The sequence below is a fragment of the Saccopteryx bilineata genome, chromosome 11, assembly GCF_036850765.1.
Source record: "Saccopteryx bilineata isolate mSacBil1 chromosome 11, mSacBil1_pri_phased_curated, whole genome shotgun sequence".
NCBI lineage: Eukaryota > Metazoa > Chordata > Mammalia > Chiroptera > Emballonuridae > Saccopteryx > Saccopteryx bilineata.
In genome coordinates this window covers 71,524,419-71,652,949 of record NC_089500.1, presented here as the reverse complement: position 1 = coordinate 71,652,949, position 128,531 = coordinate 71,524,419, and the positions used below count along the sequence as shown (strand labels likewise).

The 128,531-nt window shown below is 47.6% G+C and overlaps 4 protein-coding genes, 1 long non-coding RNA gene and 1 other non-coding gene across 8 annotated transcripts; 3 read left to right on the top strand and 3 right to left on the bottom strand.

Annotated features, from left to right (window-relative positions):
* Positions 1–8,467: 8,467 nt before the first annotated feature.
* Positions 8,468–19,097, bottom strand: TAF13 (TATA-box binding protein associated factor 13). Of its 2 annotated transcripts, none has more exons than XM_066247180.1 (4): positions 19,007–19,097; positions 17,977–18,055; positions 10,455–10,552; positions 8,468–10,101 (listed from the first exon to the last, which is right to left on the bottom strand). In XM_066247180.1, the coding sequence occupies exons 1-4, from the start codon at positions 19,031–19,033 to the stop codon at positions 9,931–9,933; spliced, it is 375 nt and encodes a 124-aa protein (XP_066103277.1). In that variant the 5' UTR covers positions 19,034–19,097; the 3' UTR covers positions 8,468–9,930. The 2 variants fall into 2 exon arrangements, with proteins under 2 accessions (XP_066103277.1, XP_066103276.1); XM_066247179.1 differs by having other exon boundaries at positions 18,959–19,096.
* Positions 19,098–22,136: 3,039 nt separating this feature from the next.
* LOC136315351 (uncharacterized) lies at positions 22,137–34,229 on the bottom strand. 2 transcript variants are annotated; one of them, XR_010727479.1, is made up of 3 exons: positions 34,034–34,229; positions 31,895–31,942; positions 22,137–22,605 (listed from the first exon to the last, which is right to left on the bottom strand). It is a non-coding gene; the product is annotated as an uncharacterized lncRNA (long non-coding RNA). The 2 variants fall into 2 exon arrangements; XR_010727478.1 differs by lacking the exon at positions 22,137–22,605 and adding an exon at positions 30,550–31,655.
* Positions 34,230–34,237: 8 nt separating this feature from the next.
* TMEM167B (transmembrane protein 167B) lies at positions 34,238–39,958 on the top strand. Its single transcript, XM_066246871.1, has 3 exons — positions 34,238–34,384; positions 36,306–36,437; positions 37,561–39,958. Exons 1-3 carry the CDS (start codon positions 34,375–34,377, stop codon positions 37,641–37,643), a joined length of 225 nt encoding a protein of 74 aa, XP_066102968.1. The 5' UTR covers positions 34,238–34,374; the 3' UTR covers positions 37,644–39,958.
* A 1,519-nt stretch (positions 39,959–41,477) lies between these two features.
* Positions 41,478–41,877, top strand: LOC136315840 (small Cajal body-specific RNA 2). The gene has a single exon (XR_010727619.1). It is a non-coding gene; the product is annotated as a small Cajal body-specific RNA 2 (non-coding RNA).
* Positions 41,878–43,546: 1,669 nt separating this feature from the next.
* On the bottom strand, positions 43,547–49,976 carry CFAP276 (cilia and flagella associated protein 276). The gene is made up of 5 exons (XM_066246531.1): positions 49,830–49,976; positions 45,278–45,394; positions 44,645–44,760; positions 44,178–44,305; positions 43,547–43,847 (listed from the first exon to the last, which is right to left on the bottom strand). Exons 1-5 carry the CDS (start codon positions 49,908–49,910, stop codon positions 43,777–43,779), a joined length of 513 nt encoding a protein of 170 aa, XP_066102628.1. The 5' UTR covers positions 49,911–49,976; the 3' UTR covers positions 43,547–43,776.
* Positions 49,977–50,911: 935 nt separating this feature from the next.
* ELAPOR1 (endosome-lysosome associated apoptosis and autophagy regulator 1) lies at positions 50,912–127,812 on the top strand. Its single transcript, XM_066246522.1, has 22 exons — positions 50,912–51,241; positions 92,053–92,173; positions 94,366–94,558; positions 99,605–99,752; positions 100,219–100,299; positions 100,892–100,997; positions 101,138–101,287; positions 107,723–107,811; positions 110,445–110,622; positions 111,312–111,440; positions 112,188–112,278; positions 115,224–115,329; positions 115,597–115,734; positions 116,995–117,258; positions 118,522–118,695; positions 122,556–122,736; positions 123,030–123,126; positions 123,609–123,710; positions 125,192–125,318; positions 125,395–125,573; positions 126,254–126,419; positions 127,515–127,812. Exons 1-22 carry the CDS (start codon positions 51,089–51,091, stop codon positions 127,581–127,583), a joined length of 3,042 nt encoding a protein of 1,013 aa, XP_066102619.1. The 5' UTR covers positions 50,912–51,088; the 3' UTR covers positions 127,584–127,812.
* Positions 127,813–128,531: the final 719 nt, after the last annotated feature.

Below are 128,531 nucleotides of genomic sequence, written 5' to 3'. Positions count from 1 at the left end.
TTTCGGTTTTCCCCAAACAGAATCTGAGTACAAGCCTAAGTGAGGAAATCTTACCTCAAGCTGTTCAGGGGAAATTCAGTGGGGAGAAAGGAACTTAGTACTAAAAGCTCTGCTCTCATTGTTAGAACGCACACTCCTAATACACACACCAAAGAGCTGTCTGCTTCCCAGCCAGCAGTGTCCCGGTTCTGGGATAACAAAGTACCGCCACTGCCGCTTCTCCTGCAAACAGGTTCTAGGGCTACGGAGGTAGAATACCAGCTCTGCCAGAGCTCCTGTCTAGACCATGTCCCTAAACAAAAGCCTACATTGTATATGGATGGGTAAACCTAATTAAAAAAAATACATTGTTTCAACATCAAGAGCCGTGCTTTTTATTTATAGTAAGTAAATATCTAATGTTAGATTAAAAATAAAATTTTAAAATATTGTTTTAAGCCCTGGCCGGTTGGCTCAGTGGTAGTGTCGGCCTGGCGTGCAGGAGTCCCAGGTTCGATTCCCGGCCAGGGCACACAGGAGAAGCGCCTATCTGCTTCTCCACCCCTCCCTCTCTCCTTCCTCTCTGTCTCTCTCTTCCCTTCCCGCAGCCAAGGCTCCATTGGAGCAAAGTTGGCCCGGGCACTGAGGATGGCTCCATGGCCTCTGCCTCAGGCGCTAGAATGGCTCTGGTCGCAACAGAGTATCGCCCCCTGGTGGGCATGCCGGGTGGATCCCGGTCGGGCGCATACAGGAGTCTGACTGCCTCCCCGTTTCCAGCTTCAGAAAAATACTGTTGTTTTTAGAAAGAAGAAATTTGTTTTTAGAAAGAAGAAATTTCACTGAAATACATCAAAATAAAAAAAGGGGGTAACTTATGTTAGGAAATATAAATACATAAAGCACACTAAACATCATAATTTTGGAAAGGTGTTTTTTTTCAGACAAGGTTAGTAAATTCTAATAAACTTGAGTCCATTTAGTGGAACTTGCTGTAAAGATAGAAGAAAATCATAGAGATTCACCAAAATGAGTCTAAGTAGGTATCTTATTATAAGTTCATGTACCTTTCCAAAATAACTTATAGAATTGCTATCTCAGAAAAAGTAAGTATAATATTAACATTTCTTTTAGAATCTGGGCCTGACCTGTGGTGGTGCAGTGGGTCAAGCATTGACCTGGAATGCTGAGGTCGCTGGTTCGGAACCCTGGTCTTGCCTGGTCAGGGCACATATGGGAGTTGATGCTTCCTGCTCCCCCCCCCCATTCTCTCTTTCTCTCTCTTTCCCTCTCTCTCTCTCTCTCTCTCTCTCTCTCTCTCTCTGTCTCTCTTCTCTAAAATGAATAAATTTTAAAAAAAATTAAAAAAAAAGAATTTGGTCACTAAGTAAGTAGGCTCTTTCCTAATACATTTTCAGTTATTTATCTAAAATGTCCACACAAAGGCAGATGACAAAATGGCTTATGTCTGAGTAACTGCTCTTCCTATCCTAAACGAAGACACCCAAGGATTTCAAGGCAGTTTCCCAGGCTATCTGTGTAAGTATAATAAATGAGTGTGTGCTTCAAGTCAGCACTACAAATATGAATTGGGATTTTGTACAAAGTTCAAATTGAAATGCTTATTAATTTACTGGTGTATGGCCAGTAGCCACGGCCACCATCACAGCCGCCTGGCCCATGCAGGTTCGCATTTGATTCGGACAGATGGTAATGAAAGAACGGAGTCAAGAAACTGGTGGGCCATTAGCTTTAATCCTAGCTTGCACCCGACGGGCAAGAAATACACACAGTGGGAAAACACTTCCCGTTCCATTCAGGGCTCCCAAAGCCACTGACTTATCTGAGTTTCCTAGAATCAAAGGTTTCTACCTCACCAGCCTTATTCCCGTTCTCCATCTCCTTCTCTCTGCACAAACTCTGCACAAACTGGCTTCTCCTTCAGCACTCCGCCATCTTGGCTGCTTCTCCTCTCCTCCACGTGGCCTTTCTCTGCTCTCCTCCTGCATGGGCTCCCCTGCCCCATTTTATAGTGTAGAAATCAAAACCTTTAATCCAATATACAAACAAGAAAGTCTCTGATACAAAGTCATTTATCTGAGGCATAATGGGATTTCTCATGAGAGTGCACCACCCCACATCATGCAACAGTCAAGGGTATGGGAAGATCTTAGTATTAAAAGGGTGGGGCCTGACCAGGCGGTGGCGCAGTGGATAGAGCGTCAGACTGGGATACGGAGGACCCAGGTTCGAGACCCCGAGGTCACCAGCTTGAGCGCGGGCTCATCTGGTTTGAGCAAAGCTCACCAGCTTGGACCCAAGGTCGCTGGCTTGAGCAACAGGTTACTTGGTCTGCTGTAGCCCCACAGTCAAGGCACATATGAGAGAGCAATCAATGAACAACTAAGGTGTTGCAACGAAAAACTAATGATTGATGCTTCTCATGTCTGTCTGTCCCTATCTATCCCTCTCTGACTCTCTCTCTGTCTCTGAAAGAAAAAAAAAAGGGTCGGAAAGGCTTAGTCTTAAAACCAAGCCCCAGGCTATAAAGTCCATGCCTGCTTATAGCCTGTCCCCCACATACAATGCAAACTCTAAGCAAGCAAACATATACATCATATTTACAAACTTATTTGACCAACAACTGGTAACATATAAGAAATCTGCTCCTGGCCCTGGCTGGGTAGCTCAGTTAGTTTTAGCATTGTCCCCATATGCCAAGGTTGCAGGTTCGATCCCTGGCTGGAACACATACAGGACTCGCCATGAGACCATGGATGGGTGGAGCAACAAATCAATCTCTCTCCCTTTCTCTCGCTAAAGGATCAATACATTTTTAAAAAAGAAATATAAGAAGCCCTGGCCGGTTGGCTCAGCGGTAGAGCGTCGGCCTAGCGTGCGGAGGACCCGGGTTCGATTCCCGGCCAGGGCACACAGGAGAAGCGCCCATTTGCTTCTCCACCCCTCCGCCACGCTTTCCTCTCTGTCTCTCTCGTCCCCTCCCGCAGCCAAGGCTCCATTGGAGCAAAGATGGCCCAGGCGCTGGGGATGGCTCTGTGGCCTCTGCCCCAGGCGCTAGAGTGGCTCTGGTCGCAACATGGCGACGCCCAGGATGGGCAGAGCATCGCCCCCTGGTGGGCAGAGCGTCGCCCCTGGTGGGCGTGCCGGGTGGATCCCGGTCGGGCGCATGCGGGAGTCTGTCTGACTGTCTCTCCCTGTTTCCAGCTTCAGAAAAATGGAAAAAAAAAAAAAAAATTAAAAAAAAAAAAAAAAAAAAAGAAATATAAGAAATTTGCTACTTACTTTATAAGTTTAGAATTCCATTTATCCAGACACCACAGGGCAAAGTGGTATCTATATACACTATGCTTCAAATACATTTGTGCAGTCATTGGTTGACTCTTGTATGTGCCCTGCCTGATCAAACCTGCAACCTTAGTGTACTGAGATGACGCTCTAACCACCTGAACTACCTGGCCAGAGCATCACTGTCTTCTTTGAATTACCTCTGAGATGGACATTTAAATGAATTAGAAAAGAAATATGCAGTCCCCCCAAAACACACACACACACACACACCACACACACACACACACACAAATATGCAGTCATCATATTAAAGCCTACAATCACGACACTTGGGTGGGTATTGTCAGTGGAAGTGAAAACTCAAGCCAAGATTCCAGCGTTGGTAACAAGGCAATCCTGAAGGTAGGTGCCCGGGCAACACACCCCTCTGTATTGCTTAATGCCTTGGGAGCCATTTTTTCTGCTTCTGTTTTACCTTTATCCTTATCTTACCTGATGCTATAGGGAATGAATTCATTTAACTCCCCTCTTCCTGATTCACCCTCATAATTCTGTGTGTTTCCCATGTGGGTCTGCCTGGAGAAGGGAAGAATTTGCTGGCCATTTTCATACATTGGTTTCGGTGATCCGCCCAGCGAGATGGACGTGCTATTTGCTGATGAACTTGGTTTTTGAGCCTGTAATCCTGCGACTCTCACTCCGGAATACACAGCATCTTCTCCCAAGTAATGCAAGCTCCCGAGGGCCCTTGGGAAGCATCCAGCAGACTCTCCAGCCCACACCTCTCTCTACTGACGAGAGGCCCAAGGAACTAGTTCCCTTTTAAAAACGTCTACACTTAAAATTAATATTACAGTTTTTAGTTAAGAAGACCAGTCTAAATACAGTAAAACCAATTTCAAGGGAATCATAGACATGTATTAGACACTCTGCTAGAGCATCTTCCAAACATGCTGGCTGGGGAAAAAAAGTATTTTTTTAAGGAGAGAGCTTCATTTAAAACAAATTGGAGCCTGACCAGGTGGTGGCGCAGTGGATAGAGCGTCGGACTGGGATGCAGAAGGACCCAGGTTCGAGACCCCGAGGTCGCCAGCTTGAGCGCGGGCTCATCTGGCTTGAGCAAAGAGCTTACCAGCTTAGACCCAAGGTCGCTGGCTCCAGCAGGGGGTTACTCGGTCTGCTGAAGGCCCACGGTCAAGGCACATGTGAGAAAGCAATCGATGAACAACTAAGAAGTCGCAACGCGAAACTGATGATTGATGCTTCTCATCTCTCTCCATTCCTGTCTGTCTGTCCCTGTCTATCTCTGCCTCTGTAAAAAGAAAAAAAACAAAAACAAAAACAAAAAACAAAGTGGAGAACAGCTATTATGGATTTTTTAAAATTTAGACATACTGGCCAATGCAGTGACACCTTCCTTAGAGCCTTTTGCAAACAGGCAGAATAACAGTTGCCCCCAAAGATATTTATATCCTAATCCCTAGGACCTGCATACAGTATTACCTTATTAGTTCAGAGACTTTGCTAATGGGATTAAGTTAAAGGGCTTTGAAATGGGCAGATTACCCTGTGTGATCCAGGTGGGTCCATTGTAATCACATGGGTCCTTAAAACCAGACAACCTTTCCCAGCTGGGGTCAAAGGGAAGTAAGACTACAGAATCGTTTGAAGAGGTGCAACAGATTAGCTTTGAAGATGAGAGTGGACCATGAACTAAGGAATGCTGCCTCTCTAGAAAGTGGAAGAAGCAACTAAGCAAATTCTTCCCTAGAACATCAGAAAGGTACGTGGCCCTGTTGGTAGCTTGATTATAGCCCAGTGAGGCCTGTGTCAGACTTCTGACCTAGAGAACCGGTAAGAGAATGATTTTAAGTCACTAAATTTGCAGTAACTTGTTACAGCAGCAATAGATACTAATACACAAACTCAAAAAGATACTTTGAGACAAATCAAGAGATTTAGGCAGGGGTTAGCTATTAGATGAAATATTAAGGAACTAGTGTTCATTTTTGTTAGGGTTTAATAGTATTTAGGAATACCTTTTTAAACTTTTTATTTGTTAAGAGATACATACTGAAGTATTTATAGATAAAATGATACAATATCTGAAATTTGCTTTCAAATACTGCTCCTCCCCCCCCCCAATAGTGGGAGAATTGGTAAGATGCTAAATTAGCCAATGGTTGGTTAATTGCTGAAGGTGGGGCTCATGATACTATACTTATTGTGTATACTTGAGGTTTTCTATAGTAAGTTAAAAAAGTGAATTAACTTGAGAGAGACCACCTGAACACTACACATCAGTACCGTCCAAAAGAATGTGGTGATAATGGAAATGTTATGTATCAGCACTGTTCACTGCAGCAGCCGCTAGTCATGGGGCTACCTAGTGCAATGGAAAATTTTAAATTTCATTTCATTTTAATTAGCTAAATAGCCTGAGGTAGCTACACTACACAGAGCAGTTCTAGATACTGGAAGAGAGCCATGCTACCTTAACATCAGGATTCAGTTAATAAGTAAACTCACAAATCAAATCAGTACACATCTGTTATTTATTTATTTATTTATTTATTTATTTATTTATTTATTTATTTATTAGTGAGAGGAGGGGAGGCCAGACAGACTCTGGCAGGTGCCCCTACCAGGATCCACCTGGCAAGCCCAGTAGGGGGCAATGTTTTGCCCATCTGGGGCCCTTACTCCATTTCAAGGGGAGCCATTTTTTAGCTCATGAGGTGGAGGCCATGGGGCCATCCTCAGTGCCTGAAGCCAATCAAGCCATGGCTGCAGGAGGGGAGAAGAGAGAGAGAGAAGTTAGGGGGGCAGGATGGAGAAGCAGGTGGGCTCTTCTCCTGTGCCCCAGCCAGGAATCGAACCCAGGACATTCACATGCCAGGCCAATGCTCTACCGCTGCACATCTGGTATTTTTGTCTGCCCAGTCTCTTTCCTTTTGCTGCTAATCAGCAGTGCCCAACTCCTCCCACCCCCACGCCAAGCCCTTCTTCACCAGAGGTAGGGCTTGACATCCAGGGTACAGTACTTCTTCCTGGCCACAATGATGGGTACGAGAATGACTGGAGCCCGGGCAATTATGCTCCTTGCTTGGAATTCTCTGTATTAGGAAGTGAAGCAGCCTGACCTGTGGTGGCACAAATGGATAAAGCATTGGTCTGGAATGCTGAGGTCGCTGGTTCGAAACCCTGGGCTTGCCTGGTCAAGGCACATATGGGAGTTGATGCTTCCTGCTCCTCCCTCTTTCTCTCTAAAATGGATAAATAAAATCTTAAAAAAAAAAAAAAGGAAGTGAAGCAGCTTCAATTAGAAGTTATCTGGACGAAACCCTAGAACTGCTTTGGCGTCACATTCCCTTGACATGCTGAGGTTCCTAAGTAAAGCCAAAATGTGGATCAAGATGGACAGTCTTGGCCCTGGCCGGTTGGCTCAGCGGTAGAGCGTCGGCCTGGCGTGCAGGAGACCCGGGTTCGATTCCCGGCCAGGGCACACAGGAGAAGCGCCTATCTGCTTCTCCACCCCTCCCTCTCTCCTTCTTCTCTGTCTCTCTCTTCCCCTCCCGCAGCCAAGGCTCCATTGGAGCAAAGATGGCCCGGGCGCTGGGGATGGCTCCTTGGCCTCTGCCCCAGGCGCTAGAGTGGCTCTGGTCTCGGCAGAGTGAAGCCCCGGAGGGGCAGAGCATCGCCCCTGGTGGGCGTGCCGGGTGGATCCCGGTCGGGCGCATGCAGGAGTCTGTCTGACTGTCTCTCCCCATTTCCAGCTTCAGAAAAATAAAAAAAAAAAAAAAAAAGATGGTCTTTTTTTTTTTTTTTTTTTTTACAGAGAAAGAGAGAGAGTCAGAGATAGGGGCAGACAGACAAGAACAGAGAGAGATGAGAAGCATCAATCATCAGTTTTTCGTTGCGACTCCTTAGTTGTTCATTGATTGCTTTCTCATATGTGCCTTGACCACGGGCCTTCAGCAGACTGAGCAACCGCCTGCTCATGCCAGTGACCTTGAGTCCAAGCTGGTAAGCTTTTTGCTCAAGCCAGATGAGCCCACGCTCAAGTTGGCGACCTCGGGGTCTCGAACCTGGGTCCTCTGCATCCCAGTTCGACGCTCTATCCACTGCGCCACCGCCTGGTCAGGCAAGATGGACAGTCTTGACCCTCAAATTCTCCTTTCCCCTAGTTTCAGTTAGATAAGCCAATAAATTGCAATATATTTTGTTTATGCTATATTTAAGTTCTATCACTTGCAACCTAAAAATGTCTTAATACAAAGTCCCATAACAAAGTTCTTACATGCTAGGGTCATTAGCAAAATAGTAAGACTAACGGCATTGTTATATAGACTGAATTGTGTTCCCCTAGAACTTATGTCTGGAAGTCCTAACACACACACACCCCCCATCTAAATGACTTGAAGATAGAGCCTTTCAGGTGATTAAGGTTAAATGAGGTCATAGGATGGAATCCTGATTCCCTTTTAAGAAGAGGAGACAACAGCGCTCTCAGCCACCGAGGACACAGTGAGAAGGCGGCTATCTGCAGTCCAGGAAGAGGCCTCACCAGCACCTGACCCTGCTGGCACCACGATCTCGGACTTCCAGCCTCCAGCCTGGGAGAGAAGCAATCTGTTGTCTGAGCTGCCCAGACTATGACATTTGCTGCGGCAGCACCAGCAGACTGAGACGGGCACCCAGTCAACAGCTCAGGAGCCAGTTACTACCAGTTCCCTCTTTAGGGGAAAGTAGACCCTGATTAGCAAAAATAGTGCTATATTAATGTTTTATTATTCTGCTCTCATTCTTGATTTCAGCTGAGACTGGAATAGCTTTTCAACTGGTTTTTCCTTTTTTAAATAACAAAAAGAGCCCTGGCTAGATAGCTTGGCTGAAGCATCACCCTGATACACAAAGGTTGTAGGGCCAGTCCTGGGTCAAGGCACATCCAGGAACAGATTGGTTTCTGTCTCTCTCTCTCCGCCACTCCCTCTCTCTCTCAAATCAATCAATAAATTAAAAAACAATAACAAGAAGCTCAGCCCAGCTGTCTTGATCTCACTATCAATTCATGTGCATTGTAATAATAATATAGAAAAAATGTTTTTGGTGAAATTAACCAGCTAGAATTGTATTACCAGTAACGAGGGGAAAAGCTGATAAATCACATGTAGTCAAAGTATTAATCTTTTTCAACTTTTCATACTTTAATACTGTATCAATAGGTTAAGAAAGTGAAAGTTTCCTAAGTACAGATTTATAGTTTAGAAGTGACACACAAGACATTCTATTTCACAAAGACTAATATTCAGTGATCCCTCTAAATGCAGTTTTAATCCTCATTTTAAGCTAAGTACAATAATAATTTGATACAATAAGCTATATACACACAAAAACTGTATATCCTGATCTACAGAGTGGGTGCCATAGCCACATATGGTTTTAGTGAAATACGCATTGCCACAATGAACAAGTACTAACAAGTGTTAATAAAACCCTACCCAAACGCTCATCCTGCCGTCAGCTCTTCACACAATGCCATTCCTGCTACTGAAGCATCTATTTTTATTGAGAAGGAAAATCTGACCTGGGAAAATGAGTTCAAAGGTTTTTAATCAAAAAAAGCCTTCAACACAAAAGCATTCACTTGAAACTTTTAGTTTCTCCCTCTCCAAATTCACTCTTTATTCAAAGGCTATTAAAACAAATAATTACCTTAAGACAAATACTTCTACAAAAGACTGTGTTTTCTTCTATCATCTCCTCCTTAAAAAAACACCACAAACCACTTCACAATTTTTTTAATAACCTCTCGGACTACTGGAGTCTAAAAGCTGTAGAGTTCTAGGCCCTGGCCGGTTGGCTCAGTGGTAGAGCGTTGGCCTAGCGTGCAGGTGTCCCGGGTTCAATTCCCGGCCAGGGCACACAGGAGAAGCGCCCATCTGCTTCTCCACCCCTCCCTCTCTCCTTCCTCTCTGTCTCTCTCTTCCCCTCCCGCAGCCAAGGCTTCATTGGAGCAAAGATGGCCCGGGCGCTGAGGATGGCTCTGTGGCCTCTGCCTCAGGTGCTAGAATGGCTCTGATTGCGGCAGAGCCACGCCCTGGAGGGGCAGAGCATTGCCCCCTGGTGGGCATGCCGGGTGGATCCCGGTTGGGCGCATGCGGGAGTCTGTCTGACTGCCTCTCCGTTTCCAACTTCAGAAAAATACAAAAAAAAACAAACAAACCAAACTGTAGAGTTCTAGCTACCATGTGATCGTGTCTTAGCTACCACATGGTCACAGGTGCCATGTGTGTTTCACATAGTCACCAGCGTGGCCTGCAATGGCAAATACACTTGGATACATACATACTACTTCATTGTTTAGAGGGTCAAAAGTCAAAAAGTATGACATGGTTTGCAAGGTCCTTCAACTTACATGTGGTCATTAAAACCCAATACATAATTCAGGCATGGTAGTATAATGGCAGGCAGTTAAAGGCTCAAATATCACTCTAAAATTGAAGATATGAATATAAGGTGGGACACTTTGCTTCTCTGTCTTTCATTTACACGGTTACTATCAAGACCTTACAATGGAAAACATTCGGTTATTAAATACAGTCTCCCCAGAAGACAACGAAGCTTCAGAAAGTGCAAAAGTTGTCAAGATCCATAGTTTGCTTCATCAAATGCTTTTCTAGCTCGTTTCAATTCTTCGTTCATTGTAAGCAAGTCTTTAACCCTAGCAAACTTCCTCGGGTCCTTGCGGATCAAGAAGACGATATCTTCAACTTGCACCCGCCCTTGTCTTCCAATTGACATTGCCTTGTGAGTCTATTACAGAGAAATATATTAAATTCAATTAATTTTTTTAAAATCTAACATTTTACTCTTAATTTGCACGTATTTACTATTCTTTTTTAATGTGCATGTATTTAATACTGGGGAGTTTGAAGAGTTTCCTCTTCCATTGTAGCTATTCATTTGTGAACTGTCTTTCTAGTCATGTCCTCTGTTTCACTGCTACTGTGACTGGCAATGTTTCCAGTAACTTCCACAAAAACAGGCACTCAAATGGATAGCTTATTTCTAAAGGATGCCATGGTTCTAGTCTTATCTAAAAGTGAGGATTTCAAATCTATCCTCAATTAATTAAGACCAATTACAAAAATATAAGTAAATCTTACCATCTCCGTGATGAACTCTATAACAAGGTCTTCGAGAATGTCCACCGACTCAGTATAAGGGTTCTGGTCATCCCCGAACCCATACATCATACATCGTACTGCAAAAGAATAATCATTCGTTTACTGAAGCAAATTTAACCATTTGACCAATATTTTTTTCTCTTTTTTTTACAGAGGCAGAGAGAGAGTCTATCTCAGAGAGAGGATAGATAGGGACAGACAGGAATGGAGAGAGACGAGGAGCATCAATCATTAGTTTTTCATAGCGACACCTTAGTTGTTCATTGACTGCCCTCTCATATACATGTCTTGACCGTGGGGCTACAGCAGACCAAGTAACCTGCTTGAGCCAGCGACCTTGGGTCCAAGCTGGTGAGCCTGGCTCAAACCAGATGAGCCCACGCTCAAGCTGGCGACCTCCGGGGTCTCGAACCTGGGTCCTCCGCATCCCAGTCTGACACTCTAGCCACTGTGCCACCACCTGGTCAGGTCAATACTTTTTTCAAATTAGAACTGAACCAAGTTATAGACTAATATATTTACAATGTATTTTTTGTCTCCATGTAGTATATATTCTGGTGTAAAAGGCTTTAACCATAATCTCATAACAAAGTGTTTCTACCTAGTAGGTAGGAACTCGTCCCCTCTCTTCCAACTATTGAGCCCGGACATCAATCTTCTTTCCCTGATCTCTATCATCTACTCACCAACCTTCCTAGAATACCTTTAAAGAAGCAGGGACGCCTGACCAGGCAGTGGCGCAGTGGATATAGCGTCGGACTGGGATGCTGAGGACCCAGGTTCGAGACCCCGAGGTCACGAGCTTGAGCGCGGGCTCATCTGGTTTGAGCAAAAAGCTCACCGGCTTGGACCCAAGGTCTCTGGCTCAAGCGAGGGGTTACTTGGTCTGCTGAAGGCCCGTGGTCAAGGCACATATGAGAAAGTAATTAACGAACAACTAAGATGTCGCAATGTGCAACGAAAAACTAATGATTGATGCTTCTCATCTCTCCGTTCCTGTCTGTCCCTGTCTATCCCTCACTCTGACTCTCCCTCTGTCTCTGTAAAAAAAAAAAAAAAAAAAAAAAAAAAACCAGCCCTGGCCAGTTGGCTCAGCGGTAGAGCGTCGGCCTGGCGTGCAGGAGTCCCGGGTTCGATTCCTGGCCAGGGCACACAGGAGAAGCGCCCATTTGCTTCTCCACCCCTCCCCCTCTCCTTCCTCTCTGTCTCTCTCTTCCCTTCCCGCAGCCGAGGCTCCATTGGAGCATAGATGGCCCAGGCGCTGGGGATGGCTCTGTGGCCTCTGCCTCAGGTGCTAGAGTGGCTCTGGATGCAACAGAGCGACTGCCCCAGAGGGGCAGAGCATCGCCCTCTGGTGGGCATGCCGGGTGGATCCCAGTCAGGCGCATGCGGGAATCTGTCTCACTGCCTCCCCATTTCCAGCTTCGGAAAAATGAAAAAAAACACAAAAACACACAGCAATGACAGCCTTTACTGGGGCAGGGGTGAACAGGGTATTGGAAAACAGAAAACAAGAACTTACTATATGCCAGGCACTGTTTTAAGCCTTTCCCACATATAACTCATTTAATCTCACAACAATCCTTTTAAGTAGACACCATTATTACCCCATTCTATATATAAATGAGAAAAATGAGGCACCAAGTTAAGTGACTTACCCAAAGTCACAAAGATAGTTAGAGATGGCACCTGAACTTGAACCCAACTGATCTGGCTTCAAGTCTATCTTCCCACCCACAACAGCAGTACTCTAACACACTTTTCGGTAGTTTAGGGCAGATGGGATCCATATAGGTTGTTACCCTATGGCCTATGAACTCCCAGTCGGTCCATAGACAAGCTTCGAGAGGTCCTTGAACCTTCCTAAAATTACATGCAAAAAAAATGATACATTATTTGTGTGTGTGCATTATTCTGAGAAGATCAACTCTTAATCAGATCTTCAGAGGGGCTTATAAATATGAAAAAACAGCCATATATTGGAAATGGCTTTTATGTTAATTTGAGTGGTGGCTACAATATATGTATATATGTAAAATTCATGTGTTCACTTAAGACTAGAACTTATTATATGTAAATTTTACATAAAAAATGCAACTCTAGAATACTTCTCAAGGCATGAATGATACATTAAGAATAATTCCTGCCTGACCTGTGGTGGCGCAGTGGATAATGCATCGACCTGGAAATGCTGAGGTCGCCGGTTCAAAACCCTGGGCTTGCCTGGTCAAGGCACATATGGGAGTTGATGCTTCCAGCTCCTCCCGCCTTCTCTCTCTCTCTCTCTCCCTCTCTCTCTCCTCTTTAAAAATGAATAAAGAAAAAAAGAAAAAAAAAAGATTTAAAGATATATTTAAAAAAAAAAAAAAAAAAAAGAATAATTCCTGTTGCCTGACCAGGTGGTGGCGCAGTGAATAGAGCGTCGGACTGGGATGCGGAAGGACCCAGGTTCGAGACCCCGAGGTTGCCAGCTTGAACGCGGGCTCATCTGGCTTGAGCCAAAAAAAGCTCACCAGCTTGGATCCAAGGTCGCTGGCTCGAGCAAGGGGTTACTCAGTCTGCTGAAGGCCTGCGGTCAAGGCACATATGAGAAAGCAATCAATGAACAACTAAGGAGTCCCAATGAAAAACTAATGATTGATGCTTCTCATCTCTCTCCGTTCCTGTCTGTCTGTCCCTATCTATCCCTCTCTCTGACTCTCTCTCTGTCCCTGTAAAAAAAATAATAAATAAAAATTTTAAAAATAAAAGAATAATTCCTGTTGCCTGACCAGGCGGTGGTGCAGTGGATAGAGCGTCGGACTGGGATGCAGCGGATCCAGGTTCGAGACCTGAGGTCACCAGCTTGAGCACGGGCTCATCTCAAGCAAGGGGTTACTCGGTCTACTGAAGGCCCACGGTCAAGGCACATATGAGAGAGCAATCAATGAACAACTAAGCAATCAACGAAAAACTGATGACTGATGCTTCTCATCTCTCTCTGTTCCTGTCTGTCTGTCTCTCTCTGTCACTGTGTAAAAAAATAAAATAAAATAATAATAATTCCTGTTGCCTGACCAGGCGGTGGTGCAGTGGATAGAGCGTCAGACTGGGACGCGGAGGACCCGGGTTCAAGACCCTGAGGTCACCAGCTTGAGCGCGGGCTCATCGGGTTTGAGCAGGGCTCACCAGCTTGAGCCCAAGGTCACTGGCTTGAGCAAGGGGTCACTCAGTCTGCTGTAGCCCCTTGGTCAAGGCACATATGAGAAATCAATCAAAGGACAACTAAGGACCCACAACAACGAATTGATGTTTCTCATCTCTCTCCCTTCCTGTCTGTCTGTCCCTATCTGTCCCTCTCTCTGACTCTGTCTCTGCACACACACACAAAAAAGAGTAATTCCTGTTTAAAAGAAGCAAAAGCCTGACCAGGTGGTAGCACAGTGGATAAAGCATTGGACTGGGATGCAGAGGACCTAGGTTTGAAACCCCAAGGTCGCTGGTTTGAGCGCAGGCTCACCAGCTTGAGTGAGGGGTCACTGGCTTGAGTGTGGGATGATAGATATGGCCCCAAGGTCGCTGGCTTGAAGCCCAAAGGTTGCTGACTTGAAGCCCAAAGTTGCTGGCTTGAGCCCAAGGTCGCAGGCTTGAGCAAGGGGTCACTCACTCTGCTGTAGCCCCCTGGTCAAGGCACATATGAGAAAGTAATCAATGAACAACCAAGGAGCTGCAACAAAGAACTGATGCTTCTCATCTCTCTCCCTTCCTGTCTGCCTGTCCCTATCTGTCCCTCTCTCAGTCAAAAAAAAAAAAAAAAAGCAGCAGCAGTAGCAGCAGCAGCAAAAGCTGGCAGAAATTAAAAGAGAAGAAAGTAGACCAGGCCTAGGGAAGAAACCGAAGCGGTGACTTGGAAGCCAGCCTAGGATAGAGGTGTCCCTAGGGTTCACATTGGCAAAAGCTGTTAGGTCTAGATACAAGAGACAGAAAACAAACACAGAAGCCCCCTGCCATTTTATATTTTTTTAAAAAAACTTTTAAGATTTTATTTATTTTTACTTTAGAGAGAGAGCAAGAGAAGGAGGGGGCAGGAAGCATCAACTCCCATATGTGCCTTGACCAGGCCAGGGTTTCAAACTAGCGATCTCAGTATTCTTTTTTTTTTTTTTTTTTGTATTTTTCTGAAGCTGGAAACGGGGAGGCAGACAGACTCCCGCATGCGCCCGTCCGGGATCCACCCGGCATGCACACCAGGGGGCGATGCTCTGCCCATCGGGGAATCGCTCTGTTGCGACCAGAGCCACTCTAGCGCCTGGGGCAGAGGCCACAGAGCCATCCCCAACGCCCGGGCCATCTTTGCTCCAATGGAGCCTTGGCTGTGGGAGGGGAAGAGAGAGAAAGCGAAGGAGAGGGGGAGGGGTGGAGAAGTAGATGGGCGCCTCTCCTGTGTGCCCTGGCTGGGAATAGAACACAGGACTTCCGCACACCAGGCCGACGCTCTACCACTGAGCCAACCGCCAGAGCGATCTCAGTATTCTAAGTCGACACTTTAAGCACTGCGGTCAGAAAGGAGACCCTTTTCTCTCTCTCTCTTCTTTGGATTCTGAAACTTTTTGTTTTTTGATATAATTTCAGAGTTACAGAGAGTCGCAAAAATAGTCGAGTTCCCATACACCCTACTATCCAGCCTCCTCTTATGTTAACATCTTCCATAACCACAGCCATTTATCAAAACTAAGAAGTTAACACTGGTACAAGTACAGAACTTGTTCAGATTGTACCATTTTTCCACCATTGTCCTTTGTTCCAGGATCACACACTATTTAGCTGTCATGCCTCCTTAGTTTCCTCTGGTTTGTGACAGTTCCCAGATGTTCCTTGCCTTTCGTGACCCTGACTTCTGAAGAATACTGGTCAGTCACCTTGTAGCATGTCCCTCAGTTTGGGCTTGTCTGATGTTTTCTCATGATGAGCTAGATTATGGCTGTGCATTACTAAAAAGGGTACCAGGCCTGACCAGGCGGTGGCACAGTGGATAGAACATTGGACTGGGATGTGGAAGGACCCAGGTTCGAGACCCTGAGGTCGCCAGCTTGAGTGCAGGCTCATCAAGTTTGAGCAAAAAACTCACCAGCTTGGACCCAAGGTCGCTGGCTCGAGCAAGGGATTACTCGGTCTGTGGAAGGCCCATGGTCAAGGCACATATGAGAGAGCAATCAATGAACAACTAAGGTGCCCCAACAGAAAACTGATGATTGATGCTTCTCATCTCTCTTCGTTCCTGTCTGTCTGTCCCTGTCTATCCCTCTCTCTGACTCTGTCTCTGTAAAAAAAAAAAAAAAAAAAAGGCAAAAATAAATAAATAAAATAAAATAAAAAGGGTACCAGGATGTCAATATGTCACTGATAATCTTAAGTTTGATGACACGGCTGAAGTAATGTGTGCCAGGACTCTCCAAAAATAATAATACACTTATTACTTTTCCTGAAAAGGTAGAATTCCCCAGTAGAAAAATATATTTCACTGGAAAACATTAGATAGGAAGTATGTAAACTGTATTTGGTTAAAGGGTCTGTGAAGGCAAACAAATACCAGCAAATGCTTGGAAACTGTTATATTAGCAAAAAAAAATTTTTTTAGGTTTAGGAAAACAGATCATGGTCAGAAAGATATGTCAAAATTTCAATAAGATAAAGAGAAAACTGTAAAGATTCCAAATTCTTTTTTATTTTTATTTTTTGTGACAGAGACAGAAAGAGGAAGAGATAGGGAGAGACAGACAGGAAGGGAGAGAAATATCAATTCTTTGTTGCAGCACCTTAGTTGTTCACTGATTGCTTTCTTATATGTGCCTTGTCAGGGGTCTACAGCAGAGCAAGTGACCCCTTGCTCAAGCCAGCGACCTTGGGCTCAAGTCAGCGACCTTTGGGCTCAAGCCAGCAACCCCGCAGTCAAGCCAGATGAGCCCATGCTGAAGCCGGCGACCTTGGGATTTTGAACCTGGGTCTTCCCTGCCCCTGTCTGATACTCTATCCACTGCACCACCGCCTGGTCAGACAAGATTCCAAATTCTTGCCATCATAAAAATAAAGCAATTCAAGTAGAGTAAGTTCTGCTAAGATCTGACCATGCAAGCATCATTCCAGGTGGTCTGGTGTTAAGAACCCCCTTTGTATGCTTACACAAATAGCAAAACCGCAGCCCCGCCTGGATGGCTGGGTTACTGAGAGCATCATCCTGACATGCAAAGGTTGCACATTTGATTCGTGTCGAAGGCCCATGCAGGAACAGATCGATGTTTCTGTCTCTCTCCCTCTCTCCCTTCCTCTCTCTAAAATCAATAAATTTTTTTTTTTTAGAAAGTACAACCACATACAGATGGAGTAAATGGCATCACAGATGGAATAGTGTGCAGTTAGCTTTAGGTAAGAAACTAAGATATGGAGAATTTGAGTGGTTAAAAAAAAAAAAAAGACATGCTGATCCCGCAGTTTCAAGTGCCTTTGGGAACTGTTTACAGCTGACTCAGCAAAAATGAACCTGATGGATACACGAATTTACCAAAACTTCCAAACTGCCCTTCTGCTGTTCTGCTTGGCTATCGGACCTCACCCTTACTGGACTATCGCCCCTGAAACAGAAAAGTTCTAGGAAGCTGGTCAGCCACCCCGAGGAGAAGCGTTCCAAGAAGCCGATGTCATAAAACTACAGAAGGGAGCATAACAGAACTGCTGACGCAACACACACTTGCTCAAAGCTCTCACTTAGCCCTATAAAAAATTTGCCTCAGAATCTGCTTGGGTGCACTTCTCCTGGAGGAGTGCCCCAGCAGGTCTTTCTCCTCTAATAAAGCCTGCACACTTGGTGTTTGAGTACCGTCTCGTTCTTACAGCACCAGGTATTTATTCATTCGCAGATCGCCTCACCTGTTAATATTCAGCCATAACTGGACTGAATATTATATTATATTCCCTGGACTGGGAGATGACAAACACATTCTCATGGTGCCTTTTTAGGGTTTGGCCTGGACCAGTCCCTCGTGCTGACAAAAAAGGGTCAAACCTGCCTACGGAGGTAGTAGAATACAGGACTGACACCTGACAATCTCTATGCCACTATCAGGCCCCACCCTGGTCACCACCTTCCTGCCTCAGTCCAAAGCTCCAACTTCATTTTTACCTGGGCACCTGTTCCAGGATTCATCCTAACCTTCGGCGTACAGTCAAAGAAGACCCCGCTTCTACTGCTGCCAAAGTATGGAACCGGAAAAGAAACGGAGGTATGTTCTCAGGCCCTGAATTGACACACGGATCACATTTCCTCACTTTAAAAAAGTATGTGTGTGTACTTATAAACGGGGTTAGGATCCTTACTAGCTATGATCCACAAGTTAAACAATTTTATAGGCAAGTTTGAGAACAGTGTCCCTACAGGGCAACACATTCAGAACAATAAATCTACTTTGAATACACTTGTCCAAAACATTTTATCATCTATAATACAATCACTGTAAATATTACTTACGTTCTTTAGAAAAAAGTCTTTTTCTTTTACCCTGTCCACCTTCTGCACCTCCTCCAATTTCTTCACTTTCTTCCTCAAACTAGAAGTTCAAATGTACATAGAGAAACGTCAAGCAATTGCATTGCATTTGATTTTTAATAATTGACATTTTTTTGCTTAGCCTGTGGTGGGGCAGTGGATGGCGCATCGACCTGGAATGCGCCCTGGGCTTGCCGGTTAAGGCACATATGACAAGTAGGCAATGAACAACTAAAGTGAAGCAACTACGAGTTGATACTTCTTGTTTCCCCGCCCCTCTTTGTCCTCTCTCTGTAAAATCAATAAAACTTTAAAAAATAATAATAATTAACAAAACCCTCATTTTTAATACTGATATTATGCCAGAAAGTCTAAAGCAAGCAGCGAAAACTCATGAAACCAAAGTATTTTCGTCCAACCTCCGGCTCATTATGTAGCAATGGCTTCTATAATGTACGTAACAAATAATCACTAACAAAGAGTCCTAGTGATCATACATGTTTTTAACCAAGTTGGCCTACTGCTAGACAGTTTTACTATTACAAGAACTGGTACTGAGTCAAAGCAAGCAAAACTAATACTAAGTGCTGCATACACAGTGCTAGACACTTTCCTGAAATGTCAACCCGATTTTATGAGATGAAAACCGAGGACCAAAGTTCAGAAACTTGCTCATAGAGAACTGAAATTTTGAGACCCAGGTTCCGACTTTCGGTGCATACTTTTCAGTAAGTACGTAGCTTCGTTAGCAGTTGAACTGTTGGTTCATCGTGAGCGCCAACAGATCTTGGCGTTAGGAAGTGTGTCTGGCAAAAGCAGGGGCCCTCTCCCTTCTCGTCCTGCCTCACGTACTAAAGGGATGAATCCAAGGGAAAAGGTGGCACGGCGTCAAGTCCCCAGCTCCCCCGGCTGACTTCTCTAAGGGAAACAGACCCGATTCCGAACTCGGTCTCCGCTACTGTACCCGAGGGAGTGAAGAAAAGAGCGAGTTGGAAGAGAGGTGGTCACTCACAGTGGGGTCCTCTTCCTCATCCGCCATCCCACCAGCTAGAGACTACAGAACCCCGCGCGCCTTGCTCGGAGCGAGTTTTACTACTTCCGCTGCCTCACTTCCGGTGACGCGAGGCGGGGCGGGGCCTAATCGGCACGGCTGCGGGAGTGGAGCGCGTGCGTCCCACCTAGGGGCGGGATCAGGGCAAATTTAAGGGACGCAGGGATGGGCTCTTGCTCTGTAATCCCGAAGAAGGAATTAAACATTAGCAAAGAGAAGGAAGCCTAGGCAGCGTGCATCTTCTCGTCACCCTAAATTTGCTTCTGCATATCGAGTCACCACTATCTGATTCCAGACTGCCGAACTATGGATGGATCTTTGTGGAGCTAGTCGGTCTTGGGCTGCCCCAAGAATGTACTTAAACGATTTCAATAATTCAAGAGTTCCACTATTATTTATGCCAAGCTTTGTGCTGGTTATTGGGGATATTGCTCTTCAGAACTAGTTTTCTTTTTTTAAAAAAGTATTGATTGATTGATTGATTTTACAGAGAGAGAGAGGAGGGAGGGGCAGCAAGAAGATAAACTCATAGTTGCTTCACATTAGTTGTTCATTGGTTGCTTGTTGTATGCGCCTTGACCAGGCAAGCCCCGGGTGTTGATGGGGGGGTGGGGAGGGTCCTCAGCATTCCAGGTCGAAGTTCCATCTGCTGCGCACCACGGGTCAGGTTCAGTACTACTTTTCAAGAGGACAGTTCCATCCTTTAGACTGAGGGTTTAAATTTTTGTGGGGAGTTTTGGTCAGAAGGACGATTGGTAAAATCACAGGCATTAGAAGGCTAAAGCAAAGGATATGAAATGTTCTTTAATGCAAGATGTGCCACACAGGAAAAATTCTTCCACAATACACTATTTCTGAATGTCCTACTAAACATTCAAGTGAGTGAAAAATCTGTTTATAATCAAATGAGCTCAGAAACTGACTTTGTTTCCATGTATACATGTGTACACACACATATCCCTGCCCCTGGTTCCTGACAAAGAGCTCCTAAAACCCTTGTAAATTCCTAATAAGAGCACTAAGAACATCTTTTGTTCCAATGAGGGGACTAGGGGATGTTTCCTGGATGGGGCTTGTCACCAGAAAGACCAAGCCATGCTTAGAAGCTTGAAATTTTCAACCCCACCTGCCCCTTCTGCAGAGAGGGGTGACAGGCTAGAAATGGAGTTAACTGATCGTGCCTACAGGAGGCATAAAAGTCCCAGTAGTTGGAGATTTAGAGAGTCTCCAGGTTGGGAAGAATAGCCATGATCTGGGAGGATGCTGTACCCCAACTACACAGGGACAGGAGCTCTGTGCTCGGAACCCTCTGCAACTTTACCTAGTGTATCTCCACATCTGGCTGTTCATCTGTATCCTTGATTATAGACTTTAATAAACTGGTAAAAGTAAGTGTTTTCCCAAGTTCTGTGAGCCGTTCTAGCAGAACTGTTTGGTGTAGGAGTCAAAATACCCACACATTTGGTGACTAGAAGTGTCACAAGAGAAGCATTTCTGTATGAAAGTAAAGGAGAAAGACATACAGGAAGAAAAGAACTGGGGTGCCTGACCTGTGGTGGCACAGTGGATAAAGCATCCACCTGGAGTGCTGAGGTCCCCAGTTCGGAACCCCAGGCTTGCCAGGTCAAGGTGCATATGGGAATTGATGCTTCCTGCTCCTCCCCCTTCTCTCTCTCTCTCTCTTTCTGTTTTTTTTTTTTTTTTAATATTCTACTATTTTTTTAAATTTTTTATTTTTATTTTATTTATTCATTTTAGAGAGGAGAGAGGGAGAGAGAGAGACAGAGAGAGAGAGAGAGAGAGAGAGAGAGAGGAGAGAGAAACAGTGGGGAGGAGCTGGAAGCATCAACTCCCATATGTGCCTTGACCAGGCAAGCCTAGGGTTTTGAACCGGCGACCTCAGCATTTCCAGGTCGACGCTTTATCCACTGCGCCACCACAGGTCAGGCTTCTCTCTCTCTTTCTGTTGCTCTCTCCTTCTCACCTCTCTAAAATGAATAAATAAATAAAAATAAAGAACTGGGAATTTCCCCCAAAATAGCAACTACCCTGAAATCGGATGCATTTTATACTTTGTTCTGTTTGGAACTTATCAAGAGCTGTGAACAATTTCAGGAAATAATGTCACCAAAGGTCATATCACTTGTACTAATTGGACTAGCCAACACTCACTGGAATCAGTCTGCATTTGAAGCTCCTGGATTCGTGGTGATTCTATATATAAGTGCAAGCATCTGAAATTATACCCACTGGTACAATTGGTAAATTGCCTGAGCATTTACATATTGAAACATGTATTGTAATTTACTCTTTATTTTACCTTTCTTAAAAACTTTTTTATTTATTTATTTTAGAGAGGGAAGGAAAAGGGGGGGGGGAGAGAGAGAGAGAGAGAGAGAGAGAGAAGGGGGGAGGAGCAGAAAGCTTTAACTTCCATATGTGCCTTGACCAGGCAAGCCCTGGGTTTTGAACTGGCAACCTCAGCATTCCAGGTCGATGCTTTATCCACTGCACCACCACAGGCCAGGCCAATTTTACCTTTATATTACACTTAGGGTATATTATTTTAAAATTACATGGGTAGTTAAGTGTATCTGCTATTTATTGCTGTGTTAACAAGTTATCCCAAAACTTAGTAGCAAAAGCAATAAATATTTATCATACAGTGTCTGCGGGTGAAAGGCCTCGTCTGTTCTTCTCAAACTGCCAGAGTTCCTGGGTGGTCTTCGAGCAGAAGAGTCACATGCCCCCCTATCTTTTTTAAAAAGATCACTTTAACAGGCATACTACCTAGGATGAGAGGTGATTGGAACCTGAATTAAGAGGAAGAAGGAACTTTTTTTTTTATAAATAAATTTTTATTTTAATGGGGTGACATCAATAAATCAGGGTACATATATTCAAAGAAAACATGTCCAGGTTATCTTGTCATTCCATTCTGTTGCATACCCATCACCCAAAGTCAGATTGTCCTCCATCACCTTCTATCTAGTTTTCTTTGGGCCCCTCCCCCCCCCCCTCGCCCTCCTTCCCTCCCCCCCCCCCCCCGTAACCACCATACACACTCTTGTCCATGTCTCTTAGTCTCGTTTTTATGTCCCACCAATGTATGGAATCCTGCCATTCTTGTTTTTTTCTAATTTACTTATTTCACTCCATATATTGTTATCAAGATCCCACCATTTTGTTGTAAATGATCCAATGCCATCATTTCTTATGGCTGAATAGTATACCATGGTGTATATGTGCCACATCTTCTTTATCCAGTCTTCTTTTTTTTTTTTACAGTGATTAAAGTCTTTAAGCAAACTCTTGGCCAATACAGCAAGAATCCATAAAAGAGTAGTGTCCTTAACATGTTCACCAAGTCCAAGTTGGCCCCAACACCATGCCAAATCCCTGAAAAATGCAACCCAACCCCAGTTCAGTCTGTTATGAGCTGTCACGGGAGCAGGAGTCCAGGAAAAGTCCACATCCAGGAAAAGTCCGCATGGCACTGGAATTGTCACAATTCTATACTTTGCAGCTCACGTCCAAGTCCCAATGACCACTGCTTCTATCTGGTAATGATTCAGGTAGACTGGGAGGAAGAAGGAACTTTAGGAGGAGAATTTACAAGACTTTGGGTCTGAATGACTCTGAGCACTATGGAGAGAGATGTTCACACCCAGACTGATAGAATGCTACTAATATTAATTAGAATGTAAAAGAAGAAGGCAGTTGGGGAAAGAAGTGTTGTAAAGTAGTGTACTTTAATCTGCGGATTACATAGAGACACCAAGGCAGGTTACAGAAGAAATTTTAGGAGGAGCTTTTATTAATATTATGCCTGCGACATACACAGGGTATAGCTAACCCAAATCATGCAGCCCAGAATCTAGCTCTGAGGCTGGTTATATATATTTTTTTAATTTATTTTTTTATTAATTTTTAGAGAGGAGAGAGAGTGAGAGAGAGAAAGAGAGAGAAGGGGGAGGGAGGAGCAGGAAACATCAACTCCCATATGTGCCTTGACCAGGCAAGCCCAGGGTTTTGAACCGGCGACCTCAGCATTTCCAGGTTGACTCTTTATCCACTGTGCCACCACAGGTCAGGCTTTCTTTCATTTATTTATTTATTTATTTATTTATTTATTTATTAATTTTTGAGGCTGGTTATATAGACATGATCACATACTGGTTGGGGGGAAAAGAAGGGGGAGCACAGTACAAAAATAATTTACTAATAAGCTTACAACATTTATTTATAGGGTCTATTAAAAGGAAAATACATTCCTATACATCAAGACCACAAGATAACACAGTAGTGATAAATATTTTACATATCAACACAGTAGCAGTAACTGTTGTTTTACATATTAAAGACATTGCCAAATCTTCTAGGGTTTACAACCTACTCTTGTCACCACAGTAGTGGGAAATGTTTAGTCTAGGATAAGGAGAGAAGCTAACACTTTTGTTAAGAGTGTTGAGGAGGCCTGACCTGTGGTGGCGCAGTGGGATAAGGCGTCGACCTGGAACACTGAGGTTGCCTGTTCGAAACCCTGGGCTTACCTGGTCAAGGCACATATGGGAGTTGATGCTTCCTGCTCCTCTCCTTTCTCTCTCTCTCTCTCTCTTTCTCTATCCCCTCTCTCTAAAAATCAATAAATAAAATATTAAAAAAAAATGTTAAAAAAAAATAATAATAATAAAAATAAATAAATAAGAGTGTTGAGGCTGCCCTGGTGGGTTGGCTCAGTGGTAGAGCGTCGGCCTGGCGTGCAGAAGTCCCGGGTTCAATTCCTGGCCAGGGCACACAGGAGAAGCGCCCATCTGCTTCTCCACCCCTCCCCCTCTCCTTCCTCTCTGTCTCTCTCTTCCCCTCCTGCAGCAGAGGCTCCATTGGAGCAAAGATGGCCCAGGCACTGGGGATGGCTCCTTGGCCTCTGCCCCAGGTGCTGGAGTGGCTCTGGTCTCAGCAGAGTGACACCCCGGAGGGGCAGAGCATCGCCCCCTGGTGGGCAGAGCGTCGCCCCCCTGGTGGGCGTGCCGGGTGGATCCCGGTAGGGCGCATGCGGGAGTCTGTCTGTCTCTCCCCATTTCTAGCTTCAGAAAAATACAAAAAAAAAAAAAAAGAGTGTTGAGGCTAGCTTATTAGGAAACAATAAAATAGTCCCTATTTGCTTAGTTTACAAGGTTAAACATATAAAAAAATTTCAGGATGATTATTAGAAAGCATATAAAATGTTACAGAATACAGATTTTTCAAGCAAGGGGAGTGGGCTCGTGATACCTTTCTCTAGAACCTTGGTCGGCAAACTGCGGCTTATGAGCCACATGCAGCTCTTTGGCCCCTTGAGTGAGGCTCTTCCACAAAATACCACGTGCAGGTGCTACCTTGATAAAAAATGTACCGAAGAACTGAGGCCACTACTTGCTAGACAACAAAGTAGACAAAGGTTATCTGAAAACTTCCTCTTCCCCTTCAATAAGATCCTCAGGAGACAATGTTTACATATCCTACACTGATTATAACTCTTCCTCCCCTCCTGGAGTCCTGAGAGTGACTAGACTTCTAGACAAAGGGATCACGTGCCCACGCCCCCTTGCTTGAAAAACCTGCATTCTGTGAATTCTTTCCTTATCCTAAGCTAAAATTTTTCACTGTGTGGCAACAACCCTAGAAGATTTGGAAATGTCTTTGATATGTAAAATGACATTTATCGCTACTGTGTTAATATGTAAAACGACATTTATCACTGTTGTGTTACCTTGCAAATTTTAATATGTAGGAATGTTTTTTCTTTTAATAGATCCTATAGATAAATATTGTAAGCTTGTTAGTAATTGACTATTGTGTCATGCTCCCCCTCCTTTTCCCCCAACCTGTATGTGATCAAGTTTATATAACTAACCTCAGAGCTGCATTCAAGGCTGCACCATTTGGGTTAGCTATACCCCGTATAAGTCATAGGTAGCCGGCTTATTAATAAATCTCCTCTTAAAATTTCTTCTGTATCCTGCCTTGGTGTCTCTACGTAACCTGCAGAATTAAGGTAATATATATACTTTATAACAGCTAATGCTAAGTTTTTGCAATTCCTTGGCACCTTATCACAGAAGAAAATGAGTTCGGTCTCAGTTTGAGAGTTTAGAGATGTCCTAAAGATAGATGGATGTGCAGGCTTTGCAATCCATAGAGGAATGAGGACCAGAAAAAAAGGCACGGAAGACTGTACGGCCAGTAGTCACTGCTGTTGTGGCCATGCACTTGCAGGTTCCCATTGGACTCAGGCAGACGGTAAAGAAACACTGGAGCCAAAAAATGATGGACCATTCCTCTATTCAAGTCTCGCACCAGCCGACGAGCAACACACAGAGAAAACACTTCCCTTTCACTCAGGGCTCTCAAAGCCGCTGACACATTCTCCGGTTCCACAACCAGGAGAATCTTCTCCGGTTTCTCTTAGAATCAAAGGCCCCACCAGTCTCAGCGGAGCTCACAAAAGCCCCTCACCTCTGGTTCCCATTCTGCACACCTGCTCTTTCTCTGCACATGGCTTCTTCTTCAGCACCCTGCATTCTCTCTTCTCTCACTCTGTAAACATGGCTTCTTTCTCTGCTTCTCTCCCCCTTCTCCTTCTGCTCTCTTCTTTTCAAAACTTTCTGGTGCGAAAACCTTTCCTCCAGCAAACATTAGCAGGACAAATAGCCTTTCCCAAGCAGGAAGGTAATTTGCAATTTCACTGACTCACATATACCTGGCGCTGCCCGGCCCCCAATGCAAACTATAAGCGAGCAAACATAAAAATCATATTTTACAAACTTATTTGACCAACAAAGACCTAAACACAGACTGCCAGGAACAAAGGGAAGAGAGAGGGGAGGCAAAGGGCGTGTCCCTAGAAAAGGTACCTCAAGAGAAAGAAAAGACCGAAGGAATGGCTTAGGAGACAAAATTTTTTATTTATTTATTTATTTATTTTTATTTTTACTAATTTTTAGAGAGGAGGAAAGAGCAGGAAGCATCAACTCCCATATGTGCCTTGACCAGGCAAGCCCAGAGTTTTGAACCAGCGACCTCAGCGTTCCAGGTCGATGCTTTATCCACTGCGCCACCACAGGTCAGGCGAGACAAAATATTTTTTAAAAAGACACACCAAAAAGGACAAAAGCAGAGAAGAAGAGGAAGAAATTCAAAAAGCAGCAAGTGATACAGTGTGCTCAGCTCTAAAGAGATTAGGCACCTGAAGAAAAGGCCTGGCCCGGGCCTGGTGGCTTGATTGGTGAGCATCACCCCGATATGCAAAGGTTACCAGCTGGATCCCCGGTCAGGGCACTACAGAAACCAACGGATGTTTCTGTCCCTCTCCCTTCCTCTCTCTAAAATCAACAAAATACATTTTTAAAAGAAAAGGCCTGGATATGACAATAGGAGGTTGTAACGTGATCTGGACACAATCCTTTGAGGGCAGTGTTGGAGACAGAAGCCAGATTAGAAGAAGTTAAGGACAGTGAAGAGTAGAAAAGCAGAGAGGAAGGGAGCCTTAGAGGGCAGCCAGATCAAGGACAATGAACTCTGAATAAATGACTGGAAGAAGGAGGCAGCGGCCTTGTGTCACGCACTTGGCTAACCGCTAGGAAAGGCCAGGTTTCCATTGCTGCATAAAAGGGGAACGAGCTTTTAACGAGAATTCTTTGCAGAAGTGTTAAGCCTAATCCAGAGGGACCCGAAACATCGAAGACACGAACAAAATCCGTCGATTCCACACCAAAGCTTTATTGTCTAGCTTGGCCAAGCGGCGGCAACTCTGACAGAAATCTGAGGGAGAGCGCGCTGGCCCTTTGTTTTACCTAGTTTTTATAGTTTTGCAAGTGGGAAGTACAGAAGCAAAAATTGCAATTAGGAGCCCTTTACCACTATTGGTTATAGTCATATGTCCTTTAACATGATAAGACCATGTTCAATTTGCAAGCCATGCATCATTTTGGAGAAAACAAAATTTACAAGTCAACACAATGGTAGAAAGATGTCTCTTTACATATTAAAAGGCATTCCTATATTCTTTAATGTTTATCCGCCATCTCTCTGACCAGAGTCACACACATTAACCACACGCATTCACATAGGAGAGATAGTTTCAGTGGGGACAAATACCCACAAATGGCTCATTACTATAAGAAAAGGTTTATTTTGGCTTTTCCCTTCCTGCACCTGGCTAGCCATTCACCCCTTTCCCCACAGGTGTGGTGGAATGTCAGGGAATCCATGTTTTCCTCCCCTTTGCATTTACAATACAATGCCAAGGGCCATCCTGGTTTTAGGCCAATCACACAGTACAGAGGTTATTCTCAAAATTTCTCTGCACACCTTAACCCAAATTAATAAAATGTTTTTCAAGCCTCTTAAAATATTAATATTAATTCTACAGCTTTTGGTACTTTACAACACCTGCAGGTGAGGCGGCGCAGTGGCTCCTCAAGAAGAATGGAGTGGGCAGAGGCAGGCAAGGGTGGCAAGACAGAGGGGAGGAGGGAAGCTGAGCTGTGTGAGGATAATTTTCCAGGCACAGCAGGGGTGGGACTATCAGAAAAGAGGAACATAGAGGCCCTGGCCGGTTGGCTCAGTGGTAGAGCATCGGCCTGGCGTGCAGGAGTCGCGGGTTCGATTCCCGGCCAGGACACACAGGAGAGGTGCCCATCTGCTTCTCCACCCCTCCCCCTCTCCTTCCTCTCTATCTCTCTCTTCCCCTCCTGCAGCCAAGGCTCCATTGGAGCAAAGATGGCCTGGGAGCTGAGGATGGCTCTGTGGCCTCTGCCTCAGGCACTAGAATGGCTCTGGTCGCAACAGAGCGACGCCCCAGATGAGCAGAGCATCGCCCCTGGTGGGCATGCCGGGTGGATCCCGGTCAGGTGCATGCGGGAGTCTGTCTGACTGCCTCCCCATTTCCAACTTCAGAAAAATACAAAAAAAAAGAAAAAAAGAAAAGAGGAACATGGGAGGCTGGCGGTGGGCCTGAGGCATGATGGGAGAGGGCAGGCAGGAAGTAACAGCCAGACCCCAAGTTTAGGCAGAAACTGCAGCCCACCCTCACCCTGCCCCTTGCACCCCCCAGTCCCTCCCCTCCAGCCTAGGGTACAGACTCTGCGTTGCTATTGCTGGGGCTTAGTGAGGTGGTGTCTTACATGAATTTGTTGTTCCACTTATTTCTGCATTCAGTGGTTGATAATGTGCCCTGACCAGGGAGTAAACCTGCCGCCTTGGTGTATCGGATGATGCTCTAACCAACTGAGCTACCTGGCCAGGCCTCCATAATAATCTTTTTCTTTTTTTTCTTTTCTTTCTTTTTCTATTGATTTTAGAGCGAGGAGAGAGAGATTGAAGGCAGGGAAGGAGCAGGAAGCATTAACTCACAGCAGTTGCTTCTCCTATGAGCCTTGACCAAGCAAGCCTGGGGTTTCAAACCAGCAATCTCAGCATTCCAGGTTGATGCTTTATGCATTGTGCCACCACAGGTCAGGCTCCATAATAATCTTTTTTTTTTTTTATTTTTTTATTTTTTTATTTTTTATTTATTCATTTTAGAGAGGAGAGGGAGAGAGAGAGAGAGAGAGAGGGAGGGAGAGAGAGAGAAGGGGGGAGGAGCTGGAAGCATCAACTCCCATATGTGCCTTGACCAGGCAAGCCCAGGGTTTTGAACCGGCGACCTCAGCATTTCCAGGTCGACGCTTTATCCACTGCGCCACCACAGGTCAGGCCTCCATAATAATCTTATGTAGTCTTAATCATCTGCTTGTTACCAAACAATGTCCGTACTCTTTGGTTAAACATGCAGGCTCTGAGGTCAAATGAGTACAGGGGTTTGAATTCAGCTCTGCTACTTTGAGACAAATTACCTGATCTCTCTCCATAGATCCATTTCCTCATCTGTGAGAAGGGGATGAGGATAGTTACTAACCTTATAAACTTATTATGGGGCTAAGATGTGTTCATATCTATAAGGTGCTCTGGGTAGTAACTGGCATGTAGTAAACATTCCATGTAGTGTCAGCAGCTTTTATGCAAGAACCTACTTTTAGCCTGACCAGTGGTGGTGCATTGATTGGATAGAGCGTTGATCTGGGACACTGAGGTTTCAGATTTGAAACCCTGAGGTTGCCGGCTTGAGAGCGGGCTCATCTGACTAGAGTGCAGGCTCGCCCACTTGAGCATGGGGTCACCGGGTTGAGCATGAGCCCATGGTTGCTGGCTTGAGCCCAATGACTACTGGCTTGAGCAAGGGGTCACTGGCTTAGCTGGAACCCCTTGGTCAAGGCACATATGAGAAAGCAATCAATAAACAACTAAAGTGCCGCAACTATGAGTTGATTCTTCTCATCTCTCTCCCTTCCTGTCTGTCTCTCTTGGGGGCGGGGGCGGGGGAAGAACCTGCCTTTTAGCATGACCTGTTGTTTTCCTTCATAAACTCTACATCCAGTTCCACAAGGCTACATTCAATCATTCATGAAACAAATATTTGTCAAACACCTGTACAATGTTCAGCACTTGCTATGGGACTAGGGATAAAACGGCAAACTCTTCAGCCCTATCTGGGTAGTTCAGAGCACCCTTCCCGTACAGCAAGGATGCGGGGTCCATCCTGGTCAGAGCACACATAAGAGGCAACCAATGAATGCAAAAGTAAATGGAAGAACAAAAAGTTCTCTCTCTCTCTCTCTCTCTCTCTCTTTTCTCTCTCTCTCCCTCTTCCCCTCTCTTTCTCCCTCTTCCTCTCTCACTAAAATCAATCAATTATATTAAAAAAAACTTAAGTGACAGACTATGCAAATACACAGTCCTGGGCTTAGGAGTCTTACAATGTAGCAAGAGAACATTAATTAAATAGAGAATGTATGCTCTAGAAGTTTATGATGGGGCAAGGGGCCCCAAGAAGGGCAGAGAGGCCTGACCTGTGGTGGCACAGTGGATAAAGTGTTGATCTGGAATGCTGAGGTTGCTGGTTCCAAACCCCAGGGTTGTCCAGTCAAGGCACATATTAATACAAGAAGCAACTAGGAATTGGTGCTTCCTGCTCCTCCCCACTCCCCCTCCCCTAAGAAATCAATAAATAAAATCTATTAAAAAAAATAAGAAAGTCAGAGAAGCCTCCCTTGAGCAAGTGAGGATTTTAAAAAAATGTATTGATTTTATTTTATTTTTCAAGAGAGATTTGCTATTCCACTTAGCTGTGCTTTCATTGGCTCCTTCCTGTATGTGTCCTGATGGGGGACAAACGCACAACTTGGCTTATCTGGACGACGATGCTCTATCCCACGGGTCCCCAAACTACAGCCCACAGGCCGCATGTGGCCCCCTGAGGCCATTTATCCACACACACACCCCACGGCACTTCCGGAAGGGGCACCTCTTTCATTGGTGGTCAGTGAGAGGAGCACAGTTCCCATTGAAATACTGGTCAGTTTGTTGATTTAAATTTACTTGTTCTTTATTTTAAATATTGTATTTGTTCCCGTTTTGTTTTTTTTACTTTAAAATAAGATATGTGCAGTGTGCATAGAGATTTGTTCATAGTTTTTTTTATAGTCCGGCCCCCCAACGGTCTGAGGGACAGTGAACTGGCCCCCTGTGTAAAAAGTTTGGGGACCCCTGCTCTAACGAGCTGAGACCTGAGCAGCGAATGGAGTTAGCCAGCGAAGGAGGGAGGTAAGAGTGCGCTGTGCCCCAAACTTATCTCGAACTTTCCCACCTCCATGCCCTGGAGCGCCTGGCTCCTTTCCTTTCTACTGAAATGTTACCTACCTTTCAGGCCGAGCCTAACCGTCTGCTCCTCCATAAGGTCTCCCCTGAGCTCTCCAGCCCCAAGCACTTTCGCCTTTACACTCCCACAGCTGTTTTCATTTCTCTGCAACACTTCTCACTTTCTACTGCATTTTCTGGTTATTTACACACGCAGCTTATTTTGTCTACTAAATATTCAAACTTATTAGAAACAGTGTTTCTCTTTCATCTCTGAGCTCCCAAAGATTAGCACATTCTTGACACTTCGCAGTCTTGGAACAAATGTTTCCAGCATAAATTGATGCCTGTTTGACAATTCTTTTCAAATATGTTGTAATTCAAATGAAGCGATTGTTGCAAGTTGTGCCTTTGAGACTGAATTTACTCTTTGGTTAAACCAGACTGCTGTGGTCAGGGTCCCCAGGACTGATTCCTGTTTGCCACAGTGACTGCAACAACCCTAACAAACAAACCACTGTTCTTGACTGACAGGCGTTTGGCAACAGCTGCCTGTCCTCCAGTGGGGGCTGAGATGAACTGAGGAAGGACTGTCTGGATTGAGTCCCCAGCCAGTGGGGCTTTGTTTATCCCTCACAGTTGGGCTGTAAGCACTAGTGACCCAAGCTTTGGCCTGATGTGAGGCTCTGAGGCTTTCCAGGCGACAGAAACACTAACGATTGAAACAAAATCTTCAAAGATCGGTATCAGAGACAGCATCCTCATCTGAGGCAGTGTGATAATAAGAGGAGGGAGCTTTGAAGTAAGACAGACCTAGGTCGGGATCCTACTAGCTATGTTATCTCACCATTGTGCCTTCTTTGAGCCTCAGATTTCCTCTTGAAAATATAATCTGAAAAACAGCTGTGAAGATCAAAGGTAATATCTTTACATCCATATGCCTGTGTTCTGCTAAAATGTGTTTATTCATATATCTTCCCCAATAAAGGTGTTCCCCAAGGGCAGGGACTCATTTTTGCCGTTATTTCTGCAAATCTAGCAAAGTGCCCAACATGTAGTAGACACTGGTAAATATTTTTTCCACAAATAAACAACAACAAGAATAATAGCTAATATTTATGGGGCACTTACTTTATGCCAGGTGTTGTAAATAGTAATTCATTTAATCCTTCAACAACCCTAGAAAGGAACAACCATTATAATCCAATTTTACAGAGAGAAACAGAATACTATAATTTTTTTAAATGCAAAATTTTGGTGTAACTGATTTTGAAATAAAAACTTGGTAGGACGCCCCCTGGTGGGCATGCCGGGTGGATCCCGGTCGGGCGCATGCGGGAGTCTGACTGCCTCTCCGTTTCCAACTTCAGAAAAATACACACATACAAAAAAAACCTGGTAAGATGTTTCTTTTTCTTTTCTTTTCTTTTTAGCAAGAGGGACAGGAAAGAAGAGAGATGAAAAGCATCAACTTATAGTTGTGGCACTTTCGTTGTTCACTGATTGCTTCTCAATAGTCCCTTTAAGGGGGATTGCGGTGGCCCAAGTCGAACCAGTGACCCCTTGCTTAAGCCAGTGATCTTGGGCTTCAAGCCAGAGACCTCTGGGCTCAAGCCAGCGGCCATGGCTGTTGATGATCCCACACTACTCAAGCCAACAACTTTGGGGTTTCTAACCTGGGACCTCAGGGTTCCAGGTCAATGCTCTATCCACTGTGCCAACACTGGTCAGGCTGTTGAGATTTGCTTTATATATAAAAAAGGCAAACAGCTGTATAAAAACTGGAAAAGAAAAATATGATGGAGGAAGAAATAAGAAAGAAAACAAAAAAGAATGAATAGGAAGAAGAGTAGGAAGGAGAAGACAGATAGACATGAAAAAAGGAGAAAGAGAAAAGGGTAAATTCTGAGCAGAGTGAACCTACCCACTTAATCAAAAGAAGATATGGTCTTTTGTTGTCCTTTGAAATAGTAATAAGACAATTAATCACCCTGGTGTGTACATGTGGGCATATATCTGGCCATCTCTTAGGTTTCATCATATATATATATATATATATATATATCTTTCATTCGTTTTTGTTTTTAAAAATTTTTTTTTCTTTTGTATTTCTCTGAAGTTGGAAACGGAGAGGCAGTCAGACAGACTCCCGCATGCGCCCGACCGGGATCATTCGGTTTTTTGATTCTACATTTATGCATATTACCTCAAAGAGTCTGTCCTGCATCACACTTTTTTGTTCTGCCCTTAGGATAGTGCTTTTCAACCAGTGTGCCGCAAGAATTTTAAAAATATGCAATACCTGACTATTTAGTCAGGGGCACTGACCTCTTTTCCCTTAGATTGTCAAATAAAAAAATGACAACAGCCAAAACAAAAGCCCTCCGGGTGTCAATGAGTCAAAATTAAACCTATTTTTTTCAAATCTGCAAAAAATATAGTTTTTGGTGTTCCGCAGAATTTTAGCAATTAGGTTATGTGTGCCATGAGATGAAAAAGGTTGAAAAAGGTTGAAAATCACTGCTCTAGGAGGCTTTGTTTTTCTTCTGTGTGATGAAGCAAGCCACAGCCAGTAGATGGCACTGTGGCAAGGGCGGCAGCGTCCCTCCGAGAGCTTGACAACCAACCACTGCTGATCTTGAACCTTACAATTTCATGTTCGGAGGACTCAGAGCGGCTCTTCCGCCTGGAAGTCTAATAAAGCAGGTCGGTTTGTGGGCAATCAAGAATTTCAATTTACAAAATGGAACCTGTGACTTTGTCTCCACAGCCCGCACCCCAGCCCCTGCCCCCACTAAAAACTGACGATACCTCATTAGCTTGTGAAAAGTGTTGTGGGAAGCACTGTCCAGATATCAACTGATTCCTGTTGAAGGAGCCGAGGCGAACCCAGCATTAACCAAATACAGGTGATAGTCGAGACTCTCCTGAAAGTTTAAGAGAAAATTGATCAAACAGGCAGTTCTCTGAATGTTCCCCGACAACGTGGAGCTTCAGGATCTGAAATGTGAGACTTGCTTTTGTTACAATTTCTTTATTTCATTTCGAAAGTTCAGACGAATCCTGGCTATACAGATTTTCATATGGGGTAAGAAAGGGCCGCGCTTCAAGGGCAGCCCTGGAGACCGCGGGGCCCCTCTTGACCTTGGTGTCAGGGTTCTTAGTGGAAACCCAGACCGAGACCTCTCTGCTGCAGGTGGGCTACGGGCATGCAAACGCACAGAGCAGCTGCCATAGCACGAAATGAAGTGTAAAGCTGCAAGTGCTTACCTTTTCACTCACAACGACGTGAACAGGTCAGGTTACACCCCAACACCAAATCCGCACACGCACTCAAAAGAGACCTGGTTACCATGGCCACGCAGGACGCCTCCCGGGTAGCGCGCGTCTTACCCGAGCGTAGGCACGCAAACCCCACCCTAGCTCGGCAATCTGCTGGCCGTGCCTGATTGCATTTGGCGTTCGCCTCCCTGCCCTTGCGCCTGCGTACTACCGCCCCTACCCGTAGCTGCGGCCGGGATCGGGAAGTGTCAAGCGGGAGCTGGGTTCCCCGGCCTTCGCCCCCGCCCCGCTGATCCCGGACCCCCTAGCCAGGCCTGGGCCTAGCCGCCATGACGAACGGTGAGAGCCCATGCCCAGAGCGGAGGATGGGAGGGAAGGACGAGGGGAACGTGGCAGGCGGGGCCGGGACTGACGTGGCCGTTTTCCCCGCCTCTCCCCGCTCAGCCCCCCTTGGCCTCTCTGGGTGTCCCCGACTCCTGTCCCCTAGCCCCCTTCCTGGCTCCCCAGTCCCAGACCCATCTAGATGGGGGTGTGCCTTTCATGCCCACACCCCGCGTCCTCGGTGCCTACCCTACCCTGTATCTTTTCTTGTCCCCTTCCTAGAACTTCGTTCTGGCCCTTACCAGCCTCTTGGAATGGCCAGTCGGGTTGAACTGTGGTTTTAGCACCAAGGAAACGAGAGGATCTTCCCCCCAGCCTCATATATCCGTTCTCTCACTTTCCGACAGTAGGCTTGTGGTGAGGACCAAGAAATCACAGAGGATCTCAAGCCCCACACATTTGAGGGGTGAATATGGGACCTAAAAAAAAAGGTCTTCTTTTGAAAAAAATGCCGGAAAAGCTTTCTCTTGTTTGATTCTAAAGTTCTGTTTGGGTGATTCCATCTGGAGACTCAGGCCAGTGTTGGGTTTGGACACTGCCTCTGCTAAATGCTGTGGCAGCTGCCACCCTATTTATCTGATGGAATTTCCCAGGCTTCTTCACTTTATAGATATAATTTCCAAGTTCAGGGGAAGGGCGCGGAGCAGGGCTTTTATCTTTAGAGTCAGCCTTACGAGAAACCCTCTTATTAAGCAGTATGATTTGAGGGGCATCGGAAAGCTTTTTCAAAAGTACCTTCTCCAAAGCCTAACACTGAAGACTCAAATTTCACCTCCTTATGAATTTTGGCATTGTCTGCAAAAATTTATGGGAGGAAAAGACTAGCACATAAAGGTATCATTCGTCATAAAAACTTTGTGTATGTATTAGTTTACTGAACTCTTTTGTGACACATCACTGTGAGAGGATTCCTGGAACGAGAGAGGGAGATAGAATGGTCTAGAACTGGCAGGTGTTGGTTATGTCCATTATCCCTTTGGAGTTTCCCGGGCAATCAGAGATCCGAGGTTACTAGGCGCACTAGCTGGGACATCGTCCAGAGCAAGAAATCACCTGACCCAGGAAATAAAAGAGCAGTCTGACACATAATGATTACTGAATAAACTTTAGTCACCGCCCCCTTTGTGGTTTGATATCTTTTTTTTTTTAGTAGTGAGGTGATTTATTGTTCTTACATGTACAAGAAACAACTCAAGTTTACATATGTAGGAAATGGAATTGTTACAAAGTTTTTTCCCACAATTGTCCCACTGTGTTGAAATGTTGAAGCCTTGGAAAGATACATATTTTTCACAGGAATCTGTTGCTATGCTGGCAGAAATTTGGTGTATAAGTCGAGTATCATGCACAAAGTGTGAGATAAGCATAGGAAAATTGTAGTCCTTTGCATTCTAACTCTTGCAATTTCCATTAAGCTTCACATTTTGCCTTAACGTTTTCTTCAACAGACTCAAATCTGAGACTTGGCTAAATATCTAGCTGTCCTTTATCACATGAATGATTTATAGTAAAATGTTTAATTCTCTCAACTCAGGCTCCAAAGATTCCTAGGACTCTCTCAACCTCTTGCCAACACTAGCTGTTCCTGGGAGGCTGAGTCCATATAAACTGATGAACTTTTCTCAGGATTTGTAGTTCTTAAAAAAGAGGAGGAGAGGGCAGGGCACAGTGGAACTTTTGTAAGGGGGATGCCTATGAGCAATTTTTGGGAACAGTAAGCTAATACCAGGACCTGGGCTCCCTCATGTCAAGGGTTGGCACTGCAGTTGAGGTTATCATCTTGATGGTATATCACACTCTGTGTTCCTTGAAGTTCTCTGATGGGATCACCTGTCCCAAAGTGATTAGCTCCAAAGGTTGTCTTTTCTTCCTGTAACAGTGTACTCCTTGGATGGGATTCTGGTGTTTGGTTTGCTCTTTGTCTGCACCTGTGCATACTTCAAGAAAGTTCCTCGTCTCAAAACCTGGCTGCTATCAGAAAAGAAGGGAGTTTGGGGTGTTTTTTACAAAGGTAAGAGCATATCTGTACAGGAAGAAGAGATTGTCATCTTAGGACAGGGAGATGCTAAAAAGTGGGGGTGAGATAGGCTAGGAATGTATTTTGTTCCATTTTAACATAATTGTTTATTTTGGCATCAAGGTAATTTTAATATTCTCTATAAAAGTATATAAACTAAGCAATTTAGACTGGACTGGAATTGTTGGGAGGAATCTTTTCCCAATGAAAAGTTTTTCTGACCTGACCAGGTTGTGGTGCAGTGGTTAGAGCATCAGCCCGGGATGCCAAGGACCCAGGTTCGAAACCCTGAGGTCGCCGGCTTGAGCATGGGCTCACCAGCTTGAGCATGGGATCACAGACATGACCCCATGGTCGCTGGCTTGAGCAAGGGGTGACTGGCTCAGCTGGAGCCCCCAGTCATAGCACATGAGAAAGTAATCAAGAACAATTAAGGTGCCGCAACTATGAATTGATGCTTCTCATCTCTCTCTCTTCCTGTCTGTCCCTCTCTCTCTCACACTAAAAAAAAAGTTTTTCTGAATTTCTGGAAAGACTATATTGGAGTCTTTTTAAAAAGTACTGATTTTAGCAAGGGAGGAAGGTTTAGAGAACACAGAAACATTAATCTGCTCCTGTATGTGCCCTGACTGGGGATCAAACCTGAAACCTTTGAGTATTCAGACAATACTCCAACCAACCGAGCCATCTGCCCAGGGCAATATAATGGAGTCTTTTAAGTTTTTATCTCATTAACTCAAATGCTTTTTTACTTTGGGCACCTTCATTTGGAATCCTAACTACCTAAATCTATTTGCAAAATATAAACGTATATTCACCTAGAATCTAGGGTAGTATTTATTTATTTAAAGATTTCTTGATTTTAGCGGGGAGAGGAGTGGGAAGCATCAACTCGCCCGTATGTGCCTTGACTGGGCACGCCTGGGGCCTTGGACCAGCGGCGACCTCAGCTTTCTCCACTGTACCACCATGCGTCAGGCTAGGCATTATTTAAATACATTCCCAAGTGGGTTCTTGGGACCCTTGGTAGGCCTCTTTATCTGTGCCTAGAGATTTCAAAAGTGAGGACTTATCTGAAGGGCAAGCGGTGACTTCTCTTTCTACTTTTGCCTGCTAGCTGCTGTGATTGGAACCCGGCTGCATGCTGCTGTGGCAGTCACCTGTGTCGTCATGGCCTTTTACGTCCTATTTATAAAATGAATTCCAGAGAATCCATCTCATCAGCTGCCAACCAAGGGTGAAGAACTTGTCGGGGGCCTGGGCCCAGCATAAGAGAGTTCAGCTAAAATCATCAAAGTCCCCAGGATGACACCACAGCATCTGTCCCTCCCATATGTGGGGAAAGCACATTGTTCCAAACATTGCTTATGCTTCAGGGGACTCCAGAAAGCCAACTTCCTTGAATCAGTCTTTGGCAGACAGCATATAATGTCCAGATAAATTACACCCCTCGGTGATAACTTTATATGCTGTGTAAGAACCTGTTACCTACTTTGTTCCTCAGCCCTCACCAGGATTTTTTTTTTTTTACATAGGCTCATTAGGGAAGGACACAAGCTGTATTCAGATCTCTTGCGAGCAGATAATTTTCAAGACTTGACTTTTATTTTCCCACTGTTTTGATTTAGATTTGGCAAATGGGAGGAAGGTGGGAGAACTGGGTGGGTAACAGGAACTGTACAATGCCAAGAAGTTTTTGGCTTTGGAAATTTATCTTTCATGTACCCATCTGGCAACATAAGAGAGAGGCAGGGTCCTCGTCATGCAAAAAGAGAACAGATGGATTCGCTGGGAGCTGGAGAGTCTGCCAACATAATCTGGGATTCTGTGAGATTTGGGAGTTACTGTCTGGGATAAGACCAGAAAGCCGTAACTCAGACAAGAAAAAATGTTCTGTTCACCAGTATCCCCACAAGGAGACTTCACCCCAACAAATGGTATATGAAAATGAATCCCCCGTCTCTATTTTCCTAAAGCCTTTTTATATTTCCTAAATTACTGAGTGCTAATACTGTTACTCAGTTTTGAATGCCACCACTATGGGAAAGAGAAATGATTGAAGAAATAATTGTTTAATATATGTGCAGCTAGGGTAGAAGAAATCTAGTATATTCATGTACTAGTAAAATGATCTAGTATAAATTAATTGTGATGTTAGAAGTTTTATCATGTTATCCAAGATACAGACTTATTCTATGTTTAAATCTGAGTTATGGCCATTTTCAGTTGCTTGTTTTTCTTGGCCAGGTCTTAGTTTTCTTCATTTTACAATCCTCTTTAGCTGTCCCTTGTAAGTTCTGTATTGTAAGAACATGAGAAATTTGAACAAGTGAGAGAAGTTGCTGGTATTCATAGGCATATTTGAACAGTTCCTAGAATCCAGGGATAAAATGAGGGTGTTTTTTTAAAGTAACAGAAAACAAAGAGTTGCAGCTTGATTGATGACTTTTCCATGGAGTCTGGTAACTCCTGAGGAAAGCATTTTAGATGACCGTACATTTGAAGGGAAGACTTCTCTATTCTCTCCTCCTTAGATCAGCAAAAGGATCAGTTACAAAGCCTAGAACTTCTGTATTTAAAAAAATGTTGGTCTAAAATTATTATAAAAAGCAAGCATGGACATAAGTCTACCAGTTGAATTATCTAGTAGAGTAAAACTTGACTGGTTGACCCCTGTGTGGCAGTAAATTTTCTTTTGTCTTATTCCAAAAGGACAAAAGTTGCTAGGAAGTTTAGTTTCTGAAATAGTTCAGTCTGTGAGGGTTTCTGGAAGTATAGAAAGACATCACATAAACACTACATGTCTAATCATCTCAGAGTTGTGGCTGTTATCTTCAGGAATTGGTCCACAGGCCAAATTTCAATGATTCATATGTTTTCCATGGTCATTTCTGAGGATCTTTCCCAGGAGTGAGAGGAAACGGGAAAGAGCTACACCGCATGGGTGTGAGTTTGGGACCTGTTGGCCGACTGGACTGTCCCTCCTTGGAAATACAGGATCAACATGTTTGCACTTCTTATTGTGTAGCTTTACTGACTTTTGTTTTCTAATGGGGCTGATGACTCGAAGCTTGGTGCTTGCAGCTGTTTCATATTTTACACTAGTTCCATTTCACAGTTGTAGTTACTCAGACCGATTTTTACAGCTTCCTGGCTGGGTCATCTTTTGAGATGTTTTCATTCCAGAATGTACCAGAAAGTGCACAGCGAAGGCAATTTACAGGAAAAAAACACATGGCTTATTTCATTTTACTTTATATAAGCAGATAAGCAAAAACCTGTTTAACTCACTACTTTGCCTGATGTGTCGTATTTTTTGACTGAAAACTGTAGAAGTTGTTCCTCTGAGTCGTAGGGGTAGAAGAATGGAATAGCACTAGCGCCCAGATTCAGACCGGCATCACCTAAACCTCGTATGCCAGGGTGGAAAGAAGTCAGCTTTTTATAGTTGAAATACAATTTTTTTATTCACCATTGTCTGCACAAGTCCTTGAAAATAAATTTTCTTTCCCTACTGTTTTGTCATTTTATTTGTCACATGCTGAATTTATTGAACTTTGTTCAATATTCCCTTGGGTTCTGCCCATAGTCTTAACTTTTTAGTTTAAATTAACACCATCATTCCTGTTAAGCCCTGTGGTGCTCACTGAATGTATGATATACTTCAGAATCTATAAGAGTGTATCTTTCTCCTTTGGGATATATCAGCCTATACTGTATATATCAGTATAGATATTAATATTCTTTGAGTTGTATTAAGTAAGGTAGATGCTACTCTCCAGTACATTTTACCTACTATTGCTATTAAATACAAGTATGATCTGCCCTTACCAGCCATAAACTTAATTCAAATGATGTTATCAGGTTAACCAGTCATACACCTATAATAGCCTTTAGCCAATGGGATTCTGACGCATACTTGGATATTTTCTCCTAAGTGTTTATTCCAAGTGCATGGTGAGACTGGCAAAAGTACACACTATAACTTGACAATCATTTTTTAATTTCTAAAAGTCTGATTTGTCTCCCCCCACACAAACCTATTTACTGAAAAGGAGATGAAACAGACATTAAAATTGCACTCTCTGCTTGTAAAAGAAGCGAATTCTATTTATATAATCACTTCTGTTTTTCACTCTACTTGTTCTGGAGTTTGAAAGTCTAATATGTCTTAATGGATATGAAGGTAAATGGAGGTGCAGCAGAACGACTGTCATAGCTCAAGTTCTGGGGAGCAAGAGGGCTATGTGAGGACAGGGATATGCTCTCCTTCCTTGTTTCACAGGTGTCCTGACTGCCTAATCGAGTCTCACCTTTCCCTTTCGTAAGATGATGTTTGCCTTCTCCTTTGGGAGAAGAAACTCCTGGGGAAGCTAAGAGTGGGAAAGACCGGGATGTGCCTTCGCCATGGGAAAGGAGTCCTTCACCTGTTATTGAGATTGGATCATCTTATATCGATAATTTGGATTGAAGATCAAATAAAACGTATAGAAAAGCCCTGGTGGGGTAGCTCAGTTCACTGAAGCATCGTCCCAATGTGCCAATCCCTGGTGGGGGCATGTGCAGGAGTCAACCAGTGAAGGCATGAATAATAGAGTGGAGCATCAGGTTGACGTGCTCGCTCTCTCTCCCCCTCCCTTGTTTCTCCCTTTCTCTCTCTCTCAAATCAATTTTTATAAAAATTCTTGTCCTGGCAGCTCAGTTCGTCCCCATATGCCAAGGTTGCAGGTGTGATCAGAGCACATAGAAGGGTCAACCAATGTTTTTCTCTCTCCTTTCCTCTCTCTAAAATAAAATAGTAAAATTTAAAAAACAGATATGGATATAAATACATATGTAACTGCACAAAGATCAAAAGACTTAAGAGTCAGTATCCTGGGCCCTTTGTCCCGCCTGTCCCTAGACACGGCTTCCCCTCCGAGCCCCGGGAGGGCAGCAAAGCGCGCACTCCACTAGGGCCTGCTCTGGTTTCTCCCAGAATCCTTCGAGAAGAGGGCGGGACGGAGGGTTTAAAAGAGGGTGAGGACTTCCGGTCCCTTACCGGGGAAGAGCAGCCTGGGGTGAGGGTGATGTGTGCTGTGCCGGCGTCGCGTGGATGGCGTGTGTGGGCCGAGTGTGTGAATGGACGCGTAAATGTGATCGTGCGTGGGGAGTGCAAGGTGAGTGCGTGCCCCCCCTGCGCCCCTTCCCCGTCTACACATTGATCTTATTTGATCGGGTTGTGACCCCAGCCGCACCGGGCGGACCCGAGATGAAAAGCTCCCCTCCTGCGAAGCCTCCTCGGGGCGCTGTGCAGCGAGGCCCGTTGGTGGCGGCAGCGCCTTGGTCCCGGAGCCGCCCTTCCGGGGCCCGGCGCTCAGAAGTGATGAATTGATCAGATAGACGAGGCCAGGCTTGTCCCGCGCCGCTGATTATCGAGGCGATTCTGATCTGAGCCCGGCTCCGCGGCGCGCGGTGAGGGCGGAGGGTGACCGAACTGCCGCCCCGAGGCGCGCGGGACCGGGAGCTGGCAGGGACCGGGCTTTGTTCTTCCTTAGCTTCCTCCTCCTTTTCTTTAGGCCCGCCTTGTCCTGATGACTGAATGGTACCGACCTGGTGCGCCTGCTCTAACGGCACCGCACAGCGCCGGCCGCTGAGTGAAACACGTGTGTATTGTCTATGTGCATGTCCCCATATGGGTATAGCTCTCCAGAAGAACTTGGAGAACTCATAAATACAAATTGTAGAGATCCGTCCCAGATTTACTGAATTAGAATTATCAGGAACATCTAGGAATCTATGTTTTTTAATATTTATTGATTTTAAATGGAGGAAAGAGAGAAGGGGGGTGCGGAGGAGCAGGAAGCATCAACTCATAGTTGTTGCTTCTAATATGTGCCATGACCCAGCAAGCCCAGGGTCTTAAACCAACGACTTCAGCAGAATCTCTATTTTTTAAGTCTTTATGTATGGATCACAGTAATTAAGTTTTTGACGTTAGGTATTAACCTACACGAGGTGACTAATCAGAGACACCTCTCCGCCATTTTCAACCATCCTAAATAACGAGAACTGAAGACCTGACCTGTGGTGGCGCAGTGGATAAAGCCTCCACCTGGAATGCCGAGGTTGCTGGTTCAAATCCTTGGGCTTGCGGGGCTAAGACACATACATGCAGGAAGCAACTATTAGGAACAGGTGCTTCCCGCCCCCCCCCCCCCCACTCTCCATCTTTCTCTTCCTTCCCTCTCCAAAAATCAATGAAAATCTAAATAATGAGAACTGAAACTTTCTGTTGCCACTTGTCAGCAGATAGATCATCTGAATAGTGGGAGAGGGGCTGTGATTGGTGGTGTTTAAGGACCCTGCACCTGAGTACCAGAAAAGAAGCCTTTTCCTATCTGACTTACTCAACAGTGCGTTTGCTGTCCAAACTTAGAGATGGGAATTTGCCTCACGACAGTCTAGGTCTGCCATTTCTTACCCGGTCTAACAGCAGGTTCCTGTGACTTTAGAAACCATAGTAATGCATCATTTTTAGGTAGTTTCAAACCCAGGTACCAGATTATTAAGCCTTGTTTATAAGACTGCAGCAATCAGCACAAACTGGCACAAAGTAAAGGAACTGACTCCCAGCAAGAAGATGGCAGCAGTTAAAACAATGGCAAGGAGGCAGGACCAGAGAGATGAAGTCCCCCCTCCACCAATGGAAAAGTAGAGCCTAGCAGATGACTGAGTCCAGGAGGCTGGAAATCTTGTGACATCAGCATAAATATTAATGCTAACTAGTGAGCTACTAAAATTACAGTGATTGTAAGCTTATGAAGACAATGGTTTATGGCCTGACCAGTGGTGGCGCAGTGGTTAGAGGGTCAGCCTGGAATGCTGAGGTTGCCGGTTCAAAACCCCAGGCCTGCCCCAGTGAAAGCACATATGAGAAGAAGCTACTAGGAGTTGATGCTTCCTACGCCTTGCCCTCTACCCTTTCTCTAAAATCAATAAAATCTTAAAAACAAACAGTGGACTATGTCTAGTCTTGTTTCCACAACACTTAGCTCTGACACAAAGGTTTACAAGAAATGTTGAACGAATGTTATCTGTGTGGTTGGAGTAAACTGGTTTACAAAATACGAATACGTGCCTGCTGCTACAAACTGGGCTGTTCTGTCCTAAGTCCTTGTGAATATGCCCAACAGGACTAGTTTCTAGAAGTAGGAAACTCCCCATCTTTTAAGAGTAGTCTTGTAGTCTATGGGTAACAGACACATAAGGATTCATCTTGCACAAATCTATTTAATGGAGGCGGGCAGCAGGATGTTTCACTATGATTAATTAGTCCAGGGGTCTGTCAACATTAGGTGGAGAAGAAGCCACCATCTTTCTTTCGGGAGTAGCCTCCATTGGTGGCTGCAGGGTGAGGGGACACTGGAGAAAAGAGGGAGTGGGCTGTGAGTTTCAGATCCTTTGTCTCCGTTGGGAACCTGTAATCACCCATACTTTTATGGGGACTACAGAGGATTCTTGTAACAGCTGGGGAACTGGCAGAGGACAGGAGGTAGCCACAGCTCTTCCACTCCCGAGTTTCTGCCTTTGCTGGGAATTTGTCCCCTAGACCTAAGGCTGAGTTAGACTGAAAAGTTCAACTTATTCCAGGGCATCCCGCCCACCATGTTCCCTCATAGCCAATTACCTCAACTCCCTGATTTCTGGGTCCACTTGGAAAAATGTGCACCACCCATCTTCCCTAACACTTACCTATGGACCCCTGGGTGCTGTGGATGGAGTCCTTCGTAGGGCTGATCCAGTGTCTGATGTTAATTGTGGAAGTGATGGGAGGGGGTGGGGGTGGGGGTAAAATTTCTCCAGGATACTGGGTCTGGATCCTAGATGATGGTGTGGGGAAGAACAGGGGAATGAAACCAAGCAGGAGGAAGGTGAGGGAAAGAGTTGCATGCAACCTCAAAAATCAAGTAGCCAAAGGCCCTTTTTTACCCTATGTAGAATTAACCTAAGATTTTGTTAATATGATACAAACACACTCTTGGAGGTTCTCTGTTCATTTTAGATTTAAAAAATACAGGAGTTATTTACAGGTACAGATGTAAGCAACATAGAAATCTGGATACAAATGCGTACCCACTGATGGCTATTTCCCAGGTGGCACTTTCCCTTATATGATTGGTGTTGTCCTTACGGTGGGAGGCTCTGCCTCCCCCACTTACCCGTGGGTGTCCAGGGTGGTCTCCCGGTGTAGCAGGATCTCACTTTTGTTCTTGAATGTCCCCGTGTGGTGGTTGTACAAGGCTGCCAAGCGGAAATCCAGATCATCCTTTGGAATCTACAGAGGAAGTCAAGCCCTCCAGGGTTAACTCGCCACCTCTGTCCCCGCTCTAGTCAAGTTCTGTTGGGTTCTACCTTCACCAAAAGTAGAGCAAACCCCTTTTAGGCCTGGACCCACTAAATTGTACACGATAACTCTTGTCAATATGGAGTTGCCTCTCATGGTTAGGTCTAAGGAGTAGTGAGCTGTCCTGTAGATAAGGGAATCACTATAGTGTCCCCAACCTGGGCTCAATGGGCCTTACCTCATGCAGGGTTATAGTCAGCCTTTGTTTTGAAGACTGGAGGCTAGTGAGAAAATGATCTGCTCCAGATAAATGACTGGAGCAGAACCCAGGCCTGACTTCCCAGAGACCAGGTAAATTGGTACAGTATTTGGCTTTAGATTAGGTAGGATCCTGGATTGGGGACAAAAGGAAGGATACTAAAGCAGTCAGAGACAGACTACCTTTCAAAGAGGATATTAATGAGTCCTAACTGGATGTAAAGAGAAATCGCATTTCAATACTAGGTACCTCAGATTCAAAAAAATCAGCATTCCGCTTCATGGAGGTGAGCGTGGGAGTGGAGTTGAGTCGATTCCAGGGTTCCTGTTGGTGAGCAAGGTGAGTCGGGTTCTTATACGGCAGTTTCTGCAAAAGAAAGTCCACACCAGGTCCTTGCTGAAGTGGTAGCTTCCGTGGCATCCGCTCCTTAATCCACCGTATTTTAGCAGAGTTTCAGAGCCACCTCTGCACAGAGAAGAACAATATGGGACAAGACTCCCCAGGCTTTTTGTCCTTCTATGTCTTCAGTCTTAGAACTGACAGAAACGGGCCAGGAATATCTGGAAAGGGGTGGAGTGGGACAGGTGGGGGACAAAGACTGGGGAGCGAATAGGAAAGATGGTGAGTTCAGGTTTAGACATCCTGAATTTGAGGGAAAGATTAGACATCCTAATACAACTAACAGGGAGAACATTGGGGGGGAGCAATTAGTTGGAGAGCTCAGGACAAGTAATTGAGATCTGGGAGCTGTCCACATGAAATCATGGTTGAAGCCTGCAAATGAATGTGGCCAAAAGGGAAGAGGTGGTCTGTGAGCGCACAATATTATAATGGGGAAGGAAAGAGCACTTAAGAGGCAATCAGATACAGGAGAATCAGGAGACGGCAGTGTCTAAGCAGGTGAGAAATAGATTTCAGTAAACAGAGGAGGACCATTGTGACTGAAGGAATGTCAAAGAAAAGGTCCACTGGGCATTCAGTCCTCTCAATAAACCCCCACAAGCATGCCTGAAATGCATATAACTGATTTCTCCATTACATGTAAAGTGCCATATTGTTCATCACTGTGTCCCCTTACCCAGCACAGCCACTTAACACATGGTGTTCAAAAGTGAAATATTGGTTGAATCAATGACTGAACTCCAGTGAGTACAACTACGGCCTAGTAGAAATCTCATTCAACCTATGTGATATGGGAACCTTTTCCCCTATACGTGGCAAAGTGCTGTGTCACTCAGCTCAACTAGGCAGTAATCGAACAGTATGTACCAGGCACCATGCTATCACCAAGACATGAAAAATGGAACAAGCAAACTACAAATATACATATATATTGTAAGCACAGGCAACTCTCCTCTGTTCCTTAAAGGCTTCATAAGCCTCATCATCTCTATCAGAGGGATGAGATTGTCTTTCAATGAGAAAGTCAAGCATAAGTGCCATCTTCACACCCACTTGTCTTCCATCTCAGAGAAAGAAGAGTCCCTTTTACTCAAGAATAACCCGTCGTCCCTGAACCCAGCTCCACTCTGTGCCTTGGAGACCTATGCCATTCTGGCCTCTCCGTACCCAGCTTCTCATTCCTCTATAACTGTCTAACTACTTAACTACCCCTTTCCTACAGAACCAGACTCTTCTTCAAGAATCATCATTTACGCCTGACCAGGTGGTGGCGCAGTGGATAGAGCGTCAGACTAGGATGCGGAAGGACCCAGGTTCAAGACCCTGAGGTCTCCTCTAGCTCTCCAGCTTGAGCGCGGGCTCACCTGGTTTGAACAAGGCTCACCAGCTTGAGCTCAAGGTCACTGGCTCAAGCAAGGGGTCACTCGGTCTGCTGTAGCCCCATGGTCAAGGCACAAATGAGAAAGTAATCAATGAACAACTAAGGTGCCACAATGAAGAATTGATGCTTCTCATCTCTCTCCCTTCCTGTTTCTTTCCCTTCCTGTCTGTCTGTCCCTTTCTCTGTCTCTCTCTCTCTCTCTCTCTCACACACACACACACACACACACACACACACACACACAAATCATCATTTACTATCTTCATTTCCTCCCCCTTCCCATCCCGCCTGCAGTCCGGCCTCTGCCCCAAGCACCCACTGAAACCACTCTTGCTGGAGACCAGTGATCACTATGGCTAGGTCAGGTGGATCCTCTCCAGACTTGACCTATCTGACCTCTGCAGTTTCTACCACCATGATTCTGATTCTCTCAAATGATCTCTCCATCTTCGGTGGGTCTAGCTCCTCCGGCTTTCTTCCTGCTTTTAATTGTTACTTCTCAGCTCTCCTACCCCCTCTGTCCCTCAGACAGTGGCATTCCCAGGGGTTTAGTTTCTGCTTGCCTTACTCTCCCATTTGCTGGATGAGCTCATTCCCTCCCATGATTTCAACCACCATCTGGACACTGTGGCTTCCAGGTGTACATCTTCAACCCAGAACTTTCAACCATGCTGCCTGCTATTCAGTCCCACGTATATACCCCACAGGCAACAAAAAACAACATCTACATAATTGATCTGAACATCTTCCTCCCTCACCTGCTTCCCCTTGTGCCTCATTCAGGAGATGGTATCAATGAAGCCCTCAGAAACCTAGGAGTTACCCTAGACTCATCTGCTCTCTTGGGCTCACATCCAGTCAGACACAAAATCCCATCAGTCCTTCCCTTTGCTCTGTCTCGGATCTACACCTTATCGTCACCCCCGCCACACTGCTTTAGGTCCATTGTTCTTCTGCCTCCGATCTGACCACTCTCGTCTCACTCCCTCCTATCCAACCTGCTGCCACGGTGCTTTCTTCCTTTTTTCAATGTTTATTTCATTGATTTGAGAGAGAGAGGGACGGGAACATCGATCTGTTCCTGTCTGTGCCCTCACCAGGATCGAACCAGCAGCCTCTGAGCTTTGGGGATGATGCTCTAACTGAGCCATCCGACCAGAGCCACTTGTGGTTTCTAAAACCTCCATCTATTGTGTCGCTCTAGTATTTAAAATCCCGGTGTGATTCCCAGCACCCCCAGGATGAAATTCTAGTTCCCTAGCACAGTGTACACAGCACACCCAGCCCAGTAAGGTCACTTCCCAGCTCCTGCTCTCTCCACTCCTCCACCTCACACTGACACTCCAGCCATTCTGGACTCACCGGGCCCCAAACAGGTCGCCCTTTCTCTCCTTTCCAGGTGCACCTGGGGCTCCCTTTGTCTTGCTGGTGATCAGTGTCCAGTTCTTGTTTCCTTCTTCCTAACTCATATTTCACATCCTCCCTCAACTGGCCCAGCTCATTAACTATTTTTTTTTATTATTTTAAAATGTTTATTTTATTGATTTTAGAGAGAAGAAGTGGGAGAGAGAAAGAGACAGAGACATCAATCTGTCATTGTATGTGCCCTGACCACCTGACCAGTGATCATACCAGCAACCTCTGCGTTTCGGGACGATGCTCTAACTAACCAAGCTACCCAGCCAGGGCCAGCTCACTCACATTTCAGTATCAAAACTCACCTGCTCTGGAAAGCTTTCCTTTTAGTTCCCAGTTCTCCTGACACATTACATATAACTGTCATAACACATGTGCTATTGTGCAAACATTTCTGCTGTTGCAGTTTCACTTTTCTACCAGAGTTCCTATAGAACAGGCACTATACCTAATTTATCTAGACATCCTCAGGGTTCAGCAGTAACTGGCATACAGTAAATAATACATGCTGAATAAACAAAAGAAGCTCTTTGATTTTATTAAGCCACAATGACTATTTAATTCTTATTTTGCACCACTTCAAACATCCCAACCACTTCTATTAGAAAAAGGATCATCTAATTTCCCAAATCACTGATACACGTACATACACAAACACATTCCAGCATTAACCAAAAAACAGATCATGTGAAGACAGATGTATAAAGCATGACTTTCAGTGGATTTTCTCCCACTCCATATCTTATACGTTTTTTAAATTTTATTTATTTATTTATTTTTTACAGAGACAGAGTGAGTCAGAGAGAGGGATAGACAGGGACAGACAGGAACAGAGAGAGATGAGAAGCATCAATTATTAGTTTTTTGTTGCACATTGCGACACCTTAGCTGTTCATTGATTGCTTTCTCATATGTGCCTTGACCTCGGGCCTTCAGCAGACTGAGTAACCCCTCGCTAGAGCCAGCGACCTTGGGTTCAAGCTGGTGGGCTTTTTGCTCAAGCCAGATGAGCTCGCACTCAAGCTGGCGACCTCAGGGTCTCGAACCTGTGTCCTCCGCATCCCAGTCTGACGCTCTATCCACTGCGCCACCGCCTGCTCAGGCACGTTTTTATTTTTATTTTTTATTTTTATTCACTTTTTAGAGAGGGGAAGGGAGAGAATGAGATAGAGATAGGAACATCGATCTGCTCCTGTATGTGCCCTGACCAGGGATTAAACCAGCAACCTCTGTGTTCCAGGATGATGCTCTAACCAACTGAGCTACCCAGCCAGGGCATATCGCATACCTATTTAGATGGCAGTCTCCAAATAGAGCCAAGGGTAGCTTCGTGGAACCTGGGCCTATTTAAGCTGAATTACGTACATCAGTCACTGGTTTGGGTGGCAAGAGCCCCTACTTCCTTTGTTCTAGAGCCCTACTTCCCTTTGCTCTAAAGCACCTCTGAAAGGTTAGCAGACCTGGATATGGGGACATAGAGGCAGGTGGAAAACAGATCTCTCCGGTACCTGACTCAGTGTCCTCTCCAGAGTTCTTTAAGTTACGCGGACAGATAGAAGAGTGCTGTCCACTCTTCTAGGACTGCGCAAGAAATCACAGTACCTTGGAAGCCCGCAGTTTTCCCAAGTAGGAATCGTCGTTATCTAACATAGACTGCTGGAAAGGGTCTCGGGTGGGAGGCATGGTGAAATGTCCAGCGAGAGAGGCTCTTATGAGGGATGGGAGGGCCGCGCAGCCGCACACAACCTTGCACGCGTAGGATGCCTGGTCCCAATTGTTTGGAACGCCCACTTTCGGTTGCTAGGCAACTGCCCCACCATCTATGACTGAAAGTCCCCTCAAGAAGAGCGCCGCCTGGCGGCCTAATGAGGGAGGCCTATCGGGAGGAAGCCATGGAACGCAGGGACAGCGCCGCTGAGCGTACCCAGGAGTCCTGGCTTTGCACTCGCAAGTCTTAGGTAAAAAAACAGAGGCCTGCCGCCGCGCAGGACTAACGCAAAACCTTCAGTTGGCGAGTCCTATAAGATGACCCAGAAAGTCCCTTCTCCCCCGCATCTAACGAAAGGATTTTTTCAAAGCAATAAGAGAATGAGGATGTCCAGAGACGGTAGAGCCCATGTGTCGTGCTCGGAAAATTGCCGACTGAGCAAATTCTCCTTGCTTAAAACCAGTTTAACTATACGAGTCTGAAGGCTTCGCATCAAGCTGGTTGTAAAGGCACGGTGGATGTGGAAGGATGAAGTAGATCTCCAGAAGCGGCTGCCTTTGCAGTAGGTACACCTTCTAGGCCACTCCTCTAGGCTATAACTTCTAGAAGAGCGACGACGTCTCCATCTTCCTAGTGCTTTACACACAGGACGTGCTTAGTATTTGTCGAACGCCACATCTGCAGAATTAAAGATGCTCATAAGTGGTCCATGGCCCGAAAGGGCAGTGGAAAACATGACTGTGGTGACAGTGGCTTGGAGGATGCTTCCACCGCGTTCTTTACACGAGCCTGTGCCCGCCTGTTGGGCCGGTTGCAGACTCCCCGCGCGCGCCCTTGCACTCGGCGCGCGCCAGCGGCGGCAGCTGCCATGGCGACCAGCAGGTGAGCGGCAGAGCATCGCGTGGTCCCTGCCCCACCCGCGCGGAGGGAAGGAGGAGGCGGTTGCCAAGGCGACGTGGGTTGGAGGAGAAGAGGAAGGAGGGAGAAGGAAGGATGGGCGGCTTTGGCGTAGCCGCCCGGAGGTGACTGGCACGAGCCCAGCCCCTTGCATCCTCCCCTTGCGAGCCTCCCTCCCCCTCTTTTCCGCCTTCTGCCGGCGGCAGCAGCAGCCGCAGCACCTGAGCCGCTGCTGCCGCTCGCTCAGGACGACGCTATGGCTGAGCCGGGGCGCAGCCTGCCAGCCTCTGCCAGAGGCTGGGGCAGAACCGAGCGGCGCACACTCCGGCTTCTGCGACTGCTGCTCTGGGCTGGGACCGCCTTCCAGGTGACCCAGGGAGCGGGACCGGAGCTTCACGCCTGCAAAGAGGTACTGTCCTCCCCGACCCGATCCCACTTGAGTCAGAAAAATCTTGGATCCGGCGGAGACCTTGGGGACCTAGGCAGAGACAGTTTCAGAGGCCACGGAGTTCAGTTTCTTTGGGAGTGGGGGGAGGAGAAGAGCAGACTGGCGTCATGGAGAGTCCGGCCCACGGGAGGACTCAGTGTGGGCTCACAGCTCAGGGAGAACGGTCCCACCTTTCTGAGACCTGGTTCCTGGACTCCAGAGTAAAGGAAGAAGACAGGGGTTGCTTTCCAGCTGGGATGAAATTACCTTAAAAGTGGTTGAGAACGTAAGATTATGTATGTCCAGAGGGGCAGAATGGAAAGTGGGAAAGGGGAAGGGGAAGGGGAAGGGGAGGCGTGGGTAAGAAAGGAGTTCGGAGGGCTGGAGGAGAGGAGTGGAGTGGATGGGAATCCTTGTGTTTTTATCATGGCTTCAGAAGGAGTGGGGACGCTGGGCGATGTGCGAGGGGCGCAGGGTCCCATCCCTGCTCTCTCCTCGCCCTACCAAGCGTCCAGTTACCTTGCTGGCTGCTAATGTACAGCCTCTTTATAGCGTTACCCCACACTTTGCTCAGTGTACCTGACAGCACGTGGCCCACCTTGGCCCACACTGTGAGCTCTGTAATATCCCTTTCCACCCATCTCTACTTTCATTCTCTGACCTCTGCTGACAGGTCTTAAGTCTTTTTCAAGGTGTTTCTAAAATGTTGCTAACATACATAATTCAGACGATAGGTAGTGAATGCCTTCCAGCCATAAGTGCCTCTGACCATTCTTTTTGGAGAGATACAAAAAGGTATTAAGGAGTAACAAAATAGCCGTTTCTACAGTATTGAAATAATGTTTGGTTGTGGTTGAGTAACGTTCTTTAACCATATGGCAGAGGCAGCAACAAATGTTTACAAGGACTTCATTGGGGAAGGCAAAACACAAGTTGCTGTTATTTCTGAGAACTGTGAAAGACTTCATGATACATTAAGGGTCTAGCCCTGTAAAAGTAATCCCGAATGTCCTACTTGGCTAAGGTTTTGAGAAGTTGAAATATTTTTTTTCTAAGTTATCAGTGTTAACTGGTTAGCAACCACAACCCCACCCCATATGGAAATATATTATTATAGTGTTCTAACTGTAGACTGTCTATAGCATAACAGATCATGAAGAAGTGGGAAGGGGAAGAGGAGAGAATTTTTTGTGTGGGTATGGATGTTTGACCTCATCCATGAATACGACACAACTAAGTGACCCCAGTCAGTGGAACTTTTGAAAACTGTTATCAATCCTTATGACTACCTGCCCTGGGCTGTGAGCATTTTCACCAGCCACTTTCTGACCTTTTAAAAGATGTCTGGGAACAAGATGATTTTGTCAGTGACTGTGGCTTGCTGGCCTTGGTGGCTTATGGTCTCTAACCAACTGAGATAAACAGTTCCAACAAGCGCACTTGCCCAAGAATCCAACATGGGAGTCTCCTGAGTGGAAGGTTAGAATCTCACTGTTCATCTGCCACTTCTTGTTGAGATCTCTGTCAGCAGTGTAAAATGTGAGACATTTAACAAATTTAACACTTTGTCTCATCTTGGTTGGGAGGGAAGGAAAGAATTTTGATACTTGAGAACTCTAACTTGGTTACAAATTTTGCCTTTAGTCCTTTTTAAAGGACTGACATTTGTGCAAGCAACAGATACCACAGAGAGTGAGCTCAGGGCGGTGGAAAGCTGAAGAACTCATATCAGCATTTCAGCCCCCGCCTGTAACTTACCACCCAGTTTTTGGATCTGTAGAATGGGTATTTCAATAACACCCACCTCAAAAAGGGTCGCTTTGAGAATGGAAAGGAAAATACAAAATAAAGCACAAATAGGGTTTCCTGGCCCCCTTGCTCAGTCAGCTGCTTTCCTATTAGCTCCACACCCCAGGCCAGAGGGAAGGTGGCTCAGGACTCACGCCCATCAGTCACGGGAGTCAGCGAGTCCTGTTTGCACTGTCCCTGAGCAAACAGTGGCGGCTGAACACCCTCAACTCCAAAACAATAAGGAAGAGAACAAACCCATTACGATAATATTCTTTGGTTGGCAATATGAAACTGACCCAACAAGTTTCCGGGCTTCCAACCCTAAAGGGTGTAAAACCAATTCAGGGTAGACTAGCCCTTCTCTATCTGTCGACTTCTCAATTTCTCGTGAGACTACACTGGGCGTCGAAGGCTGGAGCCCTTATCAGGCCAGGACTGACTAACGATACAGTGCTTGCTGCTCCAGCCTTGATCCGGGAAGCTGAGGCATCCCTCTGCGTCTCCTCAGGGGACAGAGAGGTTCAGTGTGTGGCTTAAATGTTTTTTTACTGAAAACGGGGGAGTTCTAGATTGCTAACCCGGAGCTGGAGCTTGGCATTCCTTTTCCAGTTTTCCAATCATCAGGGTCCCCGGTGGAACTAAACACCCTGTACGGAGTTTGTCTTCAGGAATCACTTCTTTAGCCCTGCGCTAGCCCAGGCAAAGTTCTGACTGAGCCAAAGGACCGACCATTTCCTATAGCACAATGAATCCAAATCAAACGAGAGGGAAGCAGAAAACCGCCTTTAACAGATCTGCCTGGTCCTGAGGCTCCAGAGCTAATTGCCCCCAAAGGGACTTCCCAGTCCACACGGAAGCTCATGGGGCTGAGGAATCCGGCAGACGCGGACTGGAATAAAATTGGTTGAATGAGCGATGACTCTCCCGCTTAGTAAGGATGCCACTTCGAGCAAGTTAATTAACTTCTGACAGCCTCAGATTCCTGATCTGTAAAGTGGGGAAGGTAATACCTATCTCACAAGACTGTTGTGAGGATTAAATTAAATTAGATAACACATGTGAAGCCTTGACATGTCACAGGTGCATAAGAAATACTGGTAGGCAGGAAAGGTAAATATACAAATAATGACATACCCATGAGGAGATAAGGTTAACCTGTGGTCAACAATGCAGGAGTGGCAAGATAGAGGTTGCTAGGAAAAGAAGGGAACTCATTTAAACATTGGGACTCGACCTGGAATCATCAGTGGAATTCCAGTGGGCAGAGATGGAGGAAGGGTGCTTTCTGGCTAGAGGGAGGAGCCCGAGGAAGGGTCCACAGGTAAAAAACATAAAGCCCCTGAGACTTACAAGAAGACCAGGTGGCTGAAATGGGGGTGGTTGTGGGGTACACTGCCAACCAAAGTCAGAAAGTCGGGAACTAAGTGGAAAATCCTGAGGGGTTTCCGGCAGCGACAGCGGCCGCCCAGAGTGGATTAGCACGAGCTCGAAGTAAACGTGGCCGAGGCAGAGAGATGCGGCCAAGGCGACCGCTTCAGAGGGTGTTGCTGAGGTCAAGGAGAAGGTGAACAAAGCGACTGCTGACAAAGGGATGGTGGCAGCTGGGGAAGTGGAAAGGCGTAGATATGAAAAACATGCTGAAGGTAGAGGCCGGAGGATTCAGCAACTGAAAGCGTAGGGCGATAGAGGGGCGAGCTGAGGGTTTTTGTCAGGTTCTTAGAGTGGGAGAGCGAGCTGGGAAAAGATGGAGCTACTAGCCACGATGCAGAAAGAACAGCTTTGGGAGGAGAGTGACTGCCTTTCAGAGTCCGGACGTCCCTGGGGATCAGCCCGTCCTGGGTGGGGAAAGTCCTGAGACTGTGGCACGCCACCTCACTGCGTGATCATAGCCTCTAGACTTTTAGAGTTCCTCCTGTATTTGTTCTAACACATTACTCTCGGTTTGAACTCCACGGGGAAGTGGGTAGATCTAGAAAGCATTCAGGACCCCTGAGCTTTCATTTGCAGGATAAAAAAAAGGGAAAATATAGATAAATAAAAAGACGATAGTAAAAATCACCTATAATCCTATCACCGAAACTATCATTTTCATGGTTATATTTGTGAGAGAGAAACAGAACAGGGGTGCCGAGTATGGGGTCTGGATAAAACTGGATAGGCTCGCTTTCATTCCCAGCTCTTGCACTCAGTTACTATGACCTTGGGAAAATTATTTAATCTCCTCCTGCCTCAGTTTCTTCATCATTAAAATGGGTATATTAACAGAGTCCACTTAATTACTAATTTGACAGTGAAGTGAGTTAACACATGTACATTGCTTAGGACAGTTGCTGGTGCATAGTAAGTATTCAAAAAAAAATGTTGGCTGTTCTGATTAGATTTTTAGTGGAAGTATAATTAACATGGTCTTACAAGTGGTAAAAAAAAATTAAAAATTTAATAGTGGTAAAAGTTGGTTGAATTGAGAAGGAAAAAATAGTAGACAGTGAAGATATTCAGTGGAAAAGGTTGCTAGAATTTGGTAAAGAGAGGCAGCAGAGCACAGCAGTTAGGAAGCTGGAGTCACGCTGTTCAGATATGGCCGCCACCAGCCACGTGTGGCTTCTGAGCCCCTGAAATGTGCTAGTGCAGCTGAGGACATGAACTTGTAATTTTTTTAAAATTTTAATTCGTTTCAAGATACTCAGTTCTATTACTGAAAGACTAGTACCTGTATTTGGAACAGCTTGGGTGTGTGGAATCTACTTTCTTAATAAGTTTTATGAAATCTAAATAGAGATCGAGTATCCCTGATGGGAAGCGAGCCCGTGAAGGGTGAGATCCTTGCCAGATTGGGAAGAGTTAGTACAGGAAGTCCTCACAGAGCGTCTCTGACAGGTTCTTGGAAACTGGGACTTTAAGTGAAACGCTATATAAGGAAACCAGTTTTACCCTAGGATAATGGATTCACAGAAACAAAAGTTAAGTTCCTATGGCATATTTCACAAGAGTTTAGTTCCTATGGCATATTTCTGGTCACAGAAACAATAAACTTCTAAATAAAGACTCAAAACACTTCTCATATTAATCATGGAAATAGACCTGAGCTGTACATAGATTTTAAAAAGATGAATAAAAACAAGTAAGATAATGATTTTCCAACCCACTCATTCTAGTCCTGGGTCAGAGGTGGCTGGGGTTTATCCCGGCAGCTCAGGGCTCAGTGCAGGTCCCCACCCTGGACAGGCGCCCCCTCCCATCGCAGGGCCTCGCACGCCCACCCCACACTCACTCGGACTGGGACAGCACAGACACGCCAGCTCACCGAGTGTGACCCTTTGGGACGTGGGAGGAAACCGGAGACCCGGGGAAACGCCACGCAGACCTGGGGAGAAGGAGCCAGCTCCACGCAGACAGCGGGCTTAGCCGGGAACTAATTTTTTTCCCTTATCGACATTATAATAAAATGACATTGAGCAAGATAACCTTACGTGAGGACCTGCTGCACAAAAAAGGAATGTAAAATATCTTACTATGCCACTGTGGAAAACAGTATGGAGATTCCTCAAAAAATTAAAAATCGAACTGCCTTTTGACCCAGCTATACCACTTTTAGGAATATACCCCAAGAACACCATAGCACTGTTCCAAAAGAAGAAATGCACCCCCATGTTTATGGCAACATTGTTCACAATAGTGAAGATCTAGAAACAGCCCAAGTGTCCGTCAGTGAATGAGTGGATTAAAAAGCTTTGGGCCTGACCAGGCGGTGGCGCAGTGGATAGAGCGTTGGACTGGGATGCGGAAGACCCAGGTTCAAGACCCCGAGATTGCCAGCTTGAGCGTGGGCTAATCTGGTTTGAACAAAAGCTCACCAGCTTGAACCCAAGGTTGCTGGCTCGAGCAAGGGGTTACTCGGTCTGCTGAAGGCCCGTGGCCAAGGCACATATGAGAAAGCAATCAATGAACACTAAGGTGTTGCAACCCTCAACGAAAAACTAATGATTGATGCTTCTCATCTCTGCGTTCCTGTCTGTCTGTCCCGGTCTATCCCTCTCTCTGTAAAAACAAAACAAACAAACAAACAAAAAAAGCTTTAGTACATATTTATATATGCTATGGAATACTACTCAGCCATAAGAAATGATGACATTGGATCATTCAACATGGATGGACCTTGATAACATTATACTGAGCAAAATAAGTAAATCAGAAAAAACTAAGAACTATATGATTCCATATATAAGTGGGACATAAAAATGAGACTCAGAGACATAGACAAGAGTGTTGGGGTTACAAGGTTGGGGGGAGGAGAGGGAGGGGGTTGGGGGAGGGGAGGGGCACAAAGAAAACCAGTTAGAAGGTGATGGAAGACAATTGGACTTTGGGTGATGGGAATGCAGCATAATCAAATGTCAAAATAACCTAGAGATGCCCTGGCCGGTTGGCTCAGCGGTAGAGCGTCGGCCTAGCGTGCGGAGGACCCGGGTTCGATTCCCGGCCAGGGCACACAGGAGAAGCGCCCATTTGCTTCTCCACCCCTCCGCCGCGCTTTCCTCTCTGTCTCTCTCTTCCCCTCCCGCAGCCAAGGCTCCATTGGAGCAAAGATGGCCCGGGCGCTGGGGATGGCTCTGTGGCCTCTGCCCCAGGCGCTAGAGTGGCTCTGGTCGCAACATGGCGACGCCCAGGATGGGCAGAGCATCGCCCCCTGGTGGGCAGAGCGTCGCCCCTGGTGGGCGTGCTGGGTGGATCCCGGTCGGGCGCATGCGGGAGTCTGTCTGACTGTCTCTCCCTGTTTCCAGCTTCAGAAAAATGAAAAAAATAAAAAATATAAAAAAAAATAATCTAGAGATGTTTACTCTGAACATATGTACCCTGATTTATCAATGCCACCCCATTAAAAATATATATATTATATATATTAATATATATATTACTATTTTATACTGATTACCTGTTGAAATGTTAATGTTTTAGATATCATCTAGATAAAATGTATTACTAAAATTAACTTTCCCCATGTCTTTTAACTTTTTAAAATATGCCTATTGAATCGCTTTTTGGCCTTTTGGCTAAGATCAAGTGTAAATGTGCCTACTGGAAATTCTAAAACGCTGTGCTGTGTGGATCGCTTTCTGTTTCCATGGAACAGCGTTAGCCTGGGGGACACGGCCAGCAGAGTCTGCCTGTGGTCGAATCCTAGCTACCATTCCAGCTGCATTATCTGAAGCAAGATACCTCTCTTTGCCTCCGTTTTGCATCTGGGAAATGGGAATAATTTAGTTCTTGTCTTTTACAGATTGGTGGGAGTATTGAGGAAGATAATGCTTAAAGTGCTTTGCAATATGCATAGTACTTAAAGCATTAAATTAAGCATAGTGCTTAATAAGTGTTGTGCTTGTTACTGTTTTATGACCTGTTTTCAAAAAAACTTAACAGGAAACCACTAAATGGTCATTAAATGGTCATGTATGACATCATTTGAATGGGGAACGGATGAGCTGCTCTGGCTAATCTCTCAGGTTGACCCTTTCACTTGGACCACCTGCTTCAGACCTTCCTTCCCTTCTTGCCTGACCAGGCGGTGGCGCAGTGGCTAGAGTGTCGGACTGGGATGCAATGGACCCAGGTTCGAGACCCCAAGGTCGCAGGCTTGAGCGCGGGCTCATCTGGTTTGAGCAAAACTCACCAGCTTGAGCCGAAGGTCGCTAGCTTGAGCAAGGAGTCACTCGGTTTGCTGTAAGCCCCACGGTCAAGGCAGGTATGGGAAATCAATCAGTGAACAACTAAGTAAGACTTGATGCCTCTCATCTGTCTTTCTGTTCCTATCTGTCCTTCTCTCTGTCTCTCTGTCTCTGTCACACAAAAAGACCTTCCCTGCTCATCTGCTTATGTAGGTCAGCAAGCCTTCCCTCTTTCTCGTCATCCATTATTTCCCTTTACTGAATCATTCCTATCAATCTTCACACATGCTGTTACTTCTCCTATCTTAAAAAACAGAAAAAGAAACCCCAACAACTCTTCTCTTTTTAATTTTTTTTTTAAATGAGAGGAGGGGAGATAGTGAGACAGACTCCCGCATGTGCCCCAACCGGGATCCACCGGCAAGCCCCATCTTGGGCCGATGTTCGAACCAATCAAGACACTGATTGCGAGAAGGGAAGAGAGAGAGAAGGGGAAAGGGAAGAGAGAGAGAAGGGGGAAGGGAAGAGAGAGAGAGAAGTAGATGGTCCCAGGATGTCTGCATGCCAGACTGACACTCTATCCACTGAGCCAGCCGACCATGGCCTTGACCACTTCTTTTTTTTTTTTTCTGAAGCTGGAAACAGGAAGAGTTACAGTCAGACAGACTCCCGCATGCACCCGACCGGGATCCACCCGGCATGCCCACCAGGGGGCGACGTTCTGCCCCTGCGGGGCGTCGCTGTGCCGAGACCAGAGCCACTCTAGTGCCTGGGGCAGAGACCAAGGAGCCATCCCCAGCGCCCCAATGGAGCCTTGGCTGCGGGAGGGGAAGAGAGAGACAGAGAGGAAGGAGTGGGGGGAGGGGTGGAGAAGCAAATGGGCGCTTCTCCTATGTGCCCTGGGCGGGAATCGAACCTGGGTCCCCCGCACGCCAGGCCAACGCTCTACCGCTGAGCCAACCAGCCAGGGCCGGCCTTGACCACTTCTCACACCTCCACTGCCACCCACCCTTTTCCACAGCGCCATCTCCTCTCACCTGAAGATCGCAAAAGCCTCCTAGCTGTTTTCTTTATTTCTACTCTGCCCGCTTATTGTCTAGTGTTCAACCAGGGTAAACCTACTGAAAAGAAGACAGATTTGGCCCCAGAGTAGAAACCAACTCCCTCTGATGGCCTACAGGCCCTGTATACGATGTGCTTCTCCTCTCCAGCCACACCAGCCTTCTTGTTATTCCTCAGCCCTGCAGGCCACCTGCTGCCGCAGGGCCTTGGCACTGGCTATTCTCTGCTTGGAAATCTCCTCCCCAGGATGCCTGTCTTATTTTCTAGTCCCCTTCAGGTTTTTTGTTAAAATGTCATCCCATTTCTGGTCCCATTTTCTGTTTTCTCCAGAGCAGCTGCCACTCCCTAACATGCCCTATATATTTTTTATATAATTATTTTTTTTTTAGATTTTATTCATTTTTAGAGAGAGGGGACAGAGAGAGACAGAGAGAGAGAGAGAGAAGGGGAGGAGCAGAAAGCATCAACCCCTAAATGTGCCTTGACCAGGCGAGCCCGGGGTTTCGAACTGGCGACCTCAGTGTTCTAGGTCGATGTTTTACCCACTGCGCCACCGCAGGTCAGGCAACATGCCCTATATTTTCTTTATATTCCTTATTTCTGGCCTTCCCCAGTAATGCTCCAGTCAGGCAGGGCTTTGTGTTGTGTATAAAGCTGTGTCTCCTACAATCAACGTAGTATTTGGCACACGTGGACCCTCAATAAATGAATATAATAGATGAATCACTACATAAATTCCACTGATGGAATCAATTTAGCTAATCCCCTGTTAAACATATACATTGTTTCTAACTTTTGGCTATTATGAGATTGCTAAGATGAGCCTCTTAAAAATTTTTTTGTGTGTGTGTGTGGCAGAGATAGAAAGAGACAGAGAGAAGGACAGATAGGGACAGACAGACAGGAAGGGAGAGAGATGAGAAGCATCAAATCTTCATTGCGGGACCTTAGTTTTTCTTTTTTGTTTTGTTGTTGTTTTGTGACAGGGACAGAGAGAGAGAGAGAGAGAGGAACAACAGATAGGGACAGAGATGAGAAGCATTAGTTCTTCATTGCGGCACTTTAGTTGTTCATTGACTGCTTTCTCATTATGGGGCGCCAGCAGAGATAGTGACCCCTTGCTCGAGCCAGCGACCTTGGGCTCAAGCTGATGAGCCTTGCCGAAACCCAATGAGCCCATGCTCAAGCTGGCGACCCCAGGGTTTTGAACTTGGGTCCTCCTTGTCCCAGTCCGATGCTCTATCCACTGCACCACCGCCTGGTTAGGCTAAAACTTTTTTTTCAGTTAGAGTTTACATTCAGTATTCAGTATTATTTTGTAATAGTTTCTGGTGCAGTGTAGTGGTTAGGAGATGAGCCTCTGTTTTCATACCCCTTTCAGCACAGCAGTCATTACGTCCCTGGAATAAATTCCCAGAAATAGAATTGCTAGATGAGAGATCATTTTTAGGCTTCTCTCTCTCTCTTTCTCTCTCTTTTTGCTGGGAATGTAATGCTTTATTGAAAACTTCAGTTGCAAAACGAGGGGCTGCTAATCGGAATAACGATAATGGTGGGTGAAATTCCTCGCTCATGCTGTGTCAGAGTCTTTGCTCAGTGAGGTTCACTCAGTCCTTCCAAGAGTCCTGTGAGGTGTGTGTTTTTATTCCAGTTTCACAGATGACAACACTGAGGCTGGAAGAGATTAAAAAATTTGTGTAAGGCCAGTATTCCAATCCATTTAGGAAATTTATGGAATGAACTTCAAATATATATATATATATATATATTTAGTATTTTTTATTTTATTTATTCATTTTTAGAGAGGAGAGAGAGAGACAGAGAAAGAGAGAGAGGAGAGAGAGACAGAGAGAGAGAAAGGGGGAGGAGCAGGAAGCATCAACTCCCATATGTGCCTTGACCAGGCAAGCCCAGAATTTTGAACCGGCGACCTCAGCATTTCCAGGTCGACGCTTTATCCACTGTGCCACCACAGGTCAGGCTGAACTTCAAGTATTTGACAAAGCATGAAGGCCCTTTTATGATGTGAGCTCTGCTGTCCTGTTCTGCACAATGAAGGTGTGCCAAGGCCCTGTGGCAGGAGCTGACCGGTGAGCCTGGAGGCAGTGTGGTGCCTCTGAGCTATGGAGAGAACTGGGAGACAGGTCACAGAGGAGCAGAGAAGACAAGAGAGGGAGAGCAGGAGGCCAGACAGGGAGCAGAGAAGACCAGACAGGGAGAGGAGGAGGCCAGACAGGGAGCAGAGAAGACCAGACAGGGAGAGGAGGAGGCCAGACAGGGAGCGGAGGAGGCCAGACAGGGAGAGGAGGAGGCCAGACAGGGAGAGGAGGAGGCCAGACAGGGAGCGGAGAAGACCAGACAGGGATAGGAGGAGGCCAGACAGGGAGAGGAGGAGGCCAGACAGGGAGCAGCGCAGACCAGACAGGGAGCGGAGAAGACCAGACAGGCTCATATGTATTTCCAAATTGCTTTCCAAAAGCTTTTTTAAAAATCAGTTCTTGCCTGACCTGTGGTGGCGCAGTGGATAAAGCGTCAACCTGGAAACACTGAGGTTGCCTGGTCAAGGCACATATGGGAGTTGATGCTTTCTGCTCCTCCCCCTCTTCTCTCTCTCTCTCTCTCTCTCTCTCTCTCTCTCCCCCCTTTCTATAATGAATAAAAATAAATAAAAATCTTAAAAAAAAAAAAATCAGTTCTTCTCTTACCAGTAATGTAAGAGTTTTTTCCCCTACCATCATCACAACACAGTTTTTTTCATCTTTACCAACTTTATAGCATAAAAAACTTTGTTTTTGTTGTAGTATTATTTTATTTCATTACTTTTCAGCATATTCATTCTATCTACTTATTCCCATTCACTGTTTACATTTATTTAATTATATAATAATTGACATTTCAAAATATACATGTATGTGTGTGTAAATGATTGACCCACCACCCAATTTAGGAACTAGAACATAACCCAGGCTCACAGAGCTTCTTGGGGCTTATCCCCAGTCCTCGTCTCAGAGGGAACTGCTATCCTGAATTTGTTTTTTTTTTGTTTTTTTAATACATATTTATTTTATTTATTTTTGTGGCAGAGATAGAGAGAGTCAGAAAGAGGGATAGATAGGGACAGACAGACAGGAAGGGAGAGAGATGAGAAACATCAATTCTTCGTTGCGGCTCCTTAGTTGTTCATTGATTGATTTCTCATATGTGCCTTGACTGGGGGGTGCTAGAGTAGACTGAGTGACACCTTGCTGGAGCCAGCGACCTTGGGCTTAAGCTGGTGAGCCTTGCTCAAACTAGATGAACCCACGCTCAAGCTGGTGACCTTGGGGTCTCGAACCTGGGTCCTCCACATCCCAGTCCAATGCTCTATCCACTGCGCCACCGCCTGGCCAGGCCTGAATTTTGGTTTTATGTTCCCTTATCTTTTTTATTTTTTCCATCTATAAATATATATATATATATATATATATATATATATTTCCATCTATATATTTTTCAATAGATATGTCTCCCTAAACAAAATTTTCTTTAGTTGTATTTTTTTAAAAGATTTTCTTTATTCATTTTAGATAAGGGAGAGAGAGGGAGAGAAGGGGGGAGGAGCAGGAAGCATCAACTCCCATATGTGCTTTGACTGGGCAAGCCCAGGGTTTTGAACTGGCAACCTCAGCGTTATAGGTCGACACTTTATGCACTATGCTACCACAGGTCAGGCTTTTTATTTATTTATTTATTTATTTATATTTTTAGTTTTTATTTTTATTTTATTTTATTTTATTATTTGGTATTTTTCTGAAGTTAGAAATGCGGAGGCCCTGGCCGGTTGGCTCAGCGGTAGAGCGTCGGCCTAGCGTGCGGAGGACCCGGGTTCGATTCCCGGCCAGGGCACACAGGAGAAGCGCCCATTTGCTTCTCCACCCCTCCGCCGCGCCTTCCTCTCTGTCTCTCTCTTCCCCTCCCGCAGCCAAGGCTCCATTGGAGCAAAAGATGGCCCGGGCGCTGGGGATGGCTCTGTGGCCTCTGCCCCAGGCGCTAGAGTGGCTCTGGTCGCAATATGGCGACACCCGGGAGGGTCGCAACATGGCGACGCCCAGGATGGGCAGAGCATCGCCCCCTGGTGGGCAGAGCGTCGCCCCCTGGTGGGCGTGCCGGGTGGATCCCGGTCGGGCGCATGCGGGAGTCTGTGTGACTGTCTTTCCCTGTTTCCAGCTTCAGAAAAATGAAGAAGAAAAAAAAAAAAAAAAAAAAAAAGAAATGGGGAGGCAGTCAGACAGACTCCTGCATGCGCCCGACCAGGATCCACCCGGCACGCCCACCAGGGGGCGATGCTCTACCCATCAGGGGCGTTGCTCTGTTGCAACCAGAGCCATTCTGGCGCCTGAGGCAGAGGCCACAGAGCCATCCTCAGCACCCGGGCCAATTTTGCTCCAATGGAGCCTTGGCTGCGGGAGGGGAAGAGAGAGACAGAGAGGAAGGAGAGGGGGAGGGGTGGAGAAGCAGATGGATGCTTCTCCTGTGTGCCCTGGCCGGGAATCGAACCCGGAACTCCTGCATGCCAGGCCGATGCTCTACCACTGAGCCAACCAACCAGGGCCTTAGTTTTTATTTTTATAAAAATATATTATACTGAATGTAGTTTTATATGTATGCAGACTTGCTTTTTAAAAAAATTTTTCTATTGATTTTAGAGAGAGAGAGGAAGGGAAAGAGAGAGAAGGGAAAGAGAGAGAAGGGAGAGAGAAAAGCATCAACTCATTGTTCCATTTAGATGTGTACTCATTGATTGCTTCTCCTACATGCCCTGACAGGGGGTCAAACCCACAAACTCTGGTATGCTGGGTCAATGCTTTATCTACTGAGCCACCTGGCTAGGGCTTGGACTTGCTTTTTTAAGTGAATGTTACGCTTCTAAACGAATTTGTGTTGTATATTACTGTATTTCATTTTCAGTGTTGTAAAATATTCCTTTGTGTGAATATTTCACAATTAAAAATTCATTCTCCTGTTAATAAACATTTGGGTTTCCCATGTTTTGCCATTTCAAACAATGCTACCTTGAACATTGTGGAACCTGTCACCTGGTGCACAGGTACAAACTTCTTGAAGGTGTAAGCCTAGAAGTGGGGTGCTGGGTTGTGGGATGTGCGCACATTCACCTTTACAAAAGAATGCCAGAGGCCCTAGCCGGCTGGCTCAGCAGTAGAGCATCAGCCTGGTGTGTAGAAGTCCTGGGTTCAATTCCCGGCCAGAGTATACAGGAGAAGCGCCCAACTGCTTCTCCACCCCTCCCCTTCTCCTTTCTCTCTATCTCTCTCTTCCCCTCCCACACCCAAGGCTTCATTGGAGCAAACTTGGCCCGGGCGCTGAGGACAGCTCCATGGCCTCTGCCTCAGGTGCTAGAATGGCTCTGATTGCAACAGAGCAACACTCCAGATGGGCAGAGCATCGCCCCCTGGTGGGCATGCTGGGTGGATCTCGGTCGGCCGCATGTGGGAGTCTGTCTGTCTGCCTCCCCGCTTCTCATTTTGGAAAAATACAAAAAACAAACAAACAAAAGAATGCCAGATTGTTTTCCCAAGTGAGGGAACTAATTGTAACTTGTTCATCAACAACTCCGGAGACTGGGATTCGGTGAAGGCCCTCAATCACTTGTGCCTCACACATACTACGAGCTTAAATGTGGGGTCATTCTCCCTTTGTAAATGATGTTATTTTTTCAGGGCTCTTGGGAAGGAGCGTCATGTTTTCCTAGAATTGTACATTTTTTCTGTTTTTAGTGGTTTTTGATCTGATGCATCCTGGGTTGGAGAGGTTTTCTTCTGTTCTGGAAGCTGGACAGACATAGGCACATTAAGATCGCTCACTAAATCACTAAATGGAGTTTAGGTGAAAGCTACATCCAGTGGTGGGCTTCTAGAAATTGCTAGCATTTTAAGGTCTTATCTTATTATTGCTAGCATTTTGAGGCATTATCATCTTAGGGTAAAACAGAAGTGTCTCTGGGTAGGAGGTGGCCATGCTCTCCACTCTACCAGAGAGGGGTCTGAGGTACAGTAACAGCTCTCAGGGAAATGCCCTGTGGGCCACCGAACCCCACATCCAGACTTGGTGGATTCAGTTACCTTTTAGAGTTTCCTTTACATTCAGGATGAATCCTAAAATGAAGCATTTAGTGCTGCCTTAGACACTGGAGGGAAAAACTTCTGAGAAAATGACAATACTAGGAATTGTCTTGCCCTGTGGAATTCAGATAATTTCTACAAATGTAGATCTGATCGTCCAATAATAGAGGTCTTCTTTGCCTGTGTACTCCTTATTAAAGAAGACTGTTAACTAGAGAACCTTACATTCTTGATTTAGAAGTGGCTCCTCTGCCCCAGATAACTTTATAATAAAAAGAGGATCTGCATCAGTTAGCTTTTGCTGAGTAACAAACAACCCCAAGACTGTGTGGCTCAAAACAACTATTTTCAGCCCACAATCTGTAGGTTGATGGGGTGGTTTTTCAGATTTGGGGCAGCTTGGCTGTTCTCTGCTGGGTTGCCTTGTGTGACCATGCTCAGCCAGTGGGTTGACTACAAGGTAGATAATCTAGGCTGGCCTTGCTCAGACGTCTTGACAGTTGTTTGGGGTCTCTAGGTTCTCTTCCAGGTGGGCTCTCATTCTCCAGCAGGCTAGCTTAGACTCATTTATGTGATGGTCTCAGTAAGACAGCAAGCTCCAGAAGGCAAGCTCTTTTCAAGATTCTGTATCTGCCTTGGCCGGTTGGCTGAGTGGTGGAACGTTGGCCTGGTGTGCAGGAGTCCCGGGTTCAATTCCCAGCCAGGGCACACAGGAGAGGCGCCCATCTGCTTCTCCACCCCTCTCCCTCTCCTTCCTCTCTGTCTCTCTCTTCCCCTCCCGCAGCCAAGCCTTCATTGGAGCAAAGTTGGCCTGGGCGCTGAGGATAGCTCCATGGCCTCTGCCTCGGGCGCTGGAGTGGCTCTGGTTGCAACGGAGCAACGCCCCAGATGGGCAGAGCGTCGCCCCCTGGTGGGCATGCTGGGTGGATCCTGGTTGGGCGCATGTGGGAGTTTGTCTGACTGCCTCCCCGTTTCCAGCTTCAGAAAAATACAAAAAAAAAAAAAAAAAAAGACTCTGTATCACGTTATGCTAGTATTCTGTTGGCCAAAGCAAGTCACATGGTCATACCATGAAATAGACTCTACATCTTGATGGAAGGCCCTTCAAAGTCACATTCAAAGGGGCATACATCCTGGCCGGTTGGCTCAGCGGTAGAGCGTCGGCCTAGCGTGCGGAGAACCCGGGTTCGATTCCCGGCCAGGGCACACAGGAGAAGCGCCCATTTGCTTCTCCACCCCTCCGCCGCGCTTTCCTCTCTGTCTCTCTCTTCCCCTCCTGCAGCCGAGGCTCCATTGGAGCAAAGATGGCCCGGGCGCTGGGGATGGCTCTGTGGCCTCTGCCTCAGGCGCTAGAGTGGCTCTGGTCGCAACATGGCGACGCCCAGGATGGGCAGAGCACCGCCCCCTGGTGGGCAGAGCATCACCCCCTGGTGGGCGTGCCGGGTGGATCCCGGTCAGGCGCATGCGGGAGTCTGTCTGACTGTCTCTCCCTGTTTCCAGCTTCAGAAAAAAAAAAAAAAAAAAAGGGGCATACATGTAGGTATGGAAAAATTCATTGCTATTTTTACAGTATGCCACTGTAAAAAACACAGTGGACACTCACAAATAACCACTCCAACTGACTTACAGTTATAAATTTGGTTGAGTGCTGTGCAGAAAAGTGAAAGACACACTGAGAGATTATTACCAGGAGAATGAATTTACAGCACATCACAGGATCTTTTATACAGTTTCAGCATGCTGCTGGAAGGATGACACCTGAGAATTTTATCACTGTATCTGCTGCTGTAGATCATTGCTCTGGGAATACAGCAAGACAATGCGGCACAGTGGGGAAATACTATCTTCAAGGCAAAGCATACAAAGTATTGATTTTGGGATGGGACTGACCTCCAGATTGCCTCATTCCCTTTTGACCTAGTAAATACTATTTTTATTTTTGTTTGAAAAAAATTTTATTGTATTGAATTTCTTTTAGAGAAAGAGAAAGGGAGAGGGAGAGAGAGAGAGAGAAAGAGAGAGAGATTGATTTGCTGTTCTACTTATATATACATTCATTGGTTAATTTTTTCATTGGTTGATTTCTTTTTCTTTTTTTTTTTTTTTTGTATTTTTCTGAAGTGAGAAATGGGGAAGCAGAGAGATGGACTCCTCCATGCGCCCATCTGGGATCCACCCAGCAAGCCCACTAGGGGGGTGATGTTCTGCCCATCTGGGGTGTTGCTCCATTGTGGCTGGAGCCATTCTAGCGCTGGAAGCAGAGGCCATGGAGCCATCCTCAGCGCCCGGGCCAACTTTGCTCCAGTGGAGCCTTGGCTGAGGGAGGGGAAGAGAGAGACAGAGAGGAAGGAGAAGGGGAGGGGTGGAGAAGCAGACGGGCGCTCCTCTTGTGTGCCCTGACCAGGAATTGAACCCAGGACTTCCACACGCCAGGCCGATTCTCTACCGCTGAGCCAACCAGCCAGAGCTCATTAGTTGATTTTTGTATGTGCCCTGACTGAGGAATGAACCCACAACCTTGGCATATCTGGATGACACTTTAACCAACTGAACGACCAAGCCAATGTTTTAAATCTTTAAAACATTGAATACTAATGTTTTAAAGATTTATTGATTTTTTAGAGAGAGGAGAGAGAGAGAGAGAGAGATAAAGAGGAAAGAGAGGAGCAGGAAACATCAACTTGTAGTAGTTGCTTCTTGTATGTGCCTTAGCTGGGCAAGCCCCGGGTTTCAAACCGGCAACTTCAGCATTCCAGGTCAATGCTTTATCCATTGCGCCACCACAGGTCAGGCCTGAATACTATTTTTAAATAGTTTTTTATTTTTGTAACAATGATAGATTCTCATTTTACAAAGAACTATAAATGCAAAAAAGAACACAAAACTCACCAAAATTTCATAATAGGTTAAAATCATTGTAAATATGTTGTTAAATCTTTCTAGGCTTCTTTCTATTCTTAAACATTCTATAACTATAATGTATACTTATATCTATAATATATACTTATATCTATAATGTATACTTATATGGAGATATAACTGTATAATTCTCCATAAACTGGATCATATTACACATTTGTTTCATAGTCTGCTTTTTTCTTTTTTTTTTTTCATTTTTCTGAAGCTGGAAACAGGGAGAGACAGTCAGACAGACTCCCGCATGCGCCCGACCGGGATCCACCCGGCACGCCCACCATGGGGCGAGGCTCTGCCCAGCAGGGGGCGATGCTCTGCCCATCCTGGGCGTCGCCATGTTGTGACCAGAGCCACTCTAGCGCCTGAGGCAGAGGCCACAGAGCCATCCCCAGCGCCCGGGCCATCTTTGCTCCAATGGAGCCTTGGCTGCGGGAGGGGAAGAGAGAGACAGAGAGGAAAGCGTGGCAGAGGGGTGGAGAAGCAAATGGGCGCTTCTCCTGTGTGCCCTGGCCGGGAATCGAACCCGGGTCCTCCGCACGCTAGGCCGACGCTCTACCGCTGAGCCAACCGGCCAGGGCCATAGTCTGCTTTTTTCATTCAGTAATATGCAGGGGTCATCTCTACCTGTTAATAAATATAGGTATACTTCATCATTTTCAAGGCTGCAGAGAGTTTCGTAGCATGTGTATAATTTATCTAACAAACCAATTCAGATAGCTTCTAATCTCTATTAGTATACACATCCTGAAATGAATGCCTTTGCACATATATGTATATTTGTAAACGCTCGCTCAATTGTCATTCTGTTAACTTCTTAAGTTTTGTTCCTGGAAATGGAGATTTCTTGATCAAACATAAAATATTATGTTATCTATATTATCCAAGTTCACCTTTGGAGAAATTGCACCGATTTCCCTTCCCATTAACTTTGTATACCTTCAGCTTTTCTCATGCTCTCAGTCCTTTCAAACCTTGACAGATCGGCTGAAGGACCCCACCTGTTTCAAGAAGGAGCCCAACTAAAGCTGCCAAGTGACCTCAGAGTGTTTCTGGAAGTCACTCCTGCAGCAAACAGTTCTTTAAATCCCTCCACTGTATGTCATTCTTGTTCAACATCCCTTCTCAGCTGCGCCCCTCCACCTCGCCGGGGATGGAAACCTCCACTCTCTCTGCACGCTGTGCCCACCCCCTCTCCTCTTTCACTTTCCCTACCTCCACGGTCCCTGGGGAAGAGTTTGGCTTGAAAAGCAGAGTTGATATTCCCACATAGCCACTCCACTCAACTTCTAAATTTGGCTAAGTGTTGTGAAAGATATGCTGCCAGATCATGACAAGGAGACCCGGTGTAGGTGGGGAAGGTTAGAGCAGGCCTCTCTGAGGAGGGAGCTGAAGTGGAAAGCTGAGGACTGGAGGAGTAGAGCGGGTGAAGGTTAGGGGACTGGCTGGCAGGCAGGAGAGAGTCTGGTGTGACGGAGAGAAGGCTGTGCGGCTGGACAACATCATTTTACACTTACAAAATGAAAAAAGAACATCTCCATTTTAAAGTTGCAAAAACTAATAAAGGAAGAAGATGTGAGGTTGTTTTTTGTTTGTTTGTTTTGTATTTTTCTGAAGTTGGAAACGGGGAGGCAGTCAGACACACTCCCGCATGTGCCCGACCAGGATCCACCCGGCATGCCCACCAGGGGGCGATGCTCTGCCCATCTGGGCGTCGCTCTGTTGCAGCCAGAGCCATTCTAGTGCCTGAGGCAGAGGCTATGGAGCCATCCTCAGCACCCGGGCCAACTTTGCTCCAATGGAGCCTTGGTTGCGGGAGGGGAAGAGAGAGACAGAGAAGAAGGAGAGGGGGAGGGGTGGAGAAGCAGATGGGCGCTTCTCCTGTGTGCCCTGGCCGGGAATTGAACCTGGGACTCCTGCACGCCAGGCCGACACTCTACCACTGAGCCAACCGGCCAGGGCCTGTTTTGTTTTGTTTTGTTAGTGAGAGAGGTAGAGATAGACAGGAAAGGAAAGAGAGGAGAAGCATCAACTCTTAGTTGCAGCCCTTTAGTTGTTCATTGATTGCTTCTCATACATGCCTTGACCCAGGGGCTACAGCTGAGCCAGTGACCCCTTGCCCAAGCCAGTGACCTTTGGACTCAAGCCAGCAACCATGAGGATTTGGAACCCGGGACCTCAGCATCCCAGTTTGATGTTCTATACACTGAGCCACCGCCTGGTCAGGCAGAAGTTGTGAGCTTTTAATCAAAGATCCCTGTTATCATATTATCATTTACATTTTATAGTAACATATGCTAATAATCATAATTCACACATATTGAGTGTTCTAAGTGACCTATGTGTATTAATTTATTTAGCCCCTACAATAACTGTGTGAGGTAGGTACTATTTTTTTTTTCATTTTTTCATTTTTCCGAAGCTGGAAACGGGGAGGCAGTCAGACAGACTCCCGCATGTGCCCGACCGGGATCCACCTGGCATGCGCACCAGGGGGCGATGTTCTGCCCCTCTGGGGTGTTGCTCTGTTGCAACCAGAGCCATTCTAGCGCCTGAGGCAGAGGCCACAGAGCCATCCCCAGCGCCCGGGCCATCTTTGCTCCAATGGAGCCTTGGCTGCAGGAGGGGAAGAGAGACAGAGAGGAAGGAGAGGGGGAGGGGTGGAGAAGCAGATGGGCGCTTCTCCTGTGTGCCCTGGCCGGGAATTGAACCTGGGACTCCTGCACGCCAGGCCGATGCTCTACCGCTGAGCGAACCGGCCAGGGCCGAGGTAGGTACTATTAATGTCTCAGTGCTACTCCAATCCACACCACCCCCTCTCCTTTCATGCTTTATTTTTCTCCAAAGCAGCACTCTTTACTATCTGACAATATTTTACATATATACATGAGTGTATATATGTATATATTTAATTGTCCATCTTTTAACCAGAATGGAAACCCTTTGAGGGCTGGCATTCTTGTATGTTTCATTCATTTCTATATTTCCAGTGCCTGCCACACGGTAGAGTCTGAGTGTCCTGAATGAGTCCCCATTCGTAGATGACGAAGCTAAGTAAGCATCGAGACTAGCCTGTCCAAGTTCACTTGGCTGGTAGAAGAGCAGGACCTCAGGCAGCTGGGCTTGTGACCACCATGCTATTTCCTGCCTGTCCAGGCTAACAGTCCAAACTGTGCAAAGGGTATAAACTGAAGAGTAAAAGTCCTCCTCCCCTCTGCAAACCCCCAGAGGCTAAGCGCTGTCAACACTGGATGAAATGTAGTCTTGAAATGTTTTATGTCTGAACAAGCACATCCGTCTAGTTCTTTTTCACTTTCTGTCCTTGGCTGTATTTTACTGTTTTTCATTACTATAGCTCTACACCTCTACTCTTACAACCTAACTGTGACTCATTATATGCATGTACCATCATTTATTGGAACAGAAACTCAACAGAAGATCGATTTCAGTCATTTATATAGCAACCGTGCTGCAGAGCACATCTTCTGTGCATCGATGCATCCTTGTTGAGTCTGTCTGCAGGATAAATTCTTAAAAGGGGAAATTGTGGGTCAAAGAGTCTGGTTAACATTCCGATAGACGTGTCGAGGTGGCACACGGCATTTTAAAGACAGCCTTCGTCTTGTCCATTTGCAGTCAGGAGGAGGTGTGCGGCGGCTCTGGCTGTGAGGCCTGCCACCCACATTCTCACCGGGGATCTCCGCCACACAGAGGGCCCGGCTGGGAGCCTGCCAGCTCTATGGGGCTGCCAGCTGGTCCCAGTCAGGGAAGACGGGCCTGATGGCTCATTTTGCCAAATTTTCTGAACCTAATCTGGTCAAACTCCTAGCTCCTCAGTCGGTATTGTCACTCTGGTAAGTGATAAAAATTGTGCCATCTGTCACATTTCTTCCTAAGCTTTCCTATGTCACACCAAATAAAGCACAGAACAGATAGTTATAGGTAGTACTTTTAGTTCTTGACAGCTGCTGAAAGAAAAATATATTTTTCCTACCTCCTAAGCTCTCCATTTTTCAAATTCCCTTAAGTCTGAGAAGCTTAATATGAGGTTGTCGCTTATTGTTCTTCGATTTGTCATGCATTATTAAAGGTGGTTTTAAAAGGCACACAGAACAATACAGTGTAAAACATGAATAGAGTGTCATGGACTTCGAATGTGATTTTCTTTTTTTTTTTTTTTTTTTTTTTTTTAAAGTCACTTTTTATTTTTTATTTATTTATTCATTTTTTTTATTCTTTATTTATTTATTCATTTTAGAGAGGAGAGAGAGAGAGACAGAGAGAGACAGAGAGGAGAGAGAGATAGGGGGGAGGAGCTGGAAGCATCAACTCCCATATGTGCCTTGACCAGGCAAGCCCAGGGTTTCGAACCGGCGACCTCAGCATTTCCAGGTCGACGCTTTATCCACTGCGCCACCACAGGTCAGGCCGAATGTGATTTTCTAAATGTGACTCTTACTGGCGCTCCCAAAGGTCTAATAATAGTAATAACTGGACTTTACGTAATAAGGCTGCACGCTAGTCAGAGTACCTGTCTCTTGACTCCATGCAAAACAAGAAAGGAAGCTGTTTCTGAATTAGACAGGAAACTGCAATTGGCTAATTTTCTGCTTGAAATTGATGACTTCGCTCTCCAGCCCCAATCATACGGCAATAAAAGTGTGGCTAGTACCCCACCCAGAGAAAAGATAAAGGGAGCATCAGTTCTATCTGTTCATCTAGCTTTGTGCAGATTCTCCTCAGGGCGGTTCTGGCTCAGGATGGCGCTTGGGAAGAGTCGGGCACATCGAGCCCTGTGCCATCCACAGACTAGAAGGGGCTGTGCTTAAATGTAAAGTAAGTAACAGGTTAGCGGGTAGTCAGAAGAAAACAAAGGGCGGTGGGGGGAGGGGAAGGCAGATTTTTAAAAGAACATATAGTTTTTAGTCCTGGGTTATCTCCCATGTGGAGAAGGATCATATAAAATTTCAGAAAAATGTGTGAATGGTCAAGGAACTTGACTGTCTTCGATGCAGGCAATGGCTTACACACCCTCATCTGTGAGCAGGGGATGGACAGGAATGAGTGTGAGCACAGGACGGCGGCCTCACTGCACACGCAAACAGAGGCCCAGGGGCTTCTCTGCAAGAACAGACGTCCTTTAATTTGTAGACAACACAAAATCTAAGGCTTTGGGTTTTTTTTTTTAAGTCATTGATCTCATCCTATCTTTATTAAAATCTTAATTTTATGCTCAACAAAAACTGAAGACCAAGGAGATCAACATGTTGGTTCACTTTGAGGGGTGTTGTTTAGACAGAAAATTGTGACCTCATAAAATACTGATGTTGGGTGGATCTTAGTGGTGATCCTAAGGCATCCTCCCCGGCTCCCTAAAATCGCTGAGTGGGTGCTTATCCTCAGCTAAGTTATGTTGCTCAAAAATTATAAATATTTTTAAAAGGTTACTTTTTTACCCCAAATAATGAGAAGCTCATTATTTCTACAGTAAACCCCTACCATTAGGGCAAAAAATTACTGTTTTTAAAAAATATTTGTAATTGTTGACCCCGGCCGGTTGGCTCAGCGGTAGAGCGTCGGCCTGGCGTGCGGGGGACCCGGATTCGATTCCTGGCCAGGGCACATAGGAGAAGTGCCCATTTGCTTCTCCACCCCCACCCCCTCCTTCCTCTCTGTCTCTCCCTTCCCCTCCCACAGCCAAGGCTCCATTGGAGCAAAGATGGCCTGGGCGCTGGGGATGGCTCCTTGGCCTCTGCCCCAGGCACTAGAGTGGCTCTGGTTGCGGCAGAGGGACGCCCCGGAGGGGCAGAGCTTCGCCCCTGGTGGGCGTGCCGGGTGGATCCCGGTCGGGCGCATGCGGGAGTCTGTCTGTCTCTCCCGTTTCCAGCTTCAGAAAAATACAAAAACAAACAAACAAACAAACAAACAAAAATATATATATATATTTGTAATTGTTAAGTAAAATAACTGGTCACCTGTGGCCCTAATATTTCTGACATTCATTTCCTCCACCCTATCCCCTTTCTGTTTGTTATCCTTCTTAGGATATTGACAGATACTGTCCATACTGGTACCTGGTCCTCGAGAGCAGGTATCATCAGAATACTACCAGTTTGAAACATCAGTGACAAATTTCCTCCGGAGATCATCAGCCAGTGTCAGGTTTTCTCCACTAAATACTTAATTTTTCTCTTATATTTTTAATTTTTAATCCTGTCCAATGTAAAATAATTAATTCCCCAAGTACTTATTGAACACAGCGGAATGAGAGAGACATAGAAGAACTACTGTATGATCTGAAACCAACTCTGATGGAGCATTACAGCCTATAAAGGGATGAATGGATTCAGAGATCAAGTGCATGATGGATTGAGGCCAGACAGGAAGGATCAGTGGGCAGAAGAGCACCGCCTCTGGAAACTGGGTTCATCTCCCAGGTGGAGCTTCACTGGCTGCGAGACTCATTTATCAAAGGAGTGATCAGATTTAATTTGAAGGATTATTGTGAAAATCAGAAATGAAAAATAAGATACGAACACTGACTAGTTCATATGAACTTGTTAGAGCTGTGGTGACAACGCACCACAAGCTGAGTGTATTAAAACAACAGAAATGTAGGCCCTAGATGGTTGGCTCAGTGGATAAAGTGCTAGCCCAGTGTGCGGTAGTCCCAGGTTCGATTTCCAGTTAGGGCACACAGAAGAGGTGACCATCTGCTTCTCCACCCCCCGCCCCTCTTCCCTTCCCACAGCCATGGCTCTAATGTTTCAAGCAAAGTTGGCCTTGGCACTGAGGATGGCTCCATGGCCCTGCCTCAGGCACTAAAATAGCTTGGTTGCCGAACAACAGAACAGTGGCCCCAGGTGGGCAGAGCATCCCTAGTAGGGGGCTTTCCGAGTGGATCCTGGTTGGGGCACATGTGGGAATCTTTCTTCACCTCCCCACCTCACACTTTAAAAAAGAGAAAAAAAGCCCTGGCCGGTTGGCTCAGCGGTAGAGCGTCGGCCTAGCGTGCAGAGGACCCGGGTTCGATTCCCGGCCAGGGCACATAGGAGAAGCGCCCATTTGCTTCTCCACCCCTCCGCCGCGCCTTCCTCTCTGTCTCTCTCTTCCCCTCCCGCAGCCAAGGCTCCATTGGAGCAAAGATGGCCCGGGCGCTGGGGGTGGCTCTGTGGTCTCTGCCCCAGGCGCTAGAGTGGCTCTGGTCGCAACATGGCGACACCCAGGAGGGTCGCAACATGGCGACGCCCAGGATGGGCAGAGCATCGCCCCCTGGTGGGCAGAGCGTCGCCCCTGGAGGGCGTGCCGGGTGGATCCCGGTCGGGCGCATGCGGGAGTCTGTCTGACTGTCTCTCCCTGTTTCCAGCTTCAGAAAAATGCAAAAAATAAAAAATAAAAATAAATAAAAAAAAATAAAAAAGAGAAAAAAAAAACCCCAGAAATTTATTCTCACACAGTTCTGGACGCCAGAAGTTCAAAATCAAAGTGTGGGCCATGCCATGCTCTCACTGACGGCTCTGGGGAGAGGCTTTCCTTGTGTCCTCCTAGCTTCTCTGGTGGCTGCCGGCAGACCTTGGTGTTCCTTGACGTTGCAGCTGCCTCACTCCAATCTCTGTCTCCATCATCACGTGGCCTTCTCCTCTGCGAGTCTGTCTGTCTTCACATGGCCAGAGTAATTTCATTTGGTCTCAGATTGAAATAGCAGGGTTCTGATGTTCAGTGACTATCTGTTAACTGTTACAGAAATTGGCACTGCTCAGAGGGGGAGAAAAAGCAAACTGGCTTGTTCATCAGTAGATACAGAAATACAGAGGTGGAAGATTTGTCCTGCTTCCTCCCAGGCTGCTGAAAAGCAGGGAGATCATCTGAGGCCTCCCTGAAAATCCGGTGAGGTTCTCCCACCCAGCCACACCCTTGGCCCCAGGCCGTTTCTGCTTTGGCAAAGCCAGAAGTGCTGATGGGGACCCAGTTCCCAGCAACGGTGCTCCAGGCTGGCCCGGGGGAGCCTTCTGACATCCCCACGTGGGGGCTGCCAGAGCCTCCAGCACCGTCAGCTGCTGGCTGTGGGAGGGTGGCAGGGAGCAGAGCATCGCTGATACGGCTTTGGTACCTCATCAAGGAGCCTTCTGTTTCCCGCCATGCAGCGGAACCGTCTGGGTAAGTGAACTCAGGCAGCTGGCTAGAAGCTGAGCCTCTGGCTGTTCTTCCAGTCCTCTTCCCCCAGCTCCAGCTCCAGCTCCCCTGTCACCAGGGACAGCATCACAGTGTCCCCAAAGACAACTTTACAGGCCAGTCAGTAGCACTGTCCCCTCCTCTGGCTTTGGGGGCTTTTCAGGTGTTCTGTGGCAAAGCCTCACAACCTCTCTAGAGGAAGCGCAGTCAGGAACCTGCTTTGGGCCTTGCTCAGGCCTTCGGGGCCTCATAGGGCTTGGAGGCTCTCCCCGGTGGCTGGTGGCTAGCTGCCACCCTCTTCTAACAGACAGATCCTCAGGGAGAAAAGTGGCTTCCTTTAAGAATCAGGTCCTTCCTGCAAAGGATTCTCGAGTCCTGGCCCTCTGTCCCGTGAGCCACTGGCTTGTCTGACTGTCTCCTGCTGTTTACCGGCAAGGATCGGTCATCTGTTCAGGTCGCTGCTGCACCTGTGCTTCTAGTCTTTTCTTTCATGACTGTGTAGATGGAATTCTGCGGCGCTGACTCAGCGCCACTTTCTTCCTTACTTCACACCACTCTGAAGACCCCTGATGGCTTTCACGGCACCCCGACAGCCCTGTCCTGGAGGGGACTGTCAGCTGCAGCTGCACGGCCGAGTTCTCGGTGGTGTGTTCATCCGAGCTTCTTCCGGGATGTCTCATTTCCAGCAGAGGAAAGAAACTTGAAGTAAAAGTTCAGGTTGAAATTATTACCACTTCCTTTCTTTCAAAAAAAAAAAAAGTAGGCAATGTCATTTTTCAGCATAAAAAAAGTAGCAACAATGGCTGGAGTAGAAGGAGAGGTTTATAGAAATCCTACAACTATGTAAGTTGACTCAAAAAAAAAAAAAAAAAAAAAAGGCCAAGCCAGTCTGTAACTCCACACCCATTCTTGACCCTGCCCTGCCAGCTTCCTGGTTGAGAGCACAGCTCCCACACTGCAGCGGGCATCATGTCACCTGGAAGGCTTGCTGAAGCCCAGGGGGCTGCCCACTCACCCCCGAGGTGCTGACTCAGTGGGTCAGTGCAAGGGGCTGCCAGGCCTGAGACCATGCTTTGAGAGCCACTGGTTTCAGTTTAATTCAAAAGACAAGAGCGTGGACGACAGGCGGGCATGCGCTTGGGCCCCAGTCCTGCAGCACACCTTCCAGCTGGGTGGCTTTGGGACATGTACCCAAGCTTCTCTGAACAGGTTTCTTCATCCTTCAAACGGCAGAATTCACACTACCCCACAGAGTTCACTGCCGCAGTGCCAGGTCCGACTAGGCAGGGGGGACATGGCAGTGGCTAAGACAGTCTCGGATGTCAAGGAATTTTCAGTGGTTGCGAAGCTTAAAGAGATACAATTTGCAAAGTTTGAGGACCATGAAAGATGCTTAATAAAAATTCATTTCAGCCTGACCAGGACATGGCACAGCGGATAGAGCATCGGACTGGGACGCAGAAGACCCAGGTTTAAAACCCCGAGGTCGCAGGCTTGAGCGCGGGCTCATCTGGTTTGAGCAAGGCTCACCAGCTTGAGCCTAAGGTCACTGGCTGGAGCAAGGGGTCACTCTGTCTGATGTAGTCCCCCGGTCAAGGCACATACAAGAAAGCAATCAATGAACAACTAAGGTGCCGCAACGAAGAACTGATGCTTTTCATCTCTCTCCCTTCCTGTCTGTCTGTCCCTATTGATCTCTCTCTCTCTCTGTCTCTGTCAAAAAAAATTTTTTTTTCATTTCATTTCCCTGACAGAAGGTAATATGATTCTGCTTTGCTTTCTTTTTTTGTCTAGAAAGTCATTCTCAAGTTTTACAGCATGAGGTCGGTGCAGGGCACAGCCTCTCCAGCTCACAGCACGGTCTCCGTCTATATCAGGACCGCCTTGGTCAATTCTGTGTCCCCTCACCACATAGTCAGGGAATACTTTTAGCTGAATTACTCTGATGTGAAGTAGGCACCATCTCAAAGTGTTTGGTGGGGCATAGAGCCGGCTGGAGAGAGACATGGCTGGGGGACCAGCAGGGGCCCGGGAGGGAAGGGCCCTGAAAGCCTGCAGGGAGTCTGGTGCTTGCTCTGAGGGCGGCTGTGGGGCGGTGACACATTCTGTTGTGCGGTTCAGGTGGCTCACTCCGGCCGCAACCCGGAGAGCGGCTTGCAGGAGAGGAGATCGCCAACCTATCGGACGGGGCGTCCGACCTCCAGGTTCAAGTTCTCGTCACAAGCAGCTGGCACATCACAACACTAAGCCGTTTCTGGAAAGTTTTCCACAGGCCAGGGCCTCACTGACCTGTTTCTTTCATGTATGATTAAAAACTCAGGTGGAAAAATTTAATGGAACATTTTGACCTCATTAAAAAAACAAGAAAAGCACATCTTTGAAATATAATCTCATAAAGCCCTGCCTTGTAGACAGATGTGTGTACCAAACTCTCACCTACCTGAAAGGGATGGGAATTTATAAAAGGACATTTCGTTTCCTAGTGACAAAGCCATCTTGATCCTAGGGATGTTTACAAGCAATACTGCAAAGCCTTCTGCCCCTGACGGACAGGCCGCAGTTACTGAGTGTCATAAATGTCAGCGACCAGCCTTGCTTTTAGAGAGATTAGCTTCAGGGGAGTTGCTAGGGCAGAAAAAGTGGGAAAGGGACAGATGTCGTTTTATATGTATGAGAAGACGCAGCAAGAAGAGAGTGAGGCAGGCAGGCAGTAAACAGTGGGGGGGGGGGGCAGAGGGTCGCATTGCTGCTGTCATCACCGCTCTCAGGCCAGAAATGCTCCCTTCTCCCAGCCCTACTGCCAGAAAGAAGGGAGGAGGGCCTGGGTGTCCCTGTGTGAGCCCTCTCCGGCATGGTCATAGCAGTAGCTGGCGGCTTTTCTTTTTAACTTCTTTTTTTAAAACCAGTTTACAATGAGCTTTCCTCAGCATAATCTCCTATTGCCCTGAGAGTTTGATGTTACTCGGTTTTTTTTTTGGGGGGGGGGGGTAATCTATTTAACCGTCTCAGCAGAGTCCCCGTTTGATGGGCGCGGGGACCCAGGCACTGGGAGACCTCCTATCTGGCCGGCGATGGTGCAGTTTTGGCATGGCTCTAATCCAGAGCGCCATGCACAGCTCCCGGGCTGCTCCGGAGCCTGACCTTGTCCCACCGCTCAGTCGCTCAGCAAACACTCACGGATAGCTGCTAGGTGTCAGGCAGTGTTCGGGGCACTTGGGCCATGTCAGCGAACAAAAACAAAGATCCCTGTTCTCACGGAGCTTATGTCTATCTGATCTGGAGTGGCGTCTATCTGATCTGGAGTGGCGCAGGGGCAGAAAGCGACAACACACATAATGAGTAACTAAGCTATGAAGTGTGTTTGTAGGTGATAAGTACTATGGAAAGAAGTCATTCAGGAAGTGCGGGTCACTGGGGCGAGGGGAGCAGATTACAACTGTAAACAGGGCGGTCCCCGCAATAGGGATCATACAGGGAGGGCTGTGGGGGCTGAACGGGAAGACGTACCTTAAGTGCCCAGAGCCCGGGTGCACTTATGTGCATGGTTGCTCATATGTGCTCACACGTGCTCACAAATGGTGGCTGTCATCACCACACCCAGCTCATGGCCTCTTTAGCCTGCCAGTGTCTTCCAGGAGCCCCCAGGCCAAGGCTGTGCCCAGATGGACAGGCAACTCAAGTTACGGATAGGCTGGCCCAAAGCAGCATGTCACAAACTGCCCCGTTTAGGTGCTGAGACCCGGAAACTGCTCTGTGTAATGTGTCCACGGCCAAACCAAGAGGCCAGGCTCCATCAGAGTGACCGATCACTGTCTCTGCTGGTTTTGATCAAAATGGAAGCTGGAAACCCAGAGTAGAACAGAAAATGCTGAAAGACGGGGTGATGTAAGGCCAGGCTCCCCCATATTCCTTCAGACTGGGAGCCCTGAGGCTCCTAGCGCTGTGTTGCTAGGCAACAGCCTACAGATTGAAGACTGTCAGTGGGGACCCACCTGCTTGGGGTCTGTTTGCTTCCGCTGCTGCTGGGTCTGGTGCCTGCTCTTGGGGAGTGTGTGTGTGTGTGTGTGTGTGTGGGTGCTTGTAGATAAAGGAAATTACTCCAGGGGGTCAAGGCCAAAAAGCATCCTTGACCCTGAGTCTGCCTCCATGCCTACAATTCCACTTTAAAAGCGATTTGCTCTTAAGACTCTGATGTTAAACTTTTTCTCTGTGTGAAACTTTTTATTTAAACAAAATCTTAACTGCGAAGAATAAACATGTACAAGAGATTGAAAAAGCAACATTGCACATGACCAGGCAGTGGCGCAGTGAATAGAGCGTCGGACTGGGATGTGGAGGACCCAGGTTTGAGACCCCGAGGTCGCCAGCTTGAGCATGGGCTCATCTGGTTTGAGCAAAGCTCACCAGCTTGGATCCAAGGTTGCTGGCTTGAGCAAGGGGTTACTTGGTCTGCTGAAGGCCCAAAGTCAAGGCACATATGAGAAAGCAATCAATGAATAACTAAGGTGTTGCAACAAAAAACTGATGATTGATGCTTCTCATCTCTCTCCATTCCTGTCTGTCTGTCCCTATCTATCCCTCTCTCTGACTCTCTCTCTGTCTCTGTAAAAAAATAAAAAGGCCCTGGCCAGTTGGCTCGGTGGTAGAGCGTCGGCCTGGCGCGCAGAGGTCCCGAGTTCAATTCCCGGCCAGGGCACACAGGAGAAGCGCCCATCTGCTTCTCCACCTCTCCCCCTCTCCTTCCTCTCTGTCTCTCTCTTCCCCACCCGCAGCCAAGGCTCCATTGGAGCAAAGATGGCCCGGGCGCTGGGGATGGCTCCTTGGCCTCTGCCCCAGGCGCTAGAGTGGCTCTGGTCGCGACAGAGCGACGCCCCAGATGGGCAGAGCATTGCCCCCTGGTGGGCGTGCTGGGTGGATCCCGGTCGGGTGCATGCAGGAGTCTGTCTGACTGCCTCCCCGTTTCCAGCTTCAGAAAAATACAAAAAAAATAAAAATAAAAATAATAAAAATAAAAAAATAAAACAAACATTTATTAAAAAAAACAACAACATTGCTCCATTAAAGGGAGGAGGGGATCCCTGAATCCCTCCACCACTACCACCACCCATCAAGGGGACTGGCTTTTTAAACCTCTAGACTCAGGAGCATAATTTGAAAATCCTTGGGTTAAAGTATTCCAGCCCCCTGTTAAAAAATGAACAGCCTTTGGCTGGTAATATATGAAGTTATTTTTAAATTACTAATGCTTATGACAGAGTTTAATGTTTCTGTATGTAGGAAGGTGGAGAATAGACTCCTTCGAGGATCTGATGAAAACTGCAGACCCTTTGCCCAGAAAAATGCACATATCGAAAATTCTCCCCTTCCATACATACCTAAGGTTCTGTCTCGGGTTGTATGGAGGAAATGGTCCAAGGACCCCTGTCTTGTGGGAGACTGGGTTATGTGATTTGCTTCCAGATAGGATAAATACTTAAGTCCTTAGTCACAGAAGAGTGAGTTTTGAAAGAGGGAGAAAACAGAAGAGCCAGAGGAGAGCCAGAATCTTGGGGGCAGAGCCCAGGATTCTATTTTTAACATGATCTCCAGGCAGTTGTGATGGTCTGACAGGTGCAGGTTTGGGCCCCAGAGCTCTGGAGCTGCGCTGTCTAGGTCCTAGGGCTCAGGGGCCCCTGCCACTGAGTCAGCAGTTGTGATGGTCTGACAGGTGCAGGTTTGGGCACCAAGCTCTGGAGCTGCGCTGTCTAGGTCCTAGGGCTCAGGGGCCCCTGCCACTGAGTCAGCAGTTGTGATGGTCTCACAGGTGCAGGGTTAGGCACCAAGCTCTGGAGCTGCGCTGTCTAGGCCCTAGGGCTCAGGGACCCTGCCACTGAGTCAGCAGTTGTGATGGTCTGACAGGTGCAGGGTTAGGCACCAAGCTCTGGAGCTGCGCTGTCTAGGCCCTAGGGCTCAGGGGCCCCTGCCACTGAGTCAGCAGTTGTGATGGTCTCACAGGTGCAGGTTTGGGCACCAAGCTCTGGAGCTGCGCTGTCTAGGTCCTAGGGCTCAGGGGCCCCCTCTACTGAGTCAGCAGTTGTGATGGTCTGACAGGTGCAGGTTTGGGCACCAAGCTCTGGAGCTGTGCTGTCTAGGTCCTAGGGCTCAGGGGCCCCTGCCACTGAGTCAGCAGTTGTGATGGTCTGACAGGTGCAGGTTTGGGCACCAAGCTCTGGAGCTGCGCTGTCTAGGTCCTAGGGCTCAGGGGCCCCTGCCACTGAGTCAGCAGTTGTGATGGTCTCACAGGTGCAGGTTTGGGCACCAAGCTCTGGAGCTGCGCTGTCTAGGTCCTAGGGCTCAGGGGCCCCTGCCACTGAGTCAGCAGTTGTGATGGTCTGACAGGTGCAGGTTTGGGCACCAAGCTCTGGAGCTGTGCTGTCTAGGTCCTAGGGCTCAGGGGCCCCTGCCACTGAGTCAGCAGTTGTGATGGTCTGACAGGTGCAGGGTTAGGCACCAAGCTCTGGAGCTGCGCTGTCTAGGTCCTAGGGCTCAGGGGCCCTGCCACTGAGTCAGCAGTTGTGATGGTCTGACAGGTGCAGGTTTGGGCACCAAGCTCTGGAGCTGCGCTGTCTAGGCCCTAGGGCTCAGGGGCCCCTGCCACTGAGTCAGCAGTTGTGATGGTCTGACAGGTGCAGGGTTAGGCACCAAGCTCTGGAGCTGCGCTGTCTAGGTCCTAGGGCTCAGGGGCCCCTGCCACTGAGTCAGCAGTTGTGATGGTCTGACAGGTGCAGGTTTGGGCACCAAGCTCTGGAGCTGCGCTGTCTAGGTCCTAGGGCTCAGGGGCCCCTGCCACTGAGTCAGCAGTTGTGATGGTCTGACAGGTGCAGGTTTGGGCACCAAGCTCTGGAGCTGCGCTGTCTAGGTCCTAGGGCTCAGGGGCCCCTGCCACTGAGTCAGCAGTTGTGATGGTCTGACAGGTGCAGGGTTAGGCACCAAGCTCTGGAGCTGCGCTGTCTAGGTCCTAGGGCTCAGGGGCCCCTGCCACTGAGTCAGCAGTTGTGATGGTCTGACAGGTGCAGGGTTAGGCACCAAGCTCTGGAGCTGCGCTGTCTAGGCCCTAGGGCTCAGGGGCCCCTGCCACTGAGTCAGCAGTTGTGATGGTCTGACAGGTGCAGGGTTAGGCACCAAGCTCTGGAGCTGCGCTGTCTAGGTCCTAGGGCTCAGGGGCCCCCTCTACTAAGTCAGCAGTTGTGATGGTCTCACAGGTGCAGGGTTAGGCACCAAGCTCTGGAGCTGCGCTGTCTAGGTCCTAGGGCTCAGGGGCCCCTGCCACTGAGTCAGCAGTTGTGATGGTCTGACAGGTGCAGGTTTGGGCACCAAGCTCTGGAGCTGTGCTGTCTAGGCCCTAGGGCTCAGGGGCCCCTGCCACTGAGTCAGCAGTTGTGATGGTCTGACAGGTGCAGGATTAGGCACCAAGCTCTGGAGCTGCGCTGTCTAGGTCCTAGGGCTCAGGGCCCCTGCCACTGAGTCAGCAGTTGTGATGGTCTCACAGGTGCAGGGTTAGGCACCAAGCTCTGGAGTTGCGCTGTCTAGGTCCTAGGGCTCAGGGGCCCCTGCCACTGAGTCAGCAGTTGTGATGGTCTCACAGGTGCAGGGTTAGGCACCAAGCTCTGGAGCTGCGATTGTGTAGGCCCTAGGGCTCAGCCCCTGCTATGATCCAGCAGTTCTAAAGAGGCTGAGAAGGAGGGAGGAGGAGAGGGAGAAGGCCTGCTGCTCTCCCCCATCCGACCACTGGCTGGAGAGCTATAGGAAGGGTCCTGTGCCTTCTACACTACTCTTCATAATGTGACAAAGCAAGGTCACTCTGCCCTGAGCCTCAGCCAAAACCAAAACCTGACTGAGGGCACTCCAGAAACAAAGAAACAAAGAACAGGGACCTGGGAAGCCATCCAGCTTGGGCTGCCTAAGAGAAAGTCTTACGTTCTGATTCTGACATTTCTCCGCGGTTTCCCATGTTCTGTGATAAGTCGCCTGGCCCAGTCCTCCCCCCAGCAGAGGGCTAGCTTCTCTTGGACAGTCGAGACTGTTGACTGGGACCTGCTCCTGTCTGAGCCAGGTGCTTTTCAAGAAAACAGGTGGTTGCAGTTGAGTCAACAAACACCTACTGACCCCGCTGTACACCAAGCTTGGGGCGTTTGCCTGGCCTACCCTGCCCCCAGCTTGATATTCTCTCCAAAGGATCTGCTTTTCAGGGACGGCGAGCAGATAGGAACGAGCCTGCAGCTGGGGTACCCGCCTGAAGTTGGGGGACATAACCTCCTCCAGACTGCACGGCCTCTGGTCAGATTCCGGGTTTACTCAAGAACCTGTTTCCTGATGCGGCCCCGTCCCAGCCAAGACAAACGGAGTCGTGTTGATTCCCGGCTTCCTGGGGTGGTGCTGACGTTCTGCAGCAGTGGCTCTGTGACCCTAGGATTCGGATGTGAGACACCCGCTTGTCTCCGTCTGTTCTGGCCATGGGGCGGAGCCAGCAGGGTGTTGTCCCCTTCCCCAGCGGCCTCTGGGCAGTGATTCTCAGTCCCTTAGGTGTTTTACTCAAGTGTACCTTCTGATCCAAACTGTACAGTTAAGATCTGTGGATTTCAGCATACACAATTTTTATCTTAAAAAACAAAACATATAAAAATAACAACTTCAGCCTGACCAGGCAGGCGGTGGCACAGTGGATAGAGCATCAGACTGGGATGCGGAGGACCCAGGTTCAAGACCCCGAGGTCACCAGCTTGAGCGCGGGCTCATCTGGTTTGAGCAAAAGCTCACCAGCTTGGACCCAAGGTCGCTGGCTCGAGCAAGGGGTTACTCGGTCTGCTGAAGGCCCACGGTCAAGGTACATATGAGAGAGCAATCAAGGAACAACTAAGGTGTCACAATGCACAACGAAAAACTAATGATTGATGCTTCTCATCTCTCTGTTCCTGTCTGTCTGTCCCTGTCTATCCCTCTCTCTGACTCTGTCTCTAGGGAAAAAAAACAAAACAATTTCAAATAGGGAGGACTGGGGGAGGTAACTGAGCAGGAATGGCAGAGCTGGTAAGTACTGATGCTGGGTAATGGGGACATGCAAGGGGGTCACTGTGTTCTGTTTCCGAAAAATAAACATTTGAAATTTGCCATGACAGAAAAAAGAAATTAAAAAGACTTAGAAATGTTTGTTTTCTCTAGAAATCTCTCTTCTTGATCAAGAATCTTAAAGAAACTCATATCCTTTATTGTAGTAATTCCACTTCCAGAAATCTACCCAAAGGAAATAACCAGTGATACACAGAAAGGCTCACTGTAGTGCTATTTAAAATAAGGAAAAACTGGACAGAAGCCCATGTCTGGCAACAGGAGAATGGTTAAAGACACTGTGGTGCCACAATTAAAGACATAGGAAAATGTGACCTAAAATGTAAAAGAAACCTAAAAGTCACAATACATAACTACATACCATATGATCTTCATTTTGTTTTTATACATGTATACACACATATAAAAAAAGAATCAGTTAAGAAGTACACTAACACCTGACCAGGCGGTGGCGCAGTGGATAGAGCGTTGGACTGGGATGCGGAAGACCCAGGTTCGAGACCCTGAGGTCGCCAGCTTGAGCGCGGGCTCATCTGGTTTGAGCAAAAATTCACCAGCTTGGACCCAAGGTCGCTGGCTCAAGCAAGGGGTTGCTCGGTCTGCTGAAGGCCCGCGGTCGAGGCACATATGAGAGAGCAATCAATGAACAACTAAGGTGTCGCAGTGCGCAACGAAAAACTAATGATTGATGCTTCTCATCTCTCCATTCCTGTCTGTCTGTCCCTGTCTATCCCTCTCTCTGTCTCTGTAAAAAAAAAAAAAGTACGCTAAAATATTATAGATACTGATCTCTGCTCAATGGGCTTATAGCAGATTTTCTTTTTTTATTCTAGCCTATATTTTCATCTTTTCTAGAATTAACATGTATTACTTTGAAAATCATTTTTGAAACTGAGAGGTATAATTTTGAAGGGAGAAGGGAAAGGTGGAAGGAAGAAAACATGTCCGTGCAAGTATGAGCTATAGAACGTGACAGTGGGACCGGAAGAAATCTTAGAAATTAGAAATTGTCATAGTACCCACTTTCTCATTTTATAGATGAGAAGACTGAGGCTCAGAGGAGTCAACTGACCAATCAAGTGACCCCCTTGAAGGTCACTTCCCTAAGGACCCTTTCCTGCCCCCTCCTTTCCTCACTTCCCACCCGCCTCAGGTCCCTACTCATGGCTGTGTCCTCACCCCCCATCCACCTCCCACCTACCCAGGGAGGGCATCTCCTTGGCCTCGTGTGGGCATGTGTCCGTATCTTGGCGGAGGAGCATGGCCCACCTCAGTGGACAATTCCACCAGGACCGAATATAAGAAGGAGGGGATCCATCCTCCCACAGGGGCTCTGTTGCCAGAGGGGGCAGAGCATGCTGGGCAGGCAAAATCCACCAACATCCAGGACAGGGGAGGTCCTCCAATGGGTGTACGGTGCCTCTCAGCCTTCCCATCCACACGCTCTGAGCTCGACTCCTTCTGCCTTTGCGCCCTGTTTGCAAAGCTTATTTTTGTACCTTTGGCTTTCCTTGCAAAGTATCCTGCAGCTTGAGAGCCAGTGCTGGCCCCAGACACACTCTGAGGGTGACTGTCCCCTCACAAGCAGCCCTCCACCCCAGCAGCCTGGACACAGGCTCCAGACTCAGGGTCTGCCTCGGTTCGGTCTGAGCTTGGCCATCTCCTGCGGAGCCGCGTGAGCAAGTGCCTCCACCTCTCGATGCCTCAGTTTTTGCGCCTATAAAGTGGTACAATAATAGTACCCACTTCATTAGGCTGTTTTGAAGATCAAGAAACCTGCTGTGCTTAACTTGTATCATCTTGTTTATGCCCACAACTAACCTACTGCCCGTGGAAAAGGGCACCGCCTCTGGGAACAGATCAGCCCCAGGACAGGGCACACCACCTAGCACGCATCCCTCTGCCACCGGCTCATCAGCTTATACTTTAGACGTCTTTCACAGCGAACAACAACCAAATGCCTCTTGAACATTCAGTCATAGATTATCACCAGTCTCTAATCTATTACTGTGAGAATCATTTAAAATACTAAGACATGTTATTTTGAAAGAATGGGAGGGGGTGTGGAAGGACACACTTCCATTCAGAGGCACCGTCCTGACTTGGCCATTATTTTATCATTTCTGCAGTCCACTCAATTCCTCGACAGCCAGGACTAAAAATATGCGGGTCTGAGTAAATCCTTCCGGGGCCAAAAGGTTAGCGTTGCTATAGATCGCTCACTATTTGTCAAGGCAGATCCAAGCCTTGAGGTTTTCTCCCTTCTTTCTCATGCTCCCTGGCAGCACTGCACGTGGCTGGGTGATTCAGGGGAGGGCCGCCCTCATTTCCAAACCGTTCTTTTTCCCGAGGAACAGGCAGCAGCCATTGCCGACTGTGTCCCATTTAAAACTGTGATTTGGATATGTGTCATACCATTGTGCAGGGGGAGCGAGGACTTGTGCGCTGGGCATGCGCACTGAATCTATTTGTGTCTCTCCTTTGTGAATCTGTGCCTTATGCAGACTATACACATACAAAGACAGCTCTCTGGGTAAGCTGAGGCACTGTCAGGGAATTGACTTGTTCACAGAGTATACTGAGGACGCCATCAGTCACCTCTCTGGTCTAACTATCTGCCTAAGCTTGTGCCTTGAATGCTGAGATCACAAAGTGCTGTTCAGACCTGAAACAGCTGCAGCAGAGCCAGCCACCTGGATGGTGTAAATATCCCCAAGTGACATGAAATAAATGAGCACATGATGAAATTTTCCAAAGCTTGGAACCACCATTTTCCCAGCAAACCTCCCCCGCCTCGAGTGGGTCCCATGAAGGACCACGAAAAGAAATGGATTTAGCCCCCGTGTCTCCAAAAGACCAAATGCAGTCAGAGTGAACTGAAATTATCTGCTCGGACAGATTAGATGTTTTAGCACCAATTCTAAGCCTCAGAAGTGAGTCTGGCTGCTGACAGACAACCAACACTTTCTTATTTAATTTTGAGATGTGGCTGTTAAATTTGGCCCAGTGTGAGTCTGTTTGATTCGAGGGATGAGGGCGGAGGATTCCCAGTGAAAAGGCCTGGCATCTTCTCTCTCAGTGACGTACCAGCTGTGTGACTTTGGACAAGACTCTTCACCCCATTGAGAGTGTTTCCTCATCTCTACAGTGAAGGGAACAGCCCTGCTCTGCTTGTCTTAAGGGGAGACTGAAGAGCAAATGAGCCAGTGTTTGGAACTGCGAATGGATATGCAAATGACTGGCATAATCATGTTCACAGACAGAATAGCAGACCTTCTCTGCCTGCAGCACTCAGTTCTCCATTTCATTTACATACTGTGGATTTCACCCCTCAATCTTTTTTTTGTTTGTTTGTGGCAGAGACAGAAAGGGACAGATAGGGACAGACAGGCAGGAAGGGAGAGAGATGTGAAACATCAATTCTTCCTTGCAGCTCCTTAATTGTTCGTTGATTGATTTCTCATATGTGCCTTGACTGGGAGTGGGGGGGCTACAGTAGACCGAGTGACCCCTTGCTCTAGCCAGTGACCTTGGGCTCAAGCTGGTGAGCCTTGCTCAAACCAGATGAGCCTGTGCTCAAGCTAGCGACCTCGGGGTCTCAAGCCTGGGTTCTCTACATCCCAGTCCGATGCTCTATCTACTGCTCCACCGCCTGGTCAGGCTTCACCCCTTATTCTTGCAGCAAAGCCTTTTGGAGAGCATCATTTTTAGACCTGGATTTAATATATGTGGAACAGCCCTATTTAGGAAAAGAATGAAATTATGGGGGGAAATAGACTCCAAGAGATGTTAGCCGAGGCACCAAGAATTCCCATCCTGGTATTCTTTTCTAGATGACGCGGACAACTAAATGAAAGCCGGAGATTCTCATCAGAAGTTAGGCTCACAGTTCCCCAAACTGTCCCCTTGTCCTCCGCATCCTTTCTCTTTGGAAGAAAACGCTGTGTTTATGTGTGGCTGTCCTGAGCCACACGGGGCACAACATCTGGTACCTATAAGTGGTGGGCATACAATATATATTTGGCAAATATTTATAATAAGAGGAAATTAAAAACGGAGCTCTACAATTGTTCTCTTATCATCCTAAGTGTCTAAAACTGCAGCTCGAGAAACATGTTTATCGTATTTCCACAAGTCTGAGATGCCCCTGCTTCTAAGACACATCGTTTTTTTATGTACCACAAAGTAGGAAAAGGCTCTACCAGGTAGAACATGACACAATGCTTCCTCGCTGTGTCAGTTATAAGCCAAACATCTTGATTTCACAGATGTTAAAGTGTGAAATCGGCGTCTGAGAATAGATGAAAGGCAGCACATTCACCTCTTCCAAAGGTGAAGCCGTCTCCTCTGGGTCTGACGCGTTTTGACGTTAACTGGCTCAGTCTCAGGCTCAGCTCCTTGCATTTATACGTGTTATGTGATTGTGCTTTCATATGGGTCCCAAGGGTCAGTAACCCTTTGAATAGTGAGGTTTTTTTCATGCTCGCTGACCCCGGGAGTGAGTTGTTTTTGTTTTTTTTCCAAAAATAAAATTAGTTCCAGTTCCAGTTTTACTAACTTAAAATCATGTTTGTTTGATAACTAATTTATGGAAACAAGAAGAACATACATTTGCCTTTTTTTAATGTTGCCTTACACATTTTTAAAATAAAAATTTTTGTATAGTCGTACTCTGGACGGTCAGGAGGCATGAGGACGCACATGAACGTTTGTACTGCTCCAAGGGTTAAATCTATTTTTTATTTTTATTTTTTTTTAATTTTTCTGAAGCTGGAAACGGGGAGAGACAGTCAGACAGACTCCCGCATGCGCCCGACCGGGATCCACCCAGCACGCCCACCAGGGGCGATGCTCTGCCCCTCCGGGGCATCGCTCTGCCACAACCAGAGCCACTCTAGCGCCTGGGGCAGAGGCCAAGGAGCCATCCCCAGCGCCCGGGCCATCTTTGCTCCAATGGAGCCTTGGCTGCAGGAGGGGAAGAGAGAGACAAAGAGGAAGGAGAGGGGGAGGGGTGGAGAAGCAAATGGGCGCTTCTCCTGTGTGCCCTGGCCGGAAATCGAACCCGGGTACCCCACATGCCAGGCCGACACTCTACCGCTGAGCCAACTGGCCAGGGCTAGGGTTAAATCTATTTTTCTTATAAACACAATTATACAAAGTAGTTCTGTGCTGAATATTGTTTTAGTGCAGATTGCAAAGTACTTGCTGAAACCAAAATCCGATGAAGTCTGTGCTCTATTGTTTATCACACGATGTAAGAGGATAAGTAAGTGTGCAAGGGCAGCTGGCACCTCCATTCTGTTTTCTTTCTCCCGAGGAGTGCTTTTTGTTTTTGTTGTTCTACTTAGTAGTTGATTTGGCTGTGTTGTTGTTATTTATTCTCAGTTTGGGTAAAGCAACTGAACTGTGAATTTCCCATTCCACAGAGAAATCGGGCATGAACAGCCCCATAGGAGGAGAGTACATCCCCTGCATGCCTAAATAGGATGTTTTCATGAAACGGGAGGTGGGAATCCATCGTCTCTCTGGGCAGAAGGGAGCATGAAGAATACAGGGAAGAAGAAATCAGCTTCTAAGACAATCCTTTGGAGAGTGTTTATGGACCAGTCCTTGCTCATAAATTCTATAGTTTGGGATAAGAAAAACTCTACCTGTTTCTAGTCTGTTTTCTTAGTTACCTTCCTATAATTCTCTGGTATATCAGGACATTAGTTACACACAACAGCAAAAGAGAATCATGCCAAAAAAAAATAAATAAATAATAGAACTAGACCATGGCTGGGTGGAGAGAGAGAGTTATAATGCCATGATGTCTTGTTTCCCTCCAGGGTCCCTGGCCCGTCACTGTGCTGATGAGGGTCAGTAGCCACGGTGCAGGCAGGAAGTGGGTGAGGGGGTGAGAGCTGTCGCCGTGTGATCACCGCTCCTGTGCAGTTTTAATGTGTGTCCACTGTTCTCTCCCCTGCAGTCCGAGTACCACTACGAGTACACCGCGTGTGACAGCACGGGCTCCAGGTGGCGAGTGGCCGTGCCGCACACCCCGGGCCTGTGCACCAGCCTCCCCGACCCCATCAAGGGCACCGAGTGCTGTAAGCAGCCATCCCTCTCCGCTCCGGGGGGCCCCCCTGTCGCTCGGCTCTGGCCTCTGCCCCAAGCCCCCTGCCACGCGAGCCAGGCCCTTCCTGGTAGCGCAGCTGTCTTCAGCAACCAGATCTTTCCCCAGTTCATCCCGGTCCCCAACCATTTTGAGATTTGGTGCAGAAAGGTTATTTTACAAATGCAAAGTGGCTATCTGATTTGCTTTTTTTTTTTTTTTTTTACTTATTTAAATCCCATTAGAGTATAAAGTATATGTAATTCCAGCTGTGCACCACTCAGATATTTTTTCAGGGTGTATACATTTTCTTTTTTGCCTCTGCATCTCTTCAGTGCACGCTCACCAGCCACAGTCGGTCATTAGGAAAGATAGTCGTTCTTGAAAAGGAAGCCAGAGAAGATTGATTTCTGCAGAGACAGACCTTTGAAACGCACTGGGCATCACTTCAGGGAACAAGAGCCTCCCCCTACTGTGGCGCGGACTGTGCAGCCAGCAAGGCGGTGACTCGCCTGCAGCCCCTGTCCCCACTCTGTGACTCCCGAGTCAGAACTTCGCTACAGTCGGCCTCTCATTCCCCTGCACTGTTCTTTATAGAGACACAGAGGGAGTAACAATAAAAATCAGGGACGAGATTCAAGGAACACTTGAAGACTTGGGAAAGGAGACTGAGGGCATTTAAATTCTAAAACAAGCCCGACCTGTAGAGGCGCAGTGGACAGAGCAGGGACCCGGAACGCTGAGGTTGTTGATTCAAAACCCTGGGCTTGCCCGGTCAAGGCACGTACATACACAAAGTAATCAATCAGTAAACAACTAAAGTGAATCAGCTAGGAGTTGATACTTCTCGCTCCCTGCCCCTCTCTCTCCTCTCTCTGTAAAATCAATAAGTAAAATCTTTTAAAAAATCATTCTCAAATAAAAGCAGCACAGTGCCTGGTTCAGTAAGTGAACAAATAAATACTTGGTGATTTGAACTGAGGTGTGACTAATGGAAAGAAATGAGCCATCTTCAGTTAACCAGACCAACTTTACTGAGCCCCCTCCTATGTGCACATGTCCATTCAATTTTCAGCAAAAACCTTTATGGAGCTCCTGCCACGTCTGTGTCGCTCACTGAGCCACCGTCGCTGGGAGAGCTCAGAGCCTGGTGGGAGTCTCCCATCAATACGATGCGTTAATACGAGGCGAAAAAGAGGGGGAGCTGTGAACGCTTATTAGAGATCAGAACCACTTAAGCCAAGTTGGGAGACAGAAGACCATGTGACCTGGGATAAGGCAACACGGACCAGGGGGTGGGCGGGGCTGGGGTGCAGAACGGTCTGTGGTGCAGACAGGCTGGAAAACTAGGTTGAGGGAAGAGTGTGCAAGACCGAATGCCAGGCTCAGAGCTCAACCCTCTAACCGAAGGACGGTACCTCATTATTTTTTAAATAACGGGAGTAACGGTACATACCAATGTTTTAGAATGATACTTCTGACTACAAAGTGAGCAGCAACAAGAAACAGGGAACTGTATAGTTAGGAGGACACTGCAGAAGTTGGGCTAATCTGTCAAGAGACTCCCGGCGAGCATGGTGGCAGCGGAACCAGAAAGGAGACAGAGGCCAGGCACGCAAGGGGGAAGTGCCAGGCTCTGAAGGGGCGGGCGCCATTCGGAGGGGTCGCAGGGGAGACACGGGGTCTTCCTCACTGGAAAGGTCTCAGAACGGCCACAGCTACTCCCTTAGGAAGCAAGTCGCTCAGCAAGGCAGAGCTTCTACAGTCCTAAATCTTTTTCTTTTTTAAATAACAGCTTTATTGAGATATAATTTACATGTCATCCTTTAAGGTGTAAAATTTATGAATTTTTAGAATAGTCACAGAATTGCATAACCATCACCGCTATCTAATCTCAGTAATTATCATCACCCCAAAAAGAAACATCCAGGCCCTCGCAGTCTCGCCCCATGCCTCCCCCCACAAGTGCCTGGCCCCACAGGGTTACTGTCTGTGTCTGCGGATTGGCCTGCCTGGACACTCCATGGTCATGGGATCATACAGACATGCCCTGGCTCTAAATCTCAGTGGCCCAAATGCCTCGCTCTCCGTCCTCTGCTCCTTCCTTTAGGGTGCCCGCAACCCACCCACTTCTCTGGGAGCGGCAGCAGCCTCACCACCCCACCCTTTCCTTGCTCTGTGTTCCAGCCTTTTCTTGTAAAACTGGGGAGTTTCTGGACATGAAGGACCAGTCGTGTAAGCCCTGCGCTGAGGGCCGCTACTCCCTCGGCACGGGCATCCGGTTTGACGAGTGGGATGAGCTGCCCCACGGCTTTGCCAGCTTCTCAGCCAACATGGAGATCGAGGACAGCATCAACTCATCCACCGATAACTGCACTTTGTGAGTCACTCCCTTCCCCACCCCATGCGCCCTCCTCCCGTGCTGGGGAAGGGGCTGCTGGGAGCGCTCCTCTCCCGCTCTGCAGGCTGGGCAGGGAGGGGGGAGAAGACGGAGCCGAGCTGGGGGGGAGGGCAGGTGCCCAGCACAGTTGGATGGGACCTCCGTCTACCTCAGCCCGTTCACTGGCCTAAGCTTATTAGTGATGGACAGGCATTTGTGACAGGTGAAAACAGGTAAGCAGGGAGACGTAGATAACATGGCCAAGGGTCAAATGATCCAGCCTATTTAAAACAAAATCCACTTGTATTTCCACCATGGAATTCTGGATCGGTCAATAAACATCCTCGACCTGATGGTAACACAATGCGTAAAGCATTAGGTTTCTCCCTAGCTTTGGTGCTAACTTCTAAACCTGGTCTGCCAAACCCGAGTTTAGAGGTTTGGGGGGAAAAGAACAGGCCCAGAGCTTGGTCAGTGGTGGCTGAAATCTTTCAAATCCTTTGAGACCTGGTGACCAGAAAGTTTTCCCGCTCAGAAGGGGATCTTTTCAGTAATTGAAAAGCTCAGCCCAGGGTGCTTGGAGATCTTGTAAGCTCTGCTTGTCGAGCTCTTCGGATGCCTAATCCCAGGGGCAGGAGTTAGATGGTGTGCCTCCTATAGTTCAGGCACTATTCTGGGTGCTTTCCCTATCTTGTTTTCTTCTTTCCTTTCTTTTTATTGATTTCAGAAAGAGAAACATTGATCTGTTGTTCCACTTATTCATGCGTTTATTAGTTGATTCTTGGTGTGTGAGGATGATGCTCTAATGAACTAAACTATCTGGCCTGAGCTATATCATTTTCAATAATCTTCACGAGAACCCTGTTAAATAGGTCTGACTGTTCCCATTACACAGACAAGGAACTGGAGGCTCAGCAAGTGAGGTTAAGTGACTTGTCCTTTGTTATCCAGGTTATAACTGGTAACTCTGAATTCACACCCAGTCCCAAGCTTTCTACTGCCCCAAGCTGCCACCTTCAAATGATTCAGTGTTTGCAAAGCGATGTTGGGTCCTAGGGAGAAAAAGTGGGGGGAAAGTATAGATGTAAAAACAATCGGGCCTGACCGGGCGGTGGCACAGTGGATAGAGCATCAGACTGGGACGCAGAGGACCCAGGTTCGGGGCCCCTATGTTGCCAGCTTAAGTGCGGGCTCATCCAGCTTGAATGCAGGCTCACCAGCTTGAGCATGGGGTCGCTGGCTTGAGCGTGGGGTCACAGATATGACCCCATGGTCGCTGGCTTGAGCCCAAAGGTCACTGAGTTGAAGCCCAAGATTGCTGGCTTGAGCACAGGGTCGCTGGCTTGAGCAAGGGGTCACTCGTTCTGCTGTAACCACCCTGGTCAAGGCACATATGAGAAAGCAATCAGTGAACAACTAAGGAGCTGCAGCGAAGAGTTGATGCTTCTCATCTCTCTCCGTTCCTGTCTGTCTGTATCTGTCCCTCTCTGTCTCCGTCACAAAAAAAAGGACAATCAGCCACTGCTCTTAGTTAAACATTGACAAAGCATATGAGAGAAAAGTACAGACATGAAAATGTCTCTTAGACCCAAGCAATCAAAAGGATAAAAAAGAAGCAAATAATTGTATTACAGCTAGAATTCTAAAACTAAGAACAAAGTCTCCCATTCTTATATTCAAATCTCCTAGAAGTACCACTGTCAGAGCCAGGCAACAGGCATTTTACAGTCCAATCAATGCTATTTTAGGGTACAAATTATGTGCCCAAATCATTAGACGACAGCATTGGCATCAGAGGTAAAGCTAGAGAGGATTAAAGCTGGAAGGAGAGGGAAGGTGTGGGCTAAGATAGCCAGCCTCCCTCGGCGTCGTCATAGAGAGCGTGACTGACCCGCCCGAGGGGCAGGTCTGGCTCACTCCGTCAGCTCCTACTGGAGCGAAGAAAGGGTTTCTCTCTCTGCGGGGCCTGCATGGAAAGTCCAGAAATCATTACCTCTCAGCAAGGCAGGATGTGGGCTGTTAATGAAACAACTGTGTTTCCGCGACACAGATCGTAATGGGCCTGGATCTCAGTGTCCGTGACATTCCTGGGAGGGGGGGAAGGACGTTTCTTCTCTGTAGAAATGGAGAGATGACCATCTAGAGAAGTTCTGTGATTTACTCACTGCCCCACAGAAAGGCAGTAATTGAGCTGCTATCAAAATACAAGTGTCTGGTCTTGACCTGAATCCTTGTCCGCCGCCTCCCACCAAACCCCAGTCAGGGTCACGTCGTGCCTGTCCTGCCTCTCACGCCCCCAGTCAGGGTCACGTCGTGCCTGTCCTGCCTCTCACGCCCCCAGTCAGGGTCACGTCGTGCCTGTCCTGCCTTTCACGCCCCCAGTCAGGGTCACGTCCTGCCTGTCCTGCCTCTCACGCCTCCCAGCGTCCCTCCTTCCGCTCCTGGCCTCCTCGAGGACACTGTCCACTCAGCAGCCAGATTAATCTTCATTTAAAATTTTTTTTAAATTTATTTATTGACTTTAGAGAGAAAGAATGGGAGGGAGAGAGGAAAGGAGGGAGAGAGGGAGGGAGTGAGAGAATGAAATATTTATATGTTGTGCCACTTATTTATGCATTCACTGGTTGATTCTTGTATGTGCCCTGACTAGGGATCAAACCTGCAACCTTAGCGTAGTGGGACGATGTTCTAACCAACTGAGCTACCCAGACAGGGCTAGAGTGATCTTAAAACACAAATCCAACTGCTGTATTTTCTTGCTGCAAATTCTGGATTCTATGAATAAAATCCAGTTCCTTGCTGGGGCCTGCAGCACCCTGCCTGGGCTGGCCTGTGCCCTCTGCCCATTTCTCCAGTCTCTCTCAGTACCTTGCCTCTTGCTTACTATGCTCCAGCCATGCTGGCCACCATGCTCTGGCCCTCCTCAGGCCTTTGAACACTCTTTCCAGCTCTTTCCCCAGCTCACTCCTGCTTCACCCTCAGGCCTCTTCCTAAACATTACTTCCTCAAAGATGCCATCCCTGGCCCTGGCCAGTTTTCCAAGTGGGTAGAGCATTGGCCTGGCATGCAGATGTCCTGGTTTCGATCCCTGGTCAGGGCACACATGAGAAGTGACCATCTGCTTCTCTTCCCCCACCCCCACTTCCCCTCTCACAGCCAATGACTTGGTTGGTTGGAGTGTCAGCTTGGCACTGAGGATAGCTTGGTTGATTCGAGCATCGGCCCCAGAAGGGTGTTGCTGGGTGATTCTGGTTGAGGCACATGGCAGAGTCTGTCTCTCTTATTTCCCCTCCTCTTACTTAAAAAAAAAAAAGTCAGCCTGACCAGGTGGTGGCGCAGTGGATAGAGCGTCGGACTGGGATGCGGAAGGACCCAGGTTCGAGACCCCGAGGTCGCCAGCTTGAGCGCGGGCTCATCTGGCTTGAGCAAAGAGCTCACCAGCTTGGACCCAAGGTCGCTGGCTCCTGCAGGGGGTTGCTCGGTCTGCTGAAGGCCCGCGGTCAAGGCACATGTGAGAAAGCAATCAATGAACAACTAAGAAGTCGCAACGCGCAACGAGAAACTGATAATTGATGCTTCTCATCTCTCTCCGTTCCTGTCTGTCCCTGTCTATCCCTGTCTATCTCTGCCTATGTAAAAAAAAAAAAAAAAAAAAAAAAGTCACCCTGACCCCACAGACTCCTATGACTCCTATTACACACTCTTGCATCATCTTATATCTCTCTTTATGGCATTTGTCACCATTATTACTACATGATTCACTGTGTTATTAATTCTGTTTCCTCAACTATAAATAGAATGCAAGCTCCAGGAGGGAAGAGACAGGGTCTGTTCTGTTTTTTGTTGTATGTCCAGCATCTAACATCTGGCACAAAGTCAACATGAAATAAATAATTGGGAACAAAACAGGCCAATCCACCAAGTTTCCATGGAAGGATCCTGAGCCTTCAGGGCTCCTCCTTGGTTCCGGATAAATGTCCCAGGACTGGAGAAGGAGTAAGATAGGAAGGATGTGGCATGTTAGTGGAGAGGAAAGGACAGAGGCCCAAGGAAGAATAGAGGTGAAGCCAGACGAGAGAAAGACAGATGTCAACATTAAAAGGGGTTTCAACATCGGGAGCCTCCAAGTTTCCCTGTGCAGTTTCTCCTTCCTTTCTTGAACTTATAAAACAGTGCCACACAACGTGAGCGAGGTGGGGGGGTCTGGGTGGATGCCACGTGAGGATTCCTCTTACAATACTTGCCTCTCTCTCCCCCGGGCCACAGTAACACAAAGCAGTTTTAAGCAGGTCACAGCCAAATGACTGTGAGCAAATTTCCCAGTCACTCCCGTGCCTGTTTCCTCATCCTGAGAACTAGTACTCTCCTTATGGGTTGTGGTAAGGATCAAATAAGATGATATGTGCAAAGAATTTGGAGCAATGCCTGGCACCAGAAATTGATGAAGACGTGTTGTTCTGATTGAGTGTCCAATGAGCTTCACCAGGGCCATCTCTGACAAACACCAGGATCCTGATGCATTTCGCAAATGTAACCCATTTATGGCATCCTTTTAATTATTCATCCAACGTCAGGAGTCATTTATAGCTGATGCCGGGGAGCTTATCAGCACTAAGTGTTGTCTCTTTAGTAGGAGAAATCAATACCGTGAGGTTAGCTGGGGTGTCTTGGATGCACTCAGCGTACGACGTATCTCAGATGTGTTTCCATTCGAGAATAACACCAACTGAAGAGCTGGAAGTACCATGTTATTCTGAAAAACTCGGGGGGAAACCAGTGGACCAGTCTGAGGTCCCCCTTGGTGGGACATTATTAACAATGGCAGACCTGAGCTTGTTTCAAGCAAACAGCAAAACAGCAGAGGCACAATGTGGGGGCACCTCTTGCTGGTTCCTTGGTCTGGAGGTCATTGTTTACTGCGCATTTTCAGGTCTGAGCTTCCACTTGGGAACCACAAATCTAGAATTCCCCCAGAGACTGAGAAGGGACACGAAGCCTGGCGGGCCGTGTCCCAGATGGTGAACTTGGCCCCCGTTCCAACCACAGGTCCAAGTGGGTCCCCCTGGGCGATTACATTGCCTCCAACACGGATGAGTGCACAGCCACACTGATGTACGCCGTCAACCTGAAGCAGTCGGGCACCGTCAGCTTCGAATACTACTACCCAGACTCCAGCATCATCTTTGAGTTTTTTGTAAGCCCCCGGCCAAGGGGGAGGGTGGGAGGCGAAGACCCTCCACGGCTCAGACTCGCCTGCAGGAGGCACAAGCGCAGTCCTGCTCAGGAAATGTCCCCAGTGTTTTCCCTCTGGAGAGAACTGTGGGCACACTGAGCTGAGGCTTCAAGAGGCTGGGAGTCTGAGGGGGAGGTAGAGGCTGGAAGACCCTAGGGGTTTTGCCCTGCTCAGACACGAGCGCAGCATATAATGGCTTTTCGGAGTTACGAGTTACTTCTTTGGTGTCAGTAGCGCACTGACATTTTGAGTGTGTGACTGGCTCCTGCCCTCCTGCAAGGCTCCTATGTTCTGAGCTCTGTTCCTAAAGGAAACGGGCAACTCTGCTCCCCTAAGAGGGGGTCTCTGAAAGGCTGCTGCGGCGTGGGGGAAGGAACCTATCTCCTCGGAAGGCTGAGGCTCTGCCCCCAAACCCCTGCTGCCTCAGGTTCAGAATGACCGGTGCCAGCCCAACGCAGATGACTCCCGGTGGATGAAAACCACGGAGAGAGGATGGGAACTCCACACCGTGAGTGTCACCCCAGCCTTCCCGCAGCCTTTCTGAGAAATCCCAGAAAAGTGACCAGGAGCCTTTCCTCTGAGGAGTGCTTCTTCCCACTCTGGGCCTCCACCCCGCTCTCCCTGGAGGACAGGGGTCTGGCGTGAGGAGGATGCTACAGTTTCCCTCCTCTTGAGCTGACGGAATACGGGTGTGGGTCGACTGGTTGCTCCAACAACTTGAAGCAGCTTTCCAGCTTTAAGGGGCGGGTCATCCAGGGATAGGAGATGGATCAACAGAAGCAGAGAAGAATGAGAAACTCCCAGTCTCCCTACTGTCAGTACCCTCGGGGCCCTTCACTGGTCTTGCCATAGAGACCATGGGGTATGGGATAGAGGGAGAAGCAGGAAAGGGTGGAGAGGGTTGGGTTGTAGAGGAAGCTGAGAGGGACAGAGGAGCCAAGCCAAGATGGAAGGGCAAAGCTGAGGAAGTCAGGGTGAGCAGCAGAATAGGCACCGCCATACAGACTGTCAGAGGAGGGGTCCCAACAAGAGACTAATCCAGTGCATTAGAAATATCTGTCTCTGAGACTGAACCAGCGCTTCCTGCCTGTGGCTTTTAGGTAGAGCTCAATCGAGGCAATAATCTCCTCTACTGGAGAAGCACAGTCTTTTCAGTGTGGTCCAAAGTCCCCAAACCTGTGCTGGTGAGAAACATCGCCATAACAGGTATGGAGAGTGTGGCTGGGGGCGGGGTCTGTTGCTGGATTTCTGGCCTTGTGACTCTGCGGGGGTGGGGGGTGGGGTCAGACCCCAGAGGGCTCAATCGCTAAGCTCAGCTTTTGCTTTTCTGTGTTCTTCCATCCCAGGGGTGGCCTACACTTCCGAATGCTTTCCCTGCAAACCCGGCACGTATGCAGACAAGCAGGGCTCCTCTTCCTGCAAGCTTTGTCCAGACAACACTTATTCAAACAAAGGAGAAACTTCCTGCCACCAGTGTGACCCTGACAAGTACTCAGGTGATGTTTCGGAGGGAAGAGAGGCTTTGGTGGGGGACAACAACAAACACGGAGAAACAGACAGTACAGCCATCCTTCTGGTCAAGTTCTGGACTGATCATTCTTAAACCCTTGCTGTCTGGACCCTGGAGGGGCCTTGCCAACCCACATTCCACCAATCGCACTAGAAATAAAAATGAAAGCATTCTATGGCTATTTATCGAGCCTCTGCCATCTGCTAGGCCCTATTCTAGGTGCTTGGAATAGATCAGTGAACAAAACAGACAAACCACCCCGTCTTCATGGAACTCACATTCTGGAGGGGATTAGACAATAGCTATAATAAATAAAAATTATATCATATGGTAAACCGTAAAAAAGTGCATGGCAAAAAGGAAAAGCAAATCAGGGCTAGAGGACTTAGGAGAGCCGGGAAAGAGGTTGCCTTTTTATTGTAAGCAGTAAAAAGTTTTTAAATGAAACCTTATCTATTTTTTTTTCATTTTTTTTATAATAATTTTATTTTTTTAATGGGGTGACATCAATAAATCAGGATATATATATTCAAAGATAACAAGTCCAGGTTATCTTGTCGTTCAATTATGTTGCATACCCATCACCCAAAGTCAGATTGTCCTCTGTCACCTTCTATCTTGTTTTCTTTGTGCCCCTACCCCTCCCCCTTTCCCTCTCCCATTCCCCCCTCCCCCTCATAACCACCACACTCTTATCAATGTCTCTTAGTTTCACTTTTATGTCCCGCCTACGGAAACCTTATCTATTATAAGATTATAATTATAAACAACAGCTATAGGAGGTGAGAGGTATATGTATATTTTCATTTATAACAGTTGTTATCGAAGTTAATTTAGAACAGGGGCCGGGAACCTATGGCTCGCAAGCCAGATGTGGCTCTTTTGATGGCTGCACCTGGCTCGCAGACAAATCTTTAATTAAAAAAAATAATAACGTTAAAAATATAGAACATTCTCGTGTATTACAATCCATTCATTTCCTACCGCTCATGTTCATGGTTGCAGGTGGCTCGAGCCCATCACAGCTGTCCTCCGGGACAACACCAAATTTTTATTGGATAATGCGTAACGCACATGGGTCGTTGTATGGCTCTCATGGAATTACATTTTAAAATATGTGGCATTCAGGCCCTGGCTGGTTGGCTCAGCGGTAGAGCGTCGGCCTAGCGTGCGGAGGACCCGGGTTCGATTCCCAGCCAAGGCACACAGGAGAAGCGCCCATTTGCTTCTCCACCCCTCCGCCACGCCTTCCTCTCTGTCTCTCTCTTCCCCTCCCGCAGCCAAGGCTCCATTGGAGCAAAGATGGCCCGGGCGCTGGGGATGGTTCCTTGGCCTCTGCCTCAGGCGCTAGAGTGGCTCTGGTCGCAACATGGCGACGCCCAGGATGGGCAGAGCATCGCCCCTGGTGGGCGTGCCGGGTGGATCCTGGTCGGGCGCATGCGGGAGTCTGTCTGACTATCTCTCCCTGTTTCCAGCTTCAGAAAAATGCAAAAAATAAAATAAAAAATAAAAAAATAAAATAAAATAAAATATGTGGCATTCATGGCTCTATCAGCCAAAAAAGGTTCCCGACCCCTGATTTAGAAGAACCACGAGGCTGTATTGATGAGCAAAACATTTTGATAGCAAGAGCTAAAGATGAAAGTTTCCATTTGTTATCAGCCTGAACATCCCTTGAATTCAAAGCAGGACTTTTTAGGATGTCCAGGGTTCCTTGGAACACAGTTTGAAAACCACTCTTCTAAGGGCAAAGAAGACAGCTGGCAGCAGCCTATTTTATAGCTTCTGGATAGCTTCCTCAAGCATCCCAGCTGAAGAACGAGGACCTGGCCACTCAAGGGGGTCCCGGGGGCATCCAGGCTCCAGTGTAAGACGGCAGCACTCCCCGAGGGCCCTGTGCTCAGGCAGCCCAGTGGTTGGCAAGGGGGCCAGTCTCCAAGACAGGTGGGAAAGAGAACAAGTCCCTTCTCTCCCCTGCAAACACTCATAACGATTTCATTTCTTCTTTCTCGCACAGAGCCATAAATAAACTGAGCTCAGGACCCTCTCACAAAAAGACCCCCATAGCCCCACACAGACAGGTCCACCCTGAACACAGGTGTTACAGCCTATGTTTGCTCAGCCAAGACCCGCCACTGATCTTGTGAACGGCTTATTTTTACACTCTTCCTAAAACAAAAAAATCCTGTCTATTTACACAGATCTTGCCAAAGAAGTATAGATTTCAGCAGGAACAGGAGTGTTTAGATCTTGGGGGGTGTTTTTATCTATAAGTCTAAATTCCTGTTCTTCCACTTGAATTTCTCATTCCTCTTCCTGCTCCATCAATGGCAGCCTTTGTTAGTCTAAGTCTCTAGCTCCCTTTCCAGCCTAGCCGTTGTACAAGGGTTTGAATGGCAAGGTGGTTCTAGAAAACTGCCTAGGAGTATTTTGATCGCCTCCACGTAAACTGCTTTGTATCCAGAGAGCTGTCGTGAAAGTGTCAGGTTGGGAGTCTGCATTCTTGGAGTCTATTCTTCCACCACTGATTTCTGACTCCACCCCTTTCCCTGGGGAGTGAGTTTTTACTGTGAAGAAGAACACGGTCAGCCGGTCGACCACCTCATCAGCGAGGGGTACAAAGAGAGTTACATTTCTCTGGGACTTGACTCATCCAGAATACAGGATCGGTGGGAATCTTGGAAGATGCAGAGAGAGTCTGATGAGAGCCTATGGTGGAACGTGCATAAAGGAAATGACAAAAGACCCTGTGAACATGATTCACCCATTTACAAATAAGTTTTGAGTGCCTGCCTCGTGGTTCCCAGGGCTGGGGCTCTGTGCACGGGTTAGAGCGGGCGCTGCCTCCCAGCTTATGTGGAAAGGGGGAACATTTTATACAAACATTAAGTGTAGTAACTTCGTGGGTAGGAGCTGCTGAGGTAGGAGTGCTGTGTGCAGCGTGCAGCGGAGGTGAAGAAGGGAAGTGGTCATGTCTCTCTGGGGAGGGAGGAGGCCTCACTAGTTGAGGTCTTGAGAGATGAGCTGAGTCTTGAAAGACAGGTTGGTGATTTGATGGGGGCAGGATGCTCTGGAAGAAGTGTGAGCCAAAGCCAGAAGCTCAGGGAACTTCGAGTCGCTAGCATGGCTGGATCTTTCTTGGAGAGAAGTCACATCCAAGGCTGAGAGGTGGCCAGGGAACAGCTTATTAATCAGTCCTTCTGTGCCATTCCTCAAAAGCTGAGACTTGATCCTTTCAGCAGTGGAGGCCATTAAAGAATGTTAAGCTGGGGAGTGACATGATCTTGTTTGTGCTTTTGAAAGACCACTCTGGCCGCCATTTGGAAAGTGGATGAGGAAAGGTGTGCCTGGCTGGAGGCAGATGTCCCAGGTGGGAGACTTTGCAACAGGCACCATCGCTGGTACCCAGGACCTCGACCAAGATGGAGCCACTGGGCGTGGAGATGTTAAGGACAAAGGCTTGACTGAAAGCATCTTTCTCACTGATACCTAAAATTTGATCATTAGGATTAATGCTTCTGTGTTACATTTAATATTAGGGCTTCCTTTCCTAATAGAAGAGCACGGGATTTAAGAGCCTGGACCCCAGAACTAAATTACTACGGTTCAAATCCCTGCTCCACCACTTACTACCTGTGCCACCTTGGACAAGTTATCTGGGCCTCAGTTTCATCATCTAGAAAATGGAATGACAGTAATCATAGTGATTGTATAGATTAAATAATACAGGTAAAGGATTTAGAACAGTGCTTGGCATTGTAGTGAGAGCTATTACTTCATTTACATTAAGGCCTGTCCTAGCAGTACTCTGCTAATATAAAAATACTATTGACATAAATGTCACTTGTATAGTACTTTACAATTTATAAAATATTAATTCACTTGTCACTCATAGCACAGTACAAGAGGGACCTCCCCATTGACAAATGACTAAAGAACAGCTCAGAGAGGTCCAGGGATTTGCCCCGAGTCTGAGGCGGTATCTGAGCTGGGCCATGTGTTCGTCAGGTACTTAAACCCTCAGGGGAAATGTCTGCCTTTGATAAAAGGGATCAGAATGAGGACACTACTCGTGAAGGTGGGGAAGACACTGGGAGGTGGAGAGAGGAGCTGGAGGAGGAGCTGCAGCCCCCAAGATGCACTATATATTCGCGCAGTTCTGCCAGGGCCGCTCCTCCAGCGATCACTTTTCATTTTCTCAAACATCTAGGCCTCTCTTTCAAACCTGACTAGCACCCAGCGTAAACACCGTGATGAAACCCGCACCAGGAAAGTGAGGTCTGTTTCAGCATGTGGGTTAATCATTTATTAATACCACCTTAGCAGTTATCAGTGTGCAAACAGCTGGACCATTTTTGCTGAAACCTGGAGCTAGCATGTCAGGTTGAGCAAATATTTGACAAGCAGAGAAAAGCCCCCGCGTGGAATGCACTTCCCACCAGGCAATTTGCCATCTGCTCGACCCACCAGGCAAGGACCTGGGAGGGAGCTGGTGTGTGTTCAGCATCTCCTCCCAAATTTCTCCGGGCCAAGTTGGTCAAAAGCAGGAGTCCCGGATCCCTCTCTGCAGAGTCAGGCCTTCTGCTTGTTAACCAGGTCAATGAGCGGAGAAGACCCCCGCTGTCTGTCAGCCAGGCATGCCCTCTTGCCCACGCTAACAAGAGGGAGACAGGAGGAGTGCGGAGCTGTGTGGTGGTGGGAACTCCCCAGCCTGGCCCACAAGGCGGTCGCTGGGAAACTTACTGAGCTAGGAACTCATCTGGTGCCATGGGAAGAAAAAGAGATCAGTTGAGAAATAAGCCCTTAACTGGAAGAGAGAGAAAGAGACTTTTAACCCTTATTAAAAATCCATGACGTTAGCAAATAAAAGTCATTCCTACAGACCCAGATAACAAGAGTTACCAGCATTCAGTGAGCCCCTGCTTACAATGCACCAGGTGTGCGCTGGCTCCAGCCAAGCAGATACGGTTGTTCCTGCTCTACATCCAGGAGCACCCAGGCTCAGAGAGGTTAAGTAACTTGCGTAAAGTAACACAGCTACTTAATGATTAAGCAGGATCTGGACCCAGATCTGTCTGACTTTACATCTCATTCTACTCTACCACACGGCCTGTCAGGTGACAGAGTGAGGCAGTGTCACATTATCAAATGCTTACCTGCGGGGGACACTGTGGTCAGGTTAGAAATGGTGGTGACAAGGGTAGTCCTAGTACTGTACTGGCATTCTATAAAGCAGTGATTTTTATTCTGTAAAAAGTACATTTCTTGGGAATTTTTTTTTTTCATTTTTCTGAAGCTGGAAACGGGGAGAGACAGACAGACTCCCGCATGCGCCCGACCGGGATTCACCCGGCACGCCCACCAGGGGCGACGCTCTGCCCACCAGGGGGCGATGCTCGGCCCATCCTGGGCGTCGCCATATTGCGACCAGAGCCACTCTAGCGCCTGAGGCAGAGGCCACAGAGCCATCCCCAGCGCCCGGGCCATTTTTGTTCCAATGGAGCCTTGGCTGCGGGAGGGGAAGAGAGAGACAGAGAGGAAAGCGCGGTGGAGGGGTGGAGAAGCAAATGGGCGCTTCTCCTGTGTGCCCTGGCCGGGAATCGAACCCGGGTCCTCCGCACGCTAGGCCGACGCTCTACCGCTGAGCCAACCGGCCAGGGCCCATTTCTTGGGAATTTAATGCATGAATTATGTATATCTTTCTGGACAGAGAAAACAGGGCTTCTTTTTCCCCCTCAAATTCTCAAGAGTGTCTAATTTAAAGAGTTGCTTTAAAGAGGGAGTCACTGAAACAAGTCTTGCTGTCCGGGGGTTCACTGGGTTAAAGCAGAACTAGCACAGACATGATGACATACAGTGAGCAGAATAAATAAAATGATAGTTAACAGGTTTCATTGGGTGCAGAGGGCATGCTGGGATGCTTGGGGGAGTGTGTGGAAAGAAAATATTAGGAGAAAATTGGGAGACAGACTTAGAATAAGAGCAGGAAGGCACAGCCCTAAGCTTTCTGGTTTCACTCCTGCCTTCAGGAGTGGACGCCACACGCAGTCAGCCTGCAGAGGCACCTGAAGGTGGTGGGTTTCAGGGAGCTCGGGTGGGTGCCGGGACCCTGTGAGGTGCTCCTTCTGGCTGCCCACCCTCACTGCTGGCCCCTTGGCCAGTCCCCTTCTCCCCGCCTGGCCCCACGGGGGGCCCGGTGGTTCCTCACCAGCAGCAGGGAGAGGCGCTGTCTGAGCAGGGCTCCAGGGACTGTAAATCCACCCGCCGCTGGGGCCAAGGCAAGGGCCGGTGTGTGGGCTTTGCGGCTTTTCGCAGTATCTGTGTTGTGTTGTACCCCAGGGTCTTGGGGTCCACAGCAAGTGGTCAAGAGCTCTGCTTTCCTAGGTAACTTCAAATACTTGTTCTTGCTTCTGCAATTTAGAAAAAGGATCCTCGTCCTGCAAGATGCGCCCAGCCTGCACAGACAAGGACTACTTCTACACACACACGGCCTGCGATGCCAATGAAGAGGTGGGTGGCATGGCCTCGGGGCCCCTGTGCCCGCTCCCTGGGCTTTCCCCCATTTGTAGTTCCAGTGGTCACTGAAGCTGGCAACAGAGAAACCCCCAGAGGCCGACAGAGCGACTCCAGGGCCAGTGGGGGAAATGAGGTGGCCTCACTCATTTTCAGGCCAGAAACCGTTTCTGCCACATTTGTCCGCACCGCGGTTTCACAGGCGCCGTTTCAAAGAGCCATTTCCCTTTCTTTCTATTTCTTCCATTTGCCTGGCCCCTCTGGACAATGACTGCCTGTCCATGCACACTCATTTCCTCAGGGAACTCCTCAGACGTGTCCCCTCTTCCTGGCTCGGGGAGAACAACCTGACTTGTCTCTGCTGGTTCCCTCCCCCCAAGGTCCACCCCCCCCCCCCGCCTCAGAAAGACCTTGCTTTGTCATCTGCACGTTTGAGGGTTAGCCGCTGTGCCCAGCACTGTGCCCCAGAGGGGGAATCAGACTCTCAGGCAGGGGAAAGACCGGCCTGACCGGGGCAAGGAGATGCACAGGGCACTGGGGACTGCAGAGGAGGAGTGACCCGGGCTTCCGAGCGAAGGCCTCTCTGAGGAGGTCATTTGCTCATTTCAACAGTCAGTGACTGTGCGAGGCACTAAGTACACGGCAGTTAACACAACCAAGGGGCCCTGGCTGGGTAGCTCCGTTGGTTAGAGCATCGTCCCAACACACTAAGGTCGTGGGCTCGATCCCCAGTCAGGACACATACAAGAGTCAACCGATGAATGCATAATAAATGGAACAACAAATCCTTGTTTCTCTCTCTCTAAAAATCAACTTAAAAAAAAACAACAACAACAAAAAAAAGGGAACGTCTATTCTCAGGGAGCTTAGTTCTTGTTGGGGAGCAATTGGAGAGAGATAACAAGTGGGTGTAAGACAGCGGGTGGTGATCAGTGGTAGGGAGGAAAAAGTAAAGCAGGATGAGAAGTTGGAGAATGCCAGGCGGAGAAGGTATTACAGAGAGGGTAGGGATGACCTCTCAGAGGAGGTGACATCTGAGCAGAGACCTGAATGAGGTGGGAGAGCCATGGCACTGTCCAGGCAGAGGGCACAGCGGGCATGGAGAAGGCAGGTGTGTGCCCAGCGAGAGCGAGGAACAGCAGTCAGTGAGCAGGGGAGGCTCCAGGGCACAAGTGGAGGGGTCTGTCTTAGATGAGACGCTCGGGATGAACTGTCTGCATCTCTAAAGCAGAGCCACTGGCGAAGACAGACATCTTCAGTCAGCACAGAGCACACGCTTGGCTGTTAGGATGCGTAAATGTTTGCTGGCTGGCTGGCTGGCTGAATTCTTCTGCTAGTTAAGCACAGGATAAAGCCTACTCACAGCCACCCCTATTCCCGCCCCGCCCCGCCCTCATGTCTGGGGCATCATCCCTTCCCCAGCAGCCAGAAGAGAATGGCATCTGTTCTATCAGCTGCACCTCAGACTCAGTTTGGGAGTGGCTGGTGTTCTGTATGACCTTGTAAAAACTGTCATTTTCTTGGCTTCATTTGACTCACTAATGACATGAGGACGGTCCTGCTCGTCTTCTCTCTGGGCATCTCATGTGGCTGCGTGTGGCCGCCTCTGCTCCCTTCTGCCCCACCTGCTGCCCTCCCGCTTCGGCCAAGGCCTTCTAGATCTGTAGTGTGCTGCTTCTCCGTCCACTGATGATGGCTCTTCCTCTCGCCTACCCCCCCCCCAGCTCTACTGAGATATAACTGACACAGAACACTGTCTGTGTTTAAGGTATACAGCATCTTGATCTGATATACTTAATATTGCAAAATTTACCACCAGTGTCACCTCCATCACATCATATAATTACTTTTTTTTTTTTTTTACCATTTCTTTTTTATAGTGGGAACATTTAAGATCTATACTCTTAGTAACTCTCGAGTATGTAGTCCAGGATTATTAACTGTAATCAGCATGCTGCACATTACATCCCCGGAACTCCATGGTCTTGTAGCTGGAAGTCTGTACCCTTTGATCAGCAGAATCCTTCTTGCCTTGATGTCCCAGAAAACAGTGCCAGCCCCCCATGCGGACTGCTGTTATGTGACTGCTGCCCTTGTGGATGAGAGGCTCCAGGCGGGCAGGGCCGTGTTTCCATTCATCTCTCGGTCACCAGGTCTGGCAGGGAGATGTGTCCACTTTCTGTAAAAGTCCACTGAATCAGTGAAAGAGCGCAGAAAACACCCGGAAGCCACCCCCGTTCCTCAGGGGTGTGCAAGCCACCTCCACTCCATGCGTTTTTGTGCCTTGGGGTTTTCACCAGCTGCTTGTCCTATGACCTCGGTAGTAATGAGACTCTACCCTGGAATCAGAGCTTTCTCTGGAGACAGCTGGTACCCCCAGCCCCATCACACAGGTTCTCAGGAGGTGTACCCTCTTTATTCAGGTGACATGCATTCAGCATGCATTGATTGGGCACAGCCATGTGCCAGGCACTGGGCAAGGTGCTCAGGATACCTCACTGTCCACAACAACGATCCCCACCCTGGCGGAGCTTTCACTAGAGCCCAGACTCTCCCAGCCTCAAGGTGAACTTCCCTAAAGATGTGCTGAGTCACACACAGGCTGAGTCACCCCTGATCCATTTCTGCAGACGCAGCTCATGTACAAATGGGCCCAGCCAAAAATCTGTAGCGAGGATCTCGAGGGCGCGGTGAAGCTGCCCGCCTCCGGTGTGAAGGCCCGCTGCCCACCGTGCAACCCAGGCTTCTTCAAAACCAACAGCAGCGCCTGCGAGCCCTGCCCTTATGGCTCCTACTCCAACGGCTCCGGTAACCGTTCTCCCGCCTGGCCCCTGCATCCCATCCGTTCTCACGTCACCCATAGGAGTGGGCCGCAAGGGCGCTCGGGGGGCCGGCGGTCCTTCCAAGGGAGGCGGTGAGGGCTGGGACAGCCCTGAGGACTAGATCCAGGGGCAGAGCAGTCAGGGTGGGCTCTGTCTGGGGTCACAGTCACACTTGAGAACTGCCTGCCCTTCTCATTCCAACGGCGACTGTGACTCAGGCCTGCAGGTGCCCCCTCCTCAGCGCAGAGGCTCCCAGCGCATGGCAGGAGCGCTCACCAGAAGGTCTGGGGAGCTGGGGTGGCCGCTCGACACGTATGAGCCCGAACACCACGCCGCAGAGAGGAGTTGGGGGGGAATTTGTGTGGCTATTCATGTGAGTGCACTTACGGCTCACCGTGCGACAAACAACATGAACCCTATGGATCAGACTAGAAGATACTATTTTGAAAGGAAAAACTAGGTGGGCAAGGAAGATAGATAGCTGGAACCTAAGAAGGAAGAGTTGGTGTTTTCAGCTGGCGTTTGTTAAATACATTGCCAGAGCATTTGGGGCCCACTTCCCATAATGGTGCAGAGCTGCTCGGCCCCACCCTTGCCTGGCTGCCCACAACCACTGCCACTTGTCCCGGTGGCTGTGGGCTTCCTCCTGATATGTGGATCTTGTGGTCCCCCCAGTCTGTAGCCACTGCCCAGCGGGGACTGAACCTGTCGTGGGATTCGAATACAAATGGTGGAACACGCTACCCACCAACATGGAGACGACTGTTCTCAGTGGGATCAACTATGAGTACAAAGGCATGACGGGTAAGGGCCTCTCCCGCACCGCGGGCCCTCACCTCCTGCATGCTCAGAGGTGGGCTCTTCCAACGTCACATGTTTTCATGCTACTGATGTTTGGACAAGAATGAGCTAATCAGGCCACGTCTTCCCTGGAAAGTTTCACTCCTCGTGGGCATATATTCCGTCAAATCTGTTTCAGAGACAGAAACTGAACTAGAAACATCAGGCCTGTGCCCCAAAGGTCTTTTTTTTTTTTTTTTTAAGTGAGAGACGGGGGTGGGGGGCCGAGAGGGAGACAGATACGAAGGGAGAGAGATGAGAAGCATCAACTCGTAGTTGTGGCACTTTAGTTGTTCATTGATTGCTTCTCATATGTGCCTTGACTGGGGGATCCAGCTAAGCCAGTGACCCCTTGCTCAGGCCAGTGACCTTGGGCCCAAGCCAGAGACCTTGGGCTTTAAGCCAGTGACCATGAGATCATGCCAATGAGCCCCCACTCAAGCAGGTGACCTCTGGTTTTGAACCTGGGTCCTCAGTGTCCCTGGTTGATGCTCTGTCTGCTGCGTCACCACCGGTCAGGTCCAAAGGGGTCTTGCTCTGAGAGCTTCAGAGTCTGTGACCAAAGCAGTGGGACAGGTGTGACAGGGTTTGTGTTTGACGGTGGTTCTGGGCACCTCAGAGGACCGTGTTCTCTGTCTCCCAGAGCGCCATCTGGGTGAACATTGGCCCTGCACCAGTGACACTGGGCATTAACTCTCTGCTGTTTTCCAGGCTGGGAGGTGGCCGGTGATCACATCTACACAGCTGTTGGAGCCTCAGACAATGACTTCATGATTCTCACTCTGGTTGTGCCAGGGTTCAGGTGAGGAATACAAAGCTAAGAGGAAGTCCGAGCCACCCTGGCCACGTCCACATCCCCCATGCCTTGGAATGTAGGAGGGGCAGGGGCTCTGGTACGCTGAGTTATCAGTTCCGATGGAGGGCGCACGGCTGTGGTCTGGCAATGTGAACCTGACGCTAACACAGGATCTTAGTCGCTGCCCAATGCTAATTACCTACCACTCTCATCCCATCTGGCTTCTTCCATTAATTGGCCACCTACTACTTAAAAACTTCCTCCTCACAGCATCAGATAAGATTTAAAAAATTTTTATTTTTTTTATTTTTTATTTTTTTTCATTTTTCCGAAGCTGGAAACCGGGAGGCAGTCAGACTCCGCATGCACCCGACCGGGATCCACTCGGCACGCCCACCAGGGGGCGATGTTCTGCCCCTCTGGGGCGTCACTCTGTTGCATCCAGAGCCAGTCCAGTGCCTGAGGCAGAGGCCAAGGAGCCATCCCCAGCGCCCGGGCCATCTTTGCTCCAATGGAGCCTCAGCTGCGTGAGGGGAAGAGAGAGACAGAGAGGAAGGAGAGGGGGAGGGGTGGAGAAGCAAATGGGCGCCTCTCCTGTGTGCGCTGGCTGGGAATCGAACCAGGGACTTCCACACGCCAGGCTGACACTCTACCGCTGAGCCAACCGGCCAGGGCAAAAAAATTTTTTTAAATAGGACTAGAAGTGCCCATAGTTCATCTTTATTTGGGGCAAGAACAGGGGTCCCCAAATTTTTTACACAGGGGGCCAGTTCCCTCAGACCGTTGGAGGGCCGCCACATACAGTGCTCCTCTCACTGACCACCAATGAAAGAGGTGCTCCTTCCGGAAGTGCGGTGGGGGCTGGATAAATGGCCTCAGGGGGCTGCATGCAGCCCACAGGCCGTAGTTTGGGGACCCCTGGTCAAGAAGATTGGGAGGGATTGTTCTTATCATTATATTTATCCCCTTGTTCCAAGAAGACCTGGGACAATAAGCAATTTGTTTGTTATTAAAAAAAAAAACTAAAGCCTGGCTTGTAGCGGCGCAGTGGATAAAGTGTCAACCAGGAACGCTGAGGTCTCTGGTTCAAAACTCCCGGCTTGCCTGGTCAAGGCACATATGGGAGATGATGCTTCCTGCTCCTCCTCCTTCTCTCTCTCGCTCTCTCCTTCTCCTCTCTAAAATGAATTTTAAAAATCTTTAAAAAATAAAAAATAGGCCCTGGCCGGTTGGCTCAGCAGTGGAGCGTCGGCCTGGAGTGTGGGGGACCTGGGATCGATTCCCGGCCAGGGCACATGGGAGAGGCGCCCATTTGCTTCTCCACCCCTCCCCCTCTCCTTCCTCTCTTTCTCTTGCCCTCCTGCAGCCAAGGCTCTATTGGAGCAAAGTTGGCCCGGGTGCTGAGGATGGCTCTGTGGCCTCTGCCTCAGGCGCTAGGATGGCTCTGGATGCAACAGAGCAATGCCCCAGAGGAGCAGAGCGTCGCCCCCTGGTGGGCATGCCAGGTGGATCCTGGTTGGGCGCGTACAGGAGTCTGTCTGAGTGCCTCCCCGTTTCCAGCTTCGGAAAAATGCAAAGAAAAAAAAATAACCTAGGAATGTTTTCTCTGAACATATGTACCCTGATTTATCAATGTCACTCCATTAAAATTAATAATAAAAATAAATAAATAAATAAATAATGAAAATAATTTTAAAAAGTACTACAGGCAGTATGGTACAATGGAATGAAAACTGGACTGGAAGACAGGACACTTGCACTTTGCTCATAGTGGCTTTGTGAACTTGGGAATGCCCTGTAGGCCCCTATAGGCCCCTATAGGCTTTAGGCTCCTGGGCTGCAAAACAAGGGGGACAGAGAGTCTGTGGATTTGGACTAACTCATTTGGAGATGACTCTTCCGGTCCATTTGTTAGCACGACTGTGTATAGACAGAAGCTTGGACCTGGATGTCCTCAAAATTCAAGCAAATGGTCAAGGCCAGAAAATGTCCTAACTGTATTCCCAAAAGCCAGTGAACTTTTCTGCCCGTGTGCACTTTCAGATCAGAGGAACTCTGAATGGGCTTCCCGACTGCCAGCCTGGCTCCTGCATGCCCTCCTTCAAGCTCCTCCTTTCCAACCTGTCCCCATGCTCAGCCCACGGGACTGGCTCGGAAAGGATTAGTTTCCCTTCCCTTAATTTACATTACTCAGGGCTGAGCAGATATATCCCATGTTAAGGAAACTTTTTAGATTTGTTTGGGCATAACATTTCCAAAAGTACTTTTCAATTTGCAAATCTGATTACCATTGTAAAGGCTTCCACACCTCAGCCACTCACACCCCACCCGCCACCTCCTCCGCCCCTTTGGCTTTGTGCACAGCTCTCTCTGCCCCAAAGGACCCGCCTGAGACCTTTGTGAAGAGATTACAAGCTGAGTCTCTGCCCATTCAGCGCAGACAGAGCCCCACTGTCCCAGAGAGTGAGCTGCTAAGTGAATGTAGACAACTTACACCTTAGGATAGTGGTGCTTCTGGGCCTTTCAGGCCCACACGCACCACCTGCGGGTCATGTTACTGTGCAGACCGGCTGGGTGGGGCAGCCTGGGGAGGGGCCTGAAGCTCTGCCCGTGCGATAAACTAGGGGATGGTGACACTTCTGGTTCAGGGACCACACTCTGTTTGTGAGGTACACAGCATTCACACAGCACTTCCACATCAGATGTGACTGTGGATCTCACTGGTGATGGGCAAATAAGAAAGATGCTATTACTTCCATTTTGCAGAAGAGGAAACTACAGTTTGGCCATGTCTAGGTCACATAGCTAAGGTGGCAGAGCTGGACTTGGCTACGCTCTTTCCAACATACTCAGAGCTCAGTCCTGTCTCCAGCAGACACTCTGCTGCTGTTTGGGCTCCTCAGGAAGCACCGCCCAGACTCTGGAACTGACTTTTAATTTCTGGCCCCTAGACCTCCCCAGTCGGTGATGACGGACACAGAGAATAAAGAGGTGGCCAGGATCACGTTTGTCTTCGAGACCATCTGTTCTGTGAACTGTGAGCTCTATTTCATGGTGGTACGTTGTCCTTTCTTTGTCTGCTATAGGGTTCCCAGGGCTGCGAGGAGGGTTGGCCCCCTCGGTCCCATTGGTGTATCAACATAGCTGACGCCCCTGCTTAGAGCGACTTCACAGAGGAAGGGCCCAGACTGTCCACCAGGGACTTCACAGTTTAATGTGGCTCTGGCCGACTGTGATGGCCCGAGGTGACGGCCGTATGAGCGCCCTCTTTCCCACCAGCCACCCAGCCATCGTGCCTTCTTCACTTGTCTGTCTTGGGTTCAGGGTATGAATTCTAGGACCAACACTCCTGTGGAGACGTGGAAAGGTTCCAAAGGCAAGCAGTCCTTTACCTACGTGGTTGAGAAGAATGCTACCGTGAGCTTTACCTGGGCCTTCCAGAGGACCACTCTTCACGAGACAGTAAGTCCCTCCCCTTCCTCAGAGCCCTGGCTCCCAGAAGAGAGCCCTGAACCCAGGAGAATTCCTAGCATTAGTTTGAGTAGGAGTATGAGGTTCAGAATCCAAGGATTAAAGGATCTTTGGGAATCAAGCAGAGAACTGCCTATTCTAGCCCCCTAAGAGCATCTAGCCTTGTCCAAATGACATCCAGGTAAGCACCTTAAATTACCTGTCTCTCCTCAGCAGTCCCCGCCCTGAGGAGAGGGATGTTGCCTCTCCCGGTACACCCTGTTCATCCCTGTTGTTTTAAATAATAACTTTGGTTTTCTTTCTTTTTTTAAAATTTATTATTTTATTTTATTTTTCTTAAGTGAGAAGTAGGGAGGCAGAGAGGCAGACTCCTGCACATACCCCAACTGGGATCCACCTGACAAACCCCCCATAGGGGCGATACTCTGATCATCTGGGGCCGTCGCTCGGCAACCGAGCTCTTTTAGTGCCCGAGGCAAGGCCATGGAACCATTTTCAGTGCCCAGGACCAACTTGCTCCAACTGAGTCATAGCTGTAGGAGGGGAAGAGAGGGAGATATATAGAGAGAAAGGAGAAGGGGTGGGTTTGAGAAGCAGATGGTCGCTTCTCCTATGTGTCCTGAACAGGAATCAAACCCAGGACATCCACAAGCTAGGCTGATGCTCTACCACTGAATCAACTGGTCAGGGCTTTTTTTTTATTATTATTCAGTGAGAGGAGGGGAGGTAGAGAGACAGACTCCTGCATGACAAGGATCCATCCGGCAAGCCCACTCGAGGCCAATGCTCTGCCCATCTGGAGCATTGGTCAGTTGCTTAGCAACTGAGCTCTTCTTAGTGCCTGAGATGGAGGTCATGGGAGGGGGAGGGTTGGAGAAGCAGATGGCCACTTTCCCTGTGTGCCCTGACCTGGAATTGAACCCAGCACATCTATACACCAGGCCAGTGCTCTACCACTGAGCCAACCAGCCAGGGTTAAGACCTGCTTTTTTCATGTAAGAGTATCTACTGCATATTCCTCCATGGCACTTACTATTTTTATATATCATTTAAAATGATTCAGATTTGTTTTCAAATGAACCAAAATGTACATAAAGCACTATTGTTTAGTAAAAAGAATGGGATGCTTATCAGGTTTCACTCAAGTATTATAGAATAAAAAAGATTAAGCAGTCATTTACTATTTCCAGAGAACTCAATTATGCTGGTGTCTCAGGTCTCTGCCCTCTCTCCTCGTTTCCTGGTTTCCAGAGCAGAAAGTACACCACTGATGTCGCCAAGATCTATTCCATCAATGTCACCAATGTCATGAATGGGGTGGCCTCCTACTGCCGGCCCTGTGCCCTGGAAGCCTCCGACCTGGGCTCCTCCTGTACCTCTTGTCCTGCTGGCCACTACATCGATCGGGATTCAGGAACCTGCCACTCCTGCCCTCCTAACACAGTGCTGAAAGCCCACCAGCCCTATGGAGTCCAGGCCTGCCAGCCCTGCGGTCCAGGGACCAAGAGCAACAAGGTGCCAGCAGTGTGTCGTGCACCCTAACCTTGGCCTTCTGGATGAACCACCTCAGAGGGTGCCAGGTCCTAGACAGGGTACTTGAGGGGCTGATTCCACAGCACTCCCCATAGCATGCTTCCAGGGGAGAGTCCTGGAGCACACCCCTCCAGACTGTGGCCATGGACGGCAAGTTCCTACCTGTAGCAGTTGGTTTTCAGGGTCTAGGACTCAGTCACGGACAAGTCTCATCTTCAGAAGATGCGGTAGAGATAGATCTGTGGCTGTCTGGTCCAGAGGGTTACTTGGCACCTGTGTAGGGACCTAAAGGGAAGAAATAGTGGGAGCTGTGGCTCAAATTCAGACCTCCTTCACTCCAGCCTAGTATCGTGGAAATTTGACCCCTCTCCTTTGGGAAGGCAGCCCACCTTTGCTGGGACATACGGTTAACTGGCATTGCTGTCTTCTAGCCCAGTGGTTTCTAGTAGGGTGGAAAAATAGTGCTGTTGACCATGTACTAGCTGAATCTAAGCAAGTACTATGACTATACACTCTTAAGCATTCATTAATGCTGCTCAGTGAATTTGTATTTTACTGATCACAACAGCATGGACATACTAGTTCTAGTCTGCAAACATTGCTCAGTCTACCTGTGTAGTAAGGGCACCAATTCTACAGACCGTTAGTAACCTCTTTGGGGTGCCCTCAACGTCTGCCACAAACTCCTTCCCCTGGGGCTCCCTCTGCTGCTATGAGAGGGAATGACAGCCGTATAAGGCAGCTGCTGAACAAGGGCCCTAAAACGGAACAAGGAAGGGGCTCCTGGGGAATAAAGTCACCTCTGAAGTTCAGATTCTTACAGAGACCCCGGGAGAGAGGAAGTGGGCTTCAGTGAATTTGAGGTGGGGGAAGGCTTGCAGTTTCTCTCCTGCCATCCCAGACTCCCTTCTTCCAGACAGCACCTCACTGTCTTCAACTTGAAAGTACGAAGGGCTATCCTGTGCCTTAGAGAGTTCTATAATAATCGTAGAGACAAGGCCATGGCAGCTGACCCAACTATTTACTGAAAAAGAACAGGTCTGGGTTCGTACATCGCATCTGTGCTAATGACTGAATAACAAGTGGTACGGAAGCCCCACCAGCCACTGCCTCGCTTCTTTTCATGCCCACCCGCAACCCTTACTTCCTCTTCTCGCCCACTCGGGCTGGCCCAGGCCGCGTCTCCGCTGCGGTCCCCTGGAAAGCCCAGCCCAGCAGTCGGCCTGACCACCCCTCTCCCCCCAGGTCCACTCTCTGTGCTACAACGACTGCACCTTCTCAGTCAGCGCTCCGAGCAGAACCTACGACTACAGCTTCTTGGCTCTGGCAGACACCGTCTCCCTGGCGGGGGGCCCGAGCTTCACTTCCAAAGGGCTGAAATATTTCCATCACTTTACACTCAGTCTCTGTGGAAACCAGGTAAGGTGGGCAAGTGCTGGTGGTGTGAGAACTGAAAGAGGACACCAGTGCCCTGGCCGGATAGCTCCTTGGTTGGAGCATCGGCCCAAAGTGCAGAAGTTGCCGGTTCGATCCCTGGTCAGGGCACATACAGGAACAGATCAAAGTTCCTGTTTCTCTCTCCCTTCCTCTCTGGCTAAAATCAATCAATAAAAATTAATTAATTAATTAATTTTAAAAAAAGAAAGAGGACACCAGTAGGTGGGAGGCCAGAGATGGACACAGAAGAAAAGCTAGCCGACTTTCAGGTAACAAGGGATTGAGGAGGTGGAAAGGGTTTCAAATCATTCTTATTCTCTTTGAGTACGCTCTCCTTTAAAATTAAATCATTTGGATTATAAAAATTTAGGAAAATAAGTGTTTTAAATAAGATGTCCGTTTACTCCTCCCTGACCTTCTTTCCCTCAAAATGATATAAAAACTATGCAGACAGAACATTTTTTTCCCTTAAGCAAGCAGGTTTCCTCTGACCAGTGGTGGTGCAGTGGATAGAGTGTCGATCTGGGATGCTGAGGTCTCAGGTTCAAAACCCTGTTGCCGGCCCTGGCCGATTGGCTCAGCGGTAGAGCGTCGGCCTAGCGTGCGGAGGACCCGGGTTCAATTCCCGGCCAGGGCACACAGGAGAAGCGCCCGTTTGCTTCTCCATCCCTCCGCCGCGCTTTCCTCTCTGTCTCTCTCTTCCCCTCCCGCAGCCGAGGATCCTCAGGCGTTAGAGTGGCTCTGGTCGCAACATGGCCACGCCCAGGATGGGCAGAGCATCGCCCCCTGGTGGGCAGAGCGTCGCCCCATGGTGGGCAGAGCGTCGCCCCATGGTGGGCATGCCGGGTGGATCCCAGTCGGGCGCATGCGGGAGTCTTTCTGACTGTCTCTCCGTTTCCAGCTTCAGAAAAATGAAAAAAAAAACAAAAAACCCTGTTGCCAGCTTGAGCCCATGGTCGCTGGCATGAGCCAAAGGTCGCTGGCTTGAGCAAGGGGTCACTGGCTCAGCTGGAACCCCCACCCCCATCAAGGCACATACGAGAAGCCATCAATGAACAACTAAAGTGCCACAACTATGAGTTAATGCTTTTCATCTCCCTCTCTCTTGCAAAAAAAAAGAAAGAAAGAAAGAGAGAGAAAGAGAGAAAGAAAGAGAGAAAGAAAGAAAGAAAGAAAGAAAGAAAGAAAGTTAGTTTTCAATAATCAAAGCACTTGTCATCTGTTTCCTAGAGAGTGGATAAAATAAATTATCCTTAATTCATCTACACATATCTGTCGAGAGTACAAAAGAGAGGAACATGAAAGACTTCATTTACATGCTAAGGAAAGAATATTACCACCAGTCATTTCATGCTGCTGCAAATATTTTGTATCCAAAACTTAAAGGGGTAATCACACCACTATAGAACTTGACTAAATTATATACAAAAAAGCCAGGATTTGCAGTTGGAAAGCTAGTTTACAATGTTACAAAATAAAAAGCATCTTGCCTGACCTGTGGTGGCACCATGGATAAAACGTGGACCTGGAAGGCTGAGGTCGCCGGCTTGAAACCCTGGGCTTGCTGGTCAAGGCACATGTGGGAAGCAGCTACTGTAGTTGAGAGGCTCCCTGTTCCTTCTGCCTTTTCGCTCTCTCTCCTCTCTCTCTAAAGTAAAAAAATAAAATCTTAAAAAAATAAAAGTAAAAAAGTATCTTGAGCATTTAGTCTGTGCCACGTGGCTTCTACCCATCCTCTGCTGCATGCAAAAAACAAAACAAACAGAAAAACCCCAAACTTAATTGTATTTATATGGAGAACATGTCAAGAAATAAAGTAACCTGTGGAAGATTAGAGATTGATGTCTGTATCTTGTTTTCAAGTCTTTAAAGTTAAAGCCTCAGAAGTGATAGTAATAACTCAGGAATTGAGGCTAATTAAAGCCCCATGGAGCAAAAGTTTCAATCAGTGAGTTAGGAGAGATAAAGATGGGAAATCTGGAAAGTTCGTGTCCTTTATTCTCTTCAGAAATGCTTATTGTATACTGTCACACCACAAACAGTTGAAAGACAGTATTACTATTTTTTATTACAAAAATTTCTGCTTTCCTGTTAATTCTTTTTTATTTTTTTAAGTGAGAGGAGGGCAGATAGTTAGACAGACTCTTTTTTTTTTTTTTTTTTTTTTTTACACAGACAGAGAGAGAGTCAGAGAGAGGGATAGACAGGGACAGACAGACAGGAACGGAGAGATGAGAAGCATCAATCATTAGTTTTTCGTTGCGCATTGCAACACCTTAGTTGTTCATTGATTGCTTTCTCATATGTGCCTTGACTACGGGCCTTCAGCAGACCGAGTAACCCCTTGCTTGAGCCAGCAACCTTGGGTCCAAGCTGGTGAACTTTTGCTCAAACCAGATGAGCCCGCACTCAAGCTAGCGACCTCGGGGTCTCGAACCTGGGTCCTCTGCATCCCAGTCCAACACTCTATCCACTGCACCACCGCCTGGTCAGGCTAGACAGACTCTTGCATGCACCCCAACCAGGATCCACCTGGCAACTCCTGTCTGGGGCCAACGCTCAAATGAACTGAGCTATTTTTAGTGCCTGAGGCTGATGCTTGTACCAACCAAGCTATCCTCAGTGTCTGGGGCTGACGCTTAAATGAATCAAGCCACTGGATATGAGAGGAGAAGAGGGAGACAAGGGGGAGAGGGAGAGGGAGAGAAGCAGATGGTCGCTTCTCTTGTGCACCCTGATTGGAAATCTAACCTGGGATGTCCATACACCAGGCCGATGCTCTATCCACTGAGCCAGCTGGCCAGGGCCATGTTCTTTAATTCTTACAATCTAGAAAATAAACTGAGATACTAGATTTAGCAATTCAGCTCAATTTTTAATAAAATGTATAATACTGAAAATCCTACATTCTGAATGCTTAGTCCAGCCCGACCTGTGGTGGCACAGTGGATAGAGAGTCAACCTGGAATGCTGAGATCACTGGTTCGAAACCCGGCTTGCCCAGTCAAGGCACATATGAGAAGTAACTACTACTATTAACTGATGCGTCTTGTTCCTACCCCCTTTCTCTCTCTCCTCTCTCTAAACTGAATAAGAAAACCTTTTTTTAAAAAAATAAATGCTTGGTCTACTTAAATTTAAAATATTAAACAAATGATTTTATATTAGCAAACAAGTTATATATTGATATTCCACTAATGGAATAGTTTTGAGGGAACAGTATCTCAATATTTCTTCTATTACAAAATCTTGAGGAAAGAATCTCAGCTTCTACTATCTTCCAGATTTCCTATGCAATGAGGGTTGCTAAAAACTGAAGGAGAAGCAAACTGTCTTCTCTTGATGATTTTTGAAAAATGGCATAGGTTCCAATTGTTCCGAAGGTGTCCTATCTCAAGGCAAGAAAGGGACTAGTTACAGGATTTGTCTGTTTTAACCCCTGGGAGTTTGTCTGGAAAGTGCTTCTAAGACAAGCGTGGTGCAGTCACTGCACCAAGGGAGACAGAGAAGGAATGTGAACCAGGCCAGGTGTTCAAAACATTTCATGGAATAGGTACGTATTTCAGTATCTACAGGGCCCCCACGTGACTCCAGCGAAACCAGACTGGGGTCCCCTGGGCCAGAGTTCCAGAAACTAGGACACCTAGGCCTTATTTTTAGCCTTTTTGTAAAAGCTGCTTGTAATTAGATCTGGGATGAACCATTCCACTGCAGCATCCCATTAGGCTAAAAATTTTAGACATTAAAAAACCCAAAACTGTTACCTGTTCCCTTTTGGGAGCTCTGTGACTGTTCATCCCTTCCTGTTTCTTCTTCCCTTCATCCCCCACCCCCCTGCCCAGGGTAAGAAAATGTCCGTGTGCGCTGACAATGTCACTGATCTCCGAGTCCCTGAGGGTGAGTCAGGTTTCTCCAGGTCCATCACAGCCTACGTCTGCCAGGCGCTCATCATTCCTCCCGAGGTGACAGGCTACAGGGCTGGCGTGTCCTCGCAGCCTGTCAGCCTCGCTGATCAGCTTATCGGTGAGTAACCGGTCTGTTCCCGTGCGTATGAGTGTGAGAGAGAGGGAGGCTACCGAGCTCCAAGGTAACGGGCCCCAAAGGAGCGACCCAACCTCCTGACCTGTTTTCCATTCTTTCCTGGGGTGTCAGGTGGCCCTGGGGCCTCTGACAAACCTACGGTTCACTCTTTCATGAGCCACTAGACGACGTGATTAGATGAAGGAAGGGGGGGATGTTGACAGGTATTGAAAGAACTGAAGCGGTTGTCAGCTAATGCTACTGGTGAGAACTAATTAGGAGCTCTGATTTGGCAGGGGTGACAACAGATATGACTCTGGATGGAATCACCTCTCCAGCTGAACTTTTTCTCCCGGAGTCCTTGGGAATACCGGACGTGATCTTCTTTTACAGGTGACGACGTGAGGCCAGGCTAATGCAAGTGAAACTTGGGGCTCCTCCACAATTCCTGTTGCACCCCCACCTCTCTCTAGACACTTAATATATACTTATCAACCAGAGCATGTCTATGGTTTAGCAGGTCTTCCAGCAATGATAGTTGAAGGCTGGGAGTTCCCGGATCCCTGACTCTTGGGTATTACTGGGGCAACTCCGCCTTGGAGGCAAGGAGAAATATTGGATGATCTGTAGACCTCTCTTCCTGCCTGAGGGCACTCCAGTGTTAGGCACAAGAGAACCTTTCCTAGCCCAGTGTACCTCCCCGGACCAGGTCGTCCCGATCCCTACTCTCTCCCAGTATAAAGTAAGGCCTGTGTACTCCCTGGGTGTCCTGACTTCCCCAGCAAGGGACCTGTTCCACGTTGACTTCACTTAGTGACTCTCCAATGGCATAAATGAGTGACCCACTCCCTGCTGGGGGCTGGCTTTCCCTGCAGGTCCGACGAGGTGACTCAGTCCTGCAGTTCTGGGAGATCCACCACCATCCGGGTCAGATGCAGTCCACTGAAACCTGCCCCTGGAAGTCTGTCACTGCCCAGGTAAAGGCGTAAGAAAGTCGGACTTGTTCATGCCAAGAGCTGAAGATTACCAAAAAAGAGCAAACAGGACAGTCCAAGATCCACTTTTGGGCTCTTGGGAACATGGTCATGAATTTATTCTCATTCTTCAGATGTCAAGAATGGGGCAGAAGGAAGAGTCAAAGCTGCCTTCACATTCCCAGACCATTATGGGGGCAGCTGCGTAGCAAAGTGGCTAACTGCTGGGGCTGAGAGCCAGATGGGACTCATCTCCTCCACTTCCCAGCTCTGTTTGTTGTCATGGATACATTTCTCCTTTTCCACGGGCCTCTTCTTCCTTATTTATAACCTAGGAATGATAATAAGTTCCCTCAGGGGGTTCTTGTGAGAATCAAATGAGACTTGAGGACTTCTCATGGTGCCTGGTGTGTACTCACCATAATTAGGATTAATAAACATTTAGGGAATCCTAGAAAATCCACAACTAAAAGATCCAGTTCTGAGTTTATCAGCTGAGTGCACTAAATCAAGAATTCCCGAACTAATGTGGTTACAGTACCCCTCTTTCCTCCACCTTTTTTTTTTTCACAAAACACCAACTGACATGTCAAGGGGCACTCGTGCCTTGAGAAGGATGGTCTGGGAAACACTACTCCTGAACAACTGACCAGGGAGATGGGGAGCAAAGCAGGACACCTGACCCAACAATGTTAAGATTACTCTTCCTGTTGTAGTCAACATCACAGGAGAGTAAATAACAGATATCCACAATCTGAAGTCCATTTTTTTTTTCCTTCTTTTTTTAGTGAAAGAGAGACAGCAAGGGAGAGAGATGAGAAGTGTCAACTCCTAGTTGCCGCACTTTAGTTGTTCATTGATTGGTTCTCACACGTGCTTTGACCAGGGGGCTCCAGCTGAGCGAGTGACTCCTTTACTCAAGCCAGCGACCTTGGGCTTCAAGCCAGTGACCTTTGGGTTCAAGCAAGCAACCCTGTGCTCAAGCTAGTGAGCCTATGCTCAAATCAGATGAACCCGAGCTCAAGGTAGAGACCTTAGGGTTTTGAACCTGGGACCTCAGTGTCCTAGGTCAACACTCTATCCACTGCCCACCACTGGTCAGGCTGAAGTTCATTCTTGAACCCCACCACCAGGAAGCTACACTGACATGGCTTCTGCAAAATGTCACATATCCATGGGGAGAACAGGAGCCTCTGAGGGGTTGGTTGGGGCAGCATGCCAGAGCTCAGGGACCTTACATTAACTCTCATCTGATGTCAGCAGAAACAAACATGGGGGGGGGGAGTTCAGTGAAAGCCAGGGAGGCCTCTTGTCATGAGATAAATTAAGGGAGCAAAAGCTGACTTTAGAACCAGTTGGAAGGATACTTGGTGGCACGAACAGTTTGGCAGAGAGATGGATCAAAGCTATGAGATGACAGGACTCCAAACAGATCTTTCCCACCAGCCCCGCCAGCGAGCGCGAGTCTCCCTTGTGTTCTCTAGCACGTGCTCTGATGGGACCTGTGACGGCTGTACCTTCCACTTCCTGTGGGAGAGCGCGGCCGCCTGCCCACTCTGCTCGGCCGCTGACTACCATGCTATCAGCAGCAGCTGCGTGGCTGGAGTCCAGGTAGGTTTCTCTGCTTGGGGACGTCCCAGGACAGAAGGGAATGTGAACTCTGAGTTCCCTGTTTTTCTCCCCACAGAAGACTACCTACGTGTGGCGAGAACCCAAGCTGTGCACGAGTGGCACCTCCCTGCCCGAGCAGAGCGTCACCATCTGCAAAACGATCGATTTCTGGCTGAAAGTGGGCATCTCTGCAGGCACCTGTACTGCCCTCCTGCTCACCGTCTTAACCTGCTACTTTTGGAAAAAGAATCAAAAGTACATGATGATGGGGTCTTGGAGTTTGGGGATGGATAGGGCTGGATCATTGACCCGGGAGAGCATGTAAGAGGATAAATTCATGGGTTTGTTTTTGTTTTGTTTTTTTTGGAGTTGCCCATAAACTCTGTGACTCTGGCCAGAGACTTGTTGAGCCATTTGTCCAGTGTATGCCTTGGTTGTCCTGATTCCTGAACAGGGATGGTACCACATGGCAGTCTATAAATGGCTGGTTGATTCTAAAAAAATAAAGAAACAAAGCAAAGTCTATCCTTAATTTGTTGTTAATAACAACAAGTGACTGGGTGGTGGACACACAATGCAATATATAGATCATGTATCATAGAAATGTACACTTGAAACCTCTATGATCCTAATAATGTCATCTCAGTAAATTTAAAAAAATAGTAACAATAAAAATGACTTTACAATTCCAATATTTCTACTAAGCTCTGAGATAAAAAAAACAAAAACAAAAAACCCAGCCAGCCTTAAGGAAAAAAGATCACTGACCCGGGAGGGAAGATGGCTTAGCTATATGCCCAGCCTACCACCGCTTTGCTAGGCATGAGCTTCCTTCCCATGGGAAGGGCATGGGAATATCTGTTCACAGCCCACCTTCTCCCCTCTTTCCACTCACTCCACATCTTGGTGTCTTGTCTTTCCCATCCGCCTTGCAGACTCGAGTACAAGTACTCCAAGCTGGTGATGAGCGCTACCCTCAGGGACTATGACCTGCCAGCAGCTGACAGCTGTGCCATCATGGAAGGCGAGGACGTGGAGGATGACCTCATCTTTACTAGCAAGAAGTCCCTCTTTGGGAAGATCAAATCATTTACCTCCAAGGTAGGGAGCGGGGTGAGTGCCCTCGGTCAGCCTGGAGGGCTGGAGAAGATGCCAGGCCCACAGCGTGACCCTTGTTCCTGGACCGCTACTTTGATCCTCACCTCTTATACTATTCTATCTCCCCCCTGCAAATTCTGGCTTCTGCCTTCTGTATTTTCACCTAATACTCTTTCCCCTGGGGCCCAAGGCTGCTCTTGACCAGGCTCCTTCTCTCCCAACATGCACTCCAGTTGATGAACTGTTTGGGCCTTTTAACTTCCAGAAGGAGTATTGAACCATCCATGCATGTTGTAAGAATCATTTCCCCTCTTTTCTTTCTTTTGGAGGGAGGGGAAGAGGTGATCTCTAGGATCAACTTCTGATAGAAGTGAGGCTCTCCTTTGGCCAGTGGAGGGTGCTGTCCCCCAGATGTTTGGCACTGCTCCCTTGGGGGCTGAGTCATAGCTAAACCTAAGCTGCTCAGCACTGAGCAATTCTGAGCTGGTAGCGTGGGCTTTGTGTGGGCGGGGTGAGTCTGACGCTCATAAATGCAAGACATACAGCACTGTCGCTGGGCATGGGGCCAGCAGGGAGCATCCAAGCCACTCCTCCAGGGCCACAGCCCTCTGCAGCCGCACTTGGCCAGCATGCACACCTCACTGGTGCCCTGAACCAACTCATCCAAACAGGTGTGGGCAGGGAGGGTGGTAAGACAGAGAGGAAGGGAGGGATGGTGAGAAAGGAGGGTGGGTGTTTAGATTGCCTATCTCATTTCCTTTGTGCTGACCTATCAGGGTGACTCCCTTGGCCTCCTTAGACCTTGATTTTGATTATTATTTTTATTTTTACTGGTGGGAGAACACTTTACCCTGGGACCCTTGAGTCTTTCTGGAACTTCAGCAAAGACGCAGAGGGTTTTAAAGAGTTTTCTTATCCTCTGGCTGACTGAAGGAAGCAAGAAGACTAAAGGGTACCTTCTGTCTGTTTCCACAAAGCCACTGCAAGCAGGAATTCCCTAAGGGTTCTTCCTTCTGTCACCTATTCTCCATTTCTCTCCTTTGTTCCCCGAACTTGTCCCTGTGCAGCAGCCAGCTCCTGTCACCATCTCTCTTTCAGAGGACTCCCGATGGGTTTGACTCGGTGCCACTGAAGACATCCTCAGGGGGCCCAGACATGGACCTGTGAGGGGCCCTGCCCTGCCTCCCCGCCTCCTCACCTTGGCACATCACCTTGCCAGCCTGTGGTGATTTGGGTGCCAGCTTCCTGCAACACCCACCGCTAGAAATCTCCTCATTGTGGCCTTATCAGAAGAAGTTTGAATTTTAGATCTTTTGTTTTTTATATATGGAGTACCTAAACCCTCCTTTCTGCTTGCCTCGAACCTGCCAAATATACCCACACTGTTTATATATTACTCCCTTGCTTGCATCTTGTTTCCCAAAATGGTCCAGCCGCCGGAGCCATAGTTCCATCTGCTCACATTCTTACAGGTCTGGAATGAAAATGTTTCTCTCTCCTTAAGTATACAACCTACTCCTTTGTCCTCTTATCTAAGAGCAGGAGCAGCTGGGAGTTTCTCTGCGCACGTGCCCTCGGCTCATGATGTCTTTGGGAGAGAGACTGGGTGAGGAGGGTACTGGTGTCCCTGGTGGACCATCTTCATGGTCGCCTGGATTCGTGTCTCCTGGATAAACAGCTCAGACAGCGTAACAGATAGGCTGAGGGCCAGGGGAGAAAGACCCGGGCAAGAAAAGCCTTGATGAGCACAAAGAGAGACAATAAGGAAAGTTTGGTTTTGTTCTTTAAACGATGTCCTTCATTCTCTTAAGTAAGAGATGAATATTCTCACTGGAGCCAAAGGAAAAACTTCACCAAGAAAATGCCCCAGGCCTGACCTGTGGTGGCGCAGTGGGATAAAGCATCGACCTGGAACACTGAGGTCGTCGGTTCGAAACCTTGGGCTTGCCTGGTCAAGGCACATATGGGAGTTGATGCTTCCTGCTCCTCCCCCTTCTCTCTCTCTCTCTGTCTCTCTCTCTCACTCCTCTCTCTCTAAAAAAATCAATAAATAAAATATTAAAAAAAAAAAAGAAAAAGAAAATGCCCCAAACCCTGGTGGAGCTACTCTCCTCT

What these genes read in the sequence shown, in the direction of transcription:
- TAF13 (XM_066247179.1), bottom strand. Translation starts at nt 19,033, where the DNA reads ATGGCGGATGAGGAAGAGGACCCCACTGTGAGTGACCACCTCTCTTCC. An exon ending in TCTTTTCTTCACTCCCTCGG is followed by an intron (nt 18,056 to 18,958) that starts GTACAGTAGCGG and finishes TTGAACTTCTAG; the next exon opens with TTTGAGGAAGAAAGTGAAGA. An exon ending in TAGAGTTCATCACGGAGATG is followed by an intron (nt 10,102 to 10,454) that starts GTAAGATTTACT and finishes TCTCTGTAATAG; the next exon opens with ACTCACAAGGCAATGTCAAT.
- TMEM167B (XM_066246871.1), top strand. An exon ending in TTGGGGTGTTTTTTACAAAG is followed by an intron (nt 36,438 to 37,560) that starts GTAAGAGCATAT and finishes TTTGCCTGCTAG; the next exon opens with CTGCTGTGATTGGAACCCGG.
- CFAP276 (XM_066246531.1), bottom strand. Translation starts at nt 49,910, where the DNA reads ATGCCTCCCACCCGAGACCCTTTCCAGCAGTCTATGTTAGATAACGAC. An exon ending in GAAAACTGCGGGCTTCCAAG is followed by an intron (nt 45,395 to 49,829) that starts GTACTGTGATTT and finishes TTTCTTTTGCAG; the next exon opens with AAACTGCCGTATAAGAACCC. An exon ending in CTGATTTTTTTGAATCTGAG is followed by an intron (nt 44,761 to 45,277) that starts GTACCTAGTATT and finishes CTTCCTCTGTAG; the next exon opens with ATTCCAAAGGATGATCTGGA.
- ELAPOR1 (XM_066246522.1), top strand. Translation starts at nt 51,089, where the DNA reads ATGGCTGAGCCGGGGCGCAGCCTGCCAGCCTCTGCCAGAGGCTGGGGC. An exon ending in CCTCGCTGATCAGCTTATCG is followed by an intron (nt 122,737 to 123,029) that starts GTGAGTAACCGG and finishes CTGATTTGGCAG; the next exon opens with GGGTGACAACAGATATGACT. An exon ending in GGAAGTCTGTCACTGCCCAG is followed by an intron (nt 123,711 to 125,191) that starts GTAAAGGCGTAA and finishes TGTGTTCTCTAG; the next exon opens with CACGTGCTCTGATGGGACCT.